This window comes from Chenopodium album, chromosome 20, assembly GCF_948465745.1.
Source record: "Chenopodium album chromosome 20, dcCheAlbu1.1, whole genome shotgun sequence".
In the NCBI taxonomy this organism is placed as follows: Eukaryota; Viridiplantae; Streptophyta; class Magnoliopsida; order Caryophyllales; family Amaranthaceae; genus Chenopodium; species Chenopodium album.
The window spans coordinates 33815717-33943256 of record NC_137853.1 but is presented as its reverse complement, the minus strand read 5'-3'; the positions used below and the strand labels follow the sequence as shown (position 1 = coordinate 33943256).

Sequence of the window (127540 nt, the reverse complement as noted above, 5' to 3'; positions counted from 1 at the left end):
CGATAACACAAAATCTTATAGTACTATGTGGTGACAACTCCCACTGTCCCACATGCTTCGTATAAGGTTATTGATTGAATTTGAGGCAATGAGCAATAGAGGTTATTGCGATGAGCAAATGGGGTTGTTCGATGGATATGTGATTAATTAAATAGTAAGGGAGTTAGGCCTGGTTTAATTTATTTCACCTCGTTTTTGCTAAAATGAAATTATTTTTATTGAATTGAAATTATTTTTGCTAAACTAAAACTATTTTTAATGATTCTCTATTATATTTCTTCTTTAACATTACTAATTTTTATTGAATTGAATTTTTTTTAATAAACTAAAATCATTTATATTTAATATTTTTTTTTAAGGTGGAGTGAATAGGACCGTATTCTTTTACTCCCTCCATTTCCTTAATTGCAATATGATAATATTGGTAATTATTGCATATACTAAAATACTTGTAATAACTTTAAATTATGGCCAAAATATAAGTAAATTTAGGGTATGTTCTCTTACGTTGAAATTCAGCTCAGTTCAGTTTAGTTTAGCTGAATTCAGTTCAGTTCAGTTCAGCTGAATTCAGTTCAGGTCCTAATTTCCTTCTCTTATAAAATATTCATTTCATTTCAGTTCAGTTCAGTTCAGCTGAGTTCAGTTCAGTTCAGTTCAGTTCAGCTGAGTTCAGTCAATGAGAACAGGCCCTTACTTTCTCCAATTTTGTATGTACTCAATACTTGTAAACTCTACTTTATAGGAGATGTGAGTCATGTGACTTGGGTGAGTGACTTTATGTACATTATGGGGTAGAAAATTTTGTCACAAATATAATTAGGTAGAAATAAACACAAAACAAATCATCAAAATTGAGTGCAAAAAAATTTTTTTAACTAAAAAAAATTATATAAAGAGGAGCTAGATCATGGTTTCAAAAAATAAAAAATAAAGGATAAAAAAAAGTAGCTGTGTCAAATGAATCCTTATTAGGCTACTCATTTGAATTAGAGGTGATCACATTGGGTTTGAAATCCATTAACAAACCAATCGTTTTTTATAGCGAATTTTTTTAGGTTGAATTGAGTTTTTGTCTTAAAAATGCGTTTTTGAATAATCCATAGTCTTAAGCCCACACATTTTTATGACTTGAATCATCAACGATTAACTCTATTATCTTAATTTTTTTTTTAAAAAAAAGGTAAAAACACAGTATGCAAAAGTTCGTTAAAGAACACAGCAAGGAGTGGAAGCAAAAGAATGTTTTGGCTGTTATTTATTGTTTAAAGGAGAGAGAAAATTTTGCCAAATAATTGCTTTACAACGCTTTCAATACCTCATTTCTATTCACATTTTTATCCAACCAATCTCCTATTATTAGCAATTTGATCATCCCCTTTCTCCTACCATCTTCATCATTTCCCAGAAATTTATTTTTATTCTGGAAAGAACAATACATCTTGAATTGATTGATTCACTCGTCCTTTTCCTCGTCTTAGTGTTAGAATCAACAAACTCATAATTTGTTTGTGATGCGCTAAACATCGCCCACAATTACTTAGGTAAGCCTTTATACATTATGAAAATTTTGTTCATAGCCTTTTAAGTTTTAATACACTTTTTTATCTTGAAAATTTGGAATGGATGCCTTTATTTCTTAAGGGTATGCATATATTGTCATATCCATTGCACAATTATGTTGTCCTCACATTTGGTTAGGAAGTGTTTTTTTTTTTCCTTTTCCTAATTTATTTGATAGGATCTACCATATGCTTTGTTTTAATTTGTATTGAAATTTCTCAATACAAGTTTATTTCAAATTATAAAAGGTGATTTTTAATTGTGTAAAATGAAAATTATATGATAACGTAGAAGAAACATTATCTCACCATAGACATATAGGTAATGATGTTACAATTATTAACATAAATCAATCTTCAAAACCCTTTTAGTTTTAATGTTCAATGCTCTACAAAAGGTGATTTTTAATGTAAAATGAAAATTATATGATAACGTATATATGTACTAAATTGTGGTCAAGTTGTTGATTGAAATTAAAACTTAACATGATGACTTATTTTTTAATGTTCTCGATGATTTCAAACAAATATTTAATTTATGTCTCATTTTTCATCAAGCTACAAGTGCAAATAATAATAATGTGTCCAAAATTACAAAAGCTAGCTTAGAAAGTAAATACTTGAATTATTATTATCTCCTATAGTCCTAACTTATAATGCTTACAACATTTTTTTTTTTTCAGTGTTCCATTGTTAGTTTTTTACAGTAAATGTATATCATGAACTTTGGAGAAGAGCCAAGTTGTTAGCTAGGCCAAGTGATGGAACTCATCAACACGGTAGTGAGATTAGCGACGAATTCATTAAAGGAGAAGACGAACATTCTACCACAGAAGAAAGGATAAGTACTTCCTCTGTTTCCTCTGCATCAGACATCAAGTCCGCGATGACTGATTTTTCATTCGATGATACGTATCATATAGATAAATTAGGCAAAGGTACGTTATGGTTTATAGTTGTTACATTTGATCATGACATAATTCATAGTAAATATACTTTTAATTTTAAGGCTAATGTGAATATGTGATATCTTTTTATATTATAGGTAGCTTTGCTGTTGATAGTGAGCAAAGTGATGCAGCACCACAGACAACAGCAAGTGATGATGTATCGACTTTAGAATGCCCACCTGTTCAGGTGATGGAGCGCCCTGCTGAAAACTCGGGGTATAGAATACCGTCTTATGTATTTGCCACAACCAAATCAAGTCATCCAGAATGGAGTACAACTTCGAATGAGTCATTGTTTAGTATTCACACAGGAAACATGAGTTTTACACGCGATCAATTTAGTTGGTTGTTGAAGTCGGGTGAATTAGGCATTTACGGAGGGCCTAGTGATATACGAAAATCAGGAGAACTACCTCCACCTTCACCGGTACACATGCCAATGCCAAGATTAGGCGAACAAAGAGTTGTGGACTTACATAAAGAAGAGAGAACTCCGTGTTCATCCCAAGAAACAATTAATTCCGGGGAAGGGATTATACCAACACATAAAAACACATCCTCTTCTATTTCAATTCCATCGACTGACCAAGGAACAAATTCTTGCCAAATGAGTGAAAACGACGATTCTCAAGGAACATTTTCGTCTCAAATGAGTGAAAACGGGGATTATACAGCTACAAGTCCGTCTCAAATGAGTGAACATACTGACTCTCAGGCTACAAGCCCGTCTCAAATGAGTGAAAACAATGATGGTTCCGAAGTTGTAAGGAAAAAACATGATCCAAATGTAGATATTAAAGACAATGTTTCCTCTGTTTCGGCTTCAGCTTCAGATGATGTACCTCTTACAACATGTATTTCTCACCATTCGGATACAAGTGGACAGTCTTTCGCCTTTCCAGTGTATGTTACTCATTATCTTGATTCAGAATTCCTTTGAAATATGACCGGTACCCCAAAGTTGCAACTAATACTTAACGGAGATAGGACATAACAATCATATATAGGAATAATAAATATTTGGCATGTACAATGTACTTATGATTGTAGACTTATTTGATCATTGCTTGTGATATATGTGTGTGAATCAACCTACATTGTGTTGGTCGTATTAAGTTGATCATATATAATAATTCGGATGAAATTCAGGCTTGCTGATATTGGCAGAGACAAATCAGTAAATTCGGGGCAGAGTCATGCTCGAAATAATGATCTTCGGAAGAACACTTCAACAACAACGGATCAAGAGGCAGCGAAGCCTCCTAACAGCACTACTGCTGCCGAAGCTGCATCTCCTTCATATTATTCATGGTTTTCTTCTTGCTTTTCTTGTTGTTCTCGTTGTAAAGAAGCTTAAGATTGTACAAAAAACAAAAGAGTAACAAACAAAGGAAACTCCCCAATAGTATAAACCCTTTTTCCCCTTTTTATTTTAACTATGTTTCACAATTTCACTAATCCCTTTGTAGAATTTGTCATATATAGAGTTATATATATGCTCGATTTAATATTATGTTTATATATAGATACTACTTAAGTATGTTATATAGGTATTATAGGATCCATATTAGTTTTAACTCTTAGTTATTTTGGTGCAATGTTTAACATTCTATTGTTTTTACAACTAATTAACAAACAACATCAAAGAAGTATGATTTCCCATGAATGATTATTGAGATGCAATGCTTAACGTTCTATTAGTATTATTACAAACTGGTTTGAGATAAATTATTACTTGGGCTACATACTTGCTAAACCTTTTCATTATATCTTTAATTAAAGACTCACTAACCCTTTTCATCATCTTCAATTTTTGTTGTTAATTCAATTTTGTAGTAAGTATGATATAGTAAATTCATATCACCGAGCTATCATGACAATGCAAGACAAAAGTGGATTGAATTTCGTCTATATATCTAGCTAATGACAAAACTGAAGAGGAATTAGATTTATTAATCTCATTTATATTATTGTATCCACTAGATACAAATGCAATGTTCAATTGTAAATTGACATTTTTTTTTTTGGAATGGGTTGTAAATTGACAAGGTAAAGGCTCCAAGTCTCCAACTATGTTAAAAAACGAAGAGGGCCGGGCTTTTTTTTTGTTTTAGAATACACTCTTTTTTTTTTTTTTTTTTTTTAGGAAATATTTTTATATATGTTATTGAATTTACTACTCATGGATAAATAATCACTTGATGATAATCATATTTGTCCATTTATGGGTATTTTATGCATTAATAATCAACAATATTTGCAAATTAATTGCAAATAACTAACCGTTACAAAAAGACTTTAACTAAGAGAGAATTATAGTTTAATTGACATTAATACATTTGTTTGTTACATATAGTTAGTTCAATAATACTCGTATAACTTTTTACAAAAATTAAAATGATAAATGAACAACAAATAGACTTCACAACTATTGTAGTTTCTTGATTGAAAATACTTTGTAATTGTCATTGAAGTAGACATAAATCTTGACTGACTATTAAATCAGGTTAAAAAGCCCTATTAAAACTCGACCCAATTACTTAAAATAACTAATTGAATACGAAGTATTATCACTTGTACTCTGTAGTTATTTACAATCATCTTTTTCAGATAATTTTAATGGGTGACAGGCTAAAGTCGTATCACCTTATCAAAAGTATTACCTAAATCACTAACTATAGATAGGGAAGTAGGGTCGAATCCACAGGGAAACTAGTCTTTCTATTCTTAATTAATTTAAGCAATCTAGATTATCAAGTAACCAAATTATTATTATTATCGAAGGGAAACTAAACTACTAAGATTAAGGGTAAAGAGAAATCAATGAATAAAGGACCTAGGGCATAGGTTCACCAATAAATAATACTCCAAGGTAAAACATAATAATCAATCATCAATGCATAAAGGGCTTTCGCTACGTATTACAATCACATAATTAATCTACCGGTATTAAATCTCATCTCTCGAATCTCGACTTAACCATTTATAAATTAACCTGCCTATTGAAACTAAGCCTAAATATCAATTCTCATCTCTCGAATCTCGAATCAATATTGCTAAACTCATACATAATAGACCTACGCAAATCTAGTTGCATAGCATTAAATCAATCAATAGGAAATAATCTAGCATTGACAATCAATAACAATAAATTACCCCTTCATATTATTTATGGATCCCCACAAACCCTAAAAAGAAAACTACTCACGCATAATTAAATCTAAACTAATCAAAGCAATTAAACAAGTCATGATGAAATAAAGAGAATAAATTACTGAAACTAAAGGAGAAGAAATCGTTACCAAAGTTAACGGAATTAAAGAGTTGAATCAAGAGTAAAGTATAAAGTTGTAGAGAGAGAAAATAATCTAAAAACTAAGTAGAGAGAGAAAGTCCAAGGGAAAGAATAATCGTATCAAAACGTCTTAAAACGTATTTATACTAAGCTCCAAAATTCCTAATTAGAAACTAAGTAAAAATCGCCAGATGCAAGCTCTCCAAAACACGCGCCCGATCGGGCGAGGCACCGCCCGCCCGATCAAGCCCACCTTTTTCCATCAGGTGCGTCTCTGCACCCGGTCAGGCGCGAGCTCGGGCGAAGAGGCTTCATTCTTCTTCCGCCCCGCCCGGTCGGGCGCGCCTTCGAGAGGGACCATCCTGGCCGGGCAAGGCCACTTGGGCTATCTTGGATGGACTTCTTGATTGGGCTCCAATTCTTCGGCCTAATCCGGATTTCCTCTTTGGGTCATGAATACTCGGTCCAAATGTCTCGGTATCTCATATGTCGAGCCCTTAATCACCGGTTCGATGACTTTAACCGGCCTTGGGCTACGAAAAGTGTTGTGCTTCTCCAATGCTCGTAGTTGCTTCATAAAATCCCGGGAAAATACTCTAAAAGTGCAATTCCCTAAAAAACTCAACCAAAACTACGAAAACACTAGAAAACATCAATTAGTAATAAAAGTGGTTCTAAAGAGCCAAAAACACTACCAATTATGACCAAGGGACGGGGGTAAAATACTATATAAAATAGACATATCAATGGGCAAGCCTAATTGGCTAATCATTTAAGCATAACCTTTCAAAAACTAAATTATAGTGCATGTCAAAAAAAAAGGAAATTTTTTAAATTGCCACCCAAAAATGTAACCATTTCCGAACTAACCACCCGTTTAATTTTTTATTTTTTTATTACCACCCCTTAAATTAAATAAAATGCTCAGATTACCACCCATTTTAGATATCCGGTGGATTTTTCATCTGTAGGCCCCATCTAATGTTTATTTTGACCCTTTTGACTGATTTTTCCCCGATTTTTCTCTTTAAAAACGCTCTTCTAACTTCTATTCACATTTCCTTCACCAAATTCTACCAAATTTCACTATAATTGGGGTAAATATGTAGATTTGGGAATTAGGGTTCATAAAATCTTGGGATTTCAAAGTGCTTTAAACATTCTGCCTCTTAGATGAAATTGGATGAAAATTGGAGCGACCGCATCTTAATTAGGGATCACCCACTTTGAATTTAAATCGAATTGGGGCAGAAGTTGAAAGTTGCGGCACTCATATCGGCGCTTAGTTGCTGCAATTAGCTCCTTTTTTGTGGGTTGTTGTTAAAGTTGGAGAGGGGGATGCGAGTTGAGCGGCTGTTTACGGCTGCAGATAAAGTGGGGTCGTAGGTGGTATTGGCTGGGTTGAGAGACTCGGTGTTGCAGAGTTGTTGGTGAGTTCTTCGCCAGAGCCGCCATCTTCAGCTTCGCCTCGTAGTAGAGACTCCATTAACAAAGCTTCAAATTCTTCAAATCAAAGATTGATTGATGAATAAACTTAAATTTGAGTTTGATTTCTAGAAATTTTGGAGAGAGAAAGAGGAGAAGAAGAAGGAAGGTTTTTAGTAGTGAGGGGAGGGGAGAGATAATGAATGAGAAGGGTGACAGTGTAATGGTGGTGATATGTTGGTTTTTGTTTGAAGTTGTAAAATTTGGGAGTTTAGAAATGAAATTAAATTGGTATGTAGAATTCAATGAAGAAAATGATGATAGGTTAAGTGAAATATGTCAGTGAGATGATTAAATTGAGAGAAAAAGAGAAAAAAAGGAGGGAAGTTAGTTAGGTAAGGCCCACAGACCGAAAATCCACCGGATTTTTCAAATGGGTGATAATCTGAGCATTTATTTAATTTAATGGGTGGTAATTTAAAATAAAAAATTGAATGGGTGGTTAGTTCGAAAATGGTTACATTTTAAAGAAAATTTTCCAGTAAATGGACTCAAACCTACAAATTTCAAATCAAATTATATCGCAACTTCAATCATCTTGTGTTTTATCTCGAAAACGGTATTGATGTCAATAACAAGCTTTTTAAAAAGGTTTTCGATAAACTGATATGGGGTAACATCAATGGAGATAATGTTTTTGTTGCGATACCCAGTAGATTTTATTTTGGTCTCTTGACAAACCGTGTGGAAGGAGTTGAGAATAATGATCGGGTGTTTTCAACAATTTTTCATAATTGTTGGGGTTTAAGATTTGGGGATATATAGCTAATGTTGTTTTTTTTTAATATATAATGAGAAGGTTTTAGGCTTTGATATTGATAGCTGAGTGTTTATAGGTTCTTATGGATCTCTTTTAATTTGTCCTGGTAAGCATATATTTGATTTTCATCCTAAGATTGTGTTCAGCAGACTCATTGGTGTTCGAATACATGGTATATCAAAAACTTTTATTTATTTTAAACTTATAATTTGCGACATTAAAATTGTTGTAAGATTACTCCGATTTGTTTTTGATGTTGTTCTCGAAGGGTCCGTTACTTAATTCCAAAACAAACTTATGCAATTATATATAAGTGTTATGTCCAACACTATTTAATTATAAGAAAAAGTTACATGAAATTATTTACAAATTACATGAAATTATTTAATTAATAATTTACATGAAATCAATATGTGTATTATATACAAAGTTATGTTATTAATGTGTACTATATAAATTTATTCCACATGTCACTATTATTTTAGCTAATAAATTTAAATATTAACTATTAAATGGTTATTAATAAAATTACACTAAAAGTGAATCTGTATAAAAAAAAATTCTTACTTAATTTTCTATTCAAATTACTCTATGTAATATATAATTGTTATTATTAAAAAATTTCTTGACAGATCACTCTTTTTATTGAATCGTATAATAAATTTATGTATAAAATAATTTATTTCATTAACCATAAATAAAAAATGAAGTTACCTTTTTTTTTAAAAAAAAAAAATCAGAAATAAAAAAATTAAACAATTCAACACAGATTATTAAACTTTTGATCAACGGAAAAAAAGTAAAAATTAAAGTCCTTTGAAAAATAAATTATTTGTATATAAAATCCATAGAAAGCTAATCCTATATTTTTATTATTATAACTTTAATAATGAGACACATTTATGTATCAATTAGTTTTATTAAAGTTTGATTATCAATGAAAATAGCATAGATAATCTTAGGTTCCAAATAAAGAGTAAAATTCCTCAAAAAAAAAAAAAAAAGAGTAAAAAAAAAAAAAAATTAAATAGGAAAAATTGTCAAAAATAATACAAACTATAAACGGTCCGCCAATAACAAGTCAATCTTTTGATTATTATTTCTGAATAATATAAACTTAGAAAACTAATGTTATATTTTTATTATTATAATTTTAATAATGAGACACTTTTATGTATCAATTAATTCTGTTAAAGTTTGATTATCTATGAAAATAATAACATAGATAGTATTAGGCTCCAAATAAAGAGTTAAAAATAAAAAATAAAAAATTAAATAGGAAAAGTTATCAAAAAATAATACAAACTTTAAGCGGTCCGTAAAATACAAGTCAATCTTTTGATTATTCCAGAATAATACAAACTTTGGGGGTTATCGCTTTAAACATGATATTTTACCTGTAACCTGAACGACCAGTTAACAATTGTATTTTATTTTTATAAATTCATTTAACACTTTAATTATCTCTTAAAGAAAACTTTAATTATGATTAATAATTAATTTTTTTTAAAAAAATCCCCCACCAGCCACCGGCTGCCACCCCATACCCCTTCCTCGGCGCTCTGCCAATACCCCTCCCGTCGGCCGCGCCCAAACCTATTTTCTCGACGCCAGTTCTGACCTTCTCTCCCTTGTTATGCGTCGCCCCTTTACACATTCGAACAATGCGAGAGAAATGAACAACAAATAAACTTCACAACTATTGTAGTTTATTGATTGAAAATACTTCGTTAAATTGTCATTTAAGTAAGACATAAACCCTTCGTTGGGTAGGACTGGAAATCAAATCAAGTTAAAAAAAAACTAAATACCCTATAAAACTCGACCCAATTACTTAAACGAACTTGTCGAATGCGAAGTATTATCACTTGTACTCCATAGGGTGTAAATGAACCAAGCCGATCAATAAACTACTCGGATTCGAGCTTGGTTGAAGCTCGTTCATGTTCGTCTACTTAATAAATGAGCCGAGCTTGAACAAATTGTAAAGCAAATAAATGAACTTGAACACAAACATAGGTATGCTCGTTTAGTCGTTTAGATAAGTTCTTAAACAACTCGTTTATATATGTTTGCGAACTACTCGTTTATTTATATTCATGAATAACTTATTTATTCACAATTGTTAATTTAATTCTTAAGTTTTTTTAATAACTAAGATTTAATCCTTAGGTTTATAATTAGGATTTAATTATTATGCTGATTTTAAGATTTTTCAAATGTCAAAAGTCCATAGCACAAATATTAGAGAAGCTCGTTCATGAAACGCTCGTTTATCAACTCTTTTAATAAATGAGTTGTTCACGAACCATTTGCGAACATACGATGTACTAAATGAGCCGAGGTTGAACAGATTTTTGAGCTCACTTGAAAGCTCGGGATCGTGCTCGAATTCGCCTAAGTTAAATGAATTTGAACATGAACACGGTAATACTCGGCTCAGCTCATATTTAAGAGTTTTTTTTTTTTTTTTTTTTCCAAATAATTTTAATGGGCAAACTTGAACATTAAAGTTTAACCTTTCAAAAGCCAAATTATAGTTAATGGGCTCAAACCCACAATTTTTAAATCAAATTATATCATAACTCTAATACCCTCCAAAAAAATAAAATAAAAGGGTGAAAAAACTTAAAATACAAATAGGCGCCAAACCTAAAAAATCCAGGAGAAGCAATAATAATGGCGGTCAAATAAACTCATTTCCAATTTCAAAATGAAGCTCAAATTCCACTGAAAATGGCGCCATATTTTCTGAATTTACTTCATATTTATTCAACTTTCCCCTCTTTCTTCATTTCCCTCCTTCATTTCTCACTTCTCTCCTCTCTCTTTCTCTCTCCTAAATCAAACCCTAATTTCTGATTTGATTTCCCCCCTTTTTCGGTAAAAATGGAGGTGAAGACTGTAACCCCAGATGCGATTTCGAAGATTATTGCAAACCCATCTCCTGATTCTTCTGAAGATCTTCCAGATCTTGTTGTTCAAGTTATTGATTTGAAAGCTGTCGGCAATCGGTTCATGTTCGTCTTTTTAACTCTCTTATATTCAGTTCTTTTGATTTGTTGTTTTGGTGTGATTTAATCTGTTGTTTGAATTAGGGTTTTTGAGATTTGTTTGCTGAATTCTAATTTTCTGTTTAGTTTTTCATTTTAGGCTTTAATGGGTATGGTTATTACACGTTTTAACTGTTTGATTTTATATTTGCATACTTGAATTGAATCTGGATTTTTCAGGGGTTTTAGGGTTTGATTTTGTAATGTAGACTTCATCTGCTAAATGCTTGGTATTCCAGTTGATTGATTTGATGTTTGTTAATTTGAATAAAATGACCTGTGCAAAAATTGGTGTTAGGGTTTTAGTTGATGTTTGCTCAATTGCTTATTAGTTTTAAGATTTAGTTTAATTTTTCAAGGGATTGATTTAGTTTAATTGTTACACATTTTAATAGTTAATTTTAATTTGCATACTTGAATTGAATCTGGAATTTTTAAGGGCTTCTAGGGTTTGATCTTGTAATCTGCTAGTTGCTTGATAATCCAGTTGATTAATTTGATGTTTGTTGACTGGAATGAAAGGATCTGTTCACAAATTGGTGCTGGGTTTTAGTTGAAGTTTGCTCAATTGCTTGTTAGTTTTGAGATTTAGTTTAATTTTTCAAGGGATTGATTTAGTGTCTTGTTATAAAAAATTGTTAGGTTTACTGCTAGTGATGGAAAACAGAAGCTAAAGGGTATCCTGCAGTCAAGTTTTTCAGATATGGTATCTTCTGGATCTATTCAGAATTTGGGTCTTATTCGGGTTCTTGATTACACCCTCAATGACATCCCGAACAAACCCGAAAAGTAAGCCCTTTTTATATTGCACGTAATTGTATACTAATGGACTTGTATTGTGAACGTTTTACTGATCTATGATTGAAATTTCTGAATGGTCAATAGGTATCTGCTTGTAACAAAGTGTGAGTCTGTATCGCCTGCACTTGAGGCGGAGATTAAGGTTGAAGAGGAAAGTGAGGATGGCAGTGCTGCCAAAAGGCAAAAACAAGAGGTTGATGTGAAAGCTGAGGATACGAAGGAAGCTGCTGGTATTATGCTAAAGCCTAAGCCGGAAATTGTTGCTAAGTCTGCTGCTCAAATCATTAATGAGCAAAGAGGAAAGTAAGTGATCCTATCACCTCAGATTTATGATGTAAATTTTGTAATTGGTCTTTGCTTAACTTACAATTGGTGATATATTTGTGCATACTTTAATTTACGGGTTCATATTTAATGAAAATTGTTAGTTTTAGTGAATGTCCTTGCATTGTATTGGTTATGCATTTGCTTTAGTTTTAGCTTAGCTTATATTGAGCTTTATTTGGTGTTGCAGTGCGGCGCCTGCTGCTAGAATGGGCATGACTCGAAGGGTATACCCTCTTGCTTCTTTAAATCCTTACCAAGGGAACTGGACCATTAAGGTCAGAGTTACTAGCAAAGCAACCATGAGAACCTACAACAATGCTAGAGGAGAGGGTAATGTCTTCAATGTTGAGCTAACTGATGAAGATGTAAGTAAATGGTACAATGGGTTGAACTTTTTGATTCATATTTGAATTGAGTTATTTATAAGTATTTTCTTGTATGCAGGGTACTCAAATACAAGCAACAATGTTCAATGCAGCTGCAAGGAAGTTTTATGACACCTTCCAAGCCGGGAAGGTTTACTATATTTCAAAGGGAACTCTTAAAGTTGCTAATAAGAAGTTCAACACTGTACACAATGACTATGAGATGACCATCAATGAGAATTCTGTTGTTGAGGAAGCCAGTGATGAGGGAGTGTATATTCCTGAAACAAAGTTTAACTTTGTTCCAATTGATCAGTTGGGTCTACATGTAAATGGAAAGGATGTCGTAGGTAAGAAATGCACCGACTTTAACATCAGTTGGTTGCAACTGCAAGAATTGTACATTATTAATGATTGATTGCTTTTTGTGCTTATATCTTGCAGATGTTATTGGAGTCGTGCAGAATGTGTCCCCAACAATGAGTATTAGGAGGAAAATAAACAATGAGATGATTCCAAAGCGTGACATAACTATTGCTGATGAATCGTTAGTACATAATTTAACTCTATTATCACTTAAATGGTAACATTTGTTGTTTATCAAAAATTTAAAATATTGTCGAATTGCAGGAAAAAGACTGTTGTGGTATCATTGTGGAATGATCATGCCACAACACTTGGGCAAGAATTGCTGGATATGGCTGATCAGTCTCCTGTAATTGCCATTAAGTCTGTTAAAGTTGGAGATTTCCAGGGTATGATTTTGAACAGAACTAAACACCATAATGATAAAACCTAGAGGCTTCAACATAGAGACTAAACTGATTTTTTTCTGCTTTGATTGTAGGTGTATCATTGTCAGCAATAAGCAAAAGTGTACTTAAAATAAATCCTGATTTGCCTGAGTCAAGACAGCTGAGGTCTTGGTATGATTCTGAAGGTAAAGAGGCCTCATTGGCGTCTGTGGGTGCTGGTATGACCCCTTCTCCAAATGGTGGAGGGAGATCAATGTATGCTGACAGAGTTCCCATTTCACACATCACAAGCAATCCATCTTTGGGTGATGACAAGGTATTGGCGTATTGCAGTGACTATCACTTATGTTATCATGTTCTGCATATGAATCAAACCTTGGTTCATAGATTGTGAGTCTCACTTACTTTGTTTTCTGTCAGCCTGTGTTCTTTAGCCTGAAAGCATACATAAGTGTAATTAGGCCTGATCAGGCTATGTGGTATCGGGCTTGTAAGACATGCAACAAGAAGGTTACTGAAGCTATTGGATCTGGATACTGGTGTGAAGGATGCCAGAAGAATGAAGAAGAATGCAACTTAAGGTCTGATCAAAAGCAGAAAAATGAGATTATTTGTACTTCTACTGGTTCATACCATCAATTCCCAATCTTGAATTTGTTATGATACTAACCTTCTCAGTTTTATCATTCAGATATATTATGGTGGCTAAAATATCGGATGCAAGTGGTGAAACATGGGTTTCAACATTCAATGAGCAAGCTGAAAAAATCATTGGTTGCCCTGCTGATGAGCTTGAGAAGTTAAAATCACAGGTGTGTTACCTACACTGTTACACATTAAGTCAATATAGTAGAAAAAAACTGTAAATTGATGATTTTGTAACATTTTGACTGAGGAAATGCCTTTAATTTTTCTGCAGGAGGGAGAAGATAATCTCTTCCAAACTAAACTAAAAGAAGCAGCTTGGGAACCACAAACATTCCGTGTTAGCGTGGCACAAACTGAGTACAATAATGAGAAGAGGCAGAGGGTAACCGTAAGAGCTGTTGCCCCGCTTGATTATGTAGCTGAGACTAGCTATCTGCTAGGCGAGATCTCTAAAATGAAAGCCTCTCAGTAGAAATCCCTGTTGAAATTTTAGCAGTAGGTTTTGATATTTATATTCTACTAGGTGATGGGTTGGTTCTTTTTGTGAATCTGGAGTAATCAAACAGAACTACTTTGTTCATTGTAATATATGCGTCGCAAAATTAGCCTATAACTTATTCATGTTTTCTTTCTTTTTTAAGTTTAATGCTAGATAGTAGTGTGCAGTAAGTCTTCTCTAACATGAGTAGCTTCTTTACTGGCCTTGTGAAGTTGTGAATTGCATAGTGACTTGAATTTTACCATATTTTCAAGCTGTTGAATGTAATTGGTACAAAAATTCTGGTTGAAGTAAGAACATAAGTACTTATACTAAGCCATTCAAATTCAAGCTCCTGTCATAATTCTAGCATTGCAGTATATTAAGTGTGCAATTATACCTATTTCTGGTTACTGAAGTTAGTATTCCTAATGCCCAGATTCTTAAGATTAATTTTTGTTCATAGTGCATTTGTTTATCTGAGGTTTAAATGCAAAAGCATCAAATGAAAGCTTTGTTACAATAGCTCTTCAGTTATTCTTCCTAACGTGCTTACTGAATGTATGACGTTACAAGTTGAATTCCCTTAGGCTTTCACACTAGTAGTAAAGAACCTGCGAAGCTCTAAACTGTTGCAGAAAAAAATACAGCAAACCGACTCTAAACTGTTGCAGAATCTCCTCAAAACACCATGACACCAAGCTGATTATCTTTGGAAAGCCTTGTGCTAACCAGAAAAGGTATAACCCGAATTTGCAATACATGCCTGATCAGAGCACGAGTAGTTCAGCCGTTCAGGGAATAAAAGATGAGTAAAGGCGTATACATGGTGATGGACTAATGGTTTATGGTTACAGTGTTACACCAATCATTGTACAAAACAAAAGAGAAAAAAAAAAAAAAAAAAAAAAAAAAGAGAGAGAAAAAAGGGAAACGCCCACCGTGGGGCTCGAACCCACGACCACAAGGTTAAGAGCCTTGCGCTCTACCAACTGAGCTAGACGGGCTTCCTGTTATACTGGACTATCTATGTATATTTCATTCGGATTGAATTTAGATTCTCCATCATTAGCTCTTAAACAAATTGTTATCATAATTATACGGTTTGATCATAATGAACTTAACACTACATATAAAACTTAAATTTAGTCCGAACAAAATAAAATATCTATGTATATGGACAAAATGAAGCATATGGTTACTAAAATTAGAAATGTTTGCAGTCATCATGTCTGCCCCTCTTCGCTTGGCATGTGATATACATTATCATATAATGTGATGCTGGACCATTGCACACAAATTTGATGTTGCATGACTCAATAATATTCCACAAGTACGTATTCCCTTTGTCCAAAATTAATAGTCCCGTGACTCACGTCAATAGAGACCCTTATTTGTCACGCCCTTTACTCTTTTCAACAACCATCTTCAACTGCATTCCTCTGCCTCTGATCTCCTTTCAAATAATCTCACACTTGATCTTCCGGACATCCTCCTTGAACGATAGAATTCCGCAGTTCCGCCACCAGTCACCAGTGATCAGGGGCTGTTTAACATTGTGTTGTTCTTGCGCTGAGAGGATAAAAGGTATGCAACTTGTACGTACTATTGTTTTTATTTGTAGGAAGTATTGTTGAGTGAAAAGATTTGGTCATATTATTACATTTATAATATAGTATTAAGCTTTTTTTCATTTACCATTTATAGTTGAATTGCATTATCATTTCTCACTTTGTAATGGAATCTGTAAAGTATTTAATTTAATTAATTAATTAATTGATCTATTTATTTGGTAACAAGGAACTAAGAAAATAGTGATTATTATAAATTTATAATATTTGTCTACAAAACATCATAAATTAAGAGTGACATAACACCAGAAAGTTTGCTTCAAAAAAAACACCAGAAAGTTGATACAAATTATAACCAACATAATACTTGGATGAATTGGCTAGATTGTAACAAAAAATATGTTTATTACGGAGTATTTTTTTGTGTGTTTTTGTTTTTACATAGTGTTTAATTAAAACTTGTAATAAATAAAGCAAAATAATAAAAAAAAAAAAAAAGGAGGCCTAGGATTACTGATTTGCTGAGACTTGAGACAGAGGAGCATGCTGTATGTAGGCTCAAGTTGTGTGCCTGAACTGGTGCCGGGGAGGCGGGGACTAGACCCGGTATCATGAGATTCTGGTGAAGGGTGTGGACTGTGGAGATTCAGGTCGCAGACCCCCCATTAGGATGTTACAATCAGCTGACAGTCATCAAAACCTGAAAAGAACATGAAAACCTGAGTTTGAGCCTAATTTATATTGCACAAATATTTACTATAGCACTGAAGGAAATAAAATCAGAAGAGCAGAGAAAGTAGTGATTAGATTGTAAACATCTAGTAATCTAGTGTTAATCTAGTAATCATCTAGTAATCTAGTGTTAATTTAGAAGTTTGCGTTGAATCAAATAGTTGAGTTTATGCATTTGGATGAACAAACTATGTTATCAGTCATTATATAAGCGTTGTTACATGGACTCATCATTGCAGAAAAATGCACTAGTTGTGAAATAGTAGATTATTACACATTTATCTCTGCAGTTATGGGGAAGAAATGCGAAGGCTGTAAAATTGCGGAGAATTATAATTATTGGTCTGAACCTCCTGCAACAAAACACCAATTCTTCAAGGTCATGTATGGCGATTTTGAGCACCAAATGGTAGGAAAAAATGTTATGAAAGCAGCTGTACATACTTATATTACAGTGTTAATATTAGCTCACTTGATTGAATTTTTTGGCGAAAATTTCTTGCAGAATATTCCTCAGAAGTTCATGGAGTGCTTTAAGGAGAAACTCTCCCGTGGTGTACACTTATAGGGCCAAGTAAACACAAATGGAAAATCAGACTCTCGACTGCAGATGATGAAAGGCCAATGGTGTTTTCAGATGGGTGGAAACAGTTTGTTCGTGACAATGGAGTGGAAACAAACGACTTCTTAGTGTTCCGTTTTGTTGGAGACTCCTCGTTTGAGGTATCAGTGTTTGACAAGAGTGGTTGTGAGAAAGAGGGTTGTCACTTTTCCGTTAATTCCAATTCAAGCTCAAGAAGAACTTCTTGTACAAGTACTCTCCACATCAACAACCATGGTGGTGTGGTTAAAGAAGAAATCGAGATTTGTGACTCATCATCAGAGGATAATTCTTTGTGGGAGGAAGGCGAAGAAGAGACTGAGGATGTAAGTCATGTAACTGAAGAAAAGAGGGAGAGAAGAGGAAGCTCAAGTGAAGGTAATACAAACTAGTCATTCCTCATTTGAGTTTGTATATGAAAGTTTGTATATGAATTCATATATGTATGTATTACTGTATTATAATTTGATGACCATGGTGCAGGAAAACTTCCTCAAAGCCAAAAGTACTTCATATCGAATAGGCGGGATCTTAAACCTGGAGAAAAACAAAGAGCTTCCAAGATGGCTGAGTGTTATAGGCGCAGCATGAAGGAAAATAAGAAAGTGTTTCCTATGTTTCAGATAACAATGCTGCCTACACATGTTTACAGGGGATTTAATCTGGTTTGTCTTCCTTTATATATGCAAAATTTGTGGATTTTCTTGGCTGTTTCAACATGAATTTGGTTGGATTCTTTTGGTTTGCAGACAATCCCAAAGGTATGGGCAAATAAGCATATGATCAAAGAGTCTCATGAGGTGGAGCTGCGTGTCCCAGGTTCTACAAAGGGATGTTGGAGAGTCGGCTGCAGATGGACAAAAGGAGGATCTATACAGTGCCGACTTAGATCAAAGTGGCCGGTATTTGTGCTGGAAAACAACTTGGAGGAGCACGATACATGTGTTTTTGAGCTGATTCAGAAAGGAAATTCAGATGATGTTAGAGCTCCCATCTTCAATGTCCACATATTTCGCACTGTTGACCACATTGTTCCCTTGACTGTGTCAACTCGTATGGTCTAGCTTCGAGGAAAACATTGCAAGCATGCTATCTCTCTCACCCTTTGTTCTGGTAAAACTATGGGAATTGTATTTATGGATACTCTATTGAATTGTGTGTTATTCTAGAATATAGGCTAACAAAATGAACGCGGGAAAGACAGACTCTAAGGAATCATTGTGCACATGTGTTAGATATTTCTGTTTCACTTTTTTCTTAGTCTCTAAAGTCTAAAGTGACTGACTATATATGTTGTGAGCACAGAAGTTGGAGGCAGATTATTTTTGCAAGTAAATGTGTACAAATGATTTAGCTTGAGCATTTCTCACCTTTATCTTATTGTAGTACATAAAAGCCGCGCAACATTCCTTAACCTGTTTCTAAACACCAGAACATGATAATACAATCACATAAAATCAGCAAATGTTCAGGGTAGACCATGTACCTTCATCTGCCTTTTGATTTGTCCCGGCCCCTTCCCAAATCAATGGGAGTCGATCTGCCTTTTAGTTCCTCTTTCCAATCTGCCATCGTACTTCTCAAGTTCTTTTACAAGCTTGTATGATCATTGTTTGTTGTTGTTGAGAGTTATGCTCACTTAACAAGATTTTTCTTATACTGCTGCAACTTTTTGTGCCTTTATTTCGAAATAAAGAGCAAAAGGAAGGAATGAGCAACTGCACAAGTATATTTGGGGTGCTGTAAAGCTGAAATTTTGTACATAAATCTATGATTATGTATTATGTGAAATTGTGAATATGTTATCATTACCAGCATCAGAACACAACAGTTTAACTAACACCTTTATGCAAAATGCAAATCAGACTGAAAAAGATTGAAAAAATTGGAAACGCCCACCGTGGGGCTCGAACCCACGACCACAAGGTTAAGAGCCTTGCGCTCTACCAACTGAGCTAGACGGGCTGTTTTTGATAGTAAAATGTACTAAATGTATTTAGCTGTTTGTATAGTCTTGATTGTTTCAAATCGTATAAGGATTTAAGGAAAGAAATTATTTATAAGTCCCTATGAATATTGTAATTTATTGGCTATGAATTAGGAATAAAGCTCCTCTTAATTTTGCTCATTTTAGTAATTTTACAAGCTATATACATGATCATATGATTCATATCCATCATAAAAATAAGTTTAAAAAAATTAATTACTCTAATTATTATATGATTATATGATACTCTGTACTTGTATAATATGTACTCGTATAAATTATTTATATAATATAAACTCAGAATAATAGATATATTATAAATATATAACAAATTAGGTGTATTATCCGTGTGTCTATGAGATTATTCTAGATTAATTTCCTTATCAAGTAACAAATTGAACGTGTGAAAGACAGACTCTAAGGAATCATTGTGCACCTGTGTTAGATTTTTCTGTTTCACTTTTTTCTTGGACTAAAGTGACTATGTTGTGACTTGTGAGCTAAGTAGTAGGATGCAAATTATTTTTGTAAGTGAATGTGTACAAATGATTTTAGCTTAAGCATTTCTCACCTTTATCTAATAATTGTAGTTCGTAAAAGCTGTGCAACAATTTCTAACCTGTTTTTAAACACCATAACATGACAATACAATCACATAAAAACAGCAAATGATCAAACTTGACCATGCACCTTCATCTGCCTTTTGATTTGTCCTGGCCCCTTTCCGAATCAGTGGGAGTCAATCTACCTTTTAATACTCATAACATTCACAGTATTAACATGTGAAGCGAAATTAAGAATGTATAAAATAGGGGTGGTAGGGCGAGTAAGATGAGCATCAAATGGATGTGGATACCCAAATGAGTAGAGGGAGTGACGATAAATTTTGTTTTGTACCCAGTAGGGCTGAGATAAAAATGGAATGGGGTGTATCCGTGTATGAGATTTTAGGTGAGGATGGGAGTGGGGGTACGTTCAGTTTATCATCCACTCCGCCCCAATTGACATCCATAGATTGCATACTCATATACAGGACAGCCAGGTAGTTGGCCGAAATCTAGTCTTGCAAGTTTGCACCCTTGATCTTGAAACCTGAACGCAAAACAAAACCATTTACCAGAATCAGTTTTTTAGTAAAACTCCACATAAGAGTACCTTTGCCTGTCCACAACATTGTGCTTCAAGCCATCAAGGCCACCAACTTACAAGGTAAAATATGAAGAGCAGAAACTCAGAGAAATACATGAATTTTTTCCTTCAATTATACTAAGAATCAATCTTTACAATGTTATCAGATGAAACAAAATCTAACCCGACCTCTCATTTACATGGAGTGCTCCAGTTTCCTCTATTCCTAAAGCAACAAGCATTGCTGTTATGCAACAACTAAGCTGCCAAAAATGCAAAATTTGCTGCGCATCTTACACTACAATGTCAGCAGAGGCTAACAGCTAATACTAGTATTTACCTAGCAGTAATAGTTCGCTTCTGAACTTCACTAGAAGTGAAGTGCAGTAAATGTCAGTTATGATAGCTAAATCATAAGCATAGATGCTGCCTACCACAGATAGCTGCGAGTATAGCTAAACTAGTTGCTGTGAGCGATAGCACAAGCATAGCTGAAGGATAGTAGTAGTAGTATTAGGATATGGTATCATCAGAAGATGATCGCCTTAGGATATGGGATCATCAGAAGATGATCACCTGTGGCCATTCTCCTCCTTTCAACTCGTTCCCATCACTCTGAACTTGAAAGTGCACATAACTCCCTTCCCATCTGGGCATACTCCATGGGTCATCTCATTGACATCAATGTACACACCTTTTTTTCTCTTTCTGCCCTCTTGGCAGCAGGTGTCTTCTCTAGCTTTTTACGACCCTCCAGCCAAACTTCTCTCACCTTTTCAATTGAATGTAGAAGTCTTTTCTGAGGGGTCATGAAATCAGGACCTGTCTCATTGTTATCAGCATTCCTAGGTGTGATCTGCCATACTTTGGTGGCTGGTGAAGGTTGAGGCTTTACTGAAATGGTAGGGAGGGGCGTTTGGGAACCAATTTCTTGCTCGGTCTCAGCATTTGGTGCCGTTGCAGTCTCTGTATTAGTCTGTTCTTCAGTAACTTCAGTGGTTCGATTCAGCTCAGCTCTCCTCCTCTCAATGGCCTGTGTACATCAGGAACAATGCAGGTATTAGTTCACACATGTAGCAGTAAAGATACTAATACATAACACAGCACCTGCTACTTCAAATAATCAAATGAACATACACAGCTTGTTAACCTTGTGCAACTAAATGCCTAATTACTCATATGTGACAAGCGAAAAAACGTGTCCAATGAGTGACATTCAAGCCACATTGCTCGTGACACAAAGTAAGCATGACAGATCAAACATTTATCTTCAACTGATTTCTCTAGATTCCAATGTAAAGTTTAAAGTAAGCCACTCTTAAGTGTTGAACTATTAGCCGACATCAATTTAAATACATCCAAAATTGGCACATCATATCTATAGTAACCATTCTATCTAAATTATAGCAGTTTGAATGATACAGTAAAAAGTTCTAGTGTTCCACTTTACTAATCACATATACTAATGTCCCGCATAAATTAATTTCAATAAAGATATAACAACTAGTTTTTCAGAATCAGCTTTAAATCCCATCATTTCAACATCATAGTTCATATAACATATGCAATCTAATCATACCTACATGTAACAATACTAACACACATTAAAAAAATCATCAGAAAAGATGTTGAAGATCATTAATTAAACCAAAATTACACTGAAAAAAGATTATGCAATACATGGGTAAGAATCATTACCCTCACAATAGCAGTGATATCCCTTAAAGGGGTTCTCGGATACCATGAAGGCAACCTACTTCCCCTGCCTCGGGCACCGCCATAACGTCGTCCAGCCATCATCCTCGGAGTTCTGTTTTCCTGGCCTGTCTGTAGTTGCCTCTGTGTATACCAGCCTCGCCCAATCCCAGCTCTTCGACCCGATACACTACCACCACCGGAGACATTTCGAGGCCCGTCTCCAGATAACCCAGTCCAAGTAAGCCCGGGTTGATCGACAATAAGATCAACTCGCCGGGCAGCTCCCCGGTACAGGGCAGATATATCCACTGGCCTTGCTAATCTATCTCTTGATGGTGTAGGCATTTTTTATGCTTGAATTCCTGCATTTTTTTCAATCCAAGCTGAAATTAATTACAATTGACAATCATTTGAAACATAAAATGCAGGTTTATGATGAAATTCGAATCAATTAAGTGAGCCAAATTTGAAGAAATGTGCATTAAAGACACCAAGAACTGATTCGCACATTTCAATTCAGCAGAAAAACCCCATTTCTTCAGCAAATTAATTGAATTAAAAATGAAAATACTGAGCAATAATTCAAGATAACCCAGTTATTATTGAAACGCATATGATCAGTGATGATTAAAGAATCAAAGCATTAAACACTTAGAGACAAATTTCATATTCTACCCCAAAATTTGGCCCATAAAATTGAAACCCAGATTAATAAAATAAGCTTAAAGAAACCCATAAATTCAAACAAATGTCTTTACAGAAATTTGAGCTCAGATAAACGATTATTGATTAGAAAACAAAAGGAAATTTTGTCAGAAAAAACCATTTATAACAACCTTTTTGTTGGAAAAAACCTTATAAAAAAATTTTGGCACAAAGAAACCAGATTGTGAAATTTTTTTTGTTGAAGACAACCTAAGATCTCTAATCACTCAATTAACCTCTAATTATCCCTTAATTCTTCAAATTATTCATAATTCTCACTAATTAATTTAATAATCAAGTAAATTTATAAATAATAAAAAAAAAAAGAAAAAAAAAACCCACTCCTCACCACCACCAGGCATCAGCCGCGCGAGCCACCACCAGACAGCAACCCCCTCTCCCATCCTCAGCCTCCGCGTAGATCCCCTCTCCCCGCCGACCAACCTCCATCGCCGAACCGACCCCCTCCCTTTCCATTTACCCTCGCCGCAACTACCCTCCTAAACCCTAACCCGAAAATTCTACCCAATAGAGTGGCCACCATCACCACCGCAATCAACAGCGACCCATTTCAAGAATGGGGATTCGTCATCTACGATTCTGGGCATTCATTAGAATTGCTTAAATCTCTTCCGAAATTGAGATTCAAAGGGTTCAAGTTTGTGCGATTGGTTTTTATAACTTGCCGGCAAAATTTCCGATTTCTTTTGGAAGGTGAAACTTCCCGGCGAACCAGGGTAGGGGCGGCATCGGCGCCGGTGCAGGGTAAGGGAAGGAGGAGGTAGACGGAAAGTGGTAGGGGCGGCGCCGATTCTGGCCGCCGCGGCATCTGCAGGGGACGGGGTGGCTGGTAGGGATGGCAATATTAAGTGGATATCCGCTAACCCGCTCCACCCGCTTAAAATAAATGGACGAAAACCCGAATTAAATGGAGGAGAAGCGGGTGACGGATGAAGCGGATGATGGATCGGATCGGATGTGGATGATATTTTTTCACCCGCTAACCATCCGTTTAACATATATTAAATTTTTAATCAAAGAATTTTACTAATAAAATATAGAATGTGCAAGAAAATTACTTATTTTTTTTTGTTACAAATTAATTTTTCAAACAATATGTTGTTATTATTTCTTTTTTATTAATAAATTAAAAAAATTATTATATAAATAAACGAAAATTAAAGTTTATGTGAGTTTTTTTTTTCATTCTAGTACTCATCCATTTGTCATCCGCTCCACCCATTTCATCCGCGGATGATGGACGGACGGATATGGATGATGGGTGAAGCGGATGACGGATGGATGTAGATGGAGCAATTAGGATAATGGATGGATGCGGGTGAAGCTCCACCCGATCCAAATCCGATCCATTGCCATCTCTAGTGGCTGGGGGTGGTTGAGGTTTGTTTTATGCTTTTTTAATTAATATAATTAATTAATTGAGAGTTAAAGGCTAATTAGTGAAAATTAGAGGATAATTAGAGTTTTTGGTTTTCTTCAACAAAAAAATTTTACAATCTGGTTTCTTGTGCCAAAAAAATTTATAAGGTTTTTTCCAACAAAAAGGTTGTTATAAATGGTTTTTTCTGACAAAATTTCCAAAACAAAATGAGAAATGCCCAGATAAATTTTCGACGTAAAATGCTACAGAAATCAAAATGTCGATTAAACTGATACAAATTGAAAACCCAGATAAATAAACTCACCAATTTCAACAAATGCATTGACATAAACTCAAACCCAGATGATAATCACAATCATCATCAATTAAAACGCATAAAATTACATACCCAGATAAATTATCAACAAAAAAAGCTTCGAATTAAACCGAAAACACAGTAAAATAAATAAAGTATGTCGATTAAATTAACAAAACGAGACATACCCAATGAAATTCCTCCAGAAAATAAGAATTAGAACTGTAATTTTTGAGGAGGGGATGAAGAAGAAGGGAGCGAAAACTGAGTTGAGCAAAGGGTAGAGAGAGAAAGTAGGAGAGAGAAAATGGCGAAGTTCAAAATGAGGAAGAGAAGCAGGTTTTATGGTGAAGGGTTTTGTGAATTTGCAGACAAATTTCTCATTTTTTTTAATTTTTCTTGAAATTTTGAAATCATGAGCGGGATTCTGAGATAACTTTGAATGGTAGTAAAAAGACGAATATACCCTTGGTAGTTTGAATAAAACAGAGTTGGATTGAAGGGTATTTTTGGAAATAGGGATTTGGTCAGAACACGTTTGACCCATTATGGGTATAAATGTAATTTGAAAAGGACAAGTGGGGGAGTGATATAAGGAATATTTAGTCAACTTTAATTGGATTTAAATTTAAATAATGATATAAAAATGGGTGGATTAATGCATAAAGATATTACTCGTGTGATACAATTGTGAGTGGTCAGTCTGGTCATTGCCTTCAGAAGTTAAGAGGGGTACACCAAGTGTTGGAGCGTATCGTGATTTATGAATGAATGAATATTCAAGATTATACTATATGGTCGATATCTATATTGATTTTTATATTGGTACTTTTGTCACTCTTGTGTCTTGTGCTCTTTTTTTGAATTCTTCCTTCGTTGTTTTGATTTGAATTTATTGGTTGGATCGGACACAACCGATCCTGATATGATCACTATTTATGGAATATCCGAAGCTAAACCGATTGCAACTTAATTTTATAGTGGGTTGCGGTTTAAGTTTTTCTATCCCAACCCATTTCAACCTACCCCAATCTAATTTGGCACATCCCGACCCACGGCCCGTTTAACCCGCTGACAAGGGTTGTGTAAAAATATTTGATCTAGTTAATTCGATTTGAAAATTTGACGATCCAATTCTAAATTTTAAAATTTGTTATACACACCCGAGTGCACCATACACCAAAGTTAGTTTTTACTCTCATTTGATGATTAGATGAAAAACAATAATCAAATGAGAACAAAATACTCGTGGGTGTGCGGTGCACACGGGTGTATATAACAATCTCTACGATATTTCAAATTAGATGTCAAATTCAATCTAGTTTTTTGGTTTTGGATATTTCAATTTTTTAGATTGGACGTGGATTTTTTTTTTTTTTTTTTTTTTTGAATTTTGAAAATTCTATTACCCAATTAAGAAAATGATTTGATAATCTAATCCAAATATATTTTCTGATTCGAAAAGTTAGATCGAATTAACATATATACGAAATTGTACAACTCTACCACTGATCCACCCAATATATTAACAGTTCAATAATGCTCTTACATTAGACTTAACCGAAAACAATCACTTAGCATTGAAAAAGAATCAAAATATGGACAACCCAACTCACCTATAACACAACTCAACCCCAATTAAATCCAACCCAAAACTTGGACTATAGTTAGGGTCTGTTCACATTTACTGAACTAAGCTAAACTGAACTGATTGGAGCTGAACTGAACTGATTGGAGCTGAACTGAAATGAATATTTTATGAGAGAGAAAATTAAGAGCTGAACTGAACTGGTTGGAGCTGAGCTGAACTGAACTGAACTGAACTGATTGGAGCTGAACTGAACTGAAATTAAGTAAATATGAACAGGCCCTTAGTGCTTATCTTGAATCAGCCAATCTCGAACCAAGACTTACCCTAACCTAGCTTGGAGTTCTTGACCCACCTTGCTGGTTAGGATCGTTGTTTATATAAATTAGGATCGTTGTTTATACTACCTCCGTTACAGGTTATGTGCAACGATTTGACATAAAGCAGAGAGGGAAAATGTCTAATCGTTGCACATAACCTGTAACGGAGGTAGTATAAATTAGTCTTAATTAGTTTGAATTTTTCTAGTATGGTCAAGCGTGCTTTGCATTTCTTTTTTCCTTTCTTTTATTTAGTCAAGTTTCAATATTAATAAAAAAACTAGCCTTTTGGCCTGTTCGATGCACAAGTTCTTATCTAGGTTATTTCATATGAGTATGTAGGTATGTATTTCAGTAGTTGAAACTTTTGATATAAAATACGAAGTAATTGTTTCATTGCTAAAACTTAAAAGAAAAAAAAAGAATGAGGGTAAAACTGGGGAAAAGATAAATGAATTTTGTTACATATATATACATGAAGATTGTAGGATATGAAATGACATATAGGTTTAAGGGCCTGTTCACATTTACTGAACTGAGCTGAACTGAACTGAATTGAATTGAACTGATTGGAGCTGAACTGAACTAAACTGAGCTGAAATGAATATTTTATGATAGAGGGAAATTTAGAGCTGAACTGAAATTAAGTAAATATGAATAGGCTCTAAGTTGTATTTTAAGTCTATTAGTTAAAAAGACAATTTTTATATAATTCATATGTTTATGTGATGTATATTAATTGGTTCAACTTTATTTTATTATGATGGAAATGACACACTTTATTTTCTTAATTGAATTTGCAAGTTATAGAATGTATAAAGATTCAAACAAAAAGATTAAAAGGGGTGACATGTGTCATATGTGGTAGTGAGTGACTTGTGATGATACGTGTCATATGAAAAATTATGGTTTGTGTTTTTTTTTTTTTTTTTTTTGAAAAACATGGTTTGTGTTTTTAAATACTAAGTATAGATATAGATATAGATTAGTACATTAATAAGAATAAAATGATGAAAAAAAGCCTAATTGCCACATTTTCTGTTTTCAATCATCCTAAATCAATTGATCAACTTTAGTACTCCGTATTTTTTTCTCCTTACCTTTTCTTCCAAAGCGACACTCATACAATCATACTCATTTTTAGTCTTAAGTTTCTTATTTTCTTGAAATTTGTGCCAATATGGTTTTGGCAATTAAATTAGGATGAGCTTTCAAAAAAAAAAAAAAAAAAGGATGATTGAAGTAAACATCTAAGCTCTTGTTTGGTACTCCGGTTAAAAAGTACTACGCACATTAATGTGAAACTAGCAAATTAGAACATTGTAAAATATGCAAATGAAATTTGCAAAACCTTGTGATTGTTGTTCAAATATGTAAATGGTAAATTGTGCAGATATGCAAATGAGACAAAAGAAAAAGAACAAAGAGAGCTAAAAATGAGTACTATATAAATTCAATCTTCTCATTTCAATAATGTTCAATCTTCATCCAAATTAGTTTTTTGTTCATTGTCATTGTTATCACAACCTTCAACCTTCAAATATTCATAGAATATTTATGCACTCCATAAGAAGCCAACATGTATGATTTGATATTTCACAATAGTGTTTACTTAAACAACCTTTGATTTCAGTCTTTTTATTATGTACCACTTCATCGATTCATCCTATCAATACAGACTTAGGGCCTGTTCTCTTACATTGAAATTCAGTTTAGTTCAGTTCAGCTCAGCTCAGTTCAGTTCAGCTCTTAATTTCCTTCTCTTATAAAATATTCAATTCAGCTTAGCTCAGTTCAGCTCAGCTCAGCTCAGTTCAGTTCAGTCAATGAGAACAGGCCCTTACAGAGTAATCTTGGCCTAGAGTCAGGAAGAAAGATGGAAAAGAACAACAAGTAAAGAATTAGTAAGATGGAGTCAGGGAAGAAAAATGGCAAATTGTACATGTATGTCCTACAAAAACAAAAGTATAATGCTCCCATATACATATATAAACAACGTTATTTACTTGTATTAGTTATCTGGAGGATGACCTTTACATAATGTTCATTTTCTATATTGCTTTCCCGTTTACGTGGAAATTATACCATAAAGAGAATTATAATTCACAATCATATAAGAACGGTGGCAGAATGCAAATAATAACTAACTATAACTAGTTTTGTTGTTTGTAGAAACCTCATGCAATGAGTTGGTAATATTGTTGATCATGGTTTATTCACCATACCGGGAGAGAGAGGAGAGGTCCATTCTTGGAAGTCATGAAGGCTTCCTGTGAAATCAGTAAAGAGGCCATCCACCCTCATCTTGTTTATCCAGAAGTCAAATTCAATATAAGGATCTTGATGAAAGTCGAAATGAATGTATTGGTACTCATTCCGAAAGGTATAAGGATGCACCTGGATGTAACAATGGGACACAATTTAGAATAAAGTTCTCTGGATAACTCAGTCTAAGTGATTAGTTATAAAATGATCAGGACTTTGAAGCTAAACGAATAGCTACTTTCAGAAACTAAAATACTTTTGTATAGTATAGTTTCCAAATCAGTCCAACAAGTCAACAGCCTATATTTACCATAGCTAAAAAAGACTCATGTGTTCATTTACATCAGTCAAATTTGAAGGTACATGCTCATGCCAAAAGATACGGGACATGCAAATTTAGAGGTTGAGAATCGAAAAAAAGGGTTACACACCTGAAGATCGTGAGCATGTGCTCTGGCAACCAGATCAGTAGCGGGTTGTAGATGATTGTTTACTGCTGGAACCACTGTATCCTTCCCTGGCCCAATACCAACAACATACTTTTTGATGTAGTCAAAATAGGCATTTGAAGTGACTTCCAAGTAAGTCTGCAAATCATGAGTTACATTCTGAGTACCAATCAGAAAACAAACATCGTGCATGCAGTGTTTCACAATACAATTCTAATAAGCAGCGTTCTAGAAGGATCTTGACAAATGCGTTATGTCATCTAGCAAGTTAGAATATCCTCGTACACATAGACAAGCTATCCCTCACCAACAAAAGAGTTAAAAAATGGAAAGAAAAGGGTTTGTAACCTGGTTAGTATCTTCTGTTCGCCAAGCTGTGTCACCAATCAAAAAGATTTTGGGCAAATCTGTCTTATTTGATATGTAGACAAGCGATGATGGAGCAAATGATTGAATGAAACAAGGTTGTTTTAGCCAATCTTTCGATAAATATGAACCACTGTAGCCATAGTTCTTCAGAGTTTCCACAAAAACATCTTCAAACTTCTTCCCCTTTGGCCATTTCACCTGCAGAAAGCAAATTCATTAGTATAAAATTTCAGGCAAAGGTAAATATTAGTATAATGAGATCAAAGGTTAGAACACGTCAGAATATGTATAAAATTTTGCTCAACGATACCTCATCAGAAATTAAACATCCATATTAAAACCCTTTACTTAATTCAATCAAGAGGCATTGAATATGGTTGGACATCATCCTGATTCCTGGTTGCTAGATATCAACACCGCAACATAGCTCAAAATTAATATAAAGTCATATTTAATCTCACCCCTTCTAAGCGGCATACTATACAAACGGGCTGCAATTGGTTTCCCAAACAGAAGCCTTTTCTATTTCTTTTTAAATGTAGTTTGGAATTCTTTGATTTGAGGCATTTGATAGGTGACAGTTTACAGAAATTCCAGCAGTGTAGCGACTAGCGTGTTTCCTACTTCCCTCAGCTCTCACTTTAATTCCTCATCAAATGGAGATTCAATGAGGCGATAACATGTATGCTAAAAAAAGCTTTTATAGGAGTATGATATCATGACCCAAAGAGACTGTAAAGATGGACAAAGAGGACAACAAAAGGCTACTTCCTGCCAAGTTGCTTTTCAAAAGGCCAAATTGTTTTCCGAATTGCAGCTAACCAAGCTAAAGAAAAGAGAAGCCTGTGAAATGAATTTTTAGGGACTAATGTAAAAGAACAAGCTCCCAAGTCCTGCCAAAGCACACAATCGATTTCTTTGAAGTCCTGAATTACCTTCAATGATTTTAACTGTAAAACAGGGTATCTGACTACAAATAGTAAAAAGCCATTTTCTCCCTAAGAGGATTGTTTAATACACAGACTTGCTTGCATCTTAGATTTACAAAAAGGTCTTAGCTCACTAAATGATCACTTCTATCTCCGCTACCCTAGGTTATTGGAAATATCTTACAACCATTCTAATCTCATCAGTCACACTAATGCAAATAACAAAGAGGAATAAATAGTACAAAGGGATAATAGGCAGAAGTGACTAAATGAGCATAATAAGGACCTCTAACAAAAATAATTCATTGTTGAACAAATTTATCTTTTAAAAAAGCTATCAACTGTCAGACCCAAGAGGCACTTATAGTATTATCCTTTAAGGAGACCTTCAAAATAGTTAAGAGCAAAAATCTGAACCTCACAGTTAACCAAAGAAGAGAGCCTGCTGTGAATATGTGAGTACTTTACATGAGTGGTGACACAAATATTGATTTAAATAGAAACACAGGGGAAATATTATTTGGAAGTATCGATCACACTCCTTTAATCCGCGTAGTTTAAGAGCTCCTTCCTAAGCATTTGGGTAATGTTGTTGTTGTTGTTGATGGCATTATCATTGAGCCCCTTGTATATATGATCAATTTATTAGTTCTTATACCATAGTCCAAACTCCAAACACAAACATGAAAGTTTGAAGATTGGAAAACAAGCGACCCCAACATCTCCAAATCATTGGAAAATAACAAAATCATATCATACTCATACTGTCATACTAAATATGAGAAACAAAACCTCCTCCTACTTAATCCTTCAAGTACAACCATTCTTTTCTCCCTTCAAAATTCCAGAACTCAAAGCATCAACCAAGATATCTTTAAGATTAGCAGGGTTGCATTTACAGATGACCACTATGTATGCAACACAACTACACAGGTGTAGCAATTGATAAAGGAAACTAGATTTTCAAATTTCAATTAATTAAATTTTGTACAGGAGGAGCTTACATGTTTGTTTATGAATACGGGATCTTTTATCTCTGGATATATCCCGACAACTCTGGAAGCATTGAGAGCAATGGAGATGTACTCTTCAAAAGTTATAATAGGAAACTTTCCTGTAGTACAGAGAGTCAGAAAATATATTGTTATCAATCTTGTGAAAGAAAGATAGATAGTTCAATAACAAAGCAAAGGTAAATCACTGGAATACAAAGGAAGTACTTGAGATATCATCAGAGACTATAATACCAAACTCACCATTGTATTGTTGATCCCTGAATGAGAACCTTTGCTTAGCTCTCAAAGTTTGAAGTTCCTTCCATGTAAAATCAACTGCATACAAAAAGACATCAAGTCAGTAGAACAGCAATTTACGATTCAAGATCAGAATATTTCTAACAACACAGTACACGACGTGAACCACGTAGAATAAGAAAAGCTGAGTGTCAGAGTACCACACCAATGAAAAAGCCAGTAACATTATGTCCTTCGACTTCATAGGTCCTTTTGCGGTCTGCAAACTCCTTGTGCTCTACAATATCTGTTGTAGCATCTAAAATTACATCATGGTGACATATAAGTACACCATCTTTGGAAGATAGAATGTCTGTTTCTATGAAGTCTGCACCTTCTTTTATAGACCTCTGCCAAAAATAGACAACTATTTAGCTCATGCTTTTCCCAGTCCTATACAAAGTCCAAAATCTAAACAAGGTAAACAATCTACAAGATGAGAAACATAATAATTCTTCAAGGGCATACAAGAATTCCAAGAATCTGGATGGTATGAGCTATTTCGAAATGATCATCACTTCAAATTCGTACTAGTACATCTGAAATCATTAAAGATTAGGTATGTAGAAAAATAATGCCTTAGACAGAAATTATCATATACAATGTTTTTATTTTTTTTTATGTGAAATTGAGAAATCGAAAACACAAGTGAGAATCTTATGTCAAAGAACTCAAATTACATTAGCTCAAAGACTGTTCTTTGACGTTTAAGTTTGTACAACATGAGTAATAAGTGATTGTTTACTAATAAAACAAAGTCACAGCTTGTAAAAAGTGAATCTAAACTTGTGACAACTACATAATTATATGATTTTACAAGCACATAACTATGTAAAAATTCTAGCACTTAATCAAGTTCTAAAATCATTTACTAGTATACATTATGAGAAAAAGGGAGGAGATTTGTTCCCCAGAACCATAAAGATTGGACACACCAGATATGCAGCTGCGGTTTCCTCAGGAAATTCTCCATTAGAACCTCGATGAGCAAGGTTGTATGGACGAGAAGTCTGCAAAGGCTGCTTTGGAGACTTATGTTCTATGCTAGGAAACAGATATGTACGTCTAGCACTACAGCAAACAAAGAGTAGCAGAAGAGTAAACAAGATGGTACCTGCAAATTTTTGAGACAGGACACAGGAGTGACTCATAAACCCTTTACTCCTTAAATCTCAAAATGAATGTTACTTTCAACTTATAAGCTCCGAACCATATGAAAATTTTTTTGATATAAAAATAGGTAAACCAAAACTGTATGAAAGTAATCTTCTGGAACCTTGCAGAATTGAGATTAACTATGAAACTGAGCAAGCGTCAATGAATAAAAGACCAACATGTACCATGAATTTGGCCATGAGGCGCAGAATCAAAGGACTTAGTAGACCTGGCAAAACTGAGCTGACTCAAATTATTAGCCTAAAATGACCTCATCCACACCCAGATTGTACATGAAACAAATTGGCAATAGATCAGAATATGACTCCACATATATTTGACCAGCCATAACTAAACTTGAATTGAATCACTCACCACTCCAATATAACAAACCCAATTGACTTGACCCAAACTCCAACCTAAATGATTCACATACCATTTCTAGAACTAGTGGCGTTGAAAAGTCGGACTTCACTTCAAATAGCTTATCATAGCATTGATATCATATAGATTATGTATAGAACCTATCAATCAATCAATGCCTTAAACCCATAAGTGGGGTCGGGCTACATGATCCAAAAGTGATTATTCCGTATAGTCATCCACAAAAATCTTCCTCCTCCATCCCTTACAAATGTTACAATCAAAAACCTCATTCTCACGGTATGAATGCTTAATGACACATTCTCATTTCTAACCTTAATCAATGAATCAATTCCATTAACTAACCCTCCTAGAAAAATAATTGCATTGTTTCTTAAAGAAATATCAAATCTAATCTAATCTAATTATAAAAATTTAATTAATAAATAAATAAATAACAAAATCAATTCCCTTTCACTAATACCGATTAAAAACTCTAAAAATCACCTGAAACTAATTCAATATAATAATATTATTAAAAACTCTAAAAATTACCTGAAACTAATTCATTTTGCCAATTGGTAGACATACTCAATTCATCACCAAAATTTGCTTACTGATTTACATTACTAACCTACACAAACTAACTACACCAAATTAATACAAGTAACAATCTACCAATTTCATAAATTAACAAAAACCCCCATTTTCCAAATAGGAGAATCTTAACTATTGTTCATCATTCTACAATATTGACACATCTGAAAAACGAAGTTACACCAATAAAAAAAAATTAATAATAAAGAATACAACTTCTTTCACAGAATGATCGAAAGTGAAAAACAAAAGAGAAATTAATTAAGCTGCTGATTAATAAGTGAAGGATTATAAATTAAAAGAGGAGAAAAGAATGCAAAATACAAAGATTTGAAAAAAAGTCAAAGTTTGTGTTTGACTGTTTGTTGTTGGTGTTAGTACTTACAGTTAGAGAGCGAAGTCATGGCATTGGCAAACTGTAATTCTTCAAACCTCCAAAGGTTGATCGAGCTAATATGCCAATTTTGGTCCACTATGCCAATTTTGACTTGAGATTGAATTTAAAGATCGGGTTTGTTTTGTTCATCTTACTTACAAAAAGTAAGTTAAAATAATTAGGGGGTGTTTGGAAAGTTGGAATTGGATGGGAATGGGAATAGGGAGAAAATGACTTTTTTGCCATTAATGAAATAATAATCTTAGTAAGGGTATTTTTGTAAAATTGTTATTTATTTCCTATATATTCCCACCCACTATCCAAACAAGGTATTGACATATTTTCATGTATTCCCATCAATTAATTCTCAATCACATTCTCACCTTTTAATCCCCAAACTCCCATTCCTACAGTCCAAACGCCCTATTAGGGTAATGATATATGTAGTCTTAGGGCTATTAATAAGCATTTAATATAATTCCTAAAATGAAATTAAGTTGGGAATTCATGACAAAATCACGCGCAGATTGGTGTAATTAATGTTACTCTATCCTCAATATTTCCTTTTTTAGCTTCTTATTCATAGCCCTTAGGGCTATGTTTATCATTTTCCAAATGGAAACTATAAAAGGGGGTAGAGGGAGTACTGAAAAATATACTTTCTTTGTATTTTATTATTTGTTTTATTTTTCCATACGTGGAGTTTTAACGGAGATAGTAAAAAATAATAAAATAGGATGAAAGTGGATTTGGTTGAAAAATAAAAAAAAAATCTAAAAAACAAGAGTGAGTATATATAAGTGGGAAGGGGCTTCAATAAAAATTGTGAGAAGGAGATAAAATATAAAAAAATATTAAAATATGATACGCGGGGACCATTAATGAGGAGGAAAATAGTACTACCTTTGTTTCACATTTTTTGCAACTTCAGAGTTACGGACTCTAGGCAAAAAATGAGAAATAGAGATTAAGAAAAGAGAGGGGTATGTGATTAAGGAAGGAGAGAGAAAATGGGGATAGATTAACAAGCAGCGCCCAACCACCACACAGGTCACCACCACCCTCCATAACACCTGCTACACAAGCCACCACCTTGACACACCACTACTTCGCAGCACCACCATAGTACAAGACACTAACATCAGCCTTAGCTTACAAGCACCGCCCAAACACCACACACGCACTCATCTCGTAGGCTTATAGCCACCACACACACCAACCCCAAAACCATCGGAATTATCCACCCGACGCAACCAGGCCACCCAAACCTAAAACTACCCCCACAACCACTCCGTAAAACCCCACACAAATTGAACCCAACCCACTTACCAAACCCTCTAAAACTACATACACACCGACCACCTCATCGAAAAACCCATCGACTTACCTTGCCATTCGTTCGTAAATGGCAGTTCAACCACCACCATATAACGCAAACATTTAAGAATTCGTTCATAAATAACTGGTTGATTGTCTTCGTGGAAAGAGAAGAAAGTCATATTGAAGGATAAAGAAAGAAACTAAGGAATTGAAGAAGAAGAACTTCAAGAATTGGGTTTGAATTCTGGAAAAATTTGATGAGGGTTGAATGTTGCTTGTTTGGTGAATTGAATTGGTTAATTGGGGGAATTAATTTAATTAATTAAGTTAAATTAGTATTTTATTAAGTTTTGTTTTAAGTAACTATTTGAGTTTATGAAAATTTTAGTAAGAATGTTTAATAATACGAGTATCATTTTAAAAACTTTACTAAAAATGGAAAATTTTGAAAAGTTGCAAAAAATATGAAACGGAGATAGTATATTATTACACACATTCTTCAAAAAAGATTGGTGTACATTAATTTATTGTAAGACGGGTGTAAATCTGCCTTATACAAGACTTATTGATAATATTGTTAGAAGTTTCTTAAAAAGAATTAAAGGAAGTAATAAAATGCGACCATAAAAGGAAAGTGGAGCAAGTAACAAAATACGGAGGAATAGGGAGGGAGTACTCCCTCGATGTCTTTTGGGGAATGCCAATTATGTCCAAATTGAGGATGTTTTGTTGCAAATTGCTTCATGATGCTTTACCTCTTTTCTGCTACTTTGCATTATCGGGGTCTTCTTGTTAACCCCGTCTGTGTTCTTTGTCATAATCACTTGGAAACAACTTCGCATTTATTTCGGGATTGTTCATTAGTTTGTTTCTCATCTCTTGATCACTAGTCCCTTGGGGCTCCAGAGTACTTCTTTAAGTGTACACTCATTTACTCACTGGTTCACAGAGCTGGTTTTTGGTTATGGGAAGTCTTGGAATTGTCGTAGTCTAGCCATTTTGGTATCTCTCTTGTGGGTTATTTGGCTTACTCGTAAACAAATAGGCGGTCTGGGCATTTGCTTCATTTCTTCACATATCTGTAGAATGGGTTTCACGTAGTTAGGAGGTTGTTATGCTTTCTTTCTCTATTTCATCCTTCCGGCGACGTCAGCTTCCGTGTCCTCCTCCTGTTATATTTGAGTGTTTACATAGCGCGTATTCCAACATTGCATATTATTGTATAGTCTTTGATGGTGCTTAGAATAGTCATCGTGATTAGACACTCAGGGACAGATTGGATTTTCAAAGAGGAGCTTTCCCCTACTATTTTGGGTGGGTGTGCCCGAGCCTGTCGGACTCCGTCAGCTTTATAGTTGGAATTACAAGCTTGCTTATGGGCTCTTCAGGCTACTAGACAAAAAAGGTTTTTTTGAGTCCTCTACTCTATACGGACAACATAGTTCTTGTTTCCATGCTATGTCATTCGTGTTCGGATGATATTTCTTGTGTTTGGTTGTTTGGGGCTATAGGAGATATTCTGTTCCATTTTGATTCTTGTTGGATTTGTAAGGTTCCTCGTCTTTAGGTTGCTCTAGTTCATTGATTGCCTCTTCGTGCTCATCAACTCCGTTTCCTATTCTGGTCATTTTGATTGTTTTGTTATGGTTTCCTTTTTTTTTTTCCTACATTGTGTTGTGTTTTCTTGCTTTAGATTGCTCTCAGATTGCACTTCTATTTGGATATATAAATTTTTTGTCATAAAAAGAAGTAAGTCAAAATAAATAAGGTAAGATAAGTTTTACGGAGTAAATAAGTAAAAATTAAGTGAGTAGAATGAACTTATTTTTCTCATTTGATTAGATTTGATTGTCTGATATTATCAAACTTTAATTTTTATGTGTACGCTAATTATTTAGAAAAATATATTCCCTTAGTTTAAGGGCGTGTTCGACGTTAGCTTTTGAGTAGCTTTTAGTGTTTTGACTTGGTCAAACCACTACTAATAAAAAATGTGAGTGTTTGACAAAGGAGTACATGTGTAGGTAGGGATGGCAACGGGTCGGACTCGGAGCGGATTATGATAAATCCGACTCTGACCTGACAGGAAGTCGGAGGTTAAATCCGACTCCGACTCCGACATTCGACATCTGACTCCGACTTCAATATCCGACCTCCGACTCCGATCCGACCGGACTCTAAGATTTTTCTCGTTAATCAATATAATTTGAGAAATTGGGCTATATGGGCCTTACAACCCACCTCCAATGCCACCATGACCCACAAAAAAATCCACTATCTATTGGAGTCGAAGTCGGATAATCCGTGAGAGTCGGAAATTTGTCGGAGTCGGATTTTTTTCTCGGATTTTTTGTAGGATCCGACTCCGACCCTTCTCCGACTCGGAGTCGGGTTATTTTAACGGAGTCGAACTCGCATTACTTTTTTCTCGGACTCGGAGCGAATTGTTTACCTCGGATCGGGGCAGAGTAGGGTCGGATCCGGACTGGATTGCCATCCCTAGATGTAGGTAGCTTTTATTAAAAATTAGAAATATTAGCTTTTGAAGTTAGAGCTAACTTTTGAGGTAGCTGTTGAAAATTTGATCTATAGTTTTAAAAATAAAATATTGATTTTTATATATAACAGCTTGTTAACCGCCACTTTACCGAACACTTATACCTAAATTATCTACCTTCACAGCTAACAACTTGTTGACAGCTAACAGCTACATTCACAGCTAACAGTCACCTTCACAGCTATGTTTTGCCGAACACGCCCTAGATGCACGGACTTTTTAGGAGGTTTTATTTACTTTAGTAAAATAAGGAGTACGATATTTAACAATTAATAACCCACAAATAAAACGATAAAGTAGGTGATCAAAACTTTTTGTTTAAACGAGTATGAAATGAGTAATAAGGTCTTGAAATAAGGTGAACTAAGCATAACCTAAGAGAAGAAACTAAACTACGATTGACACCCACAAACAACAATGAACAAGCTACCACAGACAAGAACCGAGCATGAAAAGATAAGTAGGCAGGTGGGATGAGTTTAATGTGGAAACATAGGAGAGTCGGGAAAAAAAATTCACTTTAATTACAATATGGAATAGTATTGATGATAAACAAAATTAAGATTACAATCAAGAATTACATGCAATTCAGTTGCTCCTTACAAATTTCTCTTAAACCCCCCTCTCTTTAGTGTTTTAAAGTTTGTGAATCGCACACATCACAATAAATGAGGAGCGGGTGCTTGTCAACAATTATACTCTAGTTATTGCATAAATCCAACGATCAAGAATATTGAAAGAAACTAAGTTCGCCCCATTACCTTAAACATGCTAGGTCTGCATAGTGAATAAAATGTTTTATTTTATTTTTATAATTTTTGCACGAACATCAAAGCAATTAAATTACTTCATTGACATTAAATGAATATAATTACAATGTTTATCTAGGCGATAAACTTAAACTCCTTATTTCCTCCTATAATCCTATTACAATACTCTGTATTGTCTAACATGAGAAATGACCAATACTAGGTAGTCGGTAAATATAAAATATTTCTCCGTACTCGCCTAGAGGTGATCATTGGGCAGGTCGGGCCGGGCCGAAGCTAAAAAATTATGGCCACTTCTCAAGTCGGGCCGGGTTGGGCCAAGCTTCGGGCTGAATTTTTTGTGCCCAAACCCGCCCAAAATGTTTGGGCCGTGCGAGATTTTTGGGTTGGGCCTAAAAAATCAACTAAATATGCATAAAAAGTGTATTCCCAAACCCGCCCAAAAAATCGGACCGGGTTGGGTCGGGCTAACCGTGATCACCTCTATTAACCCGCCACTCGGTACTCCGTAATTTGTTACCCGTTTTCCTTACTAGTTGTATTTGTATTTCCAATTTCAAAAGTTGACATTGCGAAGTCTGAGAAGGAGAGTAAACTACAATGAGCACAACTGAATCACCGGCGCCATCATCACCGTCGCCGGTGCGCCGGCGGGAGAGTCCATGGGGCGTTTCAGAGGGCGATCACCGCCAACCCAAGCCTCACCGCTGCAACGATCGAGCCGAAGATGTAATTCAGGTCTTTCTCTTTCTCTTCCCTCTTTTCCTAGAACCCTAAATCTTGCTTTCTTTTTTGCAAATTACCCCTTTTCATCATGGAATCAATACAACTTTGTAATTTACCTTCTCATTCTGCTAGATTCTTGGGATGGAATCACAAATTAGGGTTCTGTTTATTTTATTTAGTCAATTTGGAGTCAATTTCAGAATGATTTTGGGTTCATTGTGCTAGGGTTAGTAAATCAATATACAAGTAGTTTATTTGACTATTCAAGCTTCTCATTATGCTAGATTCTTGGAATTCCAAGTAAAATTGCAGGTGGAATCACAAATTAGGGTTCTGTTTTTAGAAGGTTTATTTGATTTAGTCAATTTGGAGTGAATTTCAGAATGATTTTGGGTTTATTGTGCTAGTGTTAGTAGATTAATATACAAGTAGTTAATTTGACTATTGTCTAATTTCCTGATCAAATGTTGAAGAAATTTTGATTTTGAGGCGAACCATAGTTTTACTTCTAGCCTAAATTATGTGGGCATTGTTCTATATACTTCTCCACATATGTTTGCTGTCTAAGTTCTTACGTTATGTAGCTAGGAAGTGCTTAGCCCCTCGAAAACTGATGTGTCGATCTCTTTGTTTGTGGGGAGTGAAACTGATGAATGATAAATGGGATGGCATATTTGGGTGTGCTGGTGGTTATGGGTGTTGCTGTGCTGATATGGGGAGGTTTAATGAGTGGAAGGAAATGGAAATTGGTAGATATTCGAAGGTATGATCATGGAAATATAAGGTACTGAGTAGCAATGTGATTATGTGAATGTGCTTTCTTGTGGATTTTAATAGAAAGCTCATTTGGATATAGCTGGCGACGTTAAAAATGTGATCCCAATAATTTTTCCAGATTACACAGGATAGATTTTTTTTCTTTAGATTTAGGAGTTGAGCTCCATAGTGTCCTTTCAGCAAGCTGCATCCATGGTAGGTAGCTCCTTAAGGTTTAAAAAACATTTGCTGATCCAAAGACTGAAAATTGACGGGCTATGAACTCGTTATGCTTGAAAATTAATTCCAGGAGAGCTGAAATTACTGGAAGTATACATTGGTTTTATATTGGGTGCACAGTTTTTTTTTTTTTAATTTTTTTATTTTTTAAATAATGATAGGAGCTTTATCTAACAGTGCAAATATTACTGTAAGCCTAATTTGGTTTGGTGAGTCTAATTTGCAAAGCTGTATAAACCCCTTAAGCTGGTTGCATGCATTACTTTGGATTTGGTTTGTAAGTGCCATAAGTGGAGCCGCCATTATTTTTAACTCATTTGTCAAAACTGTGCTGTCTTGAGTTATCTTACCTAACTTAATTTTGGTTGCGCTTGCGTGGTTTCTTAAATTCTCTTACTCCTTACTCCTGATGAGTGAACATGCAGAGTATATTGGTTTTGAGAGCTCCATTTCTAATACTGTCTGTTTTTTTCCTTCCTAAAACTAAGTCGTTGCTATATACCAAGTAATAAATTGAAGCATTTACTAGTTTAGTGCATATGGAAATGAATTCAATAACAGTGTCATAAAAATATGTGAACTGATGATTTGGTAGACTGTTGAGGTTGTGGGTGTCTGCTTACTCTTCCATGATAGAACTACCTCCCTTGGCTATATATCCCTTGACTTCTCAAGTGATAACTTCTATCTATTCCTTGGTACATTTAAGTGGAGGAAATAGTTAGAATGACAGACTCTGACAGTTTTTCAGTGTATTTCGAGAAGCTCTGAATACTGGAGATCTTCTGATCCTCATGTTGCCTAAAGTGATTATGTTTTATGTTGGGAAGTTCAATTTGAGCGATACGAAGTATGTATTTTCCCTGGCACTGTTTAACTAACCATTCTTTGATTGTTGTAGGCTTGTTTTGAAGGAAATCCATTCAAGACTGTTCCAGGCCCTTTCAAGCTTTTCTATCGATGCATGCGCTCAAAACCTGGGTAAGTTTTCTCTTGTTTACTTCCGTTATAGATAGTTCCATCACGTTCTTCAAGTGGTTACCTTGTTTCTATCACAAAGACTTCAAGTAAATTGAGCTGTTCTCATGACAGTATGACACTTAATTTTAATGCAGGGAGGAGCCAACAGAGCCTTTCTACTACTTGGAGCTAGATCCACCAAAGAGAGAAGTACAACTTGAGTGAAACTGTCAGTAAATTTCTCAATTGTTTAGACAAAAAGGGGTATTATTTTGGGTTTTTCTGATATCTTAACTCGGGAGTGTTATAAATGGTGACCATATATGCATCATACACTAGGATTGTTCTCCTTGATATAAATGAAGAAATACCACTTCATATCATTTCCTTTTTGTTTGTTCTTTGAAATTTTGGTTAGGGTTACTTTGTTAACAACTTGCCATGTGATCACTCGCTAATAATATCACGTACACATTCATTCTGTTGCTAGCACAATTTGTTCAGGATCTCTGTCGTATATACTCCTCTGTGCGTGCGTGTTTGTGTGTGTCAACATATATTAAATGGTACACAACCGACTGTTGCGAATATGTTACCTTAATAGGGTATCCTTTGAAGATAGGTGGAAATTTGATTATTTGAGCAAATGTATCAAAACCCCAAGATAGAACAGAAATCATATCCGAAGTACTGAATATTTATTACCCCTTTTTATTATTATATATAAGGAGTACTAAATTTTTGCAAACACAACACAAATTTTTGATGAAAACTCAATAGTGGAAGAATTTATCATTATGAAACTATTACAACTATCTTTTTAATTGTATACTGTCGACATCAAAAGAATGGATGGTTTAATAAAATCATTTATACTTTTGCAACATATTGGCAATCTTATGCAACAAGTATGCTGAGTAGCCATCAATATTATCACTAATGGAGAGAGGAGAGGTCCATTCCTGGAAGTTGTGAAGGCTGCCAGTGAAATCGGTGAATAGGCCATCTACTCCTATCTTGTTTATCCAGAAATCATATTCAATGTATGGATCTTGATGGAAGTCGAAGTGCAGAAATTGGTTCTCGTTCCTGTAGGTGTATGGATGGACCTGTTTTCATGTGAACAACTCGTTAATATTCCTTCAAATCAAAGTGATAGCAGAGAGTAAACGGCAAATTCTAATACAAAACGTGTATTTATCTTCCAAAGAACAAAAACTCACTATTTTGCAAAGGAGAATACAATTCCTAACTTAATACTATCGCGAGTAGTAAATTTAATACTCAAACTCTCTACTTATCCATCTGTAGTGAAGCAATTTAAGGTTCTTTAAAGTTTCGTTGTGAGGGGAATTAGATTATATAGTTTCATTGTGAGGCTAATGTTTCCAACAACTCAACTCAACTTACAATTAGTTCCAGTTAGTTTACAGTCTATTCTAAAAGACTAATCTATAATCAAACAATAAATGATTCAACATGTCTTTGGAGTAGATACCTGCAAGTCACGAGCGTGTGCTCTGGCAACTAGATCCGAAGGTGCTTGGATATAATTATTTACCACTGGAACCAATGTATCTTTCCAAGGTCCAATACCAACAACATATGATTTGATGAAGTCTAAATAAGCATCTGAAGTGATTTCCGAGTAAGTCTGCACAAATTCGCTATATTAGAACCAATACAAGAAATGGTAAATGATGGAAAATTACTAATGGTTATCTGGAAATAAGACAGTAGCAGATGACCTGGTTGGTATCTTGAGTTAACACAGTTACATCATCAATCAAGAAGATTTTGGGTAGATCTGTTTGATTTGATACGTGCACAATCGAACTTGGAGCAAATGATTGGATAAAACATGGCTGTTTTAGCCAATCTTTTGACAAATATGAACCTTTGTAACCATACTTCTTCAGGGTCTCCACAAAGACATCCTCAAAAACCTTGCCATTAGGCCACTTCACCTGCAGAACAAAATTACTCAAGAAGATGGTTACTCTTTATTGTATGAACAAAAACATTACAGAAATCCTGCCGATGATTTTTTCTTAGTGCATGCCAAAGACGAATAGGAATATAATTTACTCGTGCAACTTACGTTTGTTTAACTGTATATAGTCATATGTGATATTTTATTAAACCAATGTAAGCAGAGAGATAGCAATACAGAACTATGTGCTTGTGTCAAGCTCTGCTAACTTATATGATATGAGTACTTGAAGTGAAATGATGAATCCGAGCAACACATGAACAAAGAGGGAAAGAAAAAAAGAAGATAAAAACCATTTCTACATCAACACAATAAGCAGCATCCTAGCACTAAGTTGAAGTGTATTTAGATGCTGTACATGCATATGGATATACAACTAAAAGTCTTTCAGTCAGAAATATGACTGTTGTTTTCATAACTACATATATCACCATGTGAACCACTTCAAAGATGGATCTGAAATGTAAAGAGACCTCCACAGATATTATGGACCTATTTTGACCGTAACTGCTTGGCTGATTCATTATATATTAGCTATTTTAGCTTGGCCAGTTGACACACAGAAAGGTGTCTGACCTGGGTGGTAAGTTTTTCCAGTTCATCCATTATATGTAAGGTTCTAGTATTCGTGACTGATAGGCTTGTCAACATGTTGGAAACATATTTGAGGCAGCAGAAAATGCAGAGTCAATACAAGTAAATTTACTTACATGCTGATTGATAAACACGGGGCTTTTCATCTCTGGATATATCCCAACAACTCTAGGAGCATCAAGAGCAATAGATATGTACTCATCAAAAGTAATGATAGGGAATTTTCCTGTAATGCAAAGGCATACAATGAAAAACTTCTAAATTTACAAACCAGTTGCTTTCAGTACAACTCTAATCCAGGAATCGTACTTACCATTATATTGCTGATCCCTGAACGAATATCTTTGCTTTGTTCTCAAAGTTTGTAGTTCTTTCCATGTGAAATCAACTAAACATGGAAAAATACTCTTTTAGAAAGACAATTAATCACAAGCAAGTTGATATCAATTTTTGGCAAATTAAAAAGAAAAAATGTAAGATGGGTAGAAGACTCTAATCTGGTAGAGACATCATACCAGTGAAGAATCCAGTGATGTTGCCTCCCTCAACTTCATACGTTCTTTTGCGATCAGCAAACTCCTTGTGGTCAGCAATATCGGTGGTGACATCAAGATTAACATCATGATGACAAATTAGCACACCATCCTTTGTGGCTATGATGTCTGTTTCTATGAAATCTGCACCTTCTTCTATAGCTCTCTGCCAATGACAATAACCTTTAAACCCCACTTTTTTCTTGTTACATGGTAAACTAAACAATCACACACCCATATTTTATGATATGAGAACTTAAACCTAATAACACTTCGAATTCATACAAGATTACCTTGGGTCGGAATAACATGAAATTCAAAAAAATATATTATCAATCATATCACAGCAAATAAATTACACCTCAATTCAAGTTCACAATAACAGCACAAATCAAAATATGAACTCAAAATACACACAAACAGATGCTGTTGCTATACAACAGACACCAGTTGTTTCATTGACTTTGCTGTTGTAATCTTCTCTGACACGATAACAGATCGATTAAGATACTAGATGCAAGATTCTACTGTTAACAAAGTAATTCAACAGAACAATCCAGGGATGCAACATCATACCGTGAAACAGAAAGCACATTAGAATTTAAGCTAGTCTAGCTCAGCAAAAAAACACATGAAATTCTCCTTGAATATAAAATTGAAACACACCAGATAAGCAGCAGAAGTTTCTTCAGGAAATTCTCCATTAGATCCTCGATGTGCAACGTTATACGGACGAAAAGTTTGCAAGGGCTGTTTATGTTCTTTGCTTGGAAGCTGATATAAAGGCCGAGCACTACAGCTTACAAAGAGTAGCAAAAGAGTAAAAGGGACAACACCTGCATATAATAAACATATACATTAAGTGTCTTGGATCAGCCACAATAACCTGTATTCATTAGCCAACTCACAAAATTCACAAAAATCACATCTTTTGTAAGTAAACAGAAAATATCAGGAAAATCAGACAAGTTTTGTTTTTGATGCTTTCATTGATCTTGTTGGTACATTTACATTATCAAGAACATGAATGATTTCAGTTTTCGACATTCAACAAGTCACTGATTAGATAACAAACTGATCATAATCAAAGTAATGCATAACTTCTCTGTATATAACTATTTTTGGTGTTTAGAGAGCCACAAGGGCAAGGGTGAGAATCGATCCCAGGATATCTGAAACCGGGAGAGAAGCTCTAACCAGTTGAGATATCCCTCACTCTCTATATAACTATATAAATCACCATTATACAAAGTTCAGAAAAACTTTCTGCAAATATTACAATTCAACTTATGTGAATCTCACACAATTTAAAATAAATCATATTTATAAGATGAATTATTGCCAAAATTATAAATTGCTTCGTCTGAACTGCAATTAAATCACGAAAAAAACCAAAATTTGAAGAATAACAAACGAAATTCATACCCACCAAACTTATTTATTCAAATCAAAATCCAACAACTTCGGAAACAAGATGAACAATTACATTCAACAATTAACTAAAACCCATCAAATATAATAAAAGATTGATGCGTATAAATCATGAAAATCAACAAAATAAAATCAATTAAATGATTTGGGTAATTAAAATTTTACTTACAGAGCTTAGTCATGATATGATTGCCCCTTTTCTCTTTTTTTCTCTCTCTTATTCAAGTTTGTATGGCATTTATAGAGAAATAAGAAATTCAAGTCAAAATATAATTCGATCACTATTTATAAATAAATGCAAAGAATTTAATTTTTTTTTTATAATAAGCTTAATAAGGTGATAATAATGCAGCATATTTTTTTATTATTTTTTTGGATAATATAATACACTTAATCTTGTCAAAAAAAAAAAATATAATACACTTAATAAGGTGATAATATTTGTTAGCTTTATTTCCTCAAAAAAAATATTTGTTAGCTTTAAAGAATCGATGATGATTAATATTTGAATCCCGAGCATCACTCAATCTAAACTTAGAATATTCTCTTTATCAAAACTATGAGTTGTAGACATAACTACATAACTTATTTAAAATCTTTATCTTTTATTTTTGACCCCCATTTATAAGTATAATTTGACTTTTATATTACTCATATAGTCATATGCTTCACTTTGACTAGTTAAAAAGAGTCGGATAGATTACGAAAAGTCAATTGTCAAAAAGCACAAAAGCAAAGGAGGCATGTTTCCATCTTATACTTAGGAAAGGTAGATAAATAAGTAAATCGACTCATGAGTTATGACCGTGGGAAATTAACTTGACTTAACCTGTTAACCATATAGTCAGTCAACTTTGTTATGCCATTTTTCTGCAAAATTTTATGTGAATATGGTTATGCCATTGCACCTATGCTTAAAGTCTCAACATCTAATGAGGATAAAAATACTTTTCAAAGATCCTTTATATAATCCCATAACTAATAAGCTTCCAATATCATAACAAAATATATTTTTATAAGTAACAACTAGACCTAGTTATTGGGCGGGTCGGGTCAGGGTCGGGTCAAAGAGGGTCACATTTTATAGGGTCAATATTGGGTTTGGTCAATAACGGATCGATAATGGACGGGCCTACAAAATATCAATCAATTAATCTATACTATTATACTAAAGTAATCCCCGTAGTTATCCCCTAAGTACACGTGTCACCACCTTATACAAAATTTTCCCGCCAAATTATTTATTTATTTATTTATCTTTATTTATTTTTTTGTTATTTGTCATTGACAGAAGTTTGTTGCTATATGTTAGGGAGAAGTTTTAACATTATATTTTGTAATTTGAATTAGTACTGTACGTAATAATATAAAATACTCTACTTAGGATATTATCAAAAAGTTTTTTTTTTATTATTATCTCCTTTCATCTTACATACATTAATTATACTACAAATTCACAATATTTATTGTAATTTTTTTTCTTTTTTTTATTTATGTTTTTTTTTTTTTTTTGTGTAGTTATAATGATTTCATTTTGTACAGTTTCTATTAAACGATTAATGAAATACTATTGCAAAACCGTGCATAGCACGGGTTTTGAACTAGTTTATACTAAAAGCGAACCTAAAATGACACTTGTCACAATGTCATTAATAATTTTCCCGCCCATTTTACTTTCCGTTTTTACGAAGATTCTGTAGGAAATCATTTTATAATAATGAAAAATTTCTTTCTTCCAATTAAAATTCTTAACAATAATAACTCTCCATATAAACCAAACTAATATATTTTTTATATTTACTTTTGAATTAATATTATGAGTAAATTTTTTTTTATAAAATTCAATACAATAATAACTCTTTAAAAAATTAATAACAACCGTGCATTGCACGAGATTTAGACTAGTTAAAAATATTGGACAAAACCATTATTAAGTATATATGAATATAAATCTATCTATGTAATTATTTTTACATTATCTATTTTCTTCATCAATTAAAGTGGAAAAATATTTTGGCCCTATCTTGACCTTGTCCATAAAAAGCCCTTTAAGTTTGGCCCTGACCCTAATATCATTGGGCTACCCTACCCAATAACCACCTCTAGTAACAACTAATCTTTTTCAATAAATCACAAAATCATACTGAGTATCAAGTACTTCAAATTATACGTCTTTACATGGAGAATTCTAAGTAAACGAAACAGTTTTTCCAAGTTAACAATTTAGGACTCGTCAAAAAAAAAAAGTTAACAATTTAGGAGTCAATACACAAGATCCTAGATAAGCAAATACCCACAAAATTTGCTTCTCAACTTAACAACTTAACAACTTAACAAGTCAACATTATTGACTTCAAAGTGATGCCAATCCCTTCTAAAATAGATACCATATGAACACATTATATTGTATCCTATACTACATTTCTATTACTTAATAATCCTTAGGTTTTCTACATGATTCAATTATATAGCTCTCCTTTGCATCTTGCTTCTAGATACCGGCTTTGAAGGCCGAGGAATCGAGGATTAGATGGTTGCATTATGTAACAAGATTAAATGAATGAAATATAAAACATGATGATTAGTTGATTAGACTAGAGAAAGACATAGTATATAGCTACTTTAGGGCCTATTCTTTTCAGATCAGCTTAAGTTCAATTCAATTTAGCTCCAATCAGTTTAGTTTAGTTCAATTCTGTTCAGTTCCTAATTTCTTTCTCTCATAAACAATTCATTTCATTTCAGCAGTACAGTTCAGTTCAGCTCAGTTTAGTTCAATTCAACTCAGTTATGTAAATCAGAACAAGCCCTTATTATCAATAGTTTCTTTACTTTATCCTCAAGCCTTCATCTCCCTCTGTTCAAAATAACCCATAATTAATTAAAAGTAATTCAATATTAAGTAAGATTTTGTCATATTACCAAAAAAAAAAAAAAAAAGGGTAAGATTTTGTCAACTACTAGAATAAAGTCAATATCATGACAATTTTCTGCAACTTCACTGATTTTTGACTTCCTGTTAAAAGGTTTGAAACTAGTTTAGGGGGATAAAGCATGTTGTGAAGCACCCAAAGGAAACTAGTCATCAACTCATCAAGATGCCACCTCCTCAACACACCTAGATTTTATTTGGAGCAGAGCAAGTCTAAAGATGATAGTAATGTTAATAAAATTTGATTCTAAGTTTTAGTAATCACTGTCCAAAAGTTTATCACGGCAAAGTTGTCAACCAATGTAGTTGAGAACTATGTAAATCATGGACCTTTTTTTTTTTTCTTACTAAACTCTGTAATTTACACACTTTACATCTTACTAACTCTGTAATTCATGCACATTTCTTCTTACTTTGAACACGCTGTAAATGTGTTACGCCTGTAATTAAAGTTGACTAAACTCCATAGTTGATAGTTCATACATGTTTCTTTTTACTTTTTTCGTTATAATATACGTCAAGTTTGTACAAGATAATAAACTTCGTATTTCAAACACATTTCCTCTTACTTTCAACGTTATAACAAATTATGTTTGTTAAGCCAACTAAATTCATGCACTTTTCTTTTAAACTTTAAACATTATAAAACATATTATGCATGTAAAGTCAACTAAACAACAAGATTTATATTAATCTAAGATACTCTCTAGCTTGCGGATCTATATTATTGCATAAATATCAAAATCTAAATTTGATTTAATAGGATAGGAGTGGTGGTATTTTTTTTTCTTTTAAACAAATATAAATACAGTTGATCATTAATTAATTTATGGGTAGATGATTGAAATAATATAATACACCATATTCTATCTCAAAATATCCAAAATTATGAAATAGCAAGTCAAATTATGATACTTATAATTTTAGAAAATATGATTTGAGACAAAATTTATCTTAAAATTCAATCAATTATCCGGACATTGCCCTAACATGACACTAGTTTATATTATTGTGGGATGCTATAGCCAGCTCATCTATATCATATATCATTAAAACAAATTCTACACTTGATTGGAATACAATCAATTTCGAAAAAAAAAAAAAAAAAACTCTCAAAACTAGCAAAGATCCGTATTTAAAAACTCAATTAGCATAGTTTTTTAATTTAGTACCCCCAAAAAAAAAAAAAAAAAAAAAAAAAAAAACTCGCAAAGAAAGACGAAAATAAGAAAATCACTAAACTACCCAAATTTGGGCATAAAAACAATTGTTCTTGGTTGATCTGATCACCATCTTATTCAGCTTTGCAAAAATCACTTCTTTTTCCTTCTCCAAATCCCAATTACTGCGTTTACTCTTCTTTGTGTTTCTAGATCTCTGGGTTCTTCCTCTCTCTCATCCATAATTTGAATCATCAAGATCAAATTCAGCCCCACCCAAATCCATTACAAAAGGTACTATTTTTACAAATCAATTGATTATTTTTGCTCCAGTTTATGACTTTTTGTTTAGAGATTCTAATTTTTTCCTTCAAATGTTCATCTGGGTGTTTGATTAATGTTGTTTATTTTAGATATATGAGGAAATTGATCTGGGTTTATGAGCTTTTTTGTTAATTTTGAGTGTATATTGTTGTTGGGGTTTTTATGATTTTACAGATTTGTATTTATAATGGTGCTGATTTTGTTGGATATTGTAAATATTCGAGGTTTATGCTTGTATCATTGACCTGCAGATTGTTGAGCTTGCAATTAAGGCGCATTGTTTAGGTTTTTGACTTCTTGTACTTCGTATTAGTTATTAGTCTGGATATTAGACCTCTCACGTCAATTCAGAAGTCTTAATTCGGTTTTAAATTTACAATTTTTGTTCTCCCTTGTTCTTTATGCTTAGAAACTTGCAGTATTGTTTGATTTCAGAATTCAGGTTCATGCTCGTAGTAATCAATCTAATTCAATGTATAGCTAGTAATATAGTCTCTCTAGTATTATAGAAGTCTTAATTCATGCACGCGATTTCGATGTATGAGTACCGATATTGATAAAAGTGCTATATTATCTCTATTACAATTCAAGATTTAACGCGTGTAATTGGTTGAGAATTAATGATTAGTACATGTAGAAGTGTCAAATAGATAAGAATGAAATGTCAATGCTACATGTAGTTGGATGGTATTTAATGATTACTACTGCCAATTGCCAAAAACACCAATCTTTTTTATTAATATGAAATCTTAAGCTCTAATTATGGATGGATGCAATTTGAGTTTATTGTCATGTATAGTTTGTTGCATAATTAAGTTTTTCATTAAAGTATTTAATAGTGTGATATCAATTCTTGTAATGAAGGAATGTTTTTGTTCTTATTTCCTTTCTAAATGTTTTAAACAGTCAATTAGTTTGATGATTGATGATTAAATTGAGAATTGAATAACTTGCCTTGTTAAAAAACACAAAGGGTATATTGGTATTCAGTGGGACACCATAGCCTCCCCTCTTGACTTATATAATAGAGATATTCTAGTTCTTTGTCAAGTTCTTTCCTATATTTCCATAAATATATGAGCTTGCTCGCCAATTTTGCATCAATAATGTATTTCTAGAATGATCTGATTAAATTTTGCTCATTCATATGTGTATGATTCTGGTTGGTTGTCTATGTTCTCTAGGTGATTTATTACACCTCAGCTGACCTTTCTCTCTACCTCTTTTAACCTTTTGAATTGACCCTTGACGGCCTTGAGAGGAAGATTTTGGTTTTGTTTAATTGAAGTTGTGGCGATTTTTGTTAAAGAACAAGGGTCATTCATTTTGTGCCTTGTTGCTCAAGCCTGAAAAAGACCACAACTTTTTTTGCAGCATGTGACTGCTTATGATAGTAGCCTTGTGCTCTTCACAATCTGCCTTATTTAGCAATGATTATTCTTAGGTGTGGCAAGACCTTCTATGGATAAAAGGTGTGTATGTGTTATTTGGGATCAGGGGGAAGGTTTATGATAGGAATTAAGAAGAGTATTTGTATATACCAAATATCCAAAAGTGAGCAAAAAGGGCAATTTGATATCAAGTCAGTGTGTATCTATAGGAAATGACTGGGTAACTTACCTTTTTTTTTTTCCCTCTTATTTTCCAAAATAAAATTTATGTATTTATATACTGTACACTGTACAAGTATATATTATTCCCTGTTTAAGACTTCAAGGTGTCTCCTTTTTATTTCTTAGGCACTGTCTACTTTGTCTGCCTAAAAAGGTACAAACACAAGTACACAACCCAAACTACTTTCAGTTACATGTGATTGTGAGCTATGATGGCAAAATTTTTTTATTGATGCATTTTTCTTGCTATTCTCATTCCATTATTTTTGGAAACCTTTAATGCAAGTAACCTTAATCTCAATCTAACCTAGTATTGTCTCTTTCTGTAGTTGGCCTATAGTTTTTATACTTTCTATCGCCACATTTATATTCCAAGTTTATAGTACCTGCATGTTCCAAAATTGTTATGAAAATATCATTTGAAGAGACTGAGATTTATCAGATGTATTTGGGAATTTTGCAGTGTTGCTTTGGGAGTTACTTTCTCTTGTGATATTCTTTGGGGATGCCTGAATTACTTCTTTGTGGGGTTGGGTAGCTGGGCCTTCTAAAGCTCTTTGGGGGTGTTTTGGTTATTGTTCAAGGATGAAATGGATTGGACTATTGGACTTGATACCTAAAAGACCTGGTAGTGCTACTTGACTGTGGTGTTTTGACTGTGGAACATCTGAACATCATTACCCTCCTCCCCCTCCAAAAAAAAAAAAAAAGGAGCGACATGTCCTCTCTTCCCTCTTTTGCTGTCCATCACTTGCAGCTCTCTCTCTTTCTCACCAACACTGCTCAAACCACCAGTCCATACGCCTTTCTGTGATTCTGCCACCTGTCCTTACTGTATTCACCCCTCTTTGCTTACAACCATATTAATTCGCCCTTCCCAGGGGTGTAAGGGATATAGAACTTTGAAGTATACTTGACAAAGGCTAGCCATGTTGAAGTTTTTATTGATTTAAGACAGTAGCTACCTTCATCAATTTTCCATGCATGAAACCTAAGCGAAGCAAAAGTGAGGGAAAGTATGAGCTTACTTATTCTTTGGGTTTTTAGTTGCTGTAACTTTGAGGTTATTGCATAGGTGATTTTGAGCTGCGTGGAGTGGTGATTGATGGTTTCTGAAGGGTGGCTGCTGGACTGCAGCAGGGTTGTTTATCAATTGGAAAAATAGAGAGATGTAGGAGAGATTAAATGGGTAAAGGTCGGGTACTACAAAGGCTGTTGCTATTGATTATTGCATACCAAAGGTGAAATGAGCAGCGGTTTTCTGTAAGACCATTTTCTTAATTTTATTAGTATTTTTTAGGATGCAGAATAGGCACTTATTAAGCATTCCTTAGGTGCTAAATCTTGCTAAGATGGATCTGGGATATGATCTTCTGGAAAAGTTTGAAGAATAGAGAGGAAGCTAGGTTGATGGTGTGTGTAACTGTGTATTTCAGTCCTAGATACCTTCACATAAATAGTTTACTATAAATGATCTATATTCCTTATATAGTTATATTTTATTAGTGAACCTCCAGTTGTAAAGCTGAAAGAAACACCAGAGCTTACTAGGCTGATCTCAGTCTGACCAAGTTTAATCTAAGCTTCATTTAGCTGGTTTGATACCCTGAAGAGTATTTATGAGCTGAGATCACTAATCACTTTTATGAAGATTGAAATAAAAAAGTAGTCATGGAAGTGGTCTAAGTGAAGATGCTTCTTCAAGTGTTTTTGTCCTCAGTCGAGCCTGTTCATTTCAGTAATATTTTTATACCAAATCTTAAAGACCTGGGGATGGGTACAGGAACTTTGTAACAGTGAAATCTTTCTTTTTTCTTTTTCTTTTTCCTTTTCCTTTTTTTTTTTATTTTATTTTTTTTATTTAAAAGTTTTTTGGTAGTTTTATCTGGTTTATGATGTTTCTCTGCCTAGGCTTCTCCTTTCTGTCCTTCACTTCAGTTTTTCCATGGGTTTTCTCTGCAATAATTTTGACTTACTGTGCACATAGACGATTAGCCATCATTGTAGCAAGTTCTACACTTTAAATCAACGTCTGTTGTTGATTGCTTATCTTTGTGACCTATTTGGTTCCTTTTGGCAATATTAATTTGTGAAGTATGCTTATCTAGACTTTCTGTTTCAGATGGCAACTCAGGCAGAAAGTCCTGCCAGCACTCCAAGTGCTCAAATTGTTGGCAATGCTTTTGTGGAGCAGTATTACCTCATTCTTCACCAATCACCAGAATTGGTTTACAGATTTTATCAAGATTCAAGTGTGCTGAGTCGCCCAGATTCTAATGGGGTCATGACATCTGCTACGACCATGCCGGTATGTTTAGTAGAATTTAGAAAGCTGTATTAATAATTTGAAGATTTCAATTACCTATGCAGCTCTTTCTAGGGCCTGTTTGTTTCATCCTATTTTAACTTATTTTTATCTTATTTTAAAAAAAGTTCAGAAAATAAAGCTCACGCAGAATAATTTCAGACAAAATGAGAAAGTAGTTTTATTCAGAAAATTTCGTACATTCGTATTATTTCAGATAAGTTAGACAAAATAATTTAAGTTCAAATAAGTTTAGATATAATACAAAGTAAAGACTTAGTGTGTATTCCTGCTTGGAGTATAACCAGTTAAATATCATATGAATCTCATAGTGCAAATTTGGCAATGTCGCATTAGGAGGTTTAGAATAAAATAATAAATGATCATGATTTGGTCTAGACTCTAGGAACAAGATCTCTAGATTATTGGTGTTTGAGGTTAGTCTTCGATGTACAGAGATAGGTGATAAATTTATTATATTTATTCTTTTTGGCTGTCAAAGGAAACAAGAGCCCTACTTTGATTCTGTAAATGAAGCCATGAAGAGCTCTGTTTTAGAATCTTTCCTAGAAAGGGGGGGCTAGGGATTGCTGGTGCAGTTTTAAAAATCTTTAGTGTATAGGTAGGTGTACTGATGTTGGTTTATCGGTCTATTGGTGTTGCTTTGCTACTGTGAAACCGTTATATACTTATTTTAGTTATTAATAAATATTGGTTGCCAAAAAAAAACCTACATTGATTCTTCCTTCAATAGTACGAGTGTCTGGTATATCTCTGGCATTGTAAAGTGTACATTAGTATAATAGTTCCTAATTTGATGATTTTTTCCCCCTTCCCCATAGTGGCAATTCTGGCTATTAAGCTGAAGTGTTAAGTGTATTCTGAATTTTTTTTACAAAATAACGAGGAACCGGATAGTGTTACATGCTAATGAACTTCTTGTCTTGATGCAATGATGTCTGAAAATTTTGATTATGCTGTAGACTCTAGAATGTACTATTTTATTGTTTGTGCTGTATAAGTATAATAGTGACCCCTAGTAGCTTTATATATGCAACACTTCACCTCCTGGTCTTCTTGTTAATCACTGAATAACCAGGTCATTAGATTCTTCTGGGAAGGGGGGATGAGATTTGATGTAACTATATCTATGTATTAACTGAAATGTAATACTTTTACAGGGAATTAATGAAAAAATCGTGTCTTTGAATTACAAAGATTATGTTGCTGAGATAAAGACTGCTGATGCTCAGCTATCCCTGGGGGGTGGAGTGATAGTTTTGGTTACTGGTTACATGACTGGGAAGGATCATGTGAGAAAGAAATTCTCACAATCATTCTTTTTGGCTCCTCAAGAGAAAGGTTTTTTTGTCCTAAATGACGTCTTTAGGTATGTAGAAGATGAGGAGTCAGCAATGGCAGCCCCAGATCCTGTTAATGTTGTTGTTGAACATGTGGAAGAAGCTCCGCAGGCATCAGAGCCAGGTGCATATTGATTTTTACCTATAGTCTATAAATGAACGCTCGTTGGAGTTTAGTTGAGAATTATATTTCATAGTTTTATTTCATTTTACTTTCAGAGCAGCCTCCTCTTGCTCCAGTCCATAATGGACCAGTTCCTGAATCTTCGTATGAGGAGGATCTTACTAATGAGGCTGAAGTATGTGATCCTTCGGAAAATGAAGATGGATCAGTAACTGAAGAAGAGGTTATTGACCCCCCAAGTCAGTTAGATCAGAGCAAGGCTGTAACTGACACTTCAGAGCTATCTGCCTCTCAAGATGATGGACCCAAGAGATCCTATGCATCAATTGTAAGCTCACAGTTGACTCTCTTATTTTAATTTATTTTTTTAATGTTGAACCTGTCTAAATAGCTGTCCGTTACAGCTGAAGGCTATTAAGGCCAATATATCACCTGCATCAGTCAAAGCACCTGCATCTAACGTCAAGGTCAAGCCTCCAATTAGAAAACAGGAAGTCGCTGTGAAACCTGCTCTAGTATCAGAGTCATCAGCTTCCACCAGTGAAACTGGTCCTGAAAAAAGCGATGTTCCTGAGGAAGGTGATTGATTTGCTTCTTTTCGTCCTTTTTTTTTTTTTTTTTTTGCTATGTCTTCTTTTTTTTTTTGCTTCTTTTGTTGTGGAAGTGTCATCTCGTGAGTGTTTGTCATATGTTCTTTGACAATCTCGAAGGTATCAATTTTACTATTGTAATTTAAGATTTTTGGATCATATCTCTCTTTTAGGTTACAGTTGAAGTAATTTTTAACCCCAAGATCTTTGTTTGATAAGAATCAAGAATCTTTAACACGAGTTTGAAGTTATCGTATATCTTAATCTGATAATTATACTAATGTCCTTCATAGCATTTTAAAATAGATAGTGCAAGAAAGTATTGGTCTGAAATGGATGTCATGTTGTGTTAATGATGCATGCATGCATTACAATTTTCAAAACAGTTTTTACGGTACAAGAAATTGAAATCTACAAAGTATTACAGAAAGACCTTTACAGAATTGAATGGCTTATGTCAATTCCATCGATTTGCTGTGGTTGAATACACTTTACGTAGTATTTAGCATGAGTTTCACTGATGCATGCCATTGGGAATTTGGCATTTGCTTTCATCTGGTTAATACTTAGAAAATTAGATATATTCTTGCATAGGTTAGGAAATACAGTTGTTTTAGATATAATAGGTTTTGGAATGATTACAGCTGAGTTAAAGGTACATTTTCAATAAACCCAGTTACATTGAATCTCAAAAAAGCAGTAGTGGTAGCCTTGGAGAAGGATCAGATAGAGTTGTAATTAAGGTGATGCACATGGATGTAAATTGTGGATATATGATGATGATAGTTACCGGGTGATGGTCATCTCTATCTATAATTTTCATAGCGTTCTAGTTTCGGTGTCCTTTTTCCATGGTTCTGAGTCGTGCCTTTTATCTTGTGAAGCTGAAGGTCACTCCATATATGTGCGGAATTTGCCACAAAATGCAACTTCTGCTCAACTTGAGGAGGTCTTTGCAAAATTTGGGCCAATTAAGCAAGGTGGTGTCCAAGTACGAAGTAATAAGGTATCTGTCTACAAAGCTTCTGTTAATTATTAATGAAAAATTTCCAACCCTCATTTCCTTCTTTTGTTCCAATATTGCATAATTACATATATGGTTTTTTTGTCAAGCAGCAGGGTTTCTGCTTTGGTTTTGTCGAGTTTGAATCCGCGAGCTCCATGAAATCTGCAATTGAGGTATGATGTTTAAAAATATTCTTACAAATGTCATCTTTGACAGTGTTAGTCATCCTGCTGTATGTAGTTTATCTACTCTCCTGTACTTAGTGTATGGCGAACTCTTGCTCTCCCTTCCTTTTCTCTCCCAATCGTAGGAAGAAGAATGACAAAACAATATAGGAAATAAAAAGTAGAAGAGTGTGAATGTATGGTGCTTAATCTGAATCATCGGTCAAGTCAGCAGCTTTTTTACAGTGAAGTATTCTGGCAATCTTTATTTCTGGTTATGATGTAGTATAGGGACTGGTGATGCAGGAGTAAGAATGGAGCCAATGGTTTGTGGTTAGAGTATTTGATCTGTAATTTTTGGGTTGGATATTCTGACAGTCTGACTGTTTCTTGCTCTAAAGTCGTCGCTGTGATATTCCTTTTGCTTTCCTTTGCATCAAATTAACTGACATCACTGACCTAAGAAGTCAGGTGATAGGATATCGTATAGACGTATACCCCATATAATGATATAATTTACTTCATCTTCACTCATTAAACTAAGTATGAAAGAATGTATCTTAAATGGGTTTTTTTAACCTTGATGGTTCGTATTGCCAATGACTTTACAATGGCCCCACTTAGACGAAGTATTATTGATTTATTGTATGCTAGCTTTTGTTGAGCTTCAGGCTGTTAACATGAAGTAGCTCTAGGCTTTGTGATGTCCTAAATATGCAAACACCGTTAAATTGAAGTGAAAATCATGCATTTTTTTATCCTATTATTTTTGGTGAAGCAGTAATTTGGAGTCAATGTCCAATTTTGCATTTCCGTGACAATGCACATTTAACTGATTATTGTTTACGACACCACTTTCATTGATTCCACTCTTAATTGTATTTCCCCAGGCCTCTCCCATTTTGATAGGGAGCCGTAAAGCTGTAATAGAGGAAAAGAGAACTACAACTCGAGGTAAATTTAAAGTTTCAGCCTTGCATCCATCTCTCTTTGACAAAAAAGAAGCCATATGAAACAATCGTTCCCTGAATTTAAAAATGGTGTTTAATGATCAGTGGATATTCATTTTGCAGTATCTGCTGCTGCAACTGCTAGTAGTGGAAGAGGAAGGTACCCATCTTCAAGGGGTGGCTTTCGCAGTGAGAGCTTTAGAGGGCGTGGAAACTTTGGTGGAGGTCGTGGTTATGGAAGAAGCGACTTTAGAAATCAGGGTGAGTTTTCAGGTAAACCTAGGGGTGGAGCTGGAAGAGGAGCTGAGGGTTATCAACGAGTTGATCAGAATGGAACTGGAAACCCTGGTCGTCAAGGTGGACAGAAGTAGATGCAGAACAATATTTTGATTTGTTTGGTATACACGTGATGAGTTTTCCTATTAACTGTTAATTTAGGGTTTAGGCACTGCAGGATCCTTGATCCTTTTGAATGCGGCTTTTATTTTTTTTATATTTTTTTTGGTGTTCTAATATATGAATTTAGAAATTTGATTACTTTCCTAATAATAATGTGCCAATTTTTTCTCTTACAATTTTTTTGTTGGCTCATGATGGCCTGGTTGCCGTTTGGTGGATTTTGTATGATGTTTCTAAACTCATGTTCTCTACAAAGGTAGTGTATTCTGGTATTTTTATCTATACAAAAGAACAGATATTGATTTATTTTTGGTGTATGGGAGTTTAAGCTTCGACATGCTAAGGCGCATAGGTTTGGGATCCATTTTAACAGAATGCATTTGGGGAGAGGGGAATCACACCATATTTGTGAGCTTGTGTACCATGTATGTATGCCCTGTCGCCCTGGGCAGTGCGTGTCATGCATATATCAGTGTTGATGTGCATATGTGCATAGGGTGCATGTCATGCCTGCGCTGTCCTGGAAAGGTACACCTAAGCGTAAGATAGATTCACAGCATCAAAAGTCATGTTTTTCTTGTAACACTAACCTGCAATCCTGTGTATCTATAATTTGTTCGTAACGTATGAAAAGATTCCTTTTATGATCCTTAGCAAATGTATTCATACTTCAAGTATATATAATAGTTCAAGGCCTTCAAGCAGTATAATCTATGGTAAGAATAGATTGAACGAATTACATAAATACGCAAATAAAGAGCATATATTATTTCTCCAGCAAAAATTATTCGACATTCTGTAGGTTTGCAACAAGATTCGAAGCAGCAAAAGCTGCAGATCCTCCGACAACACTAAGCAGTGCAACCAAAACCTGGACAGCTATCTCCCAGGTGTGATCCTCAGGTACCAGAAAAACGAAAGCAGGACCAAGAAGTAAGAGCCCCAGGCTAAGCGTAAAAAGGGTTGATGGGGTTTCCGGGTTTGTTGCTGCTGATAAAACACCCAACTCTTCAGCCTTTGACAGCAAACCTAGTTCCTCTATTATTGTTAATGACAATCCTGCTTTCTCTGCTGCTGAAAGTAACCCTGCTTTCTCTGCCTTTGTCAGCAGTCTCAGCTGCTCCACCCGCGTCAGCAGCTTCACCGAATTACCCTGCATTTATTTTAGAAAGCGAGGATGAGGGTTACACAACTCTTCACCTTGCACCGAATCTCCTCTCAAATACCGAGTATGAAACACTACCCCCCACAATTCCACATTCACACAGTTTTAAACCATACATTGATCACTAAAACCATATTTCAAAAACTCCTACTACGTAATATGTAACAGAACAAGAATCTTTCTGCAGATAAAGCATTCTTTGTTTGAATGCAAAATCATTTTTCAATTTTCCAAGGAAAATAATACATTAATACTTCTACTTTACTCCCTTTATTTCGTAATAATAAATCAAATTTCAATTTTAAGCCTAATAGGATACTGTTTTTCAGGGTATACAAGAATTCATGATCTCAAAAATGAAGAAGGTTGCAAAATACTGCATGCTGTCATAACAGGTTTCCACATTTCCACTACTAGCAAGAAAATTACAGCTCAAAATTATAAGAAATAATTGCTTGAAACACGAATAATTTAAACCAGTAGTGTGACAATTAAATTTGAATTTAAACTAGTAATGTGACAACTAAATTTGAACCGAAATAAAATGCTATTACCTTTTTCGAGCCAGTGGTTTTGGTGGACGATGACGAGTTGGACTTCTTAGTGGCCATAGACAAAACCTGCATTGCCCTTCTTCCATTGAAAGCATGTGAAAAACACTGAAACTTTACAACAGGAATTCCTCTACTGCTGAGTGCAGCTGAGGCTTCCATTTTGGGTATTTTGCTGATGTAGTTATTCAGCAGAGTTTGTGAATAATATTAGCCTTTAATTTAGTTTCTATATTTTGATACAATCAAAAGGGAAAGATTTCTTGAAAGGCAATCTCTGTAGTTTTGTAAACAGAAATTGTGATGGACAAAGGATTTGTTATCCGATGCTGTTATGCCCACGTGTTCATTATTGCTTGGCCACTAACATCTCATGGGCCCTCCTTCTAGCTTTTTATTTTTTTATTTTAATTTTCCTATGGATTATTATTTGTAAGAAAATGGTAAAAGTACTCGGAGTAATTCTTATATTAGAAAATAACAATTGAGTGACGTAGTTAAATTTGACACATATTTGACATACGTAGTATCATATATGCTGATACATACTTTGACCTTGTTGTATGTAATAATTAAATATTACAAAAAAATATAAAATTATTGATATTAAAAAAAATTCAATTTAATTCTTGTTTAACAATATGTTTTAGGATAAAATTTGTTTTTTTTTTAAATACTCATACTACTTTTTTTTTATTTTAAAAAAAAAATTACTATAGTTGATATGTTAATGGTGAAAAAAAACTTAAACGTGTCAATTATTATGGGATAGAGAGAATAAAAAATAAGATACAAGACAAGCCTTATATGAAACACGAGTGGTGGGTTGTGTTGTGTGAATTGTTAAGCCAAGGGTTACATGTAATTAGTAGTTTTATGACTTTTATCCAATGAATTGCTAATAGAATGAGTGCTTTAGTGGTTTACCCTTGAACAAAACCGTTAATGCAATTAGCGGTTGAATGTTAACTATATAAAAAAAAATAAAAATTCTATATTTATTTTAGGGTATTTTATGAAATTGCTTTATGATCAATTGATAATAGTATTATAATAAGAGTAAGCCTTTAAAAAAAATTGTTTTTTAGGGCATGTTTACATTTATTGAACTGAGCTGAACTGAACTGATTGAAGCTGAATTGAACTAAACTGAACTGATTGGAGCTGAATTGAATTGAATTGAATTGAATATAGCAAAAAATGGTAATGTAAAGCACTGACTAAAGATGGGCATCGTGCCGTGCCGTGCCGTCGCGGGCCGTGCTTGGCCGTGCCGAGGTGGGGCTCGTGCCGTGCCGGCTTGGTAGCGGGCCGTGCCGCGGGCCACCACGGTTTTTTAATTTTTTTTATTTTTAAATATATGTATTATACAAAATTGATGTATATATATTATAAAAATAACGTGCCGGCGGGTCGTGCCGTGCCAAATTTCAAAATTTGTGTTCACGGCACGGCCCACGGCCCACAAGTTTGCCGCCGGAAACGTGTCGGGCTCGTGCCGCCCGCGTGCCGGCACGGCCCATGCCCACCTTTAGCAGTAACGGATCTTGGCTGAACATATTAGAGGGGCAAAGATTTGATTCTTTTATCTCTTGCTCAAAACTAATCACTATGTTTCAATATTTTTTAAGTAAATATAGGTTACTTAAGTTCATTAACTAATTATTTACAATAATTAACGGGGGGCCAAGCCCCGAATGACCCCGGTGAAAGGTTCCCCCTGATATATAGCAACAAAATTGTCGTGTTATAATAATAACGACTCTAGACTCATATTTAATAATAATAATAAAAAAATAATAATGATTTATTTTCAATTTTGGTTTTAAAACTTGTAATTTCTCCTCCAATTTGGATCAACTAATAAAAAGAAAAAAAAAAATTAATGAATTAATATAGTGTTTAAAAAAAAAAAAAAAAGGAATAAATAGTGGGCATTTGCCGAATAACCCTTTCTTAATTGCTGCTGTAGATGCGCTCCATCGTTTATCCCTGAAAACCCTAAACCCTAAATCAGAGCTCCAAAAATGGCAGACCTCCCAATCTCAGTCGACAGTATTAAGCGATTCTGGCACTCCCAGGTTCACGACCCAGAAAAGTGGGCTTTTAACATGGTATCATTATACTTCTCGCCGCTAATTTTTGCTTTCGCACTTTCAATTTTGTGGCTTTCTTCCCTATTTTCTTCTTCAATCCATCTGTTTATATGATTAATGGTTAAAGATTTGATCTTCGTTTCTATTTTGGCGATTTAATATATTTAGATTAGCAATTTTATGCATGAATCATATGTTTTTATTGATTGCTAAATTCTGTTTGACTTGGAAGGGGTTTACGATTATATATCCTGGAATTATGTTTATATAAGGGGCAGTTACAATGTTAAAATGATCATGTTTGATATTGTCTTCCTTTTGCAAATTTTTACGCGTTTAATTTCTTCTTTAAGAGGTTAGCAAAATTGTATAAGCAAGAAATGGGTCAATTGATTTAGGACAATATAATGTAAAAGTGGGTTTTATTTGTATCGATAAGCATTGGCCCATTGGTGGTTTTATTATAGGATGTGGAAGGTTGATCTTATATCCTGAATGAGGGATTAAGTAGCACCATACCATGTACCTGATGTTTTTAAATTATGGTTTCCACCCGCTTGGTGTTGCAAAGTAATTGCCTGTGGTTTTCGTTTTCCATATCCTGTTTGTTATTAGTGTTTTGGCGCTTGACTTAATTGCTTATTGGTCTTTTTAATTAGGTTTTTAGTATAGCTTTGGACTTCTTTTGGTTGTTTGGTCTTAGGGTATAGTTCTCGTGTATACTTGAGATTTTGTTCAATTGTAGCATGGTTGTCTACCTCTGGTTAAGGACAGCATATTATTGCAGTCAATTTTGACTGGGATTGTTTTTTTAAGTCCCTATTAGTATGTCTTCTTTAGTTCGGTTTGCATTTTCTGATGCTCTAGAAACTGGTTTCGTATAGGATAATATGCAGATGCTTGAGATATCTTAGGAATCTAGGAGATTGATATGGTTTTGTTCTTTTTGAACACCCCACATCACACTTTATTGTTTGGTGGAGGAGCTTATAGGTAATCTGTTCAATAAAGCAATCGTTACTATGAAAGAGGATTGTTTTTTGAATGCAACTTGACCAGTATAAACTCAGTGTTGTACATTTATTGTTTCACACTATTGGATTTGTTTGTTGCCTCTACAGGCCATGTTGTTTTTGGTTTTCTTGTTGGTCTGTGGAGGCCTGGGGAAAGCTTTAATATCAGAATTACATTTTATTAAATTAGCTTCAATAACTTTTTTGCATTGTAAATGAATAGGTTGTAATGCTTATATGTTGCTAATCTGGGTCTGTTTTGCAGAGATTTTTGCGTGCTGCAGGAATGTTTGGCGGCTCAATCATTCTTCTACGAAACTTTGGAGATGCTATTGCTTTGTAGATGAGGATGATGGGATTTGAAGCGTGCTTTATGCTTGAATTACAAACTAGTTTTCTGTATTTTCTTAGCCTTTGCTCTGTCTTAGTAAAACTCAAGCCCTTTGTACTTTAAGATCTTACTTTTGATTAGTATCAAGTTTTGGCCATACACAGCATACTATAAGCTGTGCAAAGAGTTATATCATTTTGGTTTGAAGTTTGAATTTTAATGTTAGTTGCAAAGGTTACTTTAAAATAGTTGACTTTGCTTTACCTTTTTTTTGTTTTAATTTCAGTTGAATGAAATAAATTTTTGGTTCTGTCACCTTTTCTCTCTACCGGATTTTGAAAATTTTGTTGTAGGAGAAACTGGCAAGGCAGTAATCAAGAGTGCAAGGAATAAATAGACTGTTTGCTGAATTTGTTATTACTCTATGCTCTTATTTATATACAGAACTCAACAGTCAGCAGTCTCAGCACACCCTCAGAAATGGAGGGGTGTGACCTGTACGTGGATGCCTCTTCTGTGTGTTGGAGTACTTTTGAAGACAATGCAGCAATTTGTATCCAGTAGATTTCCATTTAGGGATTACATGTTCAATACACTTATCACCATAGAGTAAAACATAGAAAAGCAGACCTAATATGCTTCTCTTCCAATCTCATATTAGTTCATTTGTACGTCTTTGAGTATTATAGGGATGGATGTAACCGACTGTAATTAGTTGCTCTACACACTAGGGAGTTACTTCAAAAGAAAATACATACATTGATATGAGATCATCAGAAAAAAGGTGTATATATGGGAGAAGTTTAAGCAAAACTCTTGAATGCCTTGCTCTAATTGTCAGAATCATGCATAGAGAAAATGACTTAGTATAAGAATCATGATACATATAAGATGATACATAACACAACCTATTTATTGATGTTTTCTGTTTCATTATCATCCTCACCAGTCACCAGTAATCACCACAAGAGCAGCTCCCATCTTTGAAATGGTGAAACCTTGTACTGTCTTACAATTATTTCCCTCCCTTCTATGGCTGATATGAACTTCAATGCTCGATGACAATCTCCACATACTCTCAGATTCTTAAAAACACGAATAGGCAAGCCTTTGGGCATCTTAATCAATCCATACGCGACTGCCAACTTCTCGCCATGCCATAACAGCAGTTTTTGCTTTTGCTCCTCACCAACATCATGCAGTGCAAATTCAAGATCAGGCACATATCCAGCCAACTTCATTTTTATCTCAAGCTCACTGAGCTTTTCATGAATTGCAGGCAATTCTGGGTGTACTCTATCACTTGACCTAAACTCATGAACTGTGTTCTTTACCTCGATCCAACTGTAACCTGGCATTTTCACCACATTATTTTTCTTCATGGACTTCCAAACCCTAGAAACATTGTCCCAACTCTTATTAACAGCGTAAACATTAGCTAGTTGGACATATGCTGCTGCATTTGTTGGATCAACCTGAAGCAAGCTGTTAGCAGCAAACTCAGCCGATTCTATATTCTTGTGGATTCTAGCAGCTCCCAAGAGGCTCCCAAATATTGCAGCATGTGGTTTGAAGGGCATTTGCTTTATCAAGTCAGCAGCTTCTTTAAGTTTACCAGCACGGCCTAGGAGGTCTACCATGCAAATGTAGTGCTCTCGTTTAGCCTTAACCCCATAATCCTTCTGCATTGAATCAAAATAGTGCATCCCGAGATCTACTAGTCCAACATGATTACAAGCTGATAAAACTGCAACAAAAGTGATCCAATCTGGCTTTACTTTCTTGGTTTTCATCTCATCGAACAGAGCAAGGGCTCTCTGACTTAATCCATGAGTAGCATACCCTGAAATCATGGCGTTCCAAGTAACCATGTCTTTCCTAGGCATCTCTAAGAACAATTTCGATGCATCCTCTAAAACTCCACATTTGCTATACATACTCAGCACTGATGTCCCAACTGTCGTATCCTTATACAACGGAGACTTGTACACAAATTGATGTATTTGCTTCCCTAAGATCAATGCTGATAAATTACTACAACCCAAAAGAACACTAGTCAGAGTTAACGGAGTTGGCTCGACCCTAGATTCTACCATCATCTTAAAGAGATTAATTGCATCTTCTGCTCGAGAATTGTCAACGTAACCAGCTATCATAGCATTACATGTTACTGAACTCTTTATATCCATTTCCTGATACATTTTTTCAGCCATCTCAACCTTGCCAATTCTCATATACCCACTTATCAATGCAGTCAGAGCAACCACACTCTTAAATGGATCTGTCCTAAGCAACCGAACAGCCGTATCCAAATCCCCACTCTCTGCATAACCCGATATCATTGCATTCCACGACACGCTATTCCTCCTCGGCATTGCTGAAAACAGCCTTTTTGCTTCCTTCATCATCCCATTTTCTGCAAAACCCGAAACCATGGTATTCCAAGAAGCAATATCCTTAATAGGCATTTTCTCAAAAAATAATCTAGCACCATCTACATCTGAATTACGCAAATAACAGGACAACATTGTATTAAACGAAAATATATCTGGTTCAGGAATTTCATCAAACAGTTGGCGGGCTTCTGCTAGCTTGCCGGGTTTTCGAGAATACCCAGCTAACAGTGAATTCCAAGTAATGGTATTCTTAACAGGCATAGTATTAAACACTCTAAGAGCTGAATCTAAATCAGCTGATCTAATATATTTTGTAATCATTTTATTACAAGAAATGATATCATAGTATTGCCCATTAACATTAGAAAGATTAGAATTTGATATATTTGGTTTCTTGTAATTGGGGTGAACCAAATTGGAGTAATTTAATGAATTAGGATGAAATCTACTGGGAATTTGATCTGGGTTTTTATCAATTTCTGGGTTTTGAGTTATGAAAGTTGAAAAGAAAGAAATTGGTTCTTTGATGAGAGTGAAAGTTATATAGAAAAATTGGTAAGAATTTGGTTTTAGTGAGAGATTGTGTATAAAATGATGCATTTTTAGGAGATTATATGAAAAAAGTAAGATTAGAATTTGATTTGGGATTTCAAAAACAGTAGAGAAAAATCTCAGAAAATTATTGAGGAATTAGAAAAATCAGTTGGAAGAAGGTGTTGGCGGGAAACCCACAACTTTTCGAGAAAGTTTTTCATGTTTTTGATGTTATGGGTTGGCCTTCGGCCTTTTAGGCCATATGTGCGCCTCACACGGGGTAGCAAACCGCTAGAAGTAAAAATGGCATTGGGTTAGGATGACTAAAGAGTAAGGACACGACACAATCTAATGTGAAAAAAACATGACACAAGTATAGGTAGATATAGCATGACACAACCGCTAGAGGTAAAGATGACATTAGGTCTAGAGAATAAGAAAACGACACAATCTATTGCGAAAAAAACATGACAAGGTAGACATATTATGACACGTTATTGAGCATGTTGGGACATGGGTTGGGTTTGAGCTTTTTTTTTTGTTGTTTATTTTTGTGATACATGTTATGCACTTATTCCCTGATCCAACCATATCTAACTTGATGTGCTATTAAGTAATAAATGAAAACGATATGATCTAAAAAGATGTTTAGTAATTTATATAGTATATGTTTTGTATTTCATGTTACTCGTATATAAGAAACTTTCAATTTCTACATTTTATTTTTAATAAAAAATACGTAGTACATATTTATGTGCTATATATCCTTCGTAGTAAGTGGCGATATGCTTCATATATATTGTGCATAGGTGATCAATTTATAAAACGGGCTTAAGTTAATTTTATTGTATGACGGTCAATTTAAGGGTAAAACTTTTAATTTGTAATGAGTTTGATTGTATTTAAATGTGTAACTTCTAATGGATACCTTGTCAAAAAAAAAAAAAAAAACTTCTAATAGATACATGCTATGAAGGCTAATAATAGGATAAATCTAATACAATATAAGTGTTTTTTAAGATTAAAATTTGTACTAAAAAAATGGTAACTTTTGTAGTAGATAAGAGTAACTTTAAATACTTTTACAATAACTTTAATCCATCTTACAATAAAATAATGAAAGTCCTTAATCAAGAATTTGGGTTGACGATTTTAACTTTATATTAAACACTGCATGCTCAACAATATTGGCAATTCCAATTTACACTATTCTAATTATAAAATAAAATTAGAAAATTTATCCAAAAAAAAGTTACATATAAAGTTTAGGAAATAAAATAAACACTGCCAGCTATAATCAATTTTTTGTTTAAGTGTTAAAACTTAAAAGATAGATGTATAGAATTTAGGAAATAAAATTAGTACTGTCAATTCTTGGATTAAAAAAAGTTTCCATAGATTTTGAGAGTCCTTTAATTTTATCAGATTATCAATCCAAGAAATTATAAGGCGGTGATAATTAGCTGTAATTTCCTTACATATCTTGTATGCTACGTCACCTTTTTTAGGTTTCCTTAATAATTTTTTTTTTTTTTTTTTTTTTTTTTTGTACTCCGTTTTATGTTTGGAAAGAAAAGTTTCCTCAACTTTGCAAAAGTTGTAATCCTCTAGAATTAGGTTACTTTAAGGCGGTTTAAGTTTCTCTATATATACACATAACAACATTACATGAAAGCCAACAAAAAATACACAAGAAAAAATTTACATTGATTCTTATTCTTAAGCAAGAAGAGAGAAAATAAGTCTACAACAATGATCGTGTACGAGGATATCATTAGTGGCGACGAGCTTTTGTCCGACTCGTACCGCTGCAGCGAACTCTTCAATGGGTGTCTTTGGGAGGTAGAAGGGAAGTGGGTTGTCAAAGGTGGTCACATTGATGTCGACATTGGTGCCAACCCTTCAGCCGAAGGAGGAGATGATGATGAAGTTGTTGAAGACGAGGAGGGTGTCAAGGTTGTCGACATTGTTGATAACTTTAGGCTGCAAGAGCAACCTGCCTATGATAAGAAGCAGTTTATTGCATGGGTTAAGAGGTACATCAAGAACTTGACTGCTAAGTTGGAGGGTGATAAGGCTGATGAGTTCAAGAAAAACGTCGAGGCAGCAACAAAGTTTCTGATGTCGAAGCTCAGTGATCTTCAGTTTTTCGTGGGTGAGAGTATGCACGATGATGGTGCTACGGTCATGGCTTACTACAAGGATGGTGCTACTGAGCCGACTTTCTTGTACTTCGCTCATGGGTTGAAGGGAGTCAAGCATTGAAGGGTGCAAGTGCTAAGGGACTATAGACTATAGTAGTGTTTGGCATAATTCTAGTCTTTTAGATTTGGTTATTCTGTTGTTTAAGTTTTCTTTAATTTCTGCATTATTTTGGTTAAATTTTGGTATGTACTCCGTATTAAATTTCCTAAACGCAATATAATTCTTACTTTCTTAGCATATATTGAAATTATGTTATTTTGCTAATATCTCTAATAGTACCAGAATCCCACAATAACCATATACAATCAGTACCAAAATGCCCTAATTGAACCATAAGGAAATAACAATTACTTGAATTTGACGAATTTGGCAAATTCTGGGTTTAGTTACACCAAATTTCTCAGAAGAGCAGGAAAAGAGACCATGAGATTTCTAAAGATCAAGATTAAATTATAATTTCACTTATACATCTAATTCGTGATACAAACTTGAACCAATTTATAATTTTATACAGGTGGCCACATTAATATATATGATTCAAGTATGTATATTTATCTTCCAATCATCTTTTTCATTAAGGAGTATTGAGGGGGTCTCTAGCCCTTATTGACCACACCAAAGAGGCGAGAAGACCTTCCGAGCAGTCAATCAACTCCCTTGCACTGTGATACACACCTGAATAGAATACCGCGAGAGAGGGTCAGTTCTGTTTAGCAGTAAATTGCTTGATATTGAAGTTAAGACTTCATAATACAACACAGCTACGTAAATAAAGTATCAAGCACTACTCATACTCCATACCTCATTTGATATGGAGGATTGATCAGTAAGTTGGTCCTTGCCATTCCACATTGTTCCTCCAGTTAAAACTTGAGAACAGCTGACAAGACTGACAGAATCAGTTCAATCTGCAAAAACAGCAAAACGCTTGAATAGTTTCATTTAGGCAATATAGATGTTCATAGGGTGGATAGAGTCTTACACTAACCAAAATTGAAAATCCAATTTGTGAAGATAGAGAAAGGTGAGTGCCACACAAGAAAATCATAACATAGAATGAGCTATAAACTCTGACCTCGGTAAGATACAGAATGATTAGAATCAAAACACAAATGACAGAAAGCTAGCTTGAATGCAACAATTCCAGGCTTAAGGCCAAATAAGTCTATAACTCGCTACAAGCCTACAAGTGACTGAAATTGGAAATCACATTAGTCATATTCTTTCAAAAAATGCAGCAGTCTTAATTTTTGCTACAGCCAAAGCTCCAGTGGTATTTTTCTTAAAAGAGTAAAAGACCTAGGATGCAAACTAAAACACTTCTTCTAGGACTGTTGTAACTTGCAAGGGTACCAAAAATTGATAAGAACGAAAGCCTCTTATGTTGAGCATAAAGTTTATAGTTCTGTCACCTGCACTACAGATTGTGATAATCCAGGGAAGAAAATTTAAAAGAGGAAGGGAATAACCATGCACAAAATAACAGAGCACTATTAGATTAGCTAACAGTGATCAAGCCGCTAAACATTAGTATATGTCAGACACATGAAACTTACGTTGCAAAGTCTGTCACAATTAAAAACTTGTCACAGTGAAACACATGAAAACCAGAAAGGTAAATGCCAGAGGAAATCTCTCAAAAGCTCCAAAATGTAAGGAACGTCCATAGCTATAGTGTGTGAATTACTAATACGCATCAGAATTAGATACTTCACCACTATCGAAAATAGGATTATATAAGAATACTTGAGCCATGTTAACAGGTATTGACCACTTAAGCCTTCTCTACACCCTCCATGATTAAATAAGAATTTCAAGCCACACCTCTATAAGCACTTTTAACAGGTGGAATATAAGCACCAATGTTCCCAAATTTGGCTATTTGGCTGTCCTTGCATGTCTAACTGCTAGGACAATATATAGTAATCCAACCACACTATTATTCACTAATACTTCAGACTCTAAAGTAAAAATACTATAAAGGTTTGGTTCAAGTTTGTTACAGGTTAGAAGATAGCTTATTGACAATCCCTAGAAGATGCAATAGCTGCAACAACTAATTACACTGGAGCATCTGAAGGTTAGCAGATAGCTTATTGACAAACCCTAGAAGATACAATAGCTGCATCATTAACTAACAAGTAACTACAGTGGAGCAGTCTGGGATATGCAAAAAAAACCCCAACCTTGATTTGCATGGACAATATACATATATGATATATGTTCCAAGCATTCAAGTCCTTATATACAATTGACAATATGGCCCAACTAACACCCTCACAGAAGGTCGCATAACATATGTCATACATCACAGCACAAAGCTCTGCAATACAGCCCGATAATTATGTCAGAAGCATAAATGTGATACAACCATAGAGTGCTGTTGCTGATTACTTGGTCGATTCAAGAAGTATGGTTAGTAAAGGAGCCAGCAAATCCTCACCCTTCCCTTATTTGAATGGCTCTTTCTGTTTTCTCTTTTTAATAAAATTGCACAATTCAAACAATACACCAGCATGACAAATGCATGTAGCTCAAATCCAAGCAACTATTCAGATCCATCCCCATAAGTATGTGTAACAGCACTAGGATTAGACTAAAGTCAACACCATAATAATATGTATAGAAAATATCTGCCCCTAGGTCCTACAGAATAACAAGACAATGGCAATAGGTTGAAAAATGCTTCAATGTATCACTATGTCATAAAAAATGAGCAAAGTGTTGTAACTTGTAAGCATAAATTTTAGATGCTAGATCTTTTTTTTCTTTTTATTTTTATTTTATTTTTATTTTTTAATTTTTTAGGGAAACAGATGCTAGATTATTTGATGAAAAAGTCTCCCTTTGTTTACATCTCTCCAAGTTCATTGACAGTACTATCATGGTTGTAGTTTCAGGGTATTGCTGAAAGAAATCGAGAAGCTCACATTTCTCTGCATCTGCAAAATGTTGAATGCAACATTAGGGTGGACTTATGACAACAAAAATCAAACTCTTTGCTAATAATCAAAAGTGAGACAGTTGTCTTTGACAATTCAAAGTGAACACCTACATAATTAATAATGCATACTCCAAATGGGTCACGATACAAAGAAAAAGAAAAGTTTGGTGTGAGGCAAGCAAAAGGAACGGGCAGACAAACTAGAAAGGTAATGAAGAAGGGAATACTTCCATATTCTGTGATTACATGACATTCCGAAATAAAAATAAGTTATTAATTATTGTAATGCAGGAGACAATATGAAAACAGATTGAACAAGAAATTTAGGAAAGGACCCCCCCCCCCCCCCCCCCCCTTTAATTCATAATGATCCATCAGACCATCACCCTGTAAAATATTTCTTCTGAAATCTATTCTGTCCTTCCATTTACTTGTCTTTCCTATTATACTGTCATGTTATGGGTATTGTTTCTGAAGCTCTTTCCTAAAGTTAAGACTTTTCACATTAAGCTTCTATCAAACAAAGACCAGGCTTACATTTAAAACCTATAACAGATACATATATAACTCTAGCATGTAGTAGCATAGTTGATGAACCAGAACAGCAAGCTGCAGTATAAGAGTAAGACACTAAAGGTCCAGACAGTTCCGGTAATGAAATTCCTGTCCCTGCTTCAAAGAGCCCTTGTTCAAAATACAATATCAACACACCAAAGAAGAGAGGACAAGGGAGATGCATTCAGTTTGGGATAACTTTCTTGTTAATCATTTGAAAGCAGTAATGTGGCTATTTGATATGCAAATCTTGGCACAATATAGGAACAGTTTTTAAGACCACAACATAGCAAGGTACAAATTATGGGGAAAGATTAGTAGATACCTCCCACATTAGTTGGATATATTGCACAACTTTTATGGCATATATCAAGCATCTCAATACGGAAAAGCATGAAGTATCAGCTAACTCGGCAATTTCATTTCCTTCAACAGCCAACCCAACATGACATTGATGCTTGTAACATCAGGATGTGAACAGGGTCCAGCCAAAAATTCATGCACAAGCCCATCAATGCAAATCCAGCTACAGCCACGGTGCTTTTTAACCCCCTGCTCCTTCATCAACCACCTTAGGCCTGAAACTTCACTCCATTCATGATCATGAGCCAATGAATTAGATAGCATGACATAGCCAGCAGAATTTTGTGGATCAACTTCAATTAGTTTTCGGGACATGTCTTGAGTAAGCTTTCCCTTAAAATGAAGCAGGCAACCTCCAAGCAAGGCACCCCACACAAAATTATTAGGTTTAAAGGGCATTGATTTGGCAACGTCAAGGGCTTCTTCAATATGACCAACTCGAGCCAGGAGGTCAATATAACAAGCATAGTGTTCCAATTGAGGGGAGATAGAAAATTTTATTTTCATATCTTGAAAAATTTGGCGCCCTACCACTAGCAATCCTGAGTGACAACATGCACATAGAATACCAAGAAATGTTCCACTATTGGGACGGAATCCACTGTTCAACATTTCATTAAAAAGGGTTAATGCTTCTTGTCCTTCACCATTCACAGCCAGACCCATAATCATGACACTATACGATATAACATCCTTTGAAAGCAAAGACTGAAAAACCTTTTTTGCTCTGCTCAGATCACCACATTTACAATACATGTCAACCATAGCAGTCGCTAAGAATGAGTTCGTGCACAGCACATTTTCCCGTTGTCGAGACTTCATGTACTCATGGACCCAAATACCAAGATCAATATCACCTACTTGAGAGCAAGCAGAGAGGACGCTTACCATAGTAACATGGTTTGGACTTGCATAAGGATCATCTATCATCACCCTGAAAAGACTCAATGCCTCCAGTGCACAACCATTTTGAACATAGGCACCAATAATAGCATTCCACGCTACCACACTTCTTTTACCATTATCACCAATTCTATCAAAAGCTTCCTTGCTTTTGTCCACATTACCCCATTTTCCATACAAATAAGTAAGCACCATGTTGATCGAGTCACCAGTAGAGCTAACAGGGCCATAGTCCTTTACAGTATCCGTAAATTTCTCTATCCAGTTCTCCAACTCACCAATACCAAGCTTTGCACATGCAGATAGAACACTGACCATGGTTTCATTCTCTGGTGTTATGTTTCCTTTAACCATCAAAAGAAACAGCTGCAAAGCTTTCTCAGATAGACCAGACTTAGCATAAACATCAATCAAACAGGTCCAGGAAAACACCATATTTTTCTCAGGCATTTCATCAAACACCTTGTGAGCTGATATAAAGTCTTTTAGACCCTTTGCATATGCAGCAACAAGGCCATTGCAAACCGCCGAATTACCCAGAAAACCAGTTTTCGTGATCTGGGTATGGAATTGATTTACATAGCACGCATTGCCAGAATGGATGCAAGCTTTTAGGAGGAAAGAAAAAGTAAAATCATTAGGAAAAAGTGGTTGCCGTTTTAAACGTTTAAAGAAAGAAACAGTAAGGGAGGATTGGGTCTTTTCTTCAGACAAGATTCTGATTACGGCATTGAAAGGAAATATTGTTGGGGCTTGCAACTGTTCGAACACACGCAGGGCAGTTGGAAATGAGTAACGCCCAATAAGACGTGTTGCTATATGACTATGTTGATGGGCACCTAAACAGATAATTCGGGCATGAATTTGGAGGAGGTGACATCGAGAGATATTATACCCTTGTAGGAGGTTATACAATTCAAAGAAATCAGGTAAATTGGATTTCAAGTACATCAGTTTCTTTTAATCCTGCTCAAATCAAATACCACGCGCAATCAACTTGATGCCTTTACAAATTTTGCTGATGTAAACCTTGATAGATATAGAGGCAGATTGAGGTGAACGCGGCCAAAGATTGGGTTGCAATAGAGGCACGACAGGAAATTACGCCGTGCAAATAAGCTGATGCCACAATCAAAATAGCTAACTTATGAACTCTACTTGATGTTATTCAAAGATTTGATTGTCAGAGAATTACCCAATAAAAATACCAAATTAAATCAGCAACCAATATTCTCAGCAAGATGTAATTTGTTATTTTAAAAAAAACCCTAAATAACCTATTCAAGAATCTACATTTCACAATTCAAAGTCTCAACCTTGTTGAACAGCACAAACCCTAATTGTAAAATTGAAAACCTAATCTCAATCAGCCACAAATTCAGCTCAATCTTCAATTCATACTCATAACAAGAGAAATATCAATGAATTGTAATCGTAATTGTAATTGCATTCAACTATGTGCAGAACTCAAGCAATGCAGAAAATTATCAAGCAAAACCCCAAATTTACAACATTATACATTAATGGTGAAATGATACTACTCAAATGGATTTTTTTAATGAGATTAAATCAATTGAAGTTCATAAGCAGACTAATAAAGAGGGTAAATAAATAATCAGAAAGTTGAAAGCATTTTAAAAAAATTGAAAGTAAATTTGGGAGAATGAAGAACCTGAACTCCTGAATGAAGGAAGCAGCTTCAGTTGGAAAAGAACTGAAGAAGATTGATAGAGTTGAATCAGCTCAGAGATAGCTAGAGGGGGGAGAAGTGAGTAGTTCTGTAGTAGTCCATAGTAAATAGGTGTCAATTTGAGTAAATAGGTCGGGTTCCGTTAAGTCGGGTTCAGCTTACTTCAAATTGTGTAATACTAAAGAATTATGTCCATATACAAGTCATAATTAGAGTATTTTTAGGGTTAGATTAGATTGGTCGGGTTAGTTTTTTACTCTTCTATGAGTTCAATAATAACTTGCACATGTAAACCCATTTTAGTACACTTTAGATTTTATAGTGTCGTTAAACCATTTTATGGTATTATGATTGCTTGATTAATTAAATACACAAAATACTTGTATCTTTTTAAGTGTAAGGTAGAGTTTTAGGTTTCCTAAATTCCTATAAGTTTTGTGAACTTAAAACCTTATTTCCTACAATGAATTTGTTTGGTATTAACAAAGCTATGTATTGGTATTTGGTACTAATCTACCCATTATTTGGTACCACACTAAAGCTACTAGGTACCTAACTATATAAAAATTGAGAATAAAGGTTAATCAAGTTGGTAGGACTGTAGGAGGCCCTTCTTCCACCACTGTGAGAGGGGTTAAATTTTCACCCTAAGTCCCTAAACAATTGAAATCTCCGATAATCATATAGTCCGTACTATAATAAAAATAACGGCTATTTCACCAAATGCCACTGAGCAATTTAAAAATTCACCAAATGTCATCGAACTTTTCAGAATTCACCAAATGCCACCCAGTTTTTAAATAATTCATCCAGTGCCATTAATGACCAACGGTCGTTAACTCCGTTAGTAATTAGGGGTTAATCATGACACGTGTCATGATATAATTGGACCATTTATCTTAATTCATAAAAAAAAAACAAAAAAAGTTAAAAAAAATACAAAAAAAAAAAAAAAAAAACCCAAAATTTTCCAAACCACCATCACCGCCGCCAAACCCTAGCCCCTCCCCTCATCTCGCCGGAAAACGGCCAGTCACCACCGGAACCACCTTCACCACCATTCCCTATCCCTCTCTCCCTCCCTTCACGCAACTCACCTCTCCCCAGCCCAGAAACCGACTTGCCGGAGTCGGGATCACTCGCTGTCGCCGACCCTTACCCATTGTTACTCTGACCTCCCCTACCTGACGCGCCACCCATCCAATCTAACCTTAACCCGCGAAAACCACAACCAACCTCCACCTTCACGAGCAACGGTTCTGATTCAACCCCTTCCCAACCACCGCAGCCTCGAAACCACCCCCTCCCCTGTTTTCCGGCTCCTATAAACCCCATTCCATCACCTTAAACCACCAAAAATCGACTTAACCCAGAAAACCCGAAACCCTAGAAAATGGGATTTCTAGGTTGAACCCGAAACCCAAATGGGTTCTGTAATGTGGTGGTGAAGTGGCGGTGCATCGGAATTGAGGATTTAGACCAATTGGTGCGCGTGGGAGCAGCGAAGGGAGCTGGGTGGTGCTAATCGTGGCTGATGTGGTGGTGCGTGTGGGTGTAGCAAAGGGGGCAGTGTGGTGCTTGGAGGTGGAGTTGTTGTGGTGGCAGTGAGGGAGCAGGGTTTTTGGGGTCGGGACGAGCAGTGTGGGTTGTTTTGGGGGTCGGCGGTGGGTCAGGTGGGGAGCTACATGGTCGGCCGGCCGATTGTTGGTGGTTCCGTGGTGACCGGCCGTTTTCCGGTGAGATGAGGGGAGGGGTTAGGGTTTGGCGGTGGTCGGGGTGGCTCGGAAAATTTTGGGTTTTTTTTTTTAAAAAAAATTGTTTTTATTTTTATTTTTTGTATTTTTTTTTAACTTTTTTTGTATTTTTTTTAATTTTAATGAATTAAGATAAATGATCCAATTATGTCATGACACGTGTCATGATTAACCCCTATTTACTAACGGAGTTAACGGCTGTTGGTCATTAGTGGCACTAGGTGAATTTTTTTAAAATTGGATGACATTTGGTGAATTCTGAAAAGTCCGATGGCATTTGGTGAATTTTTAAATTGCTCAGTGGCATTTGGTGAAATGGCCGTAAAAATAATTAAGGCTCAAACTTCTTTGAAAACTTTTTGATAAGTTAGGCCCAATCATTAAAGCAAATTGAAGCCCTTGAGAAAAAAATAAAAAAATAAAAAGCTGTTCGAGAGAAAGCCTCTCTCAACTCTCAAGTCTCAACTCCTAGTCAAGGTTAGTTACTTACTTAATTTTCACTGAAATTAATTTTCATATATTTTTACTATAGTAATAAAGCATGGATTTTGGCTTCTTAATCTGTGTAATATATGTGTTGTTTTAATTAATTGTTGTATTTTTGGAGTAATATTGTTGGTTTCTGAACTGGGGTTTAGTTGTTTTTTCAGATAATTGAGGATTTAATTTGTTGAGAGGGTCAAATGATGAATATTTATGTTTATGGTTATACCCAATTTGCAATGTTGATAATATTAAGCATGTCATAGCTGTAAACTTGTAATTTTGTGAAATTTGATCTGATTTTTGTTTTTCCATAATAAATAATTTTTTTTTGCTGACTAACCCTTTGGATGGTTTGATTTCCGGTGCTTTAATTCCAAAATTGTCGTTAATTTAGTTATGAAATTGCCAAGTATTGCTAATTATATCGAAAGAGAGTGACATCGATCGATTTATCAATTATCATAGCTCGAGGAATTTGTTAATTGGTACCTTAGTTTAAAACAGTCCATTTTATTGATCAATCATCATTTCCTTCTTTCCAATATGACAATACACTGTTGATTAAATGCTACTAATTATTGCTTTTAAAGCATAAATTCGTTAATTATTAGCTTCACTCTTTTTGTCAAATTTACAAGAACCATTGAAAAACTCTTGTTAGACCATTTTTTTTAGAAGTACAAGTGTACTACATTTATTTTCCTTGAAATTGCATATAAACTGAATTCCAAGGAAGAATTATATTACAAATCCTACATTTAGTGTGATTGTACAAAGAGTTATTTGATAGTTTACTAGGACGGCTATTGAGGGGAAGGAGGGATTTTATTCACCATTGTGCTTTGAGTGTGGCCGCGTCTTAGTTTAATTATGTGGGACTTCTATGATTCATCTTTGGGTACGTCGGTTGGTATTGAAAAGGATGGGTTCTTGGTAGCATAGCATAGCTCACAGTGTCTTTGTTTCATATTATGACTGGGTGCTTAAGCTTCAGGTTTTTCAGTAACAGACAGGGTAATTTTCCCACAGTTGAAATAACAGAAATATGAGTAACATAGTTCCTAAGCAATAGTTGCGTTGATTTGAAAATGATTCCAAATCCAATAAACAGCAAAGGGCCTTTATTTGAGAACTTTGATGCACTGCTGCATATAGTGAGTCAAAGGTTATTACCTTTAGTTGAAACTTTATAAGTCCTCCTGAATGATTCTCTTTGCCTTAAGTGAATGTTCACTCTTTCTGATAGCAGATACATGGATCGTTGGACTGGTATCTTAAAGGTTCCTGTTTGCCCAAAGGGTACTGCAATTTGTAGAATAGCCGCGTCTCTATGTGTTTCACCTTCAAAATCACTTCTTGTAAGTTATCATCTTATCAGAAAATTAGCAACTTATTCACACACATCTTAGCTAAACAAAGCTAGTCAATTTATACGATGTGATCATGTGAGTGCAGAAGAGTGTTATTATGGGTGGCTTGGTTCAAACTCGAAATGCACTCTTTTGTATGAGATTTTATTTTCCATTTTCATTTATTGATATTTGAGTATGAAATTTGATATGATATGGTGCCTACAGCGAATGTTATCTTCTTTAATGGAGATCGAGTTGAAGGGACTAACAACCCAGTGATTGAGAGGCTATCTGATATACAAAATATAGCTGACATTCTTGTGTCAAAACTTGGAGCTTCTATTAATGCATGGGTTATTGAGGCCCCTACATTCAATGGCCCCTTTGCTATATACAAGGAATTCATTCAGTCTCTTAACCAACGGGGGGAGCCTCAATACTATAGGCCTGATGGATTTCCAGCCTCCATATCTGTTATTGCACTTTTGTCAAATTTCCTAGAAGAGGTATGTCTGTTTGATATATTATATACGAGTAGCTTTTATCTTTTCTTTGTTTGCAAATGATATGTCATGTCATGATCTACAACATAATTTTCTTCCTTGATTGATGTGATTACCTTTGAGATGTGTAGCTCAGAAATTTTGAGATCATATGTAGTATGAGCATGAAAATGCAAATTAATATGTAATAGAGCAATCAGGTTGCTCTACTAGAATTTTATAGATTGTTGAGCTATGGACTATTGTGTCCTAGAGAAACACTTATTGGTGATATTTAACTTTTTCTCATCCCCCTCATCTGTGTACTTGGTTATTGTTTGCATAATTAGTGATGAGTCATTATTGGATTGTGTTAAGGACCGGTCATTTGCTTGTTCAGGTGGCGGAAACAAGTAACTAAACCGAACACCTTTTCTCCTATGGGCAATGAATCTTTCCTTAAATATTCATGCCTTATCCAAAATGAACAATCATATAGGAAATGTGTAATTCTTGGTATCACATTGAAAATTTCCAATTCCCCAAACTAGGCTACTATGTTAAGATTATCTGCCTTTGCTTATATGCTAACATTGTCACAACTCACAAGGTTCTTAAATTCTTAAATTGGGTAATTTTCTGATTCATTAAACCATTGTAGTATAGAAAGTTAGAAACTACCCAAATTTGTTCCTTTGACTTACTTTTTCTTGGTTGGTTGGTCACTATTTTCTCACATTTAGGATCTTCTGCTTCTTGTTAGAAATGTGGTGACCCCCCCACCCCTCTTCCCCCTCTTTATTACTCTTCATATTTTGAGATATATTTTCCCATGCATGCCATTTTCCTTTGTGTTGATTTCTGAATACTTTTTTCACACTGCTGTGTGCTAAAGGTCTGCAATTCTGCATAGATAAGAATACAAAAGATTCCCAGCACATTCATAAAATGCCTTTTTCAGGGTTTTGTCACTAGTTACATTACTAGAGGCACCTCATAAATAAGTGTTTTACTTGTTATGTTAATCCTCGGGGGTTTGTTTATGACTTGAGCCTAATATTATTGAAGTGTTGAATTTAGTGAAAGATTTTGTGGTTGCATTACACCTAGTGTGCTGTCAATCTTGTGGCTGAGGTTGTGTGACTGATTTTAGCTCGACCGGCAAGAATTAGAATTAGTTAGTAGCTGTGATGGAAGGTTACAGTTGCAGATAGTGTTTGTTAATTGGAATGCAACTGTGATTATTAATATGTTGAATTTCAAATCAATTCTTGCTATTTTAGACTTTTTTGTGCTTGAGTCTTGATGCTTTTGTTGGGCTAAGGGATATTGTTTGGTTGAAAGCTGACTGGCATCGTTGAAATTGATAATAACTCAAATTCATCTTAAAAGAAGAAATAATCATATCATTTATATGTACCTTGTGATATTTGGCTGGTTATGCAGGATCTAAACATGTCTCCTCATTTAGAAAATCTTGGTTTGGGGTTTCTTATAAATTTGCTTCTTGAATTTGGCTATTTTCAAAAAACTCTTTATGTTCATGTTACTATTAAGTAATAATACATGGATGTCCTAGCTGACTTTAGCAGGTTCTGCAAATATGCATGACTGCTTCATATCTTAGTACTTGGAACTTTGGAAGAATCAAGAGTTTGAGCATCAGCTTGTTTTAACTTTTAAGTGTTTCTGTTAAATCTTTAGAAGATTAGTTTATATGCATGAAATGTTTTAAGTATGCAATTGATAAAACAAAATTAGGGTGCATCAAGCAATGTGGCTGTATACTAAGAGAAACCATGAGTCCATGATAATTTAAAAGATGCAAAATAATAATAACAAAAAAAAAAAAAAAAAAAGCCTATTAACTTCATTCTTTTATTAAATTTGATTTACTTCTTCTTGGCTTATGAAATATAAACATCTTTCACCAAAAAAAATGAAATATAAACATGCAATCATCCATAATTAAGCTACTCAGTAATTCTGTATTAACATTGCTGAATATTGATTTAGATGCCTCAACTGCATATTCTAGCGACATGCTAATTGTTCTCTGCTAAATTGTTTGCAGAGGGCCAAGCACATCAGTTGCAAAGAACAAGAACCCCAGCTCTATGCAGAACATGCATCCTCATGTCTTCCTAGAACCTTTGTTTTTGGTTTTAGCAAGGGCGGCGTAGTACTTAATCAACTGATTACGGAGCTTGGATTTTCAGACATAAAAGATATGGAGGACCCACAGCAGCTTACTAGCTTCAACAAATTTGCAGGAAAACAGATTGTACCAGTTTCTAGAGAGAGCTTATTTGACAGCATAACTGAAATCCATTATGTTGATGTTGGACTAAATTCTTCTGGTGCTTATCTCACTGATGATAACGTCATTCAAAGAGTAGCAGAAAGGCTTACCAAGAGGGATAAAACCATGCGTTTTGTGCTTCACGGGACTCCGAGACAGTGGAGTGATGTAAGGCGGCCTTGGATACGAGAAGAAAAGGATAAATTTTGTCAAATTCTCAAATCCGAAGGGCTTAAGAGCAAGGGAAAGCTGGAAATTTACGAGATAAATTATTTTACTGAATCATTTCCTAACTTGCAGATGCATTTACAAATAATTGAAAAACTAGTAGTAAGTTGGTAAAACGGATATTATGTACGAAGTATATATGCTGCATTCATGTCATGCTTTTGAAAGTTATGCTCGTATATTACTACGTATAATTGTATATATTAGCAAATGACTGAGGACTTCTATTAGTATTCTTTTTTATCAATTGGAGTATCATATTGACAATTTACGCCAAAATTTAAAATTTCTAATTTTTTACAAATTAAAGTCATATGGACGACAAACCAAAAAATTTTACTCTTTTTTTTTTTTTACAATTGCAAAAAAAAAAAAGGAAAAAATTAAGACAGCGTATGACTAAAACACATCCAAAAAAAAAAAAAAAGAAAAAAAGAAAAGAAAAGAAAAAGAAGCAGAATTAGAGAAACCGTTCAAGGTAACTCGACATTGATTTGTTATTTGGTGGGCGAGATTGACTTCCGTTCTATCCACTTTTAGAATGATGCAATGCTAAAAGGTACGATTACTTCCTATCTTGATAATTTCTTTCAAAGTTCATAAAAGCTGAATGTCCGAGGGACTCTTGTTCCTTATAATTGTGACAAGTAAAGCAGATGTTAAGACTTTTATTGACCTATAATCCTGTTATAAAATTAAGGAAAATTGTCAATAAAAAAAACCCCTTCGTTCATTTTTTTTTTTTTTTTTTTTTTCGCGAAAGGAAACCTATTTACTTATGTACCCTCTAATTTACTTAATAAATCTCTAATTTCCTCCAATTTCTTCTAATTAAGCTTTAAGCCACCAAATTACTAAATATTTAGATTTAATTTCTATATAAAACAAATCACCACCCCCAACCACCTCCTCTTCCTCCCCCTTTCCTTGGTAGCAAGTTTGGCAACCCCCTCCCCCACCGGACCCGCAGCCCAAATCCCCACTTTCGATGACCTACCTTCACCGCTGATCGACCCTCTCTTTTCCCATTATCTCCGCTGGCGACCATCACCTCAAGTCTCACCATTAGAGATGGTCTTTATAAACAATGAAACAATCGTAACTCAAATTCTTTAAACAAATAAACAGTAATAAAACATGGACTAATTACTTCCTTGGAAAACAAATTGATTAGTTACAATTGGAGAAAGTTGTTGTACTGTATTATTTTGGAAAATCAAAATACATAAAAATCTATTTAAGGCCATATTTTCGAATAACCAACATATGCACTTTCCGTTCAAAAAAACAAATGGCAATTAAAATAATACTCAAGGTATGAATTAGAAATTAACAGCTGCTCCCAATAAGTAAAAATGTAAAACTTACTCCAAAACTCAACAAAACTAATGTCTGAAAGTCAGTAAGTCACAATAACTAAAATTATCTAGTACAGTAGTACTCCTCCACAAACCATACACTACCAAAAAAAAAAGTTCTCAAGGAAAATAAGAACCACGAATATTCTGTCTTCCTTCTCCACCACATTCATCTTCCATTAACACACCTTCTTCCTGAAAAAAAAAAAAATACAATCAATTTCTTTATCAAAATTCAAATATATATTATCATATAAGAAAATTCAGTCATTTTTATATAGTTTGAATTTCTCACCACTTAGGGTCATCTTCAAAGAGAAAAGCACTCTATTGCAATTCTTCCTCATCAAGGCCTTGTGCTCCACTTGTCTCACCGCTTCTAACTGTCGGCACTATTTCAAGTGTCTGTTCGACATGGCTTCCGACCGTCTCAACTCTTGGTTCATCACGAACCCGAGTAAAAGTGTAGTAATCACTCAAAAAATTCCATTCTTCCCCAATAAGAAAATCTTTAGAACTATCAAAACTCCCAATCGGAATTAAAATACTATTAGTGTTATTAGTTGCAATATGAAACAATGATGGCAGATTAGACTCATTTTGCCTCATTCTCATCCTAATCAGCTCTTCTCCTTCCACTCTCCTCAATTCATATCGCCCACAAATAACATTACCGCCGACCACAGAGTTGTTTATATGTATCTCCTCTGAAATTCTTGGTGTAGTGTATTTTAAATAATAATAAAACAACCCCACAGAAGCAGCAAAAGTGGTAACTATAACTACCCATTCTACAACATTTCTAGGAAAACATTGAATTATCGAGCAAATAATTGAAAGCCATGCAGCAATGGCAGCTCTTAAAAAGCCCGGCTCACTTTTAGGTTGAAATGCCATCAAAATAAAAAAAAAACCCAAAAGATTACAATTGCTCCTGCAATTGCCCCATACCAATCATAGTTTTTGAATGCATTTGGGAGGAGAGACAAAATCAATGAAAGAGCAAAAAATATTGTCTGTTGGTTGATAGTCATGGGTTTCACTAACCAAGTTTTTGAAAATATCTTTCTCCTCCAATCTTGAAACAATAGTGACATATACCCGGTTAGTAACAATCCAAAACTCAAGAGAAAACATACTAATACAGCTATAAAATACCCATTGCCATCCTTCACCTCAGCAAGAAACCCTTTCCCTTCCGTACCCCCAATTCGGCAAACTTGCACTGGATTTCTTCCTAATAAGATTTCCCTAACAAACAAAATAATCCATACCAAAATCCAAGCAGCAGATAATCTTAAATAACATAGTCAATTCCAATAGGTATTAGTCTTAAAGAAATCTCTAATATTAGACCAAGTCTTTTGCAAACAATTCCAACATCCATTTCCTACATACAAACACCCATGACTTAAATATTGAAACAGAAAAACGCCCCACTCACCCACATAAGCAAAGCAACCGGCAATTGACATAAAAGCTTCCACGCTTATGAATGTGGTATCCATTGTAATCCCTTTCCTACAACATAAAATAAACGTATAAATACTCACATTAAAAAGTTAGTATACCCAAAAAAAAAAAGAATGAAGCAAAACAGGAGTATAAACAAAGAGAAAGAAAAGGAGTGACTAGTGACCAATGTGTCAGAGTAGATACTTTCATAATAGTAGTAATTAGTAAAACAAGCTAGTGACAGAAAGCATGAGTAGCTAATTGCTAATAGTATAGTAGTGATCATTGATAAGTGAAGTCAAAATACAATTGAAGATGATTGAGAAGCAAAAAAAGTAAAGTATGCTAAGTTGCTAACATGCATATTCATTATTCAAACACAAACACCTTCAAAAATCTTATAGACTTGATTAACTTACACATTAGTCATATCAGTACCTAGCTTTAATATAATAGTATGATTATATCAAATGCACTCAATTACAAACAATATAAGCAACTTTTCCTCTCTAGCTTCTTTGTTGGATGTAACATGTTGATTTTTTACACTATGCAACAGCAAATAGGATGTTTCCATTCAAACTATTGAAGCTAATAGGATGTATCCAATTTTTACACTATTAACAGATTGTTAGTCAAAGACTAGAGTTTGAGATGCATTGGATTATTTTGGCAAGTAATTTTTGTAACTCTGTTAAAAAGTTGTGAGGAGCCAAATGTAAATGGTTATCTAGGTAGTTACCCACATAGCTCATCCTCCTGCCCTACACAACATCTCACTGAATTTTAACCTCTTATCCTCACACAAACCCCCCCCCCCCCCCCCCCCCCCCCCCTTACTGTCACTTTTCAACCTTACAACAGTTCAATTTTCATCGCCAAAAGTTTTTTGACAACAACAGCATTAACATATAGGATGACTAAATTAAAAAAAATGTCAAATATTCAAGATCTGTGTATAGTGCCTAAGAAAAGTTTTTCTTAAAATCTGTCAATAAAACAAGATCTGTTTACAAGCCCCCAAAATGATAGTTGCCTGCTAACAGACTGCAAAATAAGTGGGAACACATGTATTACCAAGTCTGATGTTCTATGATACTTAAGAAAGCTCATTATGATCCACAGATGCAAGTATATTCCAACAGTGTGATAACCTATTGAAGAGCAAAATGTTTTTTGTATATGATGATTTATAACACTATGCAACAGCAAAAAATTTCAGATTTTCAATGCTAAATAGGTTGATGGAAACATCCTATTAGCTTCAAAAGTCAAGTACTAATTTATTTCAGATTTTCAATGCTAAAAGTCAAGTAACACTATGCAACAGCAAATAATTTCAGATTTTCCTCTCTAGCTTCTTTATTGGATGTAAAATGTTGATTTTTTACAAATGAAATAAGCTTAGCATTGAAAAACAATCAAGATATTATAATGCACAAAATGGCAAATGCAAAAAATTATTGCAACAAATAATTTTTGTTGCCCTAAACAACTTGAAAATCAAATATCCAGAAGCACAATTGTCATTGTCTGTTGACATTGTCATTGATCAACATGTGAACCTCTTTGCATTCAAAGGTCAACAACATTATCCTCTTCCTCGCAACTAGTTTTCTACTTCTAATGTTGTAAACATAGTATCATAGGTTTTAATATTAAATCTATGCTTTTGAGCTAAGAATTCATTGGGGCGTTTAATATGTGTGCCCCTTTTATATCATTGCATATTTCTCAATCTAAGTGGTAATATCCCTCTACACAATGTCACAGTTAAGCCCTTAATGAATCAATATACTAAAATAAACAAGAATAAAAAATAAAAAAAGATGCAAGGTAGTAGCCATTGAGATTTTTTTTTTTTTTTTTTTTTTTTTTTTTTTTTTTTTTTTTTAGGAAAGCCATTGAGAAGTTAACTAAACACAAGTTTGCTATATCTAAAAGTATTAAGTCCCAAGTAATCAGACAAAATAATTACCCATTTTCCAAGCTAAAGAGAGCACGAAACACGTGAATAGTAACCCAAGGAACATTTACAAATCAAATCTCCATTAAGAACAAATTTATACAAGGTAAGAAAATATTACAATGATGGTAAATGAATCATGAAAATTTTATCAACCTGAAGATGTAATAATAATGCAATTTCCCAGAAACTCATACACTAAACAAACCAAAAAGTGCAAGTAAGCAAATATAAGGAGGAGAAAGAGACATAGTGAGTGACAAACAACTTATTATATACGAGTACTTGTGTAATTGTGTTCACTCATAGTAAAGCTACAACCCACTTTAATAATCATTCCACAAAGGCACAGAGAACTAGAAAAAAGCCAAACACAAAAGGCCCATACACCTAGTACAGCAAAAATAAGCCTAATAGTAAAATTATATACTTGCACTTTGTGTTAATTATATACTAATACTATGACTAATGAGCAAGACAAACTAGGAATCCGTGGCTGTATATATGTTTGTATATACTCTTTTCCACAAAGCCTTGTAATTTTGGCAGAGCTTGATTTGCATTGATAATAAATTACGAGCCAAAATCAAAAAACGCAATAATCCAAATTTTCTAAGTAACGTGTTACCCAACAATTACCATGACTTTGGCGGAACTTGATTTGCATCAATAATTATTCCGGCCTGTTTTTTCACCTCAATAAGCCATTCTTAGTAGATTTTGTGGTAGCCCTAACCCATTACCATATCCTATGACCCCCAATCCCCATCAATAAAAGCTTTTTGAACTCAGTACATTATTTATTTTTTTGACACGAGTACATTATTTATTAAAAGCAACAAAATGTACAGAATTTAGACCTTTGTTTCTAAGTATTATTAAAAAGTTCAGGAGATTGCTGCTGTGGGGACTGGGATTTAAGGAAAATCTGAATTGGTGTGGGTAAATTAATTATAAATAAATAATGAGTAAATTTATGCAAAATCATCAAACTAAGCATAAGAGCAAAACCTAAATATAAGTCCAAATCTTCAAATTCTATTTTTCACCTAATTCTTCCAAAGTCCTTCCATTAAAAGTTCAACGCCAAAAATTAAGCAAATATCCAAAAATGTAACAAAATAAGTCAAATTAACAAAAACCCATTTTCACCCCACATGTATAACATGACATTGTTCATAATTTTACTGCACCCACAAAACAAAATGCTAGAAAATGCAAAATATAGGCTAGAATATGCAAACAAAATACAGAAAGTACCCAATTTAGGAAATAAAGCAAGAAAAAAAAAAATCCCATTTTCACGTTACAAAAAATAAAAATTGCATTGAGGGTAGTGCAACAACGAAGGTGAACAACAACCCATCTCAAAATAAATTATAAAAAAAGCTCAAAAAAATAATAAAAAGAGTAAAATAATAATGGGGTTTGAAGGTTTTTACCGTAATTGGATTCTGTGGGTCACCCGTTCTTGTTGGATATTACAGAAAGTATTTGTTTTAGCAATATAAAATGGCAGATGAAGAAGTCTGAAGAGTGAATGCGACAAGAAAGTGGAGGAGAGAGAAAAGAGAAGAAGTGTATTGACTGGTGTGGACTAGTAATATTGGGGGGGAAATTTAAATTTCCGTACACTTTATTTATCGAGGAATTTCATTTTATTCCTTTACAACATTTTAGCTTTTGTACCGTTGTCTTTTTTTTTTTATTTATTATTATTTTTTTTTAGTAGGTGAATGCTCGAGAAGTTGAGATATCGGATCAAAAACTTTATATGTAAATAAATCGAGCTGATCAATAAACTATTCTGTTCGGTTGAATCTCGTTTATGTTTATTTATTTAATTAATAAAAGAGTCTTGCTTGAACAAATTTTAAAGCTTGTTTAATGAATGAGCTTCAATATAAATATACTCATTTATATATAGGAAAATTTACACTTTAGTGTCACAACGTTTAAGTAAATTTCACTTTGGTGACCCATGGTTTTAATATTTCCAATTTAGTGTCCTGTCATTAGATAGTTGTTCAATATTAATGCCTAATAGTTAACGGTGTTAAACTCTCCGTTAATTTTTTCTTTTGAAAAATATCAATATTTTTTTATTAAACAAAAGCACTAAAACTAAATATTAGCATTAAAACATAACCAGACCATGATATATATATATATATACTACGTGTAAAAGATGTCAATAATATAGTAGTGGAACTTCTTTCTCCTCATGAAACTAAGAGCCATGAAAATAAGATTACAGCTATTAAAAAAAAAATATCCTTAGGCATGCATAAATTGATTAAAAACAATTAAAAAGTCAATATACTACACTTTTAACATCATTTTTTGTAACCCAAAAAATTTCATGACTACATGCATGCCCAAAAAGTAATGTTAATAATATAAAAATAAAAAAAAATAAAAACCCTAGAATACTATTGTTCAGTGAGGAACTTGGCGTATTGCGATGATGCAACTGTTGTAAGATCAATATACTACACTTTTAACATCATTTTTTGTAACCCAAAAAATTTCATGACTACATGCATGCCCAAAAAGTAATGTTAATAATATAAAAATAAAAAAAATAAAAACCCTAGAATACTATTGTTCAGTGAGGAACTTGGCGTATTGCGATGATGCAACTGTTGTAAGATCTTGTAGCTTGGATTGAGTTTTACGATTGCGGCATTACCTTCACCAATGAATGAGACAAATTTTATTTTATTAGTTTGTGATGAATTATGGAAATGGGTAGCAGTGTAGAACCTAGAGGCATAGAAGTTAGAGGGAAATTTTGAGAGAGATGAGATAAATGGGTTTTGGGGGAAATTTTAGAGACCCTAATATAATTAGGAAAATTTGACATTTGCTACCACTAAAAATACCTCGGTTCACATTTACTACCGGTTTAAATTTTTTTTTATTTTACTACCAGCTAAATCAGACTTTGCTAAAAATCACTACCACATGCCTTATTCTGTTACTAATTCCGTTAGTAGGGTCCACTCCACCGTTCAACCACCCCTCTAGCCACCGCCACCTTCCAGCCACCTTAAAGCCACCGGAATCGGCCCCCTCCCCATCTCCACCACCGGAATCGGCCCCCTTCCTTGTTTCCTCCACCAAAATCGAACCTCCTCCCCTTCCCCTACCCAACTTGTCTCTTTCTCTCTCCTCTAAATCTCCATTTATCACAACATCCTTTGGTTTCGCCTCCAGCAAGCACTACTTGCAGCACATCGTCGCCGTCGTCGTGGCTATGTTGGTTTTGCGGGAAGGGAAACAAATTTAAGGGTTTCAGTGGGTGGTTTTGGGGGTTTTCCGGGTTTGTGGCTGGTTTGGGTGATTATCGTGGGTTTGTGGGTGATTTTGATGGTGTCTGTGCTGGTAGGAGGGTGGTCTAGGTTTAGGTGGTGTCGGGGGTTTCAGTGGAGGCGTCGATGATGTCGATCGGTGGTCTGGGTGTCGATCGGGGATCTGGGTATAGGGGGTTTTGTAGGAGTTTATAGGTACTACGCAGCGGATATAACATATATGAATCATATTCAATAAAGTACCTAATCCCAAGAATCGCATGCATAACACACAAGACACATAATCATACCTTTGAAGCGTGAATTCCACGAAGCTATTCGACAGGCAAATCAGGGAGAGAATAGAGCCCCAAGTGTTGCTCCTCTACTTAGTCCACGAGATTCGAACGAGCCGTCCACCAATACTAGATTGGTCGAGTGATTGAGGAAAACCGCGATCACCACCTTTTCGGACAACCGACCACCGCACGAACCACCACCACCACGAGACACCACCGTGCGCCGGGAGGAGGAGAGAGCCGTGAGAGAGGGAGTATGAGAGGGGTTTGGTTTCGTGTTTGCTAATTAGGGTTTGATCTAAATGATCAGTAAATTCCTTACATGCAAACCTAGGCACCTAGTCTATTTATAATCTCATTATAATTAGACTAGGGCACGAAGCCCAATAGCCTCTCAAAGCCCCTACATGGCCGGCCACCTAGAGAGATGAGGCCCATGATGGGCCTCGTCCTCTAATGCTCGATCTAGCCCCTTTGTGTGACCTTATAGGATCCGTCCAATTGGGCTTTGGCCTATTTTACTAGTCCAAAGATCGTAAGTACCTCTAGCTATGGCAAAACGACGACCCAAATGTCCGGACTTAATTATCTCCATAATTTGATCCAATTATATATCTAGTAATTGCACACGACGAAGACATAACTCCTTCAGGTTTCAATGGTGGTTGTTTGGGTTTTGGAAGTGGTGTCGATTGGTGGTCTGGGTATAGGGGGTTTCAGTGGTGGTGGTGGTCCGGGGCGTCGCGTCATATTCGCCGGTGTCTGGAAATGTTTAGCGCCGGCGAGGGGAGGGGGAAGGTGGTTGACGGGAGGGAAGGTGGCTGGAAATTTTTTATTTTAAGGTTTTTGTGTTTTTTTTAATAAATTATATTGTTTTTTTAATGAAATATTGGGCCCACTTAACGGAACCTTAACGGATTATGTTAAGTGGTAGTGATTTTTAACAAACACTAATTTAGGTGGTAGCAAAGTAAAAAAAAAAAATTAAATCGGTAGCAAATGTGAACCTAAGTGTTTTTAGTGGTAGCAAATGTCAAATTTTCCATATAATTAATTAATTATACAACTTTAGTTTTTTTTTTTCTTTTCTTTTCTTTTCTTTTTTTGTTTACGGAGAATTTAACACCGTTAATTATTAGGCACTAATATTGAACAATTATTATCTAATGTCAGGACACTAAAATGGGAATATTGAAACCATGGGTCACCTAGGTGGAATTTACTTAAACGTTAGGACACCAAAGTGTAAATTTTCCTTATATATATAGCAAAAGCTAACGAACGTCTCGGGGGCGTTGGATAAGATAACTAAAAAGGTAGAAATATTAATTTGAAATAAACATTAATTACATAATCGACATGTGATTTTGCTATGCATTATCAAATTAATACCATTTTAGAAACTATTTTAAAGGGTTATCTAACGTCCGGGGGCGTTCATTAGCAAACTCCTCTATTCACGAACTATTCGTTTATTTATGTTCACGAGCTACGTACTTTGATGTGATAAAATGTGATATCTCAGAGAGAAAAAGTGCTCTTTTGATATAAATTGATCATTTTATAACTTTTAATAAGTCTAGGTTAAATGGAACTTGAACTTGCACTTGGACATGAACATATACTCGACTCGGCTGTTATACCCTATTTGTAACTAGAGATAACAATGGATAGGACTTTGTGAAGGAGTTATGTCTTCGTCGTGTGCAATTACTAGATATATAATTGGATCAAATTATGGAGATAATTAAGTCCGGACATTTGGGTCGTCGTTTTGCCATAGCTAGAGGTACTTACGATCTTTGGACTAGTAAAATAGGCCAAAGCCCAATTGGACGGATCCTATAAGGTCACACAAAGGGGCTAGATCGAGCATTAGAGGACGAGGCCCATCATGGGCCTCATCTCTCTAGGTGGCCGGCCATGTAGGGGCTTTGAGAGGCTATTGGGCTTCGTGCCCTAGTCTAATTATAATGAGATTATAAATAGACTAGGTGCCTAGGTTTGCATGTAAGGAATTTACTGATCATTTAGATCAAACCCTAATTAGCAAACACGAAACCAAACCCCTCTCATACTCCCTCTCTCACGGCTCTCTCCTCCTCCCGGCGCACGGTGGTGTCTCGTGGTGGTGGTGGTTCGTGCGGTGGTCGGTTGTCCGAAAAGGTGGTGATCGCGGTTTTCCTCAATCACTCGACCAATCTAGTATTGGTGGACGGCTCGTTCGAATCTCGTGGACTAAGTAGAGGAGCAACACTTGGGGCTCTATTCTCTCCCTGATTTGCCTGTCGAATAGCTTCGTGGAATTCACGCTTCAAAGGTATGATTATGTGTCTTGTGTGTTATGCATGCGATTCTTGGGATTAGGTACTTTATTGAATATGATTCATATATGTTATATCCGCTGCGTAGTACCTATAAACTCCTACAGTGGTATCAGTTAGCCTCTTGCATTAACGCGCTAGATCATAATAATACCATTATTTGATGTCCACGATAATTTTATAATCAATTAAGAGGGAGAAATTAATTTAATTATGGTTCGATTATTATTTTAATGTGATTAAACTTTTGGAATCGGTTAAATGCGATTTAATTATGCTCAAATATCCATAAAGAGACCGAATTATGCCCTAGTATTTCGAAAATTTCGAAAACCCTAACCCTAAATTTCGAAAATTCCAAGCCCTAAAATATGATTTTTGTGCTTGATTATGGTTTTATTCGAATCGTTTTATGTTTCATAATTTTAATTGATTTGATTCATGCATAAAAATGTTTTATGTATGATCATAGATTTAATTTTAAATGTTAAAATTAAATTGGGATTAATTTTATGATGAACCCTATTTTAAAATTGAATATGATTTAATTTTAATCTTATGGACTAATTTAATTTAATTAGGATAAATGTTATTTTAATTAAATTAAAACATAAAAAAAAAAAAAAAAAAAAAAAATTTAATTTATTTTGGCCGGCAACCGCGGCTGGGTGGCGCAGCCACGGCGGCTGCCGACCAGGTGGCGTCCAAGAGGGAGGGGAAGGGAGGGCGGTGGTCTAGGGTGGTTGTGGGCAGCAGCGTGCAACCGTTGCACGGCTGCTGCCACGGCTGCAGCTGGGTGCTGCTGCTGCCTTGCGCGGCAGTGGCTGCTGCAAGGCAGCCAGCCACCGTGGCTAGCCTCGGCTGGCCACACACGGTGGCCTGCAGCCCCAGCAAAGCAGCTCCACGCTGCTGCCCTTTGCGGCAGTGGCTGCTGTCACGGCGGCCAGCCACCGTGGCTAGCTTCGGCTAGCCAACCACGGTGGCCGGCGTTGGTGGTTGCGATAATTTCAAAAAAAAAAAAAAAAAAAAAAAAATCTGTTTTAAAATTTATTTCAGGATAATTACGAATTATTTTGGGATAAAATTGGTTTTATTTTGGATAAGTTAAAATATTTTCAAAATATGATCTTTTAATTTAAAAGATAAAGTTGGTTTTATTAAGATAAAATCTTTTTTGTTTTAGGATAAAATTAAATATTCAAAAGTTGTTATATTTGATATTATCCATGTTTAGTTTGTTATTTTGATAATTATCCTAAATTAAAGTGGTTAATTAAGGATAAGATTGATGAGGATATTCTGAGCATATTCCAAAAGGATAATAATTGATTTAAATAATGTGATTATCCCATAATTAGATTAGGATGTAATTGATTTTAAAATTATTTGATTGGCTAGTAATTAGGATAGAATCTCCTAAATTAGGATAATCATGGAAGATTAAATATGATTTTATCTTTCTAGATTAAAATATGATTTGATTCTATCTCATGACTAAATTAAATATATGATATTTTATAAACCGTCATGAATAATATATGATATTATCTAATTATGATTAAAATATAAGATATTTTAGGAAATGCGTTGTCTTTATTATGATCATCAGATGTTGTAGTTTAGACAAGCATGTTGAGTGATTTATTATATGGCACTTTTCTAATATATGATATTATGTTGCTATATATAGACTAGTATGGCCCATAGATTCTTAAATACGATCTGCGTATCGTGATGTATTTTTGTAATCTAAATACGGTCTGCGTACCGTTGAGTATTTTCATAACTTTTATTTAATGTAAATAGAATAGTTATTTAAATGGTGTTAGCCCAAAAGAAGCCCATGAAGTGAAGGCCCAAAGGAGCAAGGTGGATGAAGATCCATGATGATTCAAGTGGGAGCATTTTATTTCTAGTTTTCCTAGGACTAAGGGGCCATACTATGTCATGTTTTATTGCATTAGTAGATTATGCATGTTTTAGGTTTATTTATGTTGTTTGATGATGCGCTAGAGTTCACTAAACAATCACAACATAATAAATCTAGATCCCAGAAATATTGATACAGCTTTCCCAATTAAAAACCCGACGAAAACCTTGATCGTTTGTGATGGGTTGATAAGTGTTTTATTTGTCCACTTATCATGGTATTTTTAGCACAATTTTGTTGTCATTTTCCCCTCTTTATCCCCCTTTCCGACTCCTTTTTGTGTATGATTACAACTTTTGGCTTCCCCGTTCCTTTTTATGTGTGTGTTCGTGTTTGTAGATGCAAGGAGAAATTGGTCACATAGCATGAACATGAAGAACTATATTGGAAGCAAAGCACAAGAGGAGAGGGCGTGCAGCCTGTTAGGAGCGGGCGCTCCTGCCTGAACTGCCACATTCTGCCTCCCCTGCACTTTTAGGAGCGGGCGTGCACCTATATAGGAGCGGGCGCTCCTCCCTGTTTTCCTACAAACTGCCTCAAATTGCTGCAGGAGGAGAGGGCGCGCAAGATCCAGGAGAGGGCGCTCCAGCCTGAGGAGCGGGCGCTCCTCTATGTAGGAGCGGGCGCTCCTACATGCAGACCCGACTTTTTGGGCGGATTTTACAATGTTATTTCGGGGTGTATAAATACGACCCTTGGCTTCAGTTTTCTGCATCTTCTTCCTTGGAGAAGATCACCTTCTTCCCTTTAGTCTTCTTAGGCCCTTAACTCTCTAAACTCTTATTAATTAGCTTAGTTTCTCTCAAACTCTATCATTGAAGTAGATTTATTGAAGTTTGTATTCTTCCTTTCAACATTTTCTCAACCTTGAAGCTTCATTAGTAATCTCTTTCCTCTATCCCTTACTCTTTAATTTCAGTTTTTATTTACTTTGAATTGTTAATTTCTCTCTTAATCTTGGTTAATTGTTGTTGCATGTTCAATCTACTTTGTTCTTACTACTCTCTTCAATTTGTTAGATTAATTTTGAACTTAGATATTGTTGTTAGAATGTTCTTCACCATGTTTAGTGACTAGTTTCTTAACTAGGGGTTGGGTGAAGACCCAACCAAGCCATGGGTTAATTGATGTTTGTGTTTGCATGTTCATTTTGGGTTGATGATTGATTGTTAAAGAATTGGTTAATTGCATGTGTAATTGGATGGCCACTTATTGCTCATGTATTCACTTCTATGCTTGCATTGAAAGATGAGGTCTAGTTGTGAGCCATTTCTTGTATGATTATGCTAAATTCCTCTTGATTACGGTACCTCGTTTGGATGATGTAATAGTCTTAGTTGCGGTAATTAGGAGAGAAATCCCAATTATTTGTGCCTTAGTACTAAGCTATCTCGAACCGATCGAAAGACAAACCCGAGTTAGTAGTCTACTTCCCATCGTTAAAACTTGGTTGGCCTATCTTGTTAGTCGAGTTTAGTTTAGGAATGCTTAGTGTTGTAGTTTCGAGAGAAGTGACCCTTTTCTTGTATGATTAGACCGAATTTCTATCTTGATTACGGTACCTCGTTTGGATGATGTAGTAGTCTTAGTTGCGGTAATTAGGTGAGAAATCCCAATTATTTGTGCCTTAGTACTATCTCGAACCGATCGAAAGACAAACCCGAGTTAGTAGTCTACTTCCTATTGTTAAGACTTGGTTGGCCTATCTTGCTAGTTGAGTTTGGTTTAAGAATGCTTAGTGTGGTGACTTCAAAAGAAGACAATGTTGAGTGCCCTCTCTATCATCCAATTTGTGTACATGCTTGCCTATTGTTTTGATCCATTGGTTTGGTTGGTGTCTATTCCCATTTCCCCCCTAGTGTTTGTCTCCATATAGTAGTTATTTAATCAAACCTCCAATTTGTGACCGAACTAGATTGCAACCGTTTCATACTCTCGGTGTACTCATACCCATTCCCTGTGGATACGATCCTCTACTTGCCCTAGACTTGTCTTAGGTTAGTTTAGGTAGAAATAGTGTTTGGCTTGAGGGTGATTGTCCAACGACCGATTATCCCTCTACCAAAATGGCGCCGTTGCCGGGGAATGGCGTTGAGCATTGAGTTACTTGTGAAACATGTGAGACTAGTTCATTTGTATAGATTTGTTTTTCTTTGATTTCTTTGACTAACTTTTTGTTGTAGGTGTTTGTGAAGAAACCAATCTTCGAATTTTCGTCAAGCTAGTGACGTTAAAGAAGCGCTCCCGGGAGGCAACCCGAGTATTTTTGCTTTTCCTCTAAAAAAAAATAAAAAAAAAAAAAATTGCTTTTAGAATAGTCCTCAATGAGGATATTGGATTGCATGTGATGGATATTTGCTTTCTTTTGGTAATAAAATTTCGAGCATGGTTTAGATGCCCTTGGTTGAACATAGAATTGGCTAGTTTAGGCTAGTGTGACAATAACCTTACCGAATGTACGAGACCTAAAGTCTAGGATTGTGGTAAGAAGGTTGTCGCCCATATCAAAGGAATTTGAACCCCAAAAGGTAGTAATTGATCCCATATTGTTCCCAAAAGTGAGGTTGTAATATTTTCAAGCCTACTACATTTTGAATGAGTGGCAAGGATCCTCTTTGATTTAGTACCTAGATCGACAACTTGAGTCCCAACTCCCAAGATCGCGGCCTAAACTACTCTTAGTGATTGATGAAGGTTGTTATGTATTGTTTATTCACAAAAAAATTAAGGCATATCATTCTTGTTTTCTTAGTTCAATTTTTAATTTATTGTAATTAGTAGTTAGTGATGTAAATGTTCAAGTTTGAAAAAAAAAAAAAAAAAAAAAAAAAAAAGAAAGAAAGAAAGAAAGAAAAAAAAAAAAGAAAAAAAAGAAGGGAAAGAAAAGAAGTGATGAATAGCCATCACCCTAGCAATTAAACAAGCTTGGGGGTGCGTTTTTATTTCAAGTTTATTCATATTTTGTAATTTGGGTCAAAGTTAGAAACCTCTTTAGGTTTGCTCTTAGTGCTATATACCTTAGCTTGACTTTAATTGCAAAGCACTTCTAGTTTTCTCTATGCCTTAACTTGTGTCGTAATCCTTGAGTTTTGTAATGTTAGTAGAGTAGTTGAAGCCATAGTCGGTGGAGGGAGTTGGTTCACAAGCATATGGAGAGGGTACTTATCATTGAGATGTCGAGTGTTCTAAACCTTCTTTTGTCTATTTTTCTTCCGGCTCCTTCGAGGAGTCATGAGACACTACCATTAGGGGGAATTTGAACTTTGTGTTGGGGACGCGGTAAGATTGGTTGAATGGACCAAAGTTGAGTACATTCGGGAAGGTTAGCTAGGCCTTGGCTAGTCATGACCGTGGTTGATCTTAGGCATATACCTCATGCTCGAGTTTTATTGCTTAAGGATTCTTTTATCTTTACATGTGCTTTTCTTTGAGCGGATTAATCTATTGGTTTCTTTTGCGCCAAGTGAATTGCTTAGGGACAAGCAATTGGCTAGTTTGGGGGAATTTGATAAGTGTTTTATTTGTCCACTTATCATGGTATTTTTAGCACAATTTTGTTGTCATTTTCCCCTCTTTATCCCCCTTTCCGACTCCTTTTTGTGTATGATTACAACTTTTGGCTTCCCCGTTCCTTTTTATGTGTGTGTTCGTGTTTGTAGATGCAAGGAGAAATTGGTCACATAGCATGAACATGAAGAACTATATTGGAAGCAAAGCACAAGAGGAGAGGGCGTGCAGCCTGTTAGGAGCGGGCGCTCCTGCCTGAACTGCCACATTCTGCCTCCCCTGCACTTTTAGGAGCGGGCGTGCACCTATATAGGAGCGGGCGCTCCTCCCTGTTTTCCTACAAACTGCCTCAAATTGCTGCAGGAGGAGAGGGCGCGCAAGATCCAGGAGAGGGCGCTCCAGCCTGAGGAGCGGGCGCTCCTCTATGTAGGAGCGGGCGCTCCTACATGCAGACCCGACTTTTTGGGCGGATTTTACAATGTTATTTCGGGGTGTATAAATACGACCCTTGGCTTCAGTTTTCTGCATCTTCTTCCTTGGAGAAGATCACCTTCTTCCCTTTAGTCTTCTTAGGCCCTTAACTCTCTAAACTCTTATTAATTAGCTTAGTTTCTCTCAAACTCTATCATTGAAGTAGATTTATTGAAGTTTGTATTCTTCCTTTCAACATTTTCTCAACCTTGAAGCTTCATTAGTAATCTCTTTCCTCTATCCCTTACTCTTTAATTTCAGTTTTTATTTACTTTGAATTGTTAATTTCTCTCTTAATCTTGGTTAATTGTTGTTGCATGTTCAATCTACTTTGTTCTTACTACTCTCTTCAATTTGTTAGATTAATTTTGAACTTAGATATTGTTGTTAGAATGTTCTTCACCATGTTTAGTGACTAGTTTCTTAACTAGGGGTTGGGTGAAGACCCAACCAAGCCATGGGTTAATTGATGTTTGTGTTTGCATGTTCATTTTGGGTTGATGATTGATTGTTAAAGAATTGGTTAATTGCATGTGTAATTGGATGGCCACTTATTGCTCATGTATTCACTTCTATGCTTGCATTGAAAGATGAGGTCTAGTTGTGAGCCATTTCTTGTATGATTATGCTAAATTCCTCTTGATTACGGTACCTCGTTTGGATGATGTAATAGTCTTAGTTGCGGTAATTAGGAGAGAAATCCCAATTATTTGTGCCTTAGTACTAAGCTATCTCGAACCGATCGAAAGACAAACCCGAGTTAGTAGTCTACTTCCCATCGTTAAAACTTGGTTGGCCTATCTTGTTAGTCGAGTTTAGTTTAGGAATGCTTAGTGTTGTAGTTTCGAGAGAAGTGACCCTTTTCTTGTATGATTAGACCGAATTTCTATCTTGATTACGGTACCTCGTTTGGATGATGTAGTAGTCTTAGTTGCGGTAATTAGGTGAGAAATCCCAATTATTTGTGCCTTAGTACTATCTCGAACCGATCGAAAGACAAACCCGAGTTAGTAGTCTACTTCCTATTGTTAAGACTTGGTTGGCCTATCTTGCTAGTTGAGTTTGGTTTAAGAATGCTTAGTGTGGTGACTTCAAAAGAAGACAATGTTGAGTGCCCTCTCTATCATCCAATTTGTGTACATGCTTGCCTATTGTTTTGATCCATTGGTTTGGTTGGTGTCTATTCCCATTTCCCCCCTAGTGTTTGTCTCCATATAGTAGTTATTTAATCAAACCTCCAATTTGTGACCGAACTAGATTGCAACCGTTTCATACTCTCGGTGTACTCATACCCATTCCCTGTGGATACGATCCTCTACTTGCCCTAGACTTGTCTTAGGTTAGTTTAGGTAGAAATAGTGTTTGGCTTGAGGGTGATTGTCCAACGACCGATTATCCCTCTACCATGGGTCGGCCTCAGCAGAGCATCATAATATATCTTGGGGAAGTGGGGGTAGGACCGCACATCTACACTTTTAATTGGTTATATTCAACAAGGTTACCTAAAGATCAGTTTAGAACCTTGAAGCTAAGGGTAATAATTAAACATGTGATGGTTAATTATTCAACCAAGAGTTACAAGAGTTGTAATCAGTAAAGAGTTTACTCACCTTGAAAATGTAATGGTTGATGGCAGGGCCTCAGTCCGGTCAATTATTGCACAAATAAAGGATCTTGGAATCACTTAAAATTCAATTGGGATCATTTAATAATTGAATAAAGTGTTTTAAAGTTACCAAATGAATGTTTTTATGGTACTTTAATTTATTAAACATAATTATTAAACTTTGCCTTATTTTGACATAGATGGGTAGCCGTAATAACAATGACAACAACGTTTACAATTTGCGACCATTCCTTGAAAAGGATAGGTTGACAGGGGAAAACTTTTCCAACTGGGAAAGAATGCTAAGGCTTGTTCTGAAATCTGAGGGCAAGGAGGATATCATTGATACCCCATTACCAGGACCTCTGCCAGAAAATCCAACTGCGGCAGATATCAAGAAGCACAAGGAAGCTCATGATAGAGCTATGCCTATCACTTGCTTAATGATTGCTACCATGGAACCTAGTCTTCAAAAGCGTTTTGAGGACCTGGATGCCTATTCAATCATGGAAGAGCTCAAAGTTTTGTTTAAGAAACAAGCTAGAGTTGAAAGGTATGAGCTTCATCGTGAGATTATGGATTGTAGAATGGAGAAGGGTGCCACAGTTCATGATCATGTTTTCAAAATGATCGGCCTAATTCAAAGTATGGAGAAACTGGGGTACCCAATTAGTGATGATTTGGCAACAGACATCATTCTCCATTCACTTCCAGAAAGTTTCAACCAGTTTATCATGAACTTTAACATGACTGCGAATGCAAAGACTATGAGTCAATTGCATGCAATGCTGGTTAGTGCTGAGAAACAAATCCCTAAGGAACCTAAGAAGGAAGTTCTTATGATTCAAAAGGGAAAGGGGTTCAAGAAGAAGGGGCAAAAGGCTAATGCCAAGAGCAAGGGCAAGCAAGTTGCCAAGGCTCCTGAAAAGCCTAAGGCGAATCCGAAACCCAAAGTTGCAAGTGAGAGTGAATGCTTTTACTGCAAGAAGAAGGGGCATTGGAAACGCAATTGCCAGAAATACCTTGATTTCCTCAAGAAGAAGAATGGAGCATCAACCTCAGGTATTAAGTTATAAACATTTTAACTTTCACTAAGGTATGTGATACCAAGTTGCAGTGCTTAACATATGATGTTGCACAGGAACTGCAAGCAAGTGAAGCTAGCATGGAGATGGAGCTTGAAGGTGCACTAGAAGTATTTGAGTGGCCAGAGATAGCTTCATAGTTTTAATTTCTGATTAGTTTATCATGAGATTTAGAACTATTTCCAGTTTTTGATGAGACAATATTTCGGTTTTCTTGTTTTGAATACTGATTTGTTTTACTTGGCTTGGACAAATGTTGATCCATGACCAAGGTAATAAATTGTTTTCATTTTGCTAGATATGAGTTAATTTTATTTATGACATTGATATACGTAGATCACAAAAGTAAATTTAGATGATTCAAAGCAAACATACTTATAACAAAGTAAAGTTAGGTCACATAAACCATTTGCACATCCAAAGTAATGGATGGACTCTTACTCTTATATGATTATGAATCACTTAAGAATTAGAAGTCATGCTTGATAAGTTATAATGACCAAGCTACCTTTTAGTTGAAAGGGTAAAAGAGCTAAAATGACGTTTTGGAACACAAACATATGATGTGTGTGTACCATAAGTTCAAGATATGGCAAAAGGATTTAACTATTTCATTGCTCTTATTAACGATTTAAGTAAATATGTCGATAATTAATTAATGAAATAAAAGTTGGAATCATTGAAATGTTCAAAATTCCAAAAATGAAATGTAAAATCAAGTTTGAGATAAGCAATTTAGCACCACAATATGATTGTTGTAATAAATATTTGACTCAAAACAAATGATCATCTAAAGGAATTGTTGAATTTGTTCACAATCCAGGAACATTACAATTAAAATGTATGTATAAAGTAGGAATCAAACTTTGCTTGCCATGGTTCGATCCAAGATTTAATGATTTACAAATATCGTTTTGAGGATATGCATTAGAACAACAACAATTGCGAATATACTAAACAGAAACTTCACCAAAGCAATAGAAAGACTGGAAATGTTCCAAAGTAATCTTTTCTAAACAGGATTGAGGGAATATGAAATCTATGTAAAATGTTTACAAAGATGACATAATAAACCCTAAATCAGAGGTATTATTCCTACAATCGCGTAAAAACAAAATGTTTGTTGCTCGCGATAGTGTCTTTATAGAAAGAAATGTCTTCCTACAAAGCCAAGTGGGAGTAAAGTTAGATCTCGATGAGATTCGAGACGAGCAACAAAGGGATGTAGATAACACTACATTAGAGACGAATGCGCATGAAAATCAGCTAATTTGATAAAACATGTGTCGAAGCAAGCTAATTCAACTAGCGAGACTTCTATCGTCCTACTAGAATGAAATGCTTCAAAGAGTTGAAGAGAATAATTCTATTGTCGCTCACACCTATCGTAGGTTACTTAGGATTAAAACAAACAGTTTGTTGGAATTCTAGTAAAAGGTGGATTCTAAAATTTTCCTATTGGAATGGTTGGAATCCATACCTACAAGCAAGCTTTGGACAAGTGCCAACTCAGGAAGTGGCTTAAAGCCAAGAAATCCAGAATGGACTCCATGTCTGTAAAGATGTGCTAGTCCATGATAGTCTTACAAATAGAGTCAAACCTATTAGTCATGTAAGCCTATTCGGATTATTTCTAGTTATGGAAATTAAAATCACCTTCATGAAATGTTCTTGATGGATGGCATGTATATGATACAACCTAAGAGTTTTGAATTCCAGAAATTCCTAGAAAGTTTTGCAAACTTCAGAAATTCATTTATGGATTGAAGTAAGCATTAAGGAGTTGAAATATTCATTAGGAAATCAAACAGTTTGATTACCTTGGAAGAATGAAAAGAAATCTTGTAGAAACAAGAAGTTTAGTGGGAGCAATTGGTCTTCTTAGTCTAGTATGTAGTTGACATACATTTCATATGAAATGATATATCAATGCTTGAATAAATCAAGCAATGGTTAGAAAGATTGTTTCTATATGGGAGACTTAGGAGATGTTGAGTACATATTGGGAATCAAAATCCACAAAGTGAATCTTGAAGGATGACTGGGCCTAATCAAGAGACTTGTGTTGATAAGGTTCTTGACGAGTTCAAGATGCAAGATTCTAAGAGAGGATCTCTTCCCATGTCTCATGGTTTTACACTCAGTAAAACTCAGTGCCTTAAAAGCTAGTTGAGTTGAGTTGTAAAGGCAGTGGACCTAATGCTTTTGCAAAAGGGACCATTACATGTACCATGAAATGTACAAAGCAAGTTGTTACATATGACTTGTACATGTGTAGCAAGTTTCAAGCAAATACAGAATAAGCATACGGAAAGTTACCAAGAACAAATCCTTGAGTACTTGAGAAGCACTAAAGGAATTTGTCTAGTTTATGGTGTTAAAGGTAAACAAGTTGTCAAAAGTTTTACGAATGCGAGTTCTCTCCAAACAGGCAAGATGACTCTAGATTTTGATCTAGACGCACAATTTTGTCAATATGGAGAAATACAGTGAGCTTGAAAAGTTCAAAGCAGAGCACTATTGCATGCTCAATGTCAGAATATGTGTATTAAACTATAGTCGGATAGTTTTAGAGGAAGTTTGGATTGAAATGTAATATGACTAAAGGGTCACCTTTGCCCAAGAACAAAGGAGCCAGGGTCACATCATAAATCCAAACAAATGGATATAAGATATCGCCTCAGTTATGAGATTATTGACCGGCGGAAGGTCACGTTCTGCGAAGTTTTATTATAAGTGAGAAATCACTAAACCCCTTCCATAGACAAAGGTATGAAAGTCATATTAAAGTCTTGGTTTGAAGCAAATTATGTAATTTTAAGTTGTGTATGTTTGTGGAAACATATTACATGAGAAAATACATCAATTTGCAGAATTATGTTTAAAACAGAAAATTATTATTTCTCTTATTTAATTATGGTTTTGAAATTAAATAAAATGTCCAAAATAATTATGGATTGATGGGCTCATCAGGTTATCTATCAGATAGAGACCTGGTGTATGAAACTCCACAGGTGAACAAAATCCGTATATTATTTAAGTTCCTAGTTCGAAATCATTAAAGTGGACATAAATGATTTCAATGAATGGACTAGCATGTAAGATTGATTGGATAGCTCGGTTTCATGGGCTATAGGGGCATAGTGATGCTCGATCAATCACTTGGATATGCATGAATGATGCATGATTGAACTATTGACCTACTTTGAAGTTCAAGTATAGAGCTTCCGTATATATTAGTGGATTCCTTTGACATGAGTGGAACATTGATTTCATTCAATGGATGTTATAACTGTGGTACATTCAAACGTCTACCCGTAACTGGAGATTATAAAGGATGTTTCCCGGTTATTTCAGAAGTTGAGTGGGAGGCTTGTTGCCACAAGATTGGATAGAGTCTACCTATTAAATTAGGAAATATGTCATGGCCGCTTGAAGAGGGAGAATTCAGAAAATACGTGGCCGCGTTCAAATGCATTACTCAGTAATCATTTGGTTTTGTAATTCTAACTCAGATTTCAAGAAACGATTTGTAGATTAATATGATCTCGACATGTGATGCAATCATATTATCAAATCGACATATACATTGACTTAAGGAATTTGAACATTGCACCCTTGTCTCAGACAAGTGGGAGATTGAAGGAGTTATGTCTTCGTCGTGTGCAATTACTAGATATATAATTGGATCAAATTATGGAGATAATTAAGTCCGGACATTTGGGTCGTCGTTTTGCCATAGCTAGAGGTACTTACGATCTTTGGACTAGTAAAATAGGCCAAAGCCCAATTGGACGGATCCTATAAGGTCACACAAAGGGGCTAGATCGAGCATTAGAGGACGAGGCCCATCATGGGCCTCATCTCTCTAGGTGGCCGGCCATGTAGGGGCTTTGAGAGGCTATTGGGCTTCGTGCCCTAGTCTAATTATAATGAGATCATAAATAGACTAGGTGCCTAGGTTTGCAGGTAAGGAATTTACTGATCATTTAGATCAAACCCTAATTAGCAAACACGAAACCAAACCCCTCTCATACTCCCTCTCTCACGGCTCTCTCCTCCTCCCGGCGCACGGTGGTGTCTCGTGGTGGTGGTGGTTCGTGCGGTGGTCGGTTGTCCGAAAAGGTGGTGATCGCGGTTTTCCTCAATCACTCGACCAATCTAGTATTGGTGGACGGCTCGTTCGAATCTCGTGGACTAAGTAGAGGAGCAACACTTGGGGCTCTATTCTCTCCCTGATTTGCCTGTCGAATAGCTTCGTGGAATTCACGCTTCAAAGGTATGATTATGTGTCTTGTGTGTTATGCATGCGATTCTTGGGATTAGGTACTTTATTGAATATGATTCATATATGTTATATCCGCTGCGTAGTACCTATAAACTCCTACACTTTGATCGGGCCTACTCTCTTCAATTTAATTTCAGTTCAGTTTAGTTTAACTCCAATTAGTTCAGTTCTTATTTTTCTTCTCTCATAAACAATTCATTTCAGCTTTATTCAGTTCAGTTCAATTCCTATTAGTTCAGTTCTGTAAATCAGAACAGGCCCTTAAAAAATTTTCGTTGAAAGTCATTATTATAGAATTAATGAACTCATTAAAGTTAAACCCACAAAAACTAAGCCTGAAAAATTCAAAACTAATTCGAACAAAAAAAAAAAATTAATGCTCCCTCTGTTTTTTTATATGCATCAGTTTGACCGGCACATTTGCCGAGACGCAACTTTGACCATTAATATCTTTAATTATGTATTAGTAAAATTTGTAACAAAATTATATTATGAAACTAGACATAATGACAAATCTAATGATATATTGATATATTATATAATAACATTTATTTATTTTTTATAAGTGAAAAAATTAAGTCAACCATGGGTCCATGGTATGTGAATAGTGCAATTGTCAAAGTGATGCATACAAAAAAAACGGAGTGAGTAATGGCAAACATAAGATAAACGTGTAAATCTTTGTGTAAAAAAATTAAAAATAAATAAGAACATTTTCTCATTATTTTTCCCCATTCATAGGACTTTTTTTTTTGCCATTTTAAGCAACGTGAAGGTATATACATTGAATTCTAGAAATAAAAATACAAACTTTAACACGCAACTCAGAGAGACAGAACAATACGTATATACGTACATAGAATTCCAAAAATAAAAATACAAAATTTAACAGACATCTTAAAAAATAAGAAAGAAAAAACTATAAATGAAGGGAGAGAGAGAATACAGTTAGGCCCCGTCCTTTAGAGCTGTTCTACTCTGCTATACTGAATTCTGTTTTGCTCTGCTCTACTCTGCTTAAAATTAATACTTAAATTTAAATTATTGTAATAATAAAAATTAATATTTATTAATAATAAATAACTAATATTTAATAATAATATTAATAAATAATAAATATTTAATAATAATTAATTAATATTTAATAATAATAAATAATATTTATTATTAATAAATAACTAATATTTAATAATAATATTAATAAATAATAAATATTTAATAATAATAATTAATTAATATTTAATAATAATAAATAATATTTATTATTAATAAATAACTAATATTTAATAATAATATTAATAAATAACTAATATTTAATAATAATATTAATAAATAATTAATATTTAATAATAATAATTAATTAATATTTAATAATAATAATATTATTGAAAATTAATATCTAATAATAATAATAAATAATTAATAGTTAATAATTAATATTTTAATAATTATAATAATAATTAATATTTAATTATAATACTAATAATAAATATTAAATAATAATAATAATAAATAATCAATAATTAACGATTATAGTATTAATAATAATTAATTTTAAAAATTATAATATTAATAATAAAAAATATTTAATAATTATATTAATAATAATAATTATGAATATTTAATAATAATAGTAATAATAATAATATTGATTATAATATTAATAATGATACTTAATAATAATAATAATAATAATAATAATAATAATAATATTAATAATAATAATAATTGTTTAGGGTAAAAAATACCCTAACTATCTGGACCAATAAGAGGGCGCCACGTGTCAAAGGATGGCAAGTCATCGAAGACCATTCACCAGCTGATACGTTGTTGTCCCAGAGCTTTACCAGAATTGCGGCCTTCAAGGGCCCAATTCCCAAGAATCCGCACTTTGCGGCGCAGCCCATCAGTCTGAAGGAGCACATTTCCCAACGACCCTATAAATAGGGAGAAATTCCCCCATTTTGGGGACATCTACAATCATTTATTACACACATTCTCTCTCATCAGTAAACACCTGAGCTTGGAATCCAAGCAGATACCCACCTAAATTTCCGCACTTTTTATTCCTTTTCAAGTTACTAACTTGACCGTCGGAGGCGGAGCTCCAACAACCGGAGTCTCCGTGTTTTTACAGGTGCAGCTCAAGCCGGACCAGACTTTGTGACGAAACTCTCCCGAGGGACAAAAACACCCAAAACATTAATTATAATAATAATAATAATAATAATAATAATAATAATAATAATTTCTTGTAAATTGATTGACTTTGTACGTTTTTTGATATTTTTATAATAATAATAATAGTAGTAGTAGTAGTAATAATAATAATAATAATAATAATAATAATAATAATAATAATAATAATAATAATAATAATAATAATTGATTTTTTATATTAAAAATTAATATTCAAACAAATCAATATTTAAAGATGATAAATAATGTTTAAATATAATACTACTTATTAATTTTTAATAATAATAATAAAAATAATAATAATTATTATTATTATATTAATTATTATTATTTAATGATTATAATAATAATGCGATAAAATTAATAATAGTAATAATAGTAGTAGTAGCAGTAATAGTAATAATAATAATAATAATTAATATTTAATGATTATAATAGTAATGCGATAAAATTAATAATAGTAATATTAATAATAGTAGCAGCAACAGTAATAATAATAATGATAATGCTAATAATAATAGTAATAACAACAACAACAACAACAATAATAATAATAATAAAAATAAAATCTACTTTGCTCTGTACAGAAGTTCAAAAGAACACAACCTTACAGAAGTTGAAGAGCAGCTGCCGGCCTGCTGCAATTGAAATGAGGCTTTTGGGTGAATGGAAATGAAGGTGGCGTTACCGTTGATGATGATACTCAAGAAAAGAAAGGACTTGTCATTTGTCAAGACTATTACATCATTTACATGGAGTCTATTGGGCTTAGCACATCGGCTTGGTTCCTTGGTGAGGTTTAGGGCCTGTTCTCATTGATTGAACTCAGCTAAACTGAACTGAACTGAACTGAACTCAGCTGAATTGAACTGAGCTGAACTGAACTGAAATGAATATTTTATAAGAGAAGGAAATTAGGAGCTGAACTGAGCTGAGCTGAACTGAACTGAACTGAACTGAACTGAACTGAACTGAATCTCAACGTAAGAGAACAGGCCCTTAGTCTAGTGAAGGTCAAAGTTTATTGGGAGTGTAATTTAATTTTGTTTGTCCTAAAGTAGATGTAATGTTCCATCATTAACCATAAATGGATCCCTAAAGGGTTGTAATGTATCATTAATCGATTAATAAAAATACAAAACCTAATTCTGATAAAAGGGTTGTAAAATCTATCATTGTCAAATTGATCGTGGGATATTTTAAAAAAAGTAAAATACAATAAATAATTTTTTTTTTCATATTATCATTCCATAACATAATTGAAAGTTAGGCGATAATTTAAAAAATATTTTATAATATAATAAATTCTTATAAACATTATTTTATAATATAATGAAATCATATTAAGAGTTCATTCCTCATTCCCGGTCTAGGTTGCCTTGCGATTCCCCTGTCCCAGTCAATGGCGGCAGCTTCAGGCCGGAGTTCAAAAGAGTCACACTACTAAATCTTCAAAGCTGCACGCATGTATAGGATGGATTGTGTTAAGATTGAGACCTTAAACTCTTTCTGTAAATTACAATTAACATGTTTGACACCTTTCTGTGTCTAATCTAATGCTTTTATTGCAGGAACTACTGTAAAAGGAGCTGTTGATGATCTTCATCTTGTGATACGGACTCTTGAAGAATGTGGCTTCCCCCACAATCGGTTCTATATCCACTGTGTCTGTGTCTGTGATGGAGCCTTGTTTGGTCTTACTTGTTACTCGAGTAAGTAGTTATCTTTATTTTTACAATTTGTTAAATTACAAAAAGTGGTGACATTTGAGCATTCAGTTTAACACACTTGGTAATTGGTACGGTTTGTCTTTTTTTTTTTTTTTTTTTTTTTTTTTTTTTTTTTAACTGTTGACAGAGTGTTGGTGATACTGCTGGTTGCATTAGTAAATAAGGGCGTGTTCTCTTCATCTTACTATGACATATCTAAACGTAGGATGTTTTTTATTCAACCTTATTTAAACTTATATTGTCTATTCTTGTTTTATTTGAACATTTTTACTTACACTTGATCTGAACTTATGAACTTGTTTAAACTTTTGAACAAGCTAAAATCAGTTGAGCAAACATAACACACCCAAAGTCATGGGTCTGGATTCTCATTATGATATGGCTGGCTGCTTGTTGGCCAAATTGATAGAAGCCGGTGGCTCCATCTTTTAGGTTCATGTCTTTACCAGGGTGTTGCATTGTTGATCTTTGTGGTCATTGGGATAGTTCACTTTCCATCACACTTTATCCAACAAACTGGAACAAGATTTGCTTGTTCTAGGAGTTGTAGCCCAAGTTTTATTCCTCTCAAAACAGCTACTTTAATACAAAGTATTTTGGAGAACTGTCCAATTATCTTACACGCATGCTAGGCTGTGTCAATCTATAGTGCAAGAAGTTGATTTTTTGAACTAATTATTTTTACGTATTTTTGTGCTACTGCTCATGAGTCATGAGTATTACACTATGCAGGCACCTCAAGTTACATTCAGGAAGCCCATTGGTAGTGTCAGTGTATCTGGCCACAAATTTGTGGGGTGCCCAATGCCGCACATTACACTCTGTCCAGTAATGTGGAGTATCTTGCTTCAAGGGATGCTACAATCATGGGGAGCAGGAATGGCCATGCTCCTCTATTTCTATGGTATAAATTGAACAGAAAAGGATATTGTGGTTTCCAGATTGAGGTTCATTCAAAAGTGCCTCCGCAATGCCCACTACCTTAAAGATCGGCTTAGAGACGCTGGAATTAGTGCCATGCTCAATGAGCTAAGCAGCATGGTGGTGTTTGAGTGTCCTCATGATGAGGAGTTTATCAGACGTTGGCAGCTGGGTTTGTATTTGTATCTTAATAAAATCTGGGTTTAATCTAATGACTAAATAATGATTTATCTGGTTTCAAAATCAAAAAAAAAAAAAAGATTTATCTGTTTGAAGAATGCTGTGGTTAATTATGGGTTATTGATTCAGGAATTATTTGAAATGTTGTTCAGGTATCACAATGTGAACATCAATGTAGTAGTCCAATCTGAGAATGGTTTATATGTTCCAATTGTCCAGGTATAATGGTATATGATGCCTCTTACTTCTACTTAGGAACCATCAATGAAAGCTATTGCTAATTGGATTTTTTGGCAGGATGCTGACAAGAAAGGTTTATCCAAAATTTCTGAAGAAGTTAAATATTTGGCCCAAAAAGCAAGGGATAGTAGCCTGAAACCTGAACAATATGAGGTAAAAACACCTTTAAACTTACTTTTATTATTGTCGTGGCCTCGACAGTGTTCTTATTTTTTTTTTCCTTTAATATTTAGTTGGATTCTTTTGCTTGTATATTGCTCCAGGTGTTTGTTGTTACCTGTTAACGAGTAGTCTATAAAGTACTTTTCTCTTATGTAACTCTATGTGTTCAGCAAAATCAAGCTGGCTTTTGACATGTAAATTGACTACCTAATTACCTAGGGAAACTTTTACTCTTAATTAGTTGATTTTTGTGCACATTGATGTTATCAAGCTGATTTTGAAATTCATTATAAGAAACACTTTGCTTAATCTGTGACTGGAATTTTTATTGTTAAGGAATATGATTATGTGCGTTTAGCATAGTTACTAAACAATTTAATTTGAACAATACAACATTAACACGGTGAAGTTTCACGCGCCTCAGGGCCTCTGCATTTCCTTAAACGCTCTAGGCTTTGACCAGTATGTATTAGTTATATTCACTTTTATAGGAATTAGATTCCGAATTTCAAAGGATTGTGTTCTTAAGAATGTCCTAGTTATATTCACTTTGGTTATAGTCACTTTTGGAGAAGAGCTCACGAGTACTCATTGTTTGGATTCTTACTACTTGTGGGGAACAACTCATAGGAGGAGTCATTAACGTGAAGAACTTGGAAGAATTTAGGAGTACATGTCAGTGGTGAGGGCGAGCAAGATGAGGAGAGAATTTGACCAAGCAAAAGGTTAGCAATTGAGGTATGTAATATTTACTCTGTAGTCCGTACAAATTACAAAGCATGAAATTGGGTGGTTGGTAAACTAATACGAATGATTTAGTGTTTAATTTCCATTGTTCTTTGCAGTGAAAAAAAGAGTTCCGGAGATGAGAATATAATTATAGGATGGTAAATAAAGCATATGACATCAAGAAGCATATTATGTTGTGGTTTGAAGTTATGGTCTTTTCTTATGGTAGGAATCTTTTCTTTATTTTCTCAATTTACTTATAATTTCTCAATTAATTTTTAGTTAGTTTTCTGTCAAAAAAATAAAATAAAAAAATAGTTAGTTTAATGTTTTTATAAACAACCCTTGGTCTAGAATTTCTGATAGATAGGTTATCATAAAAAAAAAAATTCAATTATTAAGTGTTGTATATTAAATACTCAGGTTGTTTGTTGCTAATTTACCCAAAGTAATCTGACTTATAGCTTTAACTTATGTTATGGTTGATCTATAAGAGGAGTCGCTATGGTGTGGAACGTGGAAGAATATAGGAGTGTTCTGGTCTTTGTTACATGGTATTTACAGCAAACAAGTGAGAAATGGAGCTGCTTTTCTGTTTCTCTCTCGTGCTCTATTAGGAGTGTTAGCTAATCAATCTTGAGAATTGAAACTACTTTTGAGCAAAAAAGCAACAAAATGTGAGAATTTCATCCTCTGGGTCAGTTGATGTTTGTGTTTTTTCCTTTATATGTGATAACATTGACTCTGTAGTTTTTCTATGACTTAATTTTTATGATAACGTTTTGTGGAATTTGCAGATTGAATGATGAATTTTTTAGAAAATTACAGTCCGAATTGGGGCAGCTTCGTTTTGCCATGGCTGAGGTGCTACTTTTATAACCATATCTACCAAAGATATTGTAATTGACCTCAAATTAAATTATGATAAACTAATCTTACTTATACAGGAAATGGAGGATGGAGGACAGATTCATTGAGTTGGAGACTTGGAGGCATTGCAGAAGGCTCTTTCAGAAGCAATAAGGTCTGTTATTATTAATCTTAGATGATTTTTTGATGTCTTTTTCTTTTGCACGTTCAACTCATGTGTTTAGGTCCTTCGCAGGTATGCAAATGCGTATGATAAAATGGAGAGTGAGCTTGTTAAAGCTAAGCAAAGTCTTACAAAGATCTTGCTGGAGATGGTTGAGCATAATTAGCTGAATATGTCTTTGGTGACACTACTCAATGAGAACATAGCAAGTGCACATCAAAGTGATCAGGTATGAGAGGTTCAAGCATTATTAGAAGTTACTTCGTAGAATGCAAGCCTAGAATTTCATTCTAAAATTCATTAGTGGTGGATAACAGGACAAACCTCATTGATTAGAGTGTAGCTTATAAGATAATGAGTAGATGTATAAAACATGATTTGCCTTCCCATTTTCTGAGAACATGAGGGTGATACTCACTTTATAACACTTTTTGGAAGACATATTAGCTGAGATTCTCTAGAAAAATGTGGGTTATGTAGGGAAGTTACTTTGGTAGAGAAACTTTAGGACCAGAAAAACTGAATACTGATGATAGAAGAAAATTGCAGAAATTATGAACTTTATTCTATGTTGAGGCATCCTACTAATTGATTATTGCTAATGTTAAATGGTAGTGTAGGGCTTTCAGTATTAACTATTGTTTCCCTGCATTTCACCTAGAATTGACCAAAGGGCCAGTATAGGCTCAGCACGGCCCGACTTGGCCCTGTCCACCAAGTCACTTACTCTATGAATTATTTTCTTTGTTAAACCATAACCAAAAAACACAAGACTACGAGTGGAGCGAAAGAAAAGAGTTTGAGAGATATCTAAGGAGATAGCAGTGAGTTTTAAGAAAGAGGGAAGGAAGGGAAAGTGGTACAGTGAAGGAGTGAGAAAGTAGGAGGAGATTACTAAAATTACAAAAATTAGAAAATATGAAGGGGGAGAGAGAAAGGGAGTGTGAAAACAAGGGTCTGGAAAGATAAATAGATAGATTGAGGATATCAAGTAGAAAAAGGCCTTCTAAAATTCACGATCCGTAAATAAACGAGTAACACAAGGAGATAAAGCCTGTAGAGAAAAAGGAAATGAGAAGGGAGGAGGGGGGGGGGGGGGGGGGTGGGAGGAGTAGCAAGTAATATAATACATTCTAAAATTTGCAAAGTCATAAAGGTCAATTTAAAACTCTACCTTTAACAAGACATAAAATTTGTGAAAAATCATGAAAGACGAGTGGAGTGAAAAGAAGAGTTTGAAAGAGATAATAGTGAGTTTTACTGAAAGGAGGTTTTAGTGAAGGGGGTAGGAAAGGAATGTGGGACACCAAGGGAGGGAGCAAGTAGGTAGAGCCTTACTAAAAATTACAAAAACTATAAATATGAGTAAGGAGAAAGTACATAAAGTAAAAGAAAACAAAAACATAAATATAGGAAATGTTAGTAGATCACAAACAATAATTAAGGTCGCTAAGTGTGTGAAGGAAAAAAAAAGAGGGTAATTTGGTATTTTTATAGTGACCAAACAGATTATGTAAAATGAGAACATCAATTTGAGCGCCAAGAAGGAAAGATGAAAACTGTGGGGATGGATGGAGGGATGATTAAGATGAGCATCTTGAGGGAGTAGTTTCTAGAAATGGCAATGGTGAAGGTACAAAAGAAGAGGTATAGAGATCTCATTATAGTATTAGACTTTAATCAATTGTGTTTTATTTTTTTATTTTTTATTTTTCCTAGAGTTACTGGCTTAAGATCTCATTAGACTTAAAATAGTCATATACGACAACATAATCCAATAGATGAGGTGTAAATTGAAATTTTAAAGATTTGATAGATTTTTAGTTCTTCGCTCATATTGTGTTGATATTTTAACATATTTGTATCATGGTGCAAGTTTTATTTCTTTATGCTTGTTGGCGGATTGTTGGGAGCTATTAGGCAAAGAAGAGTGCAAGAGTCATCAATGGCACAACGCGGTAGAATCGTAGAGGTGGTTCGACATTAATACTTGATTGTGTCGGATTTTTCACACCATTACTGTAAATAATATTGATTTTGTTAATGGAGTATATACAATGTATTTTCTGTTGATTATGTTAGAGAAATGACTCATAGTTTCAAAACTTTATTTTATTTATTCGCCTATATTTTTCAAATTGACTCGATGTTGACGTTCGTTTATTCATTTTTAATAGTCAATGCTAGAAAAATTTTCAGAAAGTCTAGGAAATGAGATGACTGTTGTTATCCTGTTGTGAATAACTTGCTACAAAATATATTTGAGAGAGACAGAGATGAATGAACAAATAATGAAGGGGTTAAGTGGGTAAAGACTTTATATGTGACATTTAATTTGTTTTCAAAAAGTAGAATTTAAAAGAGAAATTTGGGGAAAGAAAGAGATGTGCACACCCTTTTTAAACTAACATGTGCAATATACAATATTTTTATAAAAATGTACAATATTTAGAAATAATTACATACTAAATACAGTTTTACTAACGCCATCAAGCAATCGGTTGCGAGGTTGAGGTGATTGAGTAGTGGCATTGCCATCAAATCTCATGGGACTTATTTGAGGGATTTCCCTCATCTCCCCTCTCAAATGAGTCCCCTTCTACTTACCCAAAAAAAAAAAAAATCAAGCAATAGATTGTTGTTATCATTTACTAACGGACCTAAGTACTATAGTCGGTCAAACATATCCAATTATCATAAATCAAATTTACATACATTTTTATAACTTTAGATATAATGACAAACAATTACATGTAGTAGCGTTGGAGGGGGCACGCGCGTAGCGCGTGCACCAACAACTAGTCTTGAAAAATGTATAAAGTTAGGAATTCATGATAAAAACACGCGCAAATCGGTGTAATTAGTGTGTTTTTGTCATGGTTTTCTAAATTTTAACAATTTTCTAGAGTAAATTAAATGCTTATATGTAGCCCTAAAGGTTATGTATAACATTTTCCTTAAGATAGGGTAATGCTATACATAGCTCTTAGGGCTATATATAAGCATTAAATTTATCTTGAAAAATGTATAAAGTTAGGAATTCATGACAAAAACACGCACAAAAAGAAGACTTTTAAATGAATATATAAAAAATGTAACTAACTAACTAACTATTGTAATTACTTTCAATCTCAACCGCATAAATATTAAGTATTCTGCAAAAACACATTGTAATTTTGTTTGAGTTATTTCTCAAACGACCACCAAAGATCGGGAATATTCATACAAGAGAAAATTCCTCAATGAAAATGCATGTTTCCTCTTATAACACACGAATGAATGAACGTAGATTTGTTTGAGCAAAACAACGTAGTACAATCAAACTAATTGCATTTTTCTTCAACCATCAAACTACGTAGTACATTAAGGGGGCGTTTGGTTCACAAAGTGGTATGGGGTTGGAATCAGGAATGGGGTTAAGGTGGTATCGGGTTGGAACTTGATACTTAATACCATGTGTTTGGTTTAATTCTGGAATGGAATATCTCACTATTCTCTCCTTTTATTTGATACCTAAGGGAATGGAATGAGCCAAACCCACCTCCCCCCCAAGGTTTTTAAACCCCATACCTCATGGGTTTGAGGTATGGGTTTGAAATTCATATTTTTGTCAACCAAACATATGGTATGGGTTTTAGTCATTCTAAACCCATACCTCATACCTATATTTCGTGAACCAAACGCCCCCTAATTTATTCTAGTGTAGTCTTACAAGAGAAGTCGGTGAATCTTGGACCATACCCGATCTAGACCGCTTTTAAGGAATTGGATCTTATATGTAAATAGGAATATGGTCATATAGATTAGCCCAAAAGGTGAACCGGATGGAACCAAAAAAAAAAAAAAAAAAAAAAGGAATATGGATTTGGATAGACACAGGCTAGCTGGCTAGGATTTAAATCATCGTTAAGCGTCGCCGTTTCTAGAATTTTAAAAATGTAATAAGTTCTGCATGAGTAATATTAGGGAAGCTTTGACCTATTATCTCGGGAAAGACAAAGGAAATTTTCTTTGATCTCCTTGATCTACTCCTTTAAAAGACAATTTAACAAACTTCAATTCATAATGTCCCTTAAATACAGTTTACATTATATTCTTATTTAGCTGAATTGATTGTTACCATCTCACAAATTATTTGAAATTCTCTCTCGATTACAGGCCAGGAGATCTTGGGAGTGATTTTCATTACTAGGCCTTGTGGCTTCCTAATTTAACACCAATAAAACAAACACAACACATTAACACGTACACAGACATAATAGTATAACCCAATAATGGGTAGCAATAGGAGTAGGTGGCATACGAAGACAGTGGGCATCAAGGCTCTCATCCTGCACATCCTCTTAGTTGCAAATGTTGTCGCTTCTGCGTTTAGTTTTGGTGGAATATCAGACTCACTTGATCACTTGAACCACCACCATTCTCATTGGCATTTGTATTTGCTCTTCTACGCGGCCTTATTTGTAAACGTTATCATGTGTGGTTCAATGGCTGCTCCACCTGGCTATTACCAAAGAATTCTGTTGGGTCATAACTGACTACTATTCACTAGTTCTGATCCTTTTGTTTAGAAATTAGAGCATCTATTTATTTGATTTGTCACTACTACTCATCAACTCATCATCAATGTAATAGTTTCTTTTTTTTGGCAAAAATATAATAGTTTCTTAAGTCTTATGATTAATAAATGTTACACTCTCCGTCCCTAAATTACATTTCTATTTGTAGCATTTATTCCTCACATAATAGAAGAAAGTAGGAATGTAATTTAGGAACGGAGGGAGTGCACTACGTGGAGTGTTAGTACATAGATACTTGTACATTTGTCAAAGCTCACTTGGTTTAATAGTTTTGATATTTTCTACCTCACGTACGTGATATTTTGTTGGCTAATTAAGCCAAATTGGAAATATTTTCTGAACAAAATTTCCTAAATTTTTTTTATGTTTGGATAAAAAATGAGTATTATTATCACTTTAATTTTTTTTTTGAAACAAAAAAAAAAAAGTTAAAGTGAAACTGTTAAATATAGTATTATTATCACTCTAATTGAAACTGTTAAATATAGTATATATTGTGAATTAGTCAAAGAAGATATTTGTCCCTAATATAGTTGCCGTATATATTGTTATTAGTCAAAGTTGTTATTTAGCTTTGTAATTATCTTAGCAATAGTTTAGCCTATTATCAAGGCCTGCATCTTGGTCTTTGTATATATACGGTTATTATCTGAATGATAATTCAAGGAAAATATTCCCTTTCATGATATCAGTTAGCCTAGGGTAATTTAAATTTAGGAAACTATATATATTTTAAAGTCTATTAATTAAATTTTAGGAAAAGATAAGTTATTTAACTATTTTTTTTTAATATATTTCCTCCCTTAAAATAAGGCTTTTTTTTTTTCTTTTAAAAAAAATAACGCTTCTTTTCAATTTCAGTATTTTTTCTAATAAAAAATCATTAAAGTGAACTTTTTTCTAATAAAATTCTATTAAATACGTATACCATCAAATTATTATTTTTTTTATTGACACAAAGAAGGTTTTTTTTTCTATTAGTTACTCTAACCTTAATCAAGGAGAACATTAGAGATTACAGTAGATAGGATTTCTTCAAGACAAACTTTCATTTATGCATATAACTATATAAGATATCTATTCTTATATATTAAAGTAATCCCTGTTAGGGGTGTCCATAATTCGGATAAAAACCGAAATCCAATCCAATCCAAACCGAATTATCAATTCGGATTGGATCCAAACTTTAAATCGGATTGGATCGGATTGAGATTTTTTTGGGAATTCGGATTTTCGGATTGGATCGGATTTACTCTAATTGGATCCAATCCAAACCGAAAATCGAATTGTAAAATTACAATTAGTATTACATGCACCATGGTGCATCTAGAGATAGATGCACCAGGCCCAATCCGCAGCCCAACAGAAGAAGCCCAGATACGCCTTATGGAAATCAGCCCACATACGCCTAATAGAAATCAGCCCACACACTAATTACTTCGTAGTTTTTTGTTCTCATTTCTCCAACTGACATTTCTTTTTTTTTTTTCTTTTTTTTTTTTTTATTATTTTAAAATTTTTCTCTCTCCTCTCTTAATTTAAAAATCTTCCTCATTTAATTTATTTTCTTTCTCTCTCCTCTCACCATTTTTCTCTCTTTAAAAATTGCACTATTTTGTCATGGCTAAAGATGAAGAACATAAGCTAAGGAAACTCCTTCAAAAAGATGAACAATTCTTAAACTTCTTTGAATTTGATAAGATTATGCTATAATTCAACAATTTTTAAATTCGAAACTATCTTCTACTACTAATTGTTTTTTTCTGTAGAAAATCGAAAGTATCTACTCCTAGTGAAGAAGATGAAGATGAAGATGTGTGAGTAATTTATTGTTCAAAATCGCAATTTTATCTTAAATTGTTAATTTTTAAAATTGAATACTTAATTACAACCCTAAATTTTTTGAATTGTACAATTAGGGCCTGTTCACATTTACTTAATTTCAGTTCAGTTCAGTTCAGTTCAGCTCCAATCAGTTCAGTTCAGTTCAGCTCTTAATTTCCCTCTCGCATAAAATATTCATTTCAGCTCAATTCAGTTCAGTTCAGTTCCAATCAGTTCAGTTCAGTTCAGTTCAGCTCAGTTTAGTAAATATGAACAGGCCCTTAGTCAAATATTCAAGGTCAAATTACCAAAAAGGATGAAATTAGATGATATCTAGAAGAAAAGTCCAATTGTTGATCAAAAACTTTTGGAAGAATTAAACAAAGAAATTTCAGAAAGTATAGTTAACATGTATATTTTTGTTCATATATGTCTGATGTTTATATACGTGCTTCATGTCTAGATATATGTGCTATATGAAGTAATAATTTGTTTATAAAATAATTATTTATTTGGATGTTGTTTAATGGCTTATTTTATTGTTTAATAAGTATTTAATTTTTACACCAAGTACTGAACACCCTTAAGAAACTTTTGAACAACTACCAATAATCACTGAACATCCCAAAAAAAAAAAAAAAAAAAACATTGAACAACCCCCAATTCAATGTTTATGTTCGTATATGTTATGTTTCATGTTCATATTCAATTTGCCCTATGTTCATATATTTAGTGCTTTATGAAGTCAAATTTTGTTTAGATTAATGTTCATTGCTTTTCATTATCTTGTTTAATTTTTTGTTAACGGTCCAACTACTGACAAGCCCCCACAATTATCTGATTAACCATCACAAACCTCTGAACAACCATCACAAACCACCAAACAACCCAAGCATGCATCTGAAATACCCCCCACAAACATCTTATCTACCACCAAATACCAATGAACAACCATTAAAGACATCTGAACAGCAACCAGAAGCATTTGACAAACCTCCTAAAACTTCTGATAAGCCATCACAAGCAACTAAATAAAAAACCCCCCACAACTTCTGACATTCCGTTACAAGCAACTAAAAAACCCCCTACAACTTCTCGAAATCCACCAAAAGCAACTGAAAAGCCCCTTGAAACTTCGGAGAAGCAACTTGAAAAAACCAGTTAAAAATTCTGCAAAGCAACCAGAAGCAACTAAAAAGCCCCTAGAATTTTCTGATAAAACCCACTTCAAAAGCTTCTGAACCCCTATGAAAAATACCGGGAACCCCTACAAATCCATTGAACCACTTACAAAAACTTCTGAACTATAATCAGAAAATACTGAACAACTTGCAATAACTTCTACACTTAGCTTGGAGAGACAGCTTAGAATGTTGCTCAGCCTTAGTAAAGTCTTCCCAACCATCTCAGAAGTAAAATCTTTGTATAATTTTTGTTCAATATTATTTTAATAATATGTTCATTTACTATATAAAAATATTCATTTGCTTAATAAAATTGACTTAAATGTTCAAAACAGTTCTGGAAAAAGAGGAAAACATCTTGCAAACAAAATAAGGTTGAAGGGAACTCCTGTAAGTAGCAGAATGACAAGAAGCAAAAGTTCCCAAGAAGCACAAAAATGTTCAAATTGTAGAATCACAAGAGTTGGCTCAAGTGGTAAGCAACTTGATGTCACTTAAGGGAGGTCTCAGGTTCGAGCCTCACCGTATGCAGAAACTCTTGTTGGAAAACTCACCCACCATAAGCCAGGTGTGCTACTCGAGTCGAATCTGGATATAGTCGGAGCTAAGCCCCGGCGAACCGGGTGGACAACCTTAAAAAAGAAGCACAAGAAGTTCAAATGAAAGAGTTCTAGAGAGCACGGGAAGTTCAGAAATCAAAAAAGGGAGTTCAAAACAAAAAGAAGGGGGTTCAGAACATAGAAAGTTTTGGAGTAAAGGAGGGTAACAAATCATCTAAAAAGGAAGTTCTGAAGTCACCTAAGGGAGTATAGAATAAACCATAGGCTATTCAGAAGGTCGAGAAAAGTGGACTTAGTGAGAAAAAAAGAAAGAGAAAAGATGATGATAAGGAGTTGTTTGATGTAGATGATGTTGTTAATTTGAGTGATGATGATAATGAAGTTTTAAAGGATGAAGAAGACAAGCTAAGTGTTAGAGTGGGACATGTTAAGTTTATGAAGTTTGTGAGTAATTTAACCCCACAACAGAAGCGCAAGCAGTGGAAGAAATGAGATTTGGCCTGGGCCGGGGCATTACTTTATGTCAACCTCCCACAAAATAATGCAGTATTTTGTGGTTGACTTTTGAAACATTTTGAAGAAAACACCTGCACTCTATACTTGCCATACAACAAATTAATTGATATCAATGAACAAGATGTGCAGATTGTATATGGAGTGCCTAAAGGAATGTTAAAATATCTAACTCAAATGTTCATAAGAAACATATAACATGTTCAAATATCTTATAATATTAAAATACATTACATAAATTTGAATTAAAATAAATGTTCATAAGGAAAGTACCAAATGTTCAAATATATAACTTAATATGTTCATAACCCAAATTTTGACAAAATTTTAAAAATACATAAATCAAACGCGAAAAAATAAAGATGAATTTTTAGAAGAACAAGTAGCGTCAAACACTTCATTCTTTGCATTGCACCTAAAACTAAATGCATAATCATTATACATATATATCATTTTTTTTACCGTCACTTCTAACTTGTTTCCTCATTAATTTAGACTCTTTAGTTCGTTTCCACTAATACGGTTGCATCTATATTCATTGAAATATAATAATGAGTATGGTTAAACAACCTAATATATGTGGTATATGTTAAGATATATAACAATAATGTTCAAATGTCTAACTCAAATGTTCATAAGAAACATATAACATGTTCAGATTTCTAAGCTAACTTGACATGTTAAGAATTAAAATATTTTTTTTTTAAAAAAATAAAGCTACATAAATAAGAAACAAAATAAATGTTCATAAATCAGAGTTCATAGATGTTCATATCAAAATAGTGTGAGTTCATTTGATAAAGTTAGAATGTTCAAAATTATTATAATCAAACATACTTAATAATATTTTATAAAAATTAATTTTAGTTTATTGCATGTATGATTACTGATTAGTTGATTTTCATGATTCTTCGTATTCATTTTCTTATTTAGTACTTCATGTTTATTCACTTGTTTGCCAAATTTCCATTTTTTTTTCTTTTCAGATTCTAAAGTACGAGTTTGGCTATAAATCTTTCACCTCATGCAAATCAGTTATCAACATATATAGTAACATACTTCGTATATATTATCACTTTGGTTTTTTATTTGTAGCTATTAGACTATTATATAAGGAGTTGTGAATATCTCGATGTGAAGAAAGTTATTATATAGGTGTAGCAATATGTCCATTCATCATATGTTGTTAATAATAACTAATAAGAAGATATGTCTATTATGTTCATTTAAAAAAAGTTTAGTGTTCAATCAGTGTTTAGACTCATTGCATTTTACTATATAAATTAAACAATTAAAATAGGAAATTTAAATTGGTTGATTTACACAACCATATACCAATTGAAAGTTTGTATGTGGTTCATTTTACAACTACATGAAACAACGTTCAAATTAAATTGAACAGTGTTCACTTAAAACTACTTGTATACATTGTACTCATGCTCATTCCGTAATAGCTTTGTGTTTAGATTCATATTTAATTATATCAAAAATCTACTCTCATCTGATTAAAAAAATCAAGAAAAACTGTACAATTTCACAAGGGTGAAAAGAAAAGAAACTAGCAATTTTCTCTCTCCTCCGTTTTTTCTCTTTTCATTGTCTTTAAATTTCTCTCTCCTCCATTTTTTTCATTGTCCTTCAATTTCTCTCTCCTCCTCAATACAACCAATTGATTGTTAAATAAATTTATAGATCTAAAAAGATAGGAGTATTTCCACCAAAACATTAATCTCATACTCCAAAAATCAAGCTTCGAATCTTTGCATTTGATAAGGAAATCTACAATGAAAGAGATTAATATAAAAGTTTGGAGTAATTAATGAATATAGAAATTTGGAATTTTGCTTCAAATAAACGAGAATTTGTGTCAAATTGAATTGAAGAAGAATTGAAGTCAACATCGAGTCACAATCGGTAGCGTGCGTGTTGGGGGTATGTTTTGGTTGACGGTGTTTTTCAAAAATGTCGAATGAGCTCTGAAAATGTAAAATGAATTCTAGAAGATAGATAGATCAGTTTGAAGAATGTGGCAGATAAAATAAAAGTGTAAAACGGTGTAGTATTATGATGGAGTACATAGAACTAGATGCACCATGATGCATATTATAATTTGCGGTAAAATTAAGCTTGTATAAATATGAAATTCTTTATTTTTTGAAGTTTAGCTCAAATACTTACTACTACAAAAAATAAATTAGGGAGACTTTGTATTAATTAATTAACTATGTTAGATCCCGTGCTATGTACGGGGTTTTTCAATCTTTGTCACGGAGTATTAATTTAAAATCTATTTTTTAAATTTTATCTCAAATCAAGCTACTTTTTTTTTTAATCATATTATATTGCTTTCTTCAATTTTGAACCTTGATGGCATTTTTGATAATTTTTCGTTCACCATCTATGTTAAGTTGAAAATTTTGTATTCATGATTTTTTTTTTATTTTTTAATATAAATAATCATTATGCATTAGAAAGTAATTACTAATATAAGAATTTATTTATACAAAGATATGGTTAGATATTTAAGTTTAGAAATATATTATTCTACGGTTTTTGTCCTAAATTTTGGAAGTAAATATTTTGCATATACTTTCTATCAAAAAGTATTTTTTTTTTTAAAAAAATATACTAAGGACACACCAGAAGATGACACGTGTCATTACTGGTGTGTCTTTTAGTATATTGTTATTGATGACTTGACGTTGAACTATTTATTTTACTCATTATTTTAAAGACTTTTATTTGTATTAAAGCTTTATTTTTATAATTGTATTAGGAGCTAAAAAGTAATATATTTTAATTCGGATTTTCAAATCGGATCCAAATAACTGAATTTTAATTCGGATTGGATCAAGAGAGAAATTCGGATCGGATCGGATTGAAAAATAGAAAACCGAATTATATTTTGGATTGGATCAGATTTGCACTAAATCCAAACCGAAAACCGAACGGACACCCTAATCCCCCGTAGTTATCCCCTAAGTACACGTGTCATCACCGTATAAAAAATTTTCCCGCCAAAATATTTTGTTACCTTTTTTTTTTTTTTGTTATTGATATAAGTTTGTTACTAAATCTAAAGGAGAAGCTTTTGCCTTATATTTAGGGAGTGATAACCAACAATAATAATTTAAATAAAATTAAAAAATATAGTGGTATTGAATGAAATGTTAGGTAAAATTATAAAATATTAAAATACGAGTACTATTAGGATATCATCAAAAAGTTTTTTTTTTTTGGTTATCAACCAGAATAACATGAATAATTACTACTTTTTTTTTATTAAGAAAAGAGTAACTTTCATATTACGAATACTAAAATCTAATGAATTCTGCCGTCTCACAATGAGATTAATCTTATGCATAGTACATGAAGAAGATTAATCCGTGGCGTTTCCATTGAACATAACAGAGTATATATACAATTACTACAATAGAATAACTAGGCTATAATTATGGTAACTATCTAGCTAAAGATAGGTTTCGAATATACACTTAACAAAAGGATATAAACAATAAAGAGAATATAATGACACATACTCCTCTTCCTAATAAAATAAAACACTGCTAAGTAAAATAACCTAAATTAGACTAAAGTCAAGCAATTTGCAACTTGTAGTCCTATATTTTTTCAATCAATGATATGAGGGAAGTTACATAATAAATCAAACTTGAGATAAACTCATCTAAAAGAAGGAAACAAAAGCATTCAACTAATTAGGGAAATCCACTAATTAGAGATATAATTATTAGTTTCACAATGCAATGCTTGGAGGTGAGTCGTCATCATTGTTGGTGGATATGGCGGTGGTTGTAGTACGAAGTTGGTTCATATATCGTGAAGTTGTCATTATTGAGCCATGTATTAGATTTAGGATCATACTCAAAACATAAGTAATGGCCATATATTTACCAGAACCATACACATATTGAACAGCACATAGTGAAGAAGTGGTCGTAAACTTGAAAAATCCCAAGTCACACTCAACAGCTTCAGGCATCACCCCGAACTTATCCAACAAAGCCATATACTCCGCTAAGCAAAAACTCGAAACCAACAACCCAAGCACGGCATAAAAACCCGTTGAAGAAGATTTTTCCGATATGATTCCGATTTGACATGATTGAAAACATGCCATTAACAATGCAACCACCCTTGCAAGCCCTATCAAAAAGTCCATATTCATATAATCCCTTAAAACATTATTTGACTTTGTATATGATGAGCTTATTAGTAATTTTCCACTCCCTTTTCCATTTGAAATCAAGCATATAACCAATGCAATACACATGATTACGGGTGGCACGAAAACTAACCATTCCGCCACCACGTAGTAATTTTGCTTACCACTTTGACGATGACCTTCTTCTTCTCTAAGGCGTAACATTCGAAACTTATAGAAACTAAAAGATGATGAAAAAAAGCCAATAAAAAGGAGGGCAATAACAAAACAATAGCCATTGCATAAAGGTGGGGGCTTCATTTCCTTGGCCATTTTTGAGTTAGTTTGTGTTTGCTCTGCTTTTAATTTTTTTTTTTTTTTTGTTTCCTTAATTAAATAGTCAAGGAGTTTGTTGTTCCTTTACAATTATTTTTGCTATATAATAGGTCAAATTTAATTATTTCGGCAACAAGTTAAATAATATTACACCAAAAAAAAAAAAAAAACTCCTTAATCTACTCCATAATAGTCAAAGTCGTAATCCCTTAAAAGTAGAGTAGTGTTGTTAAAAAGAATAAAGAATTGATTAATATCTCACAATCACAAATTTACAATACAATATAGCTAAGTTGGTTAGATATTGACTTGCGATTGATTTTTATCTACAAAATGAAGAGCAAGTGGCATACGAAGAGAGTAGGCATCAAAGCTGTCATTCTTTACTCGTTAATATATGTAAGTTCAATTGCTTATATCTTTAGTGTAACTGGAATATCAATCGTAATCGATCCCATCGCTACTTGGCCTATGAATTTGGTCATCTTCGTAGCCGGATTTGTAAATGGAATAACGTTACCTCTGCCTTGCTGTCCCTCATTGCCTCCGGGGTTACCGAGATGTGATGGCAGGGTTTTTGGGAGCACAGTCGTCTTATTCGGCGTATGGTTGCAGTTCCTTGCCCTCAGTCTTTGCACTGCTGATTGGATTTACCTTGTTTTGGTTGGCGTATTGAGCTTGGCAATACGTGGTTTTTGCAGCGCGGAATTATACAGGCTTAGCTGCTTGTACCATGGATACACCTCAGACGACACCGGGTTTTTCAAGTTTGTGGTGGCTGCTTCCATCTGCACACAATTTTACATGGATGGCATCCGATCTCATTTTTGGATCGTTTTATCAACTTGTGTAGCTCTCACTTTTCTCTACGGTATATACTTTCGTCCGTCTGACGCTTATCACAATACCGATGGGTCCGAGCCTGAGGAGCCATCTTGTTTAGACTTTTTTCACATGGACTTCTACTCCGGGAGTCCGGTTACAATTTAATCAGCTCTTATGCTTTTGTTTAAACCATCTATTTATTAATTGTAATTCTAATCAAATTTTGTCATTTACTTTATAGTATCTAGTTGTGGCAAGTTACACTTTGATACTTGTGTTTTGACATTATGTATGAAGTATATATCCTGCATTCTTATCAAA

At 34.3% G+C, this 127540-nt stretch overlaps 11 protein-coding genes, 2 long non-coding RNA genes, 2 other non-coding genes and 1 pseudogene across 27 annotated transcripts; 8 read left to right on the top strand and 8 right to left on the bottom strand.

Annotated features, from left to right (window-relative positions):
- The first annotated feature begins 10843 nt into the window (after positions 1-10843).
- Positions 10844-14751, top strand: LOC145598714 (replication protein A 70 kDa DNA-binding subunit B-like). Its single transcript, XM_081655097.1, has 11 exons — positions 10844-11072; positions 11748-11894; positions 11991-12209; positions 12421-12598; positions 12678-12948; positions 13043-13145; positions 13229-13353; positions 13446-13669; positions 13774-13934; positions 14045-14165; positions 14273-14751. The coding sequence occupies exons 1-11, from the start codon at positions 10942-10944 to the stop codon at positions 14471-14473; spliced, it is 1881 nt and encodes a 626-aa protein (XP_081511223.1). The 5' UTR covers positions 10844-10941; the 3' UTR covers positions 14474-14751.
- A 662-nt stretch (positions 14752-15413) lies between these two features.
- On the bottom strand, positions 15414-15486 carry TRNAK-CUU (transfer RNA lysine (anticodon CUU)). Its single transcript has one exon. It is a non-coding gene; the product is annotated as a tRNA-Lys (tRNA).
- A 1550-nt stretch (positions 15487-17036) lies between these two features.
- LOC145599460 (B3 domain-containing protein Os01g0723500-like) lies at positions 17037-18689 on the top strand. Its single transcript, XM_081655840.1, has 4 exons — positions 17037-17191; positions 17288-17761; positions 17867-18048; positions 18133-18689. The coding sequence occupies exons 2-4, from the start codon at positions 17407-17409 to the stop codon at positions 18445-18447; spliced, it is 852 nt and encodes a 283-aa protein (XP_081511966.1). The 5' UTR covers positions 17037-17191; positions 17288-17406; the 3' UTR covers positions 18448-18689.
- A 586-nt stretch (positions 18690-19275) lies between these two features.
- On the bottom strand, positions 19276-19348 carry TRNAK-CUU (transfer RNA lysine (anticodon CUU)). Its single transcript has one exon. It is a non-coding gene; the product is annotated as a tRNA-Lys (tRNA).
- A 1186-nt stretch (positions 19349-20534) lies between these two features.
- Positions 20535-25019, bottom strand: LOC145598979 (protein POLYCHOME-like). Its single transcript, XM_081655378.1, has 3 exons — positions 24787-25019; positions 22197-22558; positions 20535-21531 (listed from the first exon to the last, which is right to left on the bottom strand). The coding sequence occupies exons 2-3, from the start codon at positions 22539-22541 to the stop codon at positions 21166-21168; spliced, it is 711 nt and encodes a 236-aa protein (XP_081511504.1). The 5' UTR covers positions 22542-22558; positions 24787-25019; the 3' UTR covers positions 20535-21165.
- Positions 25020-28157: 3138 nt separating this feature from the next.
- On the bottom strand, positions 28158-34387 carry LOC145598180 (glycerophosphodiester phosphodiesterase GDPD6-like). Its single transcript, XM_081654497.1, has 9 exons — positions 34311-34387; positions 32746-32924; positions 31977-32160; positions 31775-31849; positions 31523-31632; positions 29569-29787; positions 29203-29358; positions 28732-28903; positions 28158-28364 (listed from the first exon to the last, which is right to left on the bottom strand). The coding sequence occupies exons 1-9, from the start codon at positions 34327-34329 to the stop codon at positions 28330-28332; spliced, it is 1149 nt and encodes a 382-aa protein (XP_081510623.1). The 5' UTR covers positions 34330-34387; the 3' UTR covers positions 28158-28329.
- Positions 34388-39486: 5099 nt separating this feature from the next.
- LOC145598796 (uncharacterized) lies at positions 39487-42119 on the top strand. Its single transcript, XM_081655185.1, has 3 exons — positions 39487-39686; positions 41572-41651; positions 41786-42119. The coding sequence occupies exons 1-3, from the start codon at positions 39549-39551 to the stop codon at positions 41853-41855; spliced, it is 288 nt and encodes a 95-aa protein (XP_081511311.1). The 5' UTR covers positions 39487-39548; the 3' UTR covers positions 41856-42119.
- A 229-nt stretch (positions 42120-42348) lies between these two features.
- LOC145597881 (glycerophosphodiester phosphodiesterase GDPD6-like) lies at positions 42349-46484 on the bottom strand. Its single transcript, XM_081654151.1, has 8 exons — positions 46351-46484; positions 45417-45586; positions 44733-44916; positions 44531-44605; positions 44334-44443; positions 43379-43597; positions 43129-43284; positions 42349-42739 (listed from the first exon to the last, which is right to left on the bottom strand). Exons 1-8 carry the CDS (start codon positions 46361-46363, stop codon positions 42497-42499), a joined length of 1170 nt encoding a protein of 389 aa, XP_081510277.1. The 5' UTR covers positions 46364-46484; the 3' UTR covers positions 42349-42496.
- A 3793-nt stretch (positions 46485-50277) lies between these two features.
- On the top strand, positions 50278-59364 carry LOC145597533 (nuclear transport factor 2-like). 2 transcript variants are annotated; one of them, XM_081653722.1, is made up of 9 exons: positions 50278-50567; positions 54319-54518; positions 55697-56000; positions 56096-56328; positions 56405-56579; positions 57475-57596; positions 57707-57769; positions 58651-58714; positions 58834-59364. In XM_081653722.1, exons 2-9 carry the CDS (start codon positions 54333-54335, stop codon positions 59079-59081), a joined length of 1395 nt encoding a protein of 464 aa, XP_081509848.1. In that variant the 5' UTR covers positions 50278-50567; positions 54319-54332; the 3' UTR covers positions 59082-59364. The 2 variants fall into 2 exon arrangements, with proteins under 2 accessions (XP_081509848.1, XP_081509846.1); XM_081653720.1 differs by having other exon boundaries at positions 54333-54518; positions 58834-59362.
- Positions 59365-59852: 488 nt separating this feature from the next.
- On the bottom strand, positions 59853-61112 carry LOC145597955 (uncharacterized). Its single transcript, XM_081654234.1, has 2 exons — positions 60829-61112; positions 59853-60262 (listed from the first exon to the last, which is right to left on the bottom strand). The coding sequence occupies exons 1-2, from the start codon at positions 60985-60987 to the stop codon at positions 59894-59896; spliced, it is 528 nt and encodes a 175-aa protein (XP_081510360.1). The 5' UTR covers positions 60988-61112; the 3' UTR covers positions 59853-59893.
- A 1686-nt stretch (positions 61113-62798) lies between these two features.
- On the top strand, positions 62799-64511 carry LOC145598789 (uncharacterized). The gene is made up of 2 exons (XR_014103616.1): positions 62799-62939; positions 64200-64511. It is a non-coding gene; the product is annotated as an uncharacterized LOC145598789 (long non-coding RNA).
- A 709-nt stretch (positions 64512-65220) lies between these two features.
- LOC145599353 (pentatricopeptide repeat-containing protein At4g16835, mitochondrial-like) lies at positions 65221-67405 on the bottom strand. The gene has a single exon (XM_081655745.1). It carries the CDS (start codon positions 67259-67261, stop codon positions 65225-65227), a length of 2037 nt encoding a protein of 678 aa, XP_081511871.1. The 5' UTR covers positions 67262-67405; the 3' UTR covers positions 65221-65224.
- A 1432-nt stretch (positions 67406-68837) lies between these two features.
- LOC145598965 (translationally-controlled tumor protein homolog pseudogene) lies at positions 68838-69633 on the top strand (annotated as a pseudogene).
- Positions 69634-69700: 67 nt separating this feature from the next.
- LOC145598967 (putative pentatricopeptide repeat-containing protein At3g08820) lies at positions 69701-75958 on the bottom strand. 3 transcript variants are annotated; one of them, XM_081655364.1, is made up of 4 exons: positions 75838-75957; positions 73225-75284; positions 70202-70308; positions 69701-70075 (listed from the first exon to the last, which is right to left on the bottom strand). In XM_081655364.1, the coding sequence occupies exon 2, from the start codon at positions 75114-75116 to the stop codon at positions 73305-73307; it is 1812 nt and encodes a 603-aa protein (XP_081511490.1). In that variant the 5' UTR covers positions 75117-75284; positions 75838-75957; the 3' UTR covers positions 69701-70075; positions 70202-70308; positions 73225-73304. The 3 variants fall into 3 exon arrangements, 2 of the variants coding, with proteins under 2 accessions (XP_081511490.1, XP_081511491.1); XR_014103665.1 differs by lacking the exon at positions 73225-75284 and having other exon boundaries at positions 75838-75958; XM_081655365.1 differs by lacking the exons at positions 69701-70075; positions 70202-70308 and adding an exon at positions 70321-72342.
- A 2045-nt stretch (positions 75959-78003) lies between these two features.
- LOC145598071 (uncharacterized) lies at positions 78004-82730 on the top strand. 4 transcript variants are annotated; one of them, XM_081654371.1, is made up of 4 exons: positions 78004-78086; positions 79345-79453; positions 79673-79953; positions 82004-82730. In XM_081654371.1, the coding sequence occupies exons 2-4, from the start codon at positions 79426-79428 to the stop codon at positions 82571-82573; spliced, it is 879 nt and encodes a 292-aa protein (XP_081510497.1). In that variant the 5' UTR covers positions 78004-78086; positions 79345-79425; the 3' UTR covers positions 82574-82730. The 4 variants fall into 4 exon arrangements, with proteins under 4 accessions (XP_081510497.1, XP_081510495.1, XP_081510496.1 ...); XM_081654369.1 differs by having other exon boundaries at positions 79345-79455; positions 79665-79953; XM_081654370.1 differs by having other exon boundaries at positions 78021-78086; positions 79342-79455; positions 79665-79953.
- Positions 82731-109618: 26888 nt separating this feature from the next.
- Positions 109619-115326, top strand: LOC145597763 (uncharacterized). Of its 7 annotated transcripts, none has more exons than XR_014103397.1 (12): positions 109619-109723; positions 109812-109952; positions 110098-110171; positions 110703-111063; positions 111224-111290; positions 111369-111464; positions 112104-112211; positions 112319-112427; positions 112697-112879; positions 113000-113066; positions 113150-113226; positions 113308-115326. It is a non-coding gene; the product is annotated as an uncharacterized LOC145597763 (long non-coding RNA). The 7 variants fall into 7 exon arrangements; XR_014103402.1 differs by having other exon boundaries at positions 110098-111063; positions 113308-113464; positions 115156-115326; XR_014103401.1 differs by having other exon boundaries at positions 110098-111063; positions 113308-113464; positions 115112-115326.
- The last annotated feature ends 12214 nt before the right edge of the window (positions 115327-127540 follow it).

What these genes read in the sequence shown, in the direction of transcription:
- LOC145598714 (XM_081655097.1), top strand. Translation starts at nt 10,942, where the DNA reads ATGGAGGTGAAGACTGTAACCCCAGATGCGATTTCGAAGATTATTGCA. An exon ending in ATTAATGAGCAAAGAGGAAA is followed by an intron (nt 12,210 to 12,420) that starts GTAAGTGATCCT and finishes TTGGTGTTGCAG; the next exon opens with TGCGGCGCCTGCTGCTAGAA. An exon ending in TTGAGAAGTTAAAATCACAG is followed by an intron (nt 14,166 to 14,272) that starts GTGTGTTACCTA and finishes ATTTTTCTGCAG; the next exon opens with GAGGGAGAAGATAATCTCTT.
- LOC145599460 (XM_081655840.1), top strand. Translation starts at nt 17,407, where the DNA reads ATGGTGTTTTCAGATGGGTGGAAACAGTTTGTTCGTGACAATGGAGTG. An exon ending in AAGAGGAAGCTCAAGTGAAG is followed by an intron (nt 17,762 to 17,866) that starts GTAATACAAACT and finishes ACCATGGTGCAG; the next exon opens with GAAAACTTCCTCAAAGCCAA. An exon ending in TTTACAGGGGATTTAATCTG is followed by an intron (nt 18,049 to 18,132) that starts GTTTGTCTTCCT and finishes TTTGGTTTGCAG; the next exon opens with ACAATCCCAAAGGTATGGGC.
- LOC145598979 (XM_081655378.1), bottom strand. Translation starts at nt 22,541, where the DNA reads ATGCCTACACCATCAAGAGATAGATTAGCAAGGCCAGTGGATATATCT. An exon ending in ATATCACTGCTATTGTGAGG is followed by an intron (nt 21,532 to 22,196) that starts GTAATGATTCTT and finishes TGATGTACACAG; the next exon opens with GCCATTGAGAGGAGGAGAGC.
- LOC145598180 (XM_081654497.1), bottom strand. An exon ending in AAACCGCAGCTGCATATCTG is followed by an intron (nt 32,161 to 32,745) that starts GTGTGTCCAATC and finishes TATTTTTGGCAG; the next exon opens with AGGTCTATAAAAGAAGGTGC. An exon ending in CAGGGATCAACAATACAATG is followed by an intron (nt 31,633 to 31,774) that starts GTGAGTTTGGTA and finishes TCTGTACTACAG; the next exon opens with GAAAGTTTCCTATTATAACT.
- LOC145598796 (XM_081655185.1), top strand. Translation starts at nt 39,549, where the DNA reads ATGAGCACAACTGAATCACCGGCGCCATCATCACCGTCGCCGGTGCGC. An exon ending in GAGCCGAAGATGTAATTCAG is followed by an intron (nt 39,687 to 41,571) that starts GTCTTTCTCTTT and finishes TGATTGTTGTAG; the next exon opens with GCTTGTTTTGAAGGAAATCC. An exon ending in TGCATGCGCTCAAAACCTGG is followed by an intron (nt 41,652 to 41,785) that starts GTAAGTTTTCTC and finishes ATTTTAATGCAG; the next exon opens with GGAGGAGCCAACAGAGCCTT.
- LOC145597881 (XM_081654151.1), bottom strand. An exon ending in AAACTTCTGCTGCTTATCTG is followed by an intron (nt 44,917 to 45,416) that starts GTGTGTTTCAAT and finishes TGTCATTGGCAG; the next exon opens with AGAGCTATAGAAGAAGGTGC. An exon ending in CACACGCTCGTGACTTGCAG is followed by an intron (nt 42,740 to 43,128) that starts GTATCTACTCCA and finishes ACATGAAAACAG; the next exon opens with GTCCATCCATACACCTACAG.
- LOC145597533 (XM_081653722.1), top strand. Translation starts at nt 54,333, where the DNA reads ATGGCAACTCAGGCAGAAAGTCCTGCCAGCACTCCAAGTGCTCAAATT. An exon ending in CATCTGCTACGACCATGCCG is followed by an intron (nt 54,519 to 55,696) that starts GTATGTTTAGTA and finishes ATACTTTTACAG; the next exon opens with GGAATTAATGAAAAAATCGT. An exon ending in TCCAAGTACGAAGTAATAAG is followed by an intron (nt 57,597 to 57,706) that starts GTATCTGTCTAC and finishes TTTGTCAAGCAG; the next exon opens with CAGGGTTTCTGCTTTGGTTT.
- LOC145597955 (XM_081654234.1), bottom strand. Translation starts at nt 60,987, where the DNA reads ATGGAAGCCTCAGCTGCACTCAGCAGTAGAGGAATTCCTGTTGTAAAG. An exon ending in AAACCACTGGCTCGAAAAAG is followed by an intron (nt 60,263 to 60,828) that starts GTAATAGCATTT and finishes AAATAAATGCAG; the next exon opens with GGTAATTCGGTGAAGCTGCT.
- LOC145599353 (XM_081655745.1), bottom strand. Translation starts at nt 67,261, where the DNA reads ATGCATCATTTTATACACAATCTCTCACTAAAACCAAATTCTTACCAA.
- LOC145598967 (XM_081655364.1), bottom strand. Translation starts at nt 75,116, where the DNA reads ATGTACTTGAAATCCAATTTACCTGATTTCTTTGAATTGTATAACCTC.
- LOC145598071 (XM_081654369.1), top strand. Translation starts at nt 79,349, where the DNA reads ATGGATCGTTGGACTGGTATCTTAAAGGTTCCTGTTTGCCCAAAGGGT. An exon ending in CCTTCAAAATCACTTCTTGT is followed by an intron (nt 79,456 to 79,664) that starts AAGTTATCATCT and finishes ATATGATATGGT; the next exon opens with GCCTACAGCGAATGTTATCT. An exon ending in TGTCAAATTTCCTAGAAGAG is followed by an intron (nt 79,954 to 82,003) that starts GTATGTCTGTTT and finishes AATTGTTTGCAG; the next exon opens with AGGGCCAAGCACATCAGTTG.